The following is a 121896-nucleotide window of genomic DNA, read 5'->3' as shown; positions in this document are numbered from 1 at the left end:
TTTCATGCGGTATAGCAGCGCTATTTTTAGCGCTGTACCGCATGAAAAACGCCCCAATGTGAAAGGGGCCTAACCAATACAAACAAAAGAAAAAAACACGAGATATCACTTTACTACTGGACTGATATCTGTGACTAAAAATGTTTGCTCACCCCAGTGAGCATTATGCCAGCTACCTAACCACAATTCACATATGATGGAGGATGCGGGCACTTATAGCAAGAAGACTGCTATTTATAGGGCCAGGGTGCATAATTGTAGCAAGCAAACACTGCACAACAGGCAAGGCCCTGGTATACATTCTTCCAATGGAGGCTACAAGTGTACATTTTAACACATATTATTTTGACAGATCCTGGCTACAAAGAGCCTGCAGGATATTAGCAGCACTGTCAGGGCTGTCTTTATCGCAGGGCAAACGGGCACCTGCCATGAGCCCAATTTGGGGCCCCGATGACGGCTTTGCAGAGTGCACAGAGGACACGGGAGGCTGTATTCCTGAGCTAGCCAGCAGAGAGGGGCGTGGCCGGGAGCTCCACTGATGCTTTGACCCCGCCCCATGCAGCCTGTATGCTCAGAACAGTGATCGGAGTGGAAGCGTCAGTGGAGCTCCCGGCCTTGCCTCCTCTATACTGATTGGATAATACAGAGGTCCGGGGGCGAGGCCGGGAGTTCCACTGACGCCCCCACTCCGCTCACTGTTCTGAGCATACAGGCTGCGTGGGGCGGGGTCAGAGCATCAGTGGAGCTCCCGGCTCCGCCCCCTCTCTGCTGGCTAGCATGGGAATACAGCCTCCCGTGTCCTCTGTGCACTCTGCAAAGCCGTCATTGGGGTAGCTTGGGCCCCCCAACAAAGCATCAGTAGAGCCGCCGCCCTCTATAATGGCTGGAAAACACAGAGGTCTAACCCTGCCCTATGCAGCCTGTATTCTCAGGGTGGAGCAGAGATTGGAAGCCCCGCCCACGGACCTCTGAATGTATGTAGTGAGCTTGGCTGGCCAAGTATGTCCTTACACCCATAAAATGTACGTTGCTTAAAGTTCTGTGATTTTCTCCTGTATAATGTCTGCAGTCCCAAGGTTGTCTCCTGCAGTATGTCCGCAGTCTCTGGTAATTTCCTGCAGAATGTCCGCAGTCTCTGGTAGTCTCCTGCAGTATGTCTGCAGTCTCTGGCAATCTCCTGCAGAATGTCCACAGTCTCTGGCAATCTCCTGCAGTATTTTGCAGTCTCTGGTAATCTCCTGCAGTATGTCCGCAGTCTCTGGTAATCTCCTGCAGTATGTCCGCAGTCTCTAGCAATCTCCTGCAGTATGTCCACAGTCTTTGGTAGTCTCATGCAGTATGTCCGCAGTCTCTGGTAGTCTCCTGCAGTATGTCCGCAGTCTATGGTAATCTCCTGCAGTATGTTCGCAGTCTCTAAACCTCTCCTGTAGTATGTCTGCACTCTGACCTTCTCCTGTAGTATGTGTATTAATGTGCTGTGTTTCTTGCTCAATTATTTGGGATTGCTTTACTGCTCAGTGAGTGGTAATGATGTGCATTAACCTGTAGCAACTAATCAGCGAACAGTAGTGATCTGCTTTAATCTCTAGCAACCAATCAGTAAGTGGTAATGATGTGCTGTAACCCCTAGCAACCAATCAGTGAGCGTTAATAATGTGCAGTAACCTCTAGCAACCAAGCGGCAAGCAGAAATTATGTGTTGTAACCTCTAGCAACCAGCCAGTGAGTGGTAAGGACATGCTGTAACCTCTGGCAAACAATTGCAAACACTGCGTGATCTGCTGCAGTAAACAGATTTTGAGTCTATCTACTATTTTGTGTATGTCTCAAAATAGAGAGGGGACGGGGGGGGTTCAAGAAAATCATGTTTGCCCAAGGCCCAATCAAAGTTAGAGATGTCCCTGAGCACTGTTATGCAAATTAACAATAAAAAGGATAAAAAGTATTTGTTTTACAAAATAACTGATGTGTGTGTGTGTGTGTAAGTAAGTCATAGTTAATTCCTGGTAGTAGTCAAGAGGAGGTAGTACAGGAGAAGTACTGGTACATAAGAGTGTTCCGTCGAAGCAGCCTACTAAACATTCAGTTTAATGAAGGTTTATAAATTGATCTGTCTTTCACTTTATTCTCAAATCAACAGTGTAAAGACTAATGCCTTGTACACACCGTGCAAAAGTCTGTCGGAAAGAAAGAGAACAGGTTCTCTATCTAAGGTCTGTCGGACTTCCGAAAAAAAAGTCAGATGGAGCCTAGGTTCACACTGCTGCGAATTCAAAATCGTGGTAAAATGCGCGATTTTACCGCGATTTCGCGGCCACGATTTCGGCCGCAATTTAATGTAAATCGCGGACCGAAATCGCAAAAAGTAGTACAGGAACTACTTTTTGAAATCGCAGATGCGGCGTCGCACTGATTAGGACAGTGCCATTGCCGACAATTGCCGCCGATTTGAGATGCGATTTGACATGTCACTGTACCCAGTATACCCAGTGTGAACCAGGGCGGAGGCTACACACGTCTGACTTTTTTTCTCTGAAAATCCGGCTGTGTGTACGAGGCATTAGAGTCCAATACCTCCATTAGGCACACATTTCCATGATGAAGAATCTTTCTTTTCATTTGAAAGAAAACCTCTGTCCTACAGAGAATGTTTCCCAAACTGTGACATCAACACAAGCAATGAACCAGGGATAGCTAGCTGGTCTGAGAGAAAAACACACATTTGGCTTTTGTTAAAATATCTGTGCTTGGGATTATATTTATGGCAGCCATGGTTGGAAATCTAATTCTGATTATGGTTTTGTAGAACAAGAGGAAAAAGTTGTCACGGATGTACGTTTTATGCTTACGTTTGGCTGACTTAGTAGTGGCATTTTTTCAAGTTCTCCCACAACTGATTTGGGTTGTTACAAATGTCTTTATTGGACCAGACCTACTGTGTCGTATCATTACGTTTTTGCAATTGGGTGGAATGTTTGCCTCCACGTACATGATAGTGGTAATGACTGTGGACAGGTTTCAAGCCATATGCTACCCCATGGTCACATTTAAAAAGAAAAAACACTGCAATCTGCACAAGCTGGACAATGTCTTTTATTTCCAGTATTCCCTAGGCTTTTATTTTCTCCAAGACAGAGATTGCTCCAGGCATCTTTGAATGCTGGGCTCTTTTCACCGAGCCTTGGGGATCAAAAGCATACGTGACCTGGATTTCTATAGCCATTTTCTTCATTCGAGTTGCCATACTTATTACATGCCAAATTTAAATTTGCTGGACTATAAAAAACAATGTCTGCATGAAGAATCAGAAAGGAATTGTAATGCCAGGTCCACTGAAAGCTGTAATGAACCAAACAAGTAACATTGGCAGTATATCAAAAGCTGTGACTAAGAGAGTGAAAATGACAGTAGTCATTGTTGTTTCCTATATCCTTTCTTCATTGTTCAGATGTGGTCTAGAGATACTCCAAAAGGTAAGGAATCAATGATGTTTCTGTAATTATGTTATACCTTATATACTCAAGTATAAGCCGACCCAAATATAAGCCAAGGCACCTAATTTTGCCACAAAAAAATGGAAAAACGTATTGACTTGAGTATAAGCCTAGGGTGTCCATCTGCATGCCTCACTGTGTCCATGTGCATACCTCACTGTGCCCATGTGCATACCTCACTGTGCCCATGTGCATGCCTCACCGTGCCCATGCCTCACTATGCTCATGCCTCACTGTGTCCATGACTAGACTGACGTTTTCCATGGGAGTCTATGGAAGGGGAGCCCAGCTTTGAAAAATCGGTACTCCCCAGCCGTAGGTCTCCCAGACAACAAACTTTGTAGAGGAGAAATGGGGCTACATGTGTGCCAAGTTCTGGGTCCAGGCGACCTACGACTAGCCGGTACCGGAACCCCAAATTCACCGGAGAAATTACCGTTTAACATGGGAGTCTTTGGAAGGGGTGCCCCGCTTTGAAAAAATGGTGCTCCCCGGCCGTAGGTCCCCCGGACAACAAAATGTGCACACTTGTAGAGGAAGAGTGGGGCTATATGTGTGCCTGGGGTCCAGGGGACCTACGGCAGGCCAGTACCTGGTCCCCAAAGTCCGGGAGATCAGGCGCAAAAAGGTGACTCGGCTTATACTCGAGTATATACAGTAATTATGCACTTATCAACAAACACAAAATGGACTGTCTTCCTTTTGAAAATGTCAGTTGCCTGGCATGCAGCAAATGATAACCACATTTTCCCCAACAGCAGTGTCAGCACTCATATTTCTATCACGACCAATGTACTTTAACCTCTTCCTTACCGGGCCATTATAAAATGATGCCGGAAGGAACCCTCCCTCGATCCGGGTGGACGTCCTTTCTTCCCGGCAATCTAGGGCGCGCGCCCGCGGCACCGCCCGTGACCCGACTTGCGTGCCCGGCGGCTGCGATGTCTGCCGGGCACCCGCGATTGCCGGTGATCACGGCAGGAGTGTGGATCTGTGCGTGTAAACACACAGATCCACCTCCTGTCAGAGGTGAGGAGACTGATGCTGTGTTCCCAGTACAGAGGAACAGACATCGGTCTCCTGCCCCTGTGAGTCCCCTCCCCCTACAGTTAGAACACACTTTAGGGAACATATTAACCCCTTCAGCGCCCCCTAGTGTTAACCCCTTCCCTGCCAGTCACATTTACACAATAATCAGTGCAGTTTTATAGCACTAATCGCTGTATAGATGTGAATGGTCCCAAAAACAGGTTAAAAGTGTCTGATGTGTCCGCCGCAATATCACGGTCACAATAAAAATCACAGATCGCCGCCATTACTAGTAAAAAAATAAAATAAAAATGCCAGAAATCTATCCCCTATTTTGTAGACGCTATAACTTTTGCGCAAACCAATAAATGTACGCTAATTGCGATTTTTTTACCAAAAATATGTAGAAGAATACGTATCGGTCTAAACTGAGGAAATTATTATTTTTTTTTTAAATTGTGGTATTTATTAAATCAAAAATTACAAAATATTGTGTTTTTTTTTTAAATTGTCGCTCTTCTTTTGTTTATAGCGCAAAAAATAAAACCTGCAGATATGATCAAATACCACCAAACAAAAGCTCTATTTGTGGGGGGAAAAAACATAAAGATTTAATTTGATTACAGTGTTGCATGACCGCGCAATTGTCATTCAAAGTGCAACAGCGCTGAAAACTAAAAATTGGTCTGGGCAGGAAGGGGGTGAAAATGCCCTGTATGGAAGGGATTAACTATGCATTAACATGTGAACTTGTACACAGAGTGCAGGGGTCATAACTGTTTATTGTACAAAGTGCAGGGGTCCAGGGTTTGTAACATATATAGTGCAAGGGTCAGGTGTATGTAACGTTTACAGTTTAGAAGTCAGAAGTATTAACAGCCCAGCACACAGCAGCACCTTTGACTACCACCTATGCATTCACCTATATACATATACCTGGTAACTGATACAATTGCTCACACCCTTAGATTTACTTTGGGGAATCAGTGTAAAATGATAGTGTGTGTGGGTGCAAAATGTGGTGTGAAACACAAATTTACAACCAGCAAGATTAGCTGCAAACTTGCGGTAGTGTTGAATTCAAACCTCAACCCGAACGTGTGGGTGAGGACATGTATGCTATTGCGTAATCTCCTTTGGAAGCAGGGGCTGATTAATTGTTTTGTTTTTTGATGATTCTTCCAAACTGAAAGCTTGTCAGTGTAATTAAAATGTATTTAAAAAGCATACTGTGCAGCTCATACCTTTCCTAGTAAGAATCAGTATTTTCATTTGATTAGTACTAGAGCTCCATCTGCTGTTAAGCAAAGATAACTGCAAGCTGGCTCCAGAGAAACCCTATCAGCTCAGCATTTCTTGTCAAAATTGTAAAAACCTAATTTCTTCTGCTACTGCTACAAGGCCCTAGAATTGTTTAATGTTACCAGTGATTCACTATATACACTCCTTCAATATCCGCTTGCAAAATGGACCATCCAGTTTTGCTCCTAGGAAAATACATTTTTAACCACTTGCCGACCGTCTAACGACAATATACGTCAGCAGAATAGCACGGCTGTGCATAGCAATGTACCTGTATGGTGCTTTGAATGTGTCGCTGTGCGGGCGGGACCCGCGGACTCGATGTCCGCCGGTTTTCCGCTATCATGTCACGGAGCTGCAGAACAGGGAGATCGCTATGTAAACAAGGCATTTCCCTTTTCTGCCTAGTGACAGGACAGTGATCTACTTCTCCGTCATCAGGAGCAGTGATCACTGTCGTTTTACTTGTAGCCCAGCCCTACCACAGTTAGAATCACTCCCTAGTACACACTTAACCCCTTCATCGCCCCCTAGTGTTTAACCCCTTCCCTGCCAGTGTCATTTACACAGTAATCAGTGCATTTTTATAGCACTGATCACTGTATAAATGACAATGGTCCCAAAATAGTGTCAAAAGTGTCCGATGTGTCCACCATAATGTCGCAGTCATGATAAAAATCGCTGATCGCCGCCATTACTAATAAAAAAATAATAATAATAAAAATGCCATAAAACCATCCCCTATTTTGTAGAAGCTATGGGCCAGATTCAGAGAGATTGGCGCATCTTTAGATAGGCGTAGCCCATCTCATATGCGCTACGCCGTCGTAACATTGAGAGGCAAGTACAGTTTTCACAAAGCACTTGCTTCCATATGTACGCCTGCGTAACGTAAATGGGCCGGCGTAAGCCCGCCTAATTCAAAGTAGCAAGGCAGTGGGCGTGTTGTATTATAATTAACCGTGACCCCATGTAAATGAATGGCCGATCGAGCGGCGCATGCGCGCGCATGCTCAGAATCACGTCGAAAATACTCCCTAGGATACGTCGGCTCAATGCTTTCGACGTGAACGTAACCTACGCCCAGCCCCATTCACGTACGACTTACGCAAACGACGTAAAATACGACACTGTTCCAGCGCCCATACCTTAACATGACTTACCCCTGCTTTATGAGGGGTAAAGTTACGCCGGACGTACGCCTTACGTAAACGGCGTAGCTTAATGCGACGGGCGCAAGTACATTCGTGAATCGGCGTTACATATTCGACGCGTAAATCTACGGAAGCGCCGCTAGCGGCCAGCGTAAATATGCACCCAAGATACGACGGTGTAAGGAGACTTACGTCGGACGTATCTTGCTAAAATTCAGGCGTATCTGATTTCCTGAATAAGCGCATAGATACGACGGCGCACATTTGGACTTACGATGGCGTATTTGGAGATACGTCGTCGTAAGTCCTTTCTGAATTCTGGCCTATATCTTTGGCACAAACCAATCAATATATGCTTATTTATTTATTTTTTTATCAAAAATATGTAGAAGAAAACATATCGGCCTAAACTGAGAAAGAAATTTATTTTTTATATATATTTTTGGGGGATATTTATTATAGCAAAAAGTAAAAAATATAGCTTTTTTTTCAAAATTGTTGCTCTTTTTTTGTTTATAGTGCAAAAAAAAATAAAAAAAATACCACCAAAAGAAAGCTTTATTTGTGGGAAAAAAGGACGTAAATTTTGTTTGGGTACAACATCGCACGACCGCGCAATTGTTAGTTAAAGCGACGCAGTGCCGAATCGCAAAAAGTGCTCTGGTCAGTAAGGGGGTAAATTCTTCCGGGGCTGAAGTGGTTAAAACATTCCTATTATTTCCCCATTAAAAGAGCCATGAAGCTGCAAATCTTAGTTTAAAAAACATTACCCTTTAGCAGTTTTCTAGATGCACTTTTAAACTGTAGATGCAGTAGACAGAACAAATCCCCTCTTGGGTAAACTATATACAGTACATTGTAAGTACCGTATTTTAGCAAACTTCTTTTTAGCAGATTGATAATTTGTTCTATTCTTAAGCCTAGGTTCACACTGCTGCGAATTCAAAATCGCGGTAAAATGCGCGATTTTACCGCGATTTCGGCCGCAATTTAATGTAAATCGCGGCCCGAAATCGCAAAAAGTAGTACAGGAACTACTTTTTGAAATCGCAGATGCGGCGTCGCACTGATTAGGACAGTGCCATTGCTGACAAATGGCGCCGATTTGAGATGCGATTTGACATGTCAAATCGCATCTCAAATCGTTCCAAATCGTACCCAGTGTGAACCTGGGCGAAGAAAGATTTATTTTTTCGCTCTGTGTTTTCTTAAACTAATTTTTGATTGCTATGAAAAAATTGCAGCTCAATTTTGAGGGCTTGTGCACATGGGGTGTAATTAATAAAAATACCAATACAGGTGATACTCTAAAAATTTGAATATCATGCAAAAGTTCATTTATTTCACTAATGCAAAAAGGTGAAACTAATATATGAGATAGACTCGTTACATGCAAAGCAAGATAGTTCAAGCCGTGATTTGTCATAATTGTGATGATTATGGCTTACAGCTCATGAAAACCCCAAATCCACAATCTCAGAAAATTAGAATATTACATGCATTTAATAAAACAAAGATTGTACATAGAACAATATCGGACCTCTCAAAAGTATAAGCATGCATATGTACTCAGTACTTGGTTTGGGCCACTTTTGCAGCAATTACTGCCTCAATGTGGTGTGGCATGGAAGCTATCAGCCTGTGGCACTGCTGAGGTGTTATGGAAGACCAGGATGCTTCAATAGCGGCCTTCAGCTCTTCTGCATTGTTCAGTCTCATGTCTCTCATCTCTCTCTTGGCAATGCCCCATAGTTTCTCTATGGGGTTCAGGTCAGGCGAGTTTGCTGGCCAATCAAGCACAGTAATCCCACGGCCATTGAACCAGGTTTTGGTGCTTTTGGCAGTGTGGGCAGGTGCCAAGTCCTGCTGGAAAATGAAGTCAGCATTCCCATAGAGCTTGTCTGCAGAAAGAAGCATGAAGTGTTTTAAAATCTCCTGGTAGATGGCTGCGGTGACCCCGGACTTAATCAAGCAAAGTGGACCAACACCAGCAGATGACATGGCTCCCCAAATCAACACAGACTGTAGAAACTTCACACTGGACTTCAAGCATCTTGCAGTGTGCGCCTCTCCATTCTTACCCCATACTCCAGCTCCTTGGTTTCCAAATGAGATGCAAAATTTTCTCTCATCAGAAAAGAGGACTTTGGACCACTGAGCAACAGACCAGGTCGGTTTTCCTTTAGCCCAGGTAAGACTCTTCTGACGTTGTTTGTTCAGGAGGCTTGATAAGAGGAATACGACATTTGAAGCCCATGTCCAGGATCCATCTGTGTGTGGTGGCTCTTGATGCACTGACTCCAGTCTCAGCCCACTCCTTGTGAAAGTCCCCAACACCTTTGAATGGCCTTTTCCTGACAATCCTCTCCAGGCTGTGGTCATTCCTGCTGCTTATGCACCTTTTTCTTCCACACTTTTCCCTTCCGCATAACTTTCTATTAATGTGCTTTGATACAGCACTTTGGGAACATTATGACAAATCACGGCTTGAACTATCTTGCTTTGCATGTAATGAGTCTATCTCATATATTAGTTTCACCTTTTAAGTTGTAAAATAAATATACTTTTTCACAATATTCAAATTTTTCGAGAATCACCTGTATATAAAAAGTGTTGTGCTGTATAAAAATAAACAATAAAAGTAAAAAAGAAAAAGAAAACAATTTAAAAAAATGTGCAGCTATTGAAAATGAGACAAAAACTGTGACATCTCATATATAAAAGTCCAGTAAGTGCAGGTCCACACAAAAGAGTGCTGGAAAGGATTTGTCACCAAGAGGAGAAGTTCACACTGTCCCTTAGCCCAAGTGGTGGACCACTTAGTGAAAAGTAGTCAAAACCAGTGGCGGTGCGTCCATAAAAGGCACAGGACCGCCGCCCCCTCTGCTGCTCGCAACCCCTCTCAATAGATAGATTCATGCATTGCCACTGCCGCCCCCTATTCATGTGCCCAGCCCCTTGTCGGGCACCGGACATATGAATTACAGCGGCGGCTTTTGTATGCCGTAGACTCTAATAGGCTTCCTGATTAGCTGTGAGCTCTAACAGGCTTCCAAAAGGGTAATTAGAGGGCGCAACACTGTGTGTCTGCTGCTTACTCAGTGGTGTTCGGGAAGTTTCCCTAGCACTGACCTGCCTCTCAGCCAATCAGGTTGCCGGGTATGTTACCGGTCACCTGATTGGCTGAAACAACAGGCGCTGTGATTGGACGCCGCCTATCAGGCGTCCAATCATAGCAGAGACAGGAAGAGAGGACGGAAGATTAGAAAACATCGAGGAGAGTGAAGGTCCATGACTGGGGCCCCACCGAGACAGGTAAGGCGGGGGATGTACAGTGGCATTTGATGGGCACAGTAGCGGCAGTTTATGGGCAGAGTAGCAGCAGTTTATGGGCACACTGACAGCAGTTTATAGGCACAGTAGCAGCAGTTTATGGGCACACTGGCAGCAGTTGATGGGCACAGTGTCAGCAATTGATGAGTACAGTAGCTGTATTTAATGGCACAGTGGCGGCAATCTGGGCATAGTGACTGCGTTTGATGGGCACAGTGGCTAGGTTTGATGGCACTGTGTATGCTTTTGATGGGCACAGTGGCTGCGTTTGATGGCACAGTGGCTGCGTTTGATGGCACAGTGGCGGCGTTTGACGGGCACAGTGGCTTTGTTTGATGGGCACAGTGGCTGCAATTGATGTTTTTTTTGTTCAGTCTGTTTGCGCTCCCCCGCCCCAAAAATTTTGAGCACCAGCTGCAACTGGTCAAAACCGCTTGTGAATACTCTACTCAAGCTCTCCACACATGTAAGATGATAGGTTGCTTTAGAACTGACACGATCCACCTCGGACGGGGTCTCACAGCATTAATGTATGGGAATAGGCAAGAAGAGACTTCATTGCACAGTATTACTGACAAAAGTATTTATTTAAAAAAGGAAAAGCCAGAATACTCACAAACATAATAGTTAAAAATCACATGTCAATCCTCGTAAAATAGGCAATGTTTCCAACCGGTAAGATGGCCGACTGTCAAACGTGGTGACCTCACCTGACCAGACTCCTGGCAAAGCGTTTCGTCACTCAAAGACGTCATTAATTATCATTAATAATGTCCAAAATAATCTGTGATAAAGTCCACACAAAAGAGCAAAGGTCAAACAACCATGAACCGAGAGATATCTAGGCAAACTCCTTCTTGGAAACTCCCGAAGATAATAGAGGCGCTCTCACATACTTCCATATAACAATCAGTGTCACTTAGATTAATCAACCACCGAAAATACGTCTCATCTTTTGCATTGCTGTGTGTACAAGAGGCTCAAAGGAAAAATTATTTCATAGTGCTCACTGCTAAAAACTATTTTGCTAAAAACTAGGGTTGTCCAGATACCGATACCAGTATCGGTATCGGGACAGATACCGAGTATTTGCGGGAGTACTCGTACTCGCGCAAATACCCCCGATACCTAAATAGAATACTTTCCCCCCCTTCCCCCCCCCCCCCCGCCGCTGCCGCCACATCGCGCCGCCGCATCGAGGGACATGGCTAGAGGGACATTGCTGCATATGTGAGGGACATGGCTAGAGGGACATTGCTGCATATGTGAGGGACATGGCTGCATATGTGAGGGACATGGCTAGAGGGACATGGCTGCATATGTGAGGGACATGGCTAGAGGGACATGGCTGCATATGTGAGGGACATGGCTAGAGGGACATTGCTGCATATGTGAGGGACATGGCTAGAGGGACATGGCTGCATATGTGAGGGACATGGCTAGAGGGACATGGCTGCATATGTGAGGGACATGGCTGCATATGTGAGGGACATGGCTAGAGGGACATGGCTGCATATGTGGGGGACATGGCTGCATATGGGGGGGACATGGCTGCATATGGGGACACATTTAAAAAAAGTATCGGTATTCGGTATCGGCGACTACTTGAAAAAAAGTATCGGTACTTGTACTCGGTCCTAAAAAAGTGGTATCGGGACAACCCTACTAAAAACTCTTCCACAAGAAAACCACACAGATCAGATGCAGACAATCCTCATAGGTAATGTGGTCATGAGTCTTCTGCAAGTGGCCATGAATCCAGGGTAAATGATGAGTGCTTTGGCTATGGGTGTTTGTATATCTGGTAAATTATGCTAAGCATGTTCCTCATTTACTGGCCGATAAGCACTGAACAGATGATGGAGGGGTTGGGTTTGTGATCTTGGAGAAAACTTTGCTGCATAAGGTAAATATTCAAAATGCACCTGAGCTGGTTTACTCTGGGAGCCCGTGACCTTTTCCAGGGTGGAAGCTACCTGCCTCTCTCTTTAAAAATAGAGCAATATTCAAAGGGGATAGATCTTTGAATGACAAGCGGGATTGTGTGCGATTTCACTCTACCTTTGCCCACAATAAGTATCAAACTTATTAGGGTAGGGATGAAATAAATTAATGATTTGCGTATTAGGTTAGTAACATACCAGGATTGAGAAATGTTATCTCTTAATCCTCGCAACTCAGCAGAAAAATGGGATCCTATTTACTTACTGATCTAAACAGAGCCCCCCATTAAAATGATAACCAATCCAAAGTACTCAGCAGTTCACTGACTGTGTGTATCAGACATCTGTGAAAATACTGAGGTCTGATAAACCAAAAACGATGAGAAGAGAATGGAGGAGTTGTACTAAACACTGTGCTACCCTAATTTCTCCAAAATTGGCAGGTCAGTAATAGAAACATTTAGATTTAAATGTCATATCTGTGGTAGGCAGTCTGAGAAGGTGACACATTTTATAAATCAAGTATCTTCATAAAGAGGCTTGGCCAGTCTTGAAATACATAGCTCTGCCCCCAACATCCAGATGACATGACTTCCTATCTGCTCTGCATCCAGCAAGAAGCTTTCTGTCATCTTGTTGTTTTCTACTTACTCATCTAAGCTGTCATCCAGTCTGATGTACAGCCTTTCCAAGCTGCAAGTTGTAGGAAGAGGCTCCCCATTTCAGATGCATGAGCCGACCGCTTACAGATTACATACAAAACGTGCCATCTCTCCTTCCCATGCAAGTTGCTAGTATTTCTTAGAACTACTAACCCTGCACTTAGTTTGGTGCCCCCCGGTGTGTTCTCTTGGTCCTGAAGATGTATCCATCAACCCAGTACCTCTATTGGTCTGATGTTCACTGTTGTGAGACTGTCAATCTGAAGCCCTTACGATGTGATGAGCCTGTTTTTAACTGTCACAATGTGAGTTGTGCTTTGTCTTGTCACCACAATAAATCTGTTAAAATACTACACACAGATTGTGCACTTCTTCTTTTTTATCTGTTTGCCTAGAGATACTTTAGTCTCTTCAGAGGTGCTGCATCTGGTGAAGTAAAATCAGCAGTAAGTTACCCTTAACACTCCAAGTGGACTCCTTGAACTTTGCTGTTCTGCATAGCCATGTACGTACACACACACACACTTATTGTGCCATATACTCCATTACTACTGTATAAATCAAAGTCTAACTTAAAGTGGAAGTCCAGTCATATCCTATCAATGCTTAAATTTGCTCCCACCTCATTCTAAGCCTATTGTAACTAACCTGTAAAGGAAAAATGTCTATGCTTACCTATGCTGAGGGCACTCCAGTCTGGTCACATGATCTGCTCCCAGCGCCAGCTTCAGTGTAGAGGAGGGACAACTGACAACAGATGTCCCATAGTAAGCCTATGGGTAAGCTTCTTGGCCAGGCTCTGCCGCAGTTATCACCAATTTATCCTCTTTACTGATGCTGGTCGTTGAAGAGATCACGTGACCAGACCGGAGCACCTTCAGAATAGGTAAATATACACATCTTTCATTTACAGGGTAGTTAGAATAGGCTAAGAAAGGGGGTAGGAGCAGGTTTAAGTTTAGTTAGGATTTGAGAGGACTACTACTTTAAAGCATGTTAGGCAGAATGCAGGCCAGCTAAGGAATGTGGCATGTCAAACTTTCACTAACAGGGCCTGCCAAAGACTTCTAATTCAACCTCGCTGTAAATTGCTTGCCGCAAACAGAAGAAGTGCAATACACCTGAACTCCAGAAGCCAAAGATCATACACAATCCATAATTCCTGCTGTGATAGAGTTGCCTTAATAAAAATTCCAGATGCAGATTTGGTAATACTGTTGCCTTCAGTAGGAATTGGCAAACAAAAAAATCCATTGGACTGCCAGGAATAACTTTACTACCAGCATGCTAGTTTTTAAGAACAGTAATATTAGAAGTAGATCACAGACACAGGATCCAGTTATTCTGAGAAAACTTGGACAACAGGCCCAATCTCTGCCTCTACTTCATGTTGTCCAAACTACCCAAGTTTCAGCACAGGTCATCAGAAGCTCATGTTGCTCTAGCAAATCATTGCCATTTTTCCCACAACAGGAAAAAAGTATTTTTACTGTACTAAAACCAAAAAGGAACATCTGCCCCATCTTGGAACTGAAGGCCTTGCATCTCTTCGTTCAAGTCTAAAAAAAATTGAATGGCATCCACTATGGTCTGATCCACTCAGCAATGCAGTGGACCTGCAGGCAGAATGAAGAAAGAGTTATGCCCTGTACACACAAGAGGAATATCCATCAGAAAACAGTTGGATGGTTTTTCCGATGGAATTCCGCTCAAGCTTGGCTTGCATACACACGGTCACACAAAAGTTCTCTGAACTTTCGAGTGTTAAGAACGCGGTGACGTACAACACTACGACGAGGCGAGAAAAAGAAGTTCAATGCTTCCGAGCATGTGTGTTTTTTTTCCCATTGGAATTGCATACAGATGGACGGATTTTCAGATAGGATTTTTTTTCCGGCTGAAAAATTGAGAACCTGCTCTCAAACTTTTGCTGGCGGAAATTCCGACAGCAAAAGTCTGATGGAGCATACACACGGTCGGAATTTCCAATGAAAAGCTTACATCAGACTTTTACTGGCGGAAATGTGAGGCCTTCCAAACGATATCCAAAATCAGTTCTAAAGGTGGTCACAAAAGCACAAGATTGAGATTCCAAGGTGACGCAGGAGGCCGAATTGGAGGATTTATATGAGCAAATCCATGAAGAAATGTTTTGAAGAGGGATTGTGAGGCAAGATATGTCCATTGAAAAGTGTTAGCCTGTCTGTACCTTCCATCACTAAGATGTAACAGATTTTGGATTTTTTAAACTGTTTTTCCATGAATTAAAAGGTGTTATTCGGAGTGTGGCCGGGTCAGCAGTTTTCTTCAATTTTCTATACATTAAAAAAAAAAAGTATGGCTTTGTAAATGCTAAATGCTCTCCTAAATGGCTGCAGCATCAATCCCAGCGATGCATGCAATTTGAACAATGCGGTGTGATCCCTGTCCGAATTGCATGCGGTTTTCGGCATCACTCCTGTGTGAACCGCATGCGATTCAGACAGGAATCTCACTACATTCAATTTCAATCACATGCGATTCTTTGCAGTGCAATTTAAACCCATTCATTTTGTATGGGCTCAAGTCACACCTCAGAGGTATCGGAGCACTTGCACAAGTGCTTGTGCAAATGCTTATTATCGGCACTGATACCTATATTGGTGCAATCCTAAGTATAGGGTTACGTCTTCAGTGATGATTACTGTCAGTCTGCTGGCATATAGATCGTTGTCCCACAGAAGGCAAATCTCTGCACAGGCTGAGTGTGTAATCATCACTAGTGTTGAGCAGAATATGCCATATTCGATTTCGCGATATATCTCGAATATATATTCGAATATTCGAGATATATTCGCTAAATTCGAATATTCGTGATATTTTATCGAAATTAATTGATTGCGATTTTTCGCTATTGCGAATGCAAAAATAATTGCGATTTTTGTATAACTGCGGTAGGAGCGCTCTGATTGGCTCAGAATATTCGTGATATTTTATCGAAATATCGCAACATGCGAATGCGATATTTATTGCGCAATTTCGAGATATGCTGGAGGAGCGCTCTGATTGGCTCAGAATATTCGTGATATTTTATCGAAATATCGCAACATACGAATGCGATATTTATTGCGCAATTTCGAGATATGCTGGAGGAGCGCTCTGATTGGCTCAGAATATTCGTGATATTTTATCGAAATATCGCAACATGCGAATGCGATATTTATTGCGCAATTTCGAGATATGCTGGAGGAGCGCTCTGATTGGCTCACTCTGAAATCGAATATTCGAGATATTTTAACGCAATTTCACAAAATGCGAAATTGATTGCAGATATTTCGAAAACTGCTGTAGCAGCACTCTGAAATCGAATATTTATGATATTTTAACCAAAAAACATATTGCGATTGCGATTTTTCGATCGCGCATGCGCAATCGCGCGAACAACACGCAACCATTTCCTGGAGCCTTGCCAGTTTCCAACTTATGATCGCAGCGCAATCACACAGCAACATGGTTGGAAGCAATTTCACTAAATCTGAGGAAAAGATGCTGATTTGTGTAAGTATTTTGACCACTGTTATTTCATCATCTTCAACTGCATTTTAGTCTAGTTTAAAAGTTAGTATATATGATCAGATATTAGTATTTCACAAAAAATGTGTCTCCTGCTTTTACAAAACTACAAGTCCCAGCATGCCTGGACAGCTGCAGACACCCTGGTTGGCAAATGTGTATTTAGGCACTTTTCCTTGTTATTTAGCATAATGAATTTAACATTTTTTTGGACATAGGACGTATGCGAACGTCCTGACTTCAGTGTCCTCAAGGCCCAAGGACGTTCGAATACATATTGCCCTTTAGATGTTGCAGAACTACAACTTCCAGCATGCCTGGGAATGCTGGCACTTCTAGTATTGTAAGTTCTGCAGGCCCCCATTTTTCAGGCCTTTATGCACGGGTCTCTAAACTGTGGCACCCTAGATGCAGCAAAAGTAAAATTCTTATCATGCACTGACAGACCGTGGCTGATGGGAGTAGTAGTTTTGCAACAGCTGGAGGTGGACTGGTCTTGAAACCCAGAGTTAGGTAACAAACCCGTAGTGTTTTGCAACCATTCTGCCTCCAGCTGGTTTTTTTCTGTTGAAAAGCCTGTGGCGTGCAAAACACAACCCAAAAACTCCACCCGGTGCAAGGAAAAATTTGCACACACCTAAAGAGTGACATCACAAAAAACTGCGACGGTTGCATACGTCAGTGGTCCTCCGAAAAGGTCCCGTCTCTGACCCCCCGGGGCGTTAGGCTCCTGACAGGGAAAAGAGTTACTGTGGTCCATACAGCCGAAGCCATATGGACCCATCTCGGTCCAAGCAGCGCAATCAACACGCGAACAACACGCGACCATTTCCTGGACCCTTGCCAGTTTCCAACTTTATGATCGCAACGCAATCGCAGAGCAAGATGGTTGGAAGTAATTTCACTGTATCTGAGGAAAAGTTGCTGATTTGTGTAAGTATTTTGACCACTGTTATTTCATTATCTTCAACTGCATTTTAGTCTAGTTTAAAAGTTAGTATATATGATCAGATATTAGTATTTCACAAAAAATGTGTCTCCTGCTTTTACAAAACTACAAGTCCCAGCATGCCTGGACAGCTGCAGACACCCTGGTTGGCAAATGTGTATTTAGGCACCTTTCCTTGTTATTTAGCATAATGAATTTAACATTTTTTTGGACATAGGACGTATGCGAACGTCCTGACTTCAGTGTCCTCAAGGCCCAAGGACGTTCGAATACATATTGCCCTTTAGATGTTGCAGAACTACAACTTCCAGCATGCCTGGGAATGCTGGCACTTCTAGTATTGTAAGTTCTGCAGGCCCCCATTTTTCAGGCCTTTATGCACGGGTCTCTAAACTGTGGCACCCTAGATGCAGCAAAAGTAAAATTCTTAGCATGCACTGACAGACCGTGGCTGATGGGAGTAGTAGTTTTGCAACAGCTGGAGGTGGACTGGTCTTGAAACCCAGAGTTAGGTAACAAACCCGTAGTGTTTTGCAACCATTCTGCCTCCAGCTGGTTTTTTTCTGTTGAAAAGCCTGTGGCGTGCAAAACACAACCCAAAAACTCCACCCGGTGCAGTGAAAAATGTGCACACACCTAAAGAGTGACATCACAAAAAACTGCGACGGTTGCATACGTCAGTGGTCCTCCGAAAAGGTCCCGTCTCTGACCCCCCGGGGCGTTAGGCTCCTGACAGGGAAAAGAGTTAGCAACGCATATCTCCCCTATACGTGTATCCTGTGTTGTTAATAATATATTCATAATTATGCAAATGATAATGGCTGCTATATTTATGCAAAAAAGGTGGCGACCGAAATGGCAGGATATAAAATCTGTCATGTTACCCCTGTCATTGATTAATAAGGCGAGAATGCTTCCAATTGTTGAATAGCATACATTTACGTCATATATCCATAGGGCTGTCAACAGAAGTATTACAATATACTTTGTTCTTCATCTTGCAGAAGTTCCTGGAAACAGGATACGACCGGCTCCGCAGGCAGCCAGAGAAAAGGGCTGTGGTCAGCGCCCTAATGGCCAACTTCGGCGGCCAGCACAATCAGCTGGCGATTGTGAAGAAGTGGTCTGACCTGAAGAGGCGCCAAATGGATCAGGTCAGACGTCTTCGGGATAGATATCATCCAGGTAAGTTATTGTTGACAGTTATGTTTTTTTTTTTCAAAAGTGTATTTTGTGCGTGAACTCGAAAGAGAGAGGAGCCGGCCTGCAGGAGTTGGGAGGCCTCCCCCAGAGGCAATCTGCCATCTTTCTCCATGCCCCGGGTGGCAATGGCGGGTGTGAGGGGGTCCTCCCAACCCAACCTCGCATAGCACACCCACCGGGGGCGGGGCTGAGACCACCAAACTCAATTCACATGTAGCCGAGAGCGGGATCCGAACCCCTAGCTGCAGAGGTGAATCACTTGTCAGCGCAGTGGCAATCGCGTGGAGCCATCGCAGCTCCTTTGGTGACAGTTATGTAAGGTCATATGTAATTCATGTAAGGTCAGATTGTTGTTAACCAAGATGCCATGTTGTGCTAACATATATCACCAGCAGCCAAGGTATTCATAGTACTGTTGAAAAAAGACATGGGACAGCAGACAGGAACACAGAAGTTATGTGGGAACATACTTTTCCCATTGCTTTGCATGGGACTTTAAAGAAAAACCCCGACCATGGCAAATGGGGGTGGGTAAGGGTTAAACCACCTATCCTATGTTTGTGGCTGACATATAAGTAACCTGTGTGCCAAGTTTCATGTAAATATCTTTAGCCGTTTGTACGTGATGCTGGAACATACATACATACATACATACATGCACACACACGTTGAGTTTTATATATATAGATTCCCACTAAATTCCTGTGTTAGGCGTGGGGTTGTTATAGTAATCCCGTGTGCTCCATCAGGCCCTTTTTTTAACATGAGATCGTCTGATCAAAACAAAGGAGACAAAAACAGCTCATTTTAACATGGTGGCATCCCAGCTCACGCTCAGTCCCCTGTAGTGCCCACAAGACCCTTTAATATAACATTGTCCCATTGGTTAACTGTCTATATAAATCAATTTGTATTCATATACAATACAGCAGAGTACACAGAATTTGCATACGTCATTAGAAAACATTTTTATAATATATGAACATTGTGTTATTATAGGTGCTCCAATACCAGTTGTGCGCGCCAAGCGCAGAAGGCGCCAGGCCGATGAGGAGGAGGAGGAGGATGCGGCAGAGGAGGATGCGGCAGAGGAGGAGATGGATGAGGAGGAGCAGCCAGGGCCCTCCCACTCCCCAACCCCAGCTCCTGTTGAGGAGCAAGCTGAGGAGCTTCCCCCCCCCCACCACCCCAACTTCTCAAGCAGAAGAGCAGGAGGAAGACAGCGGTCCTGTGAGCCTCGTTCAGGAAGGTAAATATGTGCACAATGATTAATAACATTTCAACAATAAAATGTAGATATAAAAATGGACAACATATAAAGCGCACCTGTCAGATTGTAGAACCATAATATGGTATTGATGCTAGAAGTATACAGGTAGTGCATAATTATTAGGCAAGTTGTATTTTTGAGGATTCATTTTATTATTGAACAACAACCATGTTCTCAATGAACCCCAAAAAATCATTAATATCAAAGCTGAATTTTTTTGGAAGTAGTTTTTAGTTTGTTTTTAATGTTAGTTATTTTCGGGGGATATCTGTGTGTGCAGGTGACTACTATTACTGTGCAGAATTATTAGGCAAATTAACAAAAAAATAAATAGATACCCATTTCAATGATTTATTTTTAACAGTGAAACCAATATAACATCTCAACATTCACAAATACACATTTCTGACATTTAAAAACAAAACAAAAACAAATCAGTGACCAATATAGCCACCTTTCTTTGCAAGGACACTCAAAAGCCTGACATCCATGGATTCTGTCAGTGTTTTGATCTGTTCACCATCAACATTGCGTGCAGCAGCAACCACAGCCTCCCAGACACTGTTCAGAGAGGTGTACTGTTTTCCCTCCTTGTAAATCCCACATTTGATGATGGACCACAGGTTCTCAATGGGGTTCAGATCAGGTGAACAAGGAGGCCATGTCATTACTTTTTTTTATTTAATACCCTTTCTTGCCAGCCACGCTGTGGAGTACTTTGACACGTGTGATGGAGCATTGTCCTGCATGAAAATCATGTTTTTCTTGAAGGATGGTGACTTCTTCCTGTACCACTGCTTGAAGAAGGTCTCTTCCATAATCTGGCAGTAGGACTGGGAGTTGAGCTTGACTCCATCCTCAATCCGAAAAGGCCCCACAAGCTCATCTTTGATGATACCAGCCCAAACCAGTACTCCACCACCACCTTGCTGGCGTCTGAGTCGGACTGGAGCTCCCTGCCCTTTACCAATCCAGCCACGGGCTCTTCCATTTGGCCCATCAAGACTCACTCTCATTTCAGCAGTCCATAAAACCTTAGAAAAATCTTTCTTGAGATATTTATTGGCACAGTCTTGACGTTGCAGCTTGTGTGTCTTGTTCAGTGGTCGTCGTCTTTCAGCCTTTCTTACCTTGGCCATGTCTCTGGGTATTGCACACCTTGTGCTTTTGGGCACCCCAGTGATGTTGCAGCTCTGAAATATGGCCAATCTGGTGGCAAGTGGCATCTTGGCAGCTGCACGCTTAACTTTTCTCAGTTCATGGGCAGTTATTTTGCACCTTTGTTTTTCCACACGCTTCTTTTGTTTGATGATCACGCTTCAGAAGCTTTGCAATTTTAAGAGTGCTGCATCCCTCTGCTAGATATCTCTCTATTTTGGACTTTTCAGAGTCTGTCAAGTCCTTCTTTTGGCCCATTTTGCCAAAGAAAAGGAAATTGACTAATAATTATGCACACCTGATATAGAGTGTTGATGTCATTAGACCACACACCTTCTCATTACAGAGATGTACATTACCTAATATGCCTAATCGGTAGTAGGCTTTCGAGCCTATACAGCTTGGAGTAAGACAACATGCATAAAGAGGATGATGTGGTCCAAATACTCATTTGCCTAATAATTCTGCACTCCCGGGATGTGTTAGACACATAACAAGTGTATACACATGATAATGATTGATTAATAAGCAAAAAAAATATTTTATTTGGTAACGTTCTTTGAAATCCAAATGTTTTTTTATTATATCCTAACAGCATCAAGACATCTGAGAAGGCAGAACAGACTCATCAAAAAGACCCACCAGAGGATCCTGCAAAACCAGCGGAAGATCCGCTACCTAACACAACAAAATGCTCTGCTAGAGCAGCAGCAATCGGATCATATTGCGGAACTGGAACGCATTCAGAAACGCATTGATAGTTATATTTGAATTTATTTTTGTATTAAAAAATCTTATTTTTTGGAAATGTTTCATTTCTTTTTGAGATAGAGTTGTAGGTTTTTCAACACATCTAACTTCACATCAAACAAATCAACATCAACACATTTAACTTCATAATAAGCAAAAACATTTTATACTATTATTTTATTTAACAGTAACCTAGGACAAACTAAAGCACACGACACAGACACGACGAACACAAAATAAACTGTTGAAAAATGAACATAACAAAAGCAACAATATATATATATATATACAAAGAGAGAGAGAGGGAGAGCAAGAAAGAGAGAGAATGCAGATGAGCTCTTGCAGACAGCCCAATGGTTGCAGTATAAATGCCGCAAAACAGGGTTTAACATAAGGTTCATTGTTATAGTTACACTTGCTGTTTAGATCCGGTCTGGTAGCTTGTAGCGGAGGCTGTTGGTGGATCCGCTGTGCCAGAGAGTTCATGAAGCTTTACTCAGCATGGAGGCAGCAGCAGGAGTATTAAAATATAATATAACTAGACAATGCATTTCCTGAGGAAAATGCGAGTGGGAATGCTGAATAGCTTAATTGGTGAGCCCCTTGCCAAAGACATTCACCATAACCACTACACTATCTTTAGGACACACAGCTTCTTTCTCTATCTGCAAAGTATAGAGTATGCTGACTTCCTGGTCGCCCCTCCCCCCTCAATAGGTTTCCCCTCCCCCCCAGGTCAGTGAGGAGGAATATTGCACTGAGGTCAGGAAAGTTATTTATGGAAAGAAATAACATTACAAACGCTTTTAATTCACAGATCTAATACATGATTTAAGCCTCCAAACAAAGCTTAATAAATCCTCAACCGTACATGCGATCGATACAACGACTACACCGTTTGAAATACACGGCCCTTGTAAACGCATCGATATGAAATTTATGTTGATAAACTTAAAAATGTGGCCATGTCTGCGATTTAGAAAAGAGCGTCTTTGTGAGTTCTGCAGCAACATTTTTTAGATAATTTAACATGAGAGTCTATGAGACATAATTTCTGGCTGTTGCTCCAATAACTAAAACTAAAATACGTATCGCAGAATTGATCACATTGCCATAAACCAGACAAGCATAGCTACATTTTGATATAAAAATTGTGTATGAAAAGTAGATCTTGTGGGCGTGAGACCAATTTGTTTCCCCTTTTTCTAAAGATATTTTTAATTACAAAGATCTCCAATGTTAAGGTCACATGACAGACTCTAAATCCCCTCCATAGGATTACATTATAACCGATTGCATTTTTGTGAAAAATTCGCCAAACGTAAATTGCGTTTTCACCAAAAAATTGTAAACGATAACGATCTGAAAAGTCATAGCCGGATAGCTAAATATTTTGTGACCGCTTTAAAGTTTTTTCAGTGTCTGTAAGTGAAAGTATGAAGTAGCTGAAACTTTTGGCAGGGCATGTGAATTCAAAGGGGAAAAGGATGTTCTCATTGACTTCAATGTTAAAAAAAAAGGGTCTAAAAGCTTAAAATTTATAAAAGTGTAAAAAGTCGAAAAAAACTTGAAGAAGTCCCATCATTAGCTGAACGAGACGAACATTTTTACAGTTGAATGGTCTCAATAGCTGAAAGTATGCCGAAGTTACGCAGAACCAAAAAACGTAAGGAATAATAAGATTACTAAATTTACGTATATCAATACTGGAAATGTTTATTAAAGCATTCACACTAATTAAGATTAATACATTTACGGGTATCCATACTGGGAATGCTTATTAAAGCATTCCCACTAAGTATCACAAAGGCATGATTTACAAGCAGTAGTGGTAATAGTAATAGATAGCATAAAAAGACTTGGGGAATACTTTACAGCATCAGTAGTGGTCATAGTAGTCAATAGTGTACCAAAAAATTGGGACACAGGTGTCTTGACTGAGCTGTAATAGTAGTAGTAGACATTGACAATACAGTGTCTGACAATGCCTGCCTGCAGTTCCTCCATCCGGTGCTGCCTCCGGCTGGCTGGGATGAACTGCTCCAGTTTCCCCTTGCACCTGGGATCCAAAAGGGTGGCCATCCAGAAATCATCCCTCGCCTTGATGGTCTTAACCCGGGGGTCCCTCCTGAGGCATCTCAGCATGTGGGCAGCCATGGGGAAGAGCACAGCCCGCTGTGACTCCTCACTGCTGGCCAGGTGAATGAGGTGCGACTCTTCATCCCTGAGGCGCTGCTGGTCAAACTCAGAGATGCCCAACCCCCGGACTATCGGTGCCCCCAACACCGGCTCTCCCTCCTGACCAGGCCCTGACTCCGGGACGACACCAGCAACCACCTCCTCCTCCTCATCATCATCCTCCTCCTCCTGGTCTCGGTGGAGCATTGCTGACTCCTCCTGCTCCACCAAGGCACTCTCCCCAGCTTCGAGCAGGCGATCTAGTGTCCTCTCCAGCATGAACACTATTGGCAGCACGCTATTGAGGCCGACGTGCTCACTGCTGACCATCTTGGTCGCCTGCTCGAAGGAGGACAACACTTGGCAGACCTGCTTTATCTGCCCCCACTCCGCACAGGCGATGAAAGGGAGTTGTGGTGAAGCCCTCTCAGTGCCTAGTTCCATCAGGTACTCCCTCACCGCCCTTTGCTGCTCCCACAACCTCTTCAGCATGTGGAGGGTGGAGTTCCACCGCGTCACACTGTCCACAATCAGCCTGTGAAGGGGCAGACTGTACTTCCGCTGCAACTTGGACAGGGACGCGGTAGCGGTTGGGGAGCGCCTGAAGTGGCTGGCAATCCTACGCGCCTTTGCCACAATGTCACTCAACCCGGGATAAGTGCGCAGGAACTTCTGCACCACCAGGTTGAGGACATGTGCCAGACAGGGCACGTGGGTCAGACTGCCAGCACTGAGGGCGGCGAGTAGGTTGCTGCCGTTATCGCAGACAACCATACCTGCCTGGAGCCTTCGGGGTGTCAGCCACTTCTGGACCTGAGCCTGAAGTGCTTTCAGCACTTCTTCTCCAGTGTGTCTCCGGTCCCCTAAACTAACAAGCTGGAGCACGGCCTGACAGCGCACGTGCCCCACACTTGAGTAGCTACGGGGGCGCTTGCTGGGAGGCTCAGCAGCTGCGGAGACAGTGGCTTGAGGGAGACCAGCAGTTCTCCCCTGGACACCCCGGGGCGGCACCACAAGATCGGTTGCCGCCGATCCCTCACCGACGCCTCGGAGGGAAACCCAATGGGCCGTGAAGCTGATGTAGCGCCCCTGCCCATGCCTGCTGGTCCAGCCATCCATTGTCAGATGAACCCTGTCGCTGACAGCGTGATCCAGCGACAGGGTTACATTCTGCACAATGTGCTGGTGTAGGGCAGGGACACCAGTCCTGGCAAAGAAATGGCGGCTGGGGACACGCCATTGGGGTTGGGCCTGCTCCAACATCTGCCTGAAGGGGTTGCTGTCAACTATGTTGAAGGGCAGCAGATGTTGGGCAATAACCCTTGCCAGGAGCCCATTGAGGGAACGCACACGTCGGTCTCCAGGGGGGAAGGGAGTGGTGCGGTCAAAGGCGTCTGAAATCGACGCCTGGCGCCGGACGGCAGTGCGGGACACAGACGTGGAGGGTGCTGTGGAAGTAGAGGTCTGGCTGCCGGTACCTCTACTAGAGGGAGCGGGGGGGCATGACCTGCTGGAAAGAGATGAAGATGTTGCAGGGGCTGCTGTACCCTGCTCACTTGTGGTGGTGGCGCTGCTACCACCACCACGCTTCATCTCGTCAAACACCGCCCAGTGGTTTATCCTCAGGTGCTGGTTCAGGGCTGTGGTACCCACCCGAGCCAAACACTTCCCTCTCTTCACAAATCCGGCAGATGGCCACGGTAGGGTTGTCTGCCACCAGGGTAAAGTAGTTCCAGACAGGTGACTTCAGCACCGCCCTCCTGTCAGATGGGGTGACGCTTACTTGCACCTGCTGGGACTCGGTGCGCACAGGTGGAGCTGCCTGCTGCTCCTCCTGCTGCCATCACCAGTGGAGACCCTGACGATGGTCTCCCTGGTGGTGACCTGGCGCACCGTTTCACCAGGGTGCCTACCTTCCCCGTCGTCACTGACGTAGTGAGCCGACGCGTCAGATGGCAACCATGATGGGTCACCCTCTTCGCCCACAGAGATGTCAGACCAAGGGCTGAGATGTGTTGGTCTGAGGGAACCAACTGACATGGAGCCTCTAGCCTGGCTCCGCTGTCCCCTCACCCACGCCTGGGTCTGACTAGGTGCTGCTGTTTCCTGCACCAAAACAGCAGCACCAGTTTGAAGGGATGTCTCTGGGATACTGCCAGCAGGTATCCCATCCTCCTCATCCATCCCTTCAAAAAGGTCCTGACCATCAGGACAGAGCTGAAGGTCTGCCTGATGCATGGCCTCCCCCAAGATATCCCTCTCACTGTCGAACAGTAAGATGCTGGTCTCTTGGGGGCTGGGGGGGGGGTTACTACAGGCACCGGTGTAATGGTGGTACTACTGTGAGTCGGGACCGACGACTCAGTGGCACTGCTGTGCCCCATGTAGTCCACCACTACTTCAGCCTGAGATGGCAATATCGGGCGGCTGCCCGATGGGAAGAACTCCCGGATCAGGCGTACTCCCCTTGCACCCGATCCTCTACCACTAGTAGGGGCACGAGAGGTACCCCGTGCTGGCAGCGACCCAGCACTGGGAGTAACTCCCCTACCCCTGCTGCCACGGCCACGGATGCTGCTCATTATTGCTGATATGTGTGTGGGGGGGGTAAACTTTATTGGGGGGGGGGGAAATGTGAACAAAATGTGTTTTTGTGTTTTTTTTACAAGACAGGCACGCAGACAAAGACGTACACAGACAGCTACTAAACTATAAGAAAAGTAGTACACCAAAGACAAGGACTACAAAATTAAAGAAAAAAAAAAGCACTAAACAAACACTAACTTTTTTTTTTTTTTTTAAACACAAAACACAGACACTAAACACACACTAAGCTAAGCTAGATGAAATAAATGTACACTAACAGTGTGTACACTTACTACACAAAATTTAACTAAACTGAACACAAAACTTAGCTTTTAGAAAAGCTCTTTAGGAAAAACTAAGCAAAATGTGCACTGAAATGACTAGCAAATATCACTGAACAGCGAACCTGCAAGATCAAACAGTAACACAAGATGAACAAAACTTAGCTTTTAGAAAAGCTCTTTTAGAAAGCTCAGCAAAATGTGCACTGAAATCTCTAGCAAATATCACTGAACAGCGAAGATGCAGGATCAAACAGTAACACAAATGAACAAAACAGCACAAAACGTAGCTTTGAAAAAAGCTCTTGGGTCTATTGCTTTGAAAAAAGCAGTTGATATACTGGAAAAGATGCACTGGAATCACTAAATAGCAATGCAGCACTATGCTAATGATGATATAAATCAATCAGGAACAAAGACACAGGAACACAGAAACAGCCTCCACACTCTCTAGCCAGCTTCTGAATCTGCAATGAAATGGTGCTGGGAGTGAGCTTATATAATGTCCATGCAGGCAGGTTCCTATTGGTTGCTAACCTCTGACGAGTGTGGAAGGAGAACTCTGATTGGCTCTGATGCAAAAGGGCGGAGAAAATAATAGCGCAATATTCCTATTGCCAAATATTCGCATTGCGAATATTCGGCAATATAAAATGATCGCTTCAGCTACTCGGCCCAAGGTCTCTAATCATACCAGCAATGCTTTTAGACGTCTATGGAGATCACTAGGATGTGATCTGTTTTAAAAATGAAACTGTAAAAATCGCTCTGATGCGGAAGATAGGGGGCGAAGAAAATAATCGCACGATATTGCGTTTGCTGAATAATCGCATTGCGATTTTTCGGGAAAATTAAATGAACACTTCAGCTACTCTGCCCAGGGTCTCTAATCATACCAGCAATGCTTTTAGACGTCGATGGAGATATCTAGGATGTGATCTGTTTTAAAAAAAAAATTGTAAAAAATCGAATATTCGGAATTGCGAATATTCACCGCGAAATTCGAAATATAGCGCGATTTCTCGAATATGCTATATTCGAGTCGAATATTCGCAATGCGAATATTCGTGAGCAACACTAATCATCACATTGGTAGGATCTCAAATTGTAACCATCACAATCACTAGCGCCCACAAGTCCCATTAACACTAATGAGCGGGTATTATTCCTCTCCCTAATGCCAAAGATGGTGAATTTTTTTCTCGCACTGGGCACAGTCCGTCTCCCCTAAAGTGTAAAGAACAGTAAACTGGCCATTTGTTTAGAAAGTTTGGATACTCCTGCACCAGGCCTTTGTGAGTGTAGTGGTTCAATGTTGTGCTCCCTGGGTCATCCAGGCCAGCAGATGATTACATAATTCAATGTCTTTAAACTGTCCACATGCAAAGAGAAAGAAACTGAATTTTTTTTTGCCCAAAGAAATTATCGGTTTATAATTTTAATGATTGTTTTTTTTCAACAGTGAGCGGCAGAATAACAACAACAAAAAATCCAGAAAAACGCATTTCAAAAAAGTTATCAATTGATTTGCATTTTAACGAGTGAAATAAGTATTTGACTCCTTTGCAAAACATGACTTAGTACTTGGTGGCAAAACCCTTGTTGGCAATCACAGAGGTCAGCTGTTTCTTGTAGTTGGCAACCAGGTTTGCACACATCTCAGGAGGGATTTTGTCTCACTCCTCTTTGCAGATCCTCTTTAAGTCATTAAGGTTTTGAGGCTTATGTTTGGTAACTCAAACCTTCAGCTCCCTCCATGTATTTTCTATGGGATTAAGGTCTGGAGTCTGGCTAGGCACTCCAGGACATTAATGTGCATCTTCTTGAGCCTCTCCTTTGTTGCCTCGGCTGTGTCTTTTTGGTCATTGCCATGCTAGAATACCAATCCATGACCCACTTTCAATGCCCTGGATAAGAGAAGGAGGTTCTCACCCAAGATTTGACGTTACATAGCTCCATCCATTGTCCCTTTGATCCGGTGAAGTTATCCTGTCCCCTTAGCAGAAAAACACCCCCAAAGCATAAACCTCCAATGCTTGAGGGGTGAGGATGGTGTTCTTGGGGTCAAAGGCAGAATTCCTCCTCCTCCAAACACAGCGAGTTGCGTTGATGCCAAAGAGCTAAATTTTGGTCTCATCTGACCACAACATTTTCACCCAGTTCTCCTGAATCATTGAGATGTTCATTAGTAAACTTCAGACAGGCCCATACATGTGCTTTCTTGAGCAGGGAACCTTGCATGCGCTGCAGAATTTCAGTCCTTCACGACATAGTGTTACCAATTGTTTTCTTGGTGACTATGGACCCAGCTGCCTTGAGATCATTGACAAGATTCTCTTATGTTGTTCTGGGCCGATTCCTCACCGTACCCATGATCATTAAAACTTAACTGGGTGAAATCTTGCAAGGAGCCCCAGCCTGAGGGAAATTTTGTTTTTTTGTGTTTCTTCTATTTGCAAATAATCGCACCAACTGTTGTAAGGCCCCTTTCACATTGAGGAGTTTTTCAGGCGGTAAAGCGCTAAAAATAGCGCTGCTATCCCGCCTGAAAAACTCCTGCACTGCAGACTCAATGTGAAAGCCCGAGGGCTTTCACACTGAGGCGATGCGCTGGCGGGAGACAAAAAAATCTCCTGTCAGCAGCATCTTTGGAGCGGTGAGAGGAGCGGCATGTATACCGCTCCTTCCCATTGAAAACAACGGGAACCGCGGCAATACCGCCCGCAATGCGCCTCTATAGAGGCGCATTGCGGGCGATATTAACTCTTTATCGGCCGCTAGCGGGGGTTAATACCGCACCGCTAGCGGCTGATACCCGCGGCAATTCCGGCGGTATAGCGCCGCTATTTTTAGCTGCGTTATACCGCCACCGCAGCTCCCGCCCCAGTCTGAAAGGGGCCTAACTCTCTCACCAAGCTGCTTGGCGATGGTCTTGTAGCCTATTTCAGCCTTCTGTAGGTCTACAATCTTGTCCCTGAAATACTTGGACAGGTCTTTGGTATTGGCCATGATTGAGGGATTAGAATCTGATTGATTGCTTCTGTGGACAGGTGTCTTCTATACAGGTAACAAGCTAACATTAGGAGCACTTCCTTTAAGAGAATGCTTCAAATCTCAGCTTGTTACCTGTATAGAAGAAACCTAGGAGCTAAACAGCTTGCTGATTGATAGGGGGATCAAATACTTATTTCACTCATTATAACGCAAATCAATTTAGAACTTTTGTTAAATATGTTTTTCCGGATATTTTTGTTATTCTGTCTCTCACTGTTAAAATAAACCTACCATTAAAATTAGACTGATAATTTGTCAGTGGGCAAACGTCCAAAATCAGCAGGGGATCAAATACTTTTTCCCCCTCACTGTAAGCTTATTTAGATTTTTGTTTGGGGGTACACCTATTATTGTTATATCAACATCTCTACTGCTAAGAATAGAGTAACATAATGCTGATGCCAACGTTCACTTGTTTTTTTTAAAGGGGGGTAAAGCAGAGATTAATCGTGTGATTAAAGTAAAAATATTTAAAGGGGTGTTCCAGCCTTTTTTTTAAGTTTATTAAAAGTCAGCAGCTACAAAAAGTGTAGCTGCTGGCTTTTAATAAACAGACATTTACCTGCTCCACGGATCCAGCGACGCGCGTGCCGGGGCTCCGCTCCTCGCCCCCCCTCTTTATTCCTAGTGTGGGCACCTGGCAGTGACAGCTTTCGGCTTCACGGCCGGGCACCCACTGCGCATGCGGCACTGCGCATGCGCGAGCGGCACGGCGCCGTCCGATTGGACAGGCGCTCGCCTACAGGGAGGGGCTGCAATAAGGCGATTAAGCGAATCGCCTTACCAGCCCCTCGGCGGAAGGAGGAAGTGGGACAGGAAGTCCCCTTCTCCTGAAGCCCCCCCAAAACATTACATGCCAAATGTGGCATGTAAGGGGGCGAGGAGTGGGTTAAGCGGAAGTTCAATTTTTAGGTAGAACTCTGCTTTAAACCATGCTAGTTAACGGAAGATTGGTATTTCTAGTCAGTCACACTTGAGTTTCACACACGGTTTCCAAGCAGGAGTAGAACTCCTTTAGGTCCTGTGGACAGTAGTATTTTCCGAAGCCTTTGCTGTGTTATTTCCTCTCCATTTTCAGTATCACCATATCACATTCAAACTTTCAAGAAATGTACAAATCTGACTGGTAGCTGTGAGAAACTTCTTACTAGTGGCATTGGTTTTTGCAAGATTTTTGTGCATCAGAGGCAGAAAGGAAGGTATGCTAGCATGTATATCACAGGGTCATTGTATTATAAACAAAGGACAGATAGGTGCAATGATGCAATATAGCAATGTCAGGGTGAAAGGTTGAACTAGAAGATAGAGATGGATACAGGAGACATGGCCTATTTAATATAAAAAACATTTTAAATGTATTTTTGAACCAAAGCATAAACATTGCTTTCGTCAGTAAAACATGTTAGCCTGCTGCTGGTAAAGTACTTACAAGCACAACCCAGACAACAATTCTGAAAAGTGCATTGGCTTTGTTTGAACAATTTAAGAAAAACATAAGAGATAAAGCAAGGTGAAGAACTTGATATTGAGAAGCATGTGTTTACCAGATTCATGACATTTTGTTTTGCATGTTTCCAATCCCTAGAGAAAGAGACGGATGCTAGAAGCTGAGGCAACAATTGCCAAGTCTAAAGGAAAAATCATAAGGTAAACCTGACACTGTTTCATGTGTGATTTCTTCTGATGCAAGAAGTGGTTATACATCCTCAAGGGAAGAAAGTATTCACAAATTGAATTTGTAGCATTGCATTTACCTGAAATGTGTAATTTCCTAGTTCCACAACAAAGTGTCACTGGCCTTTGTGTATGAAACTGTCAGCTCCTGTGACCCAGCCTAGGTAGTTCTAACATACTGTAGGCTGAAAGAAAAGATGGAGTATGACACTAAATTATATCATCTACATTTTTTTTAAAACAGAGTTTAAGTTTTCATACTTTAAGTACTCGCTCATACCCATCACCTGGGAAGAGTAGGTAAAGGGGTGGTTTGGGCGGTGGGTGAGGGAGGGGCATGTGTGAGTGCATAATTGGGGGGGGGGGAAGCTATTAGGGGCTTTGGGAACACAAAGGACAGAGAGAAGCAGCACCACCTAAGTGCAGTATGACCGCAATTTAAAAAAAAAAAAAAAAAAAAAAAAAAAAAAAGTAAGAAATACACTCACAAGTTTAAAAAAAAGTTCCAGCATAAATGATGAATGTGGTGTTCATCTACTCTAGGGTGGTAGCCGCTGGTGTGTCGGTGGCCAGAGGTTCGGGGGTGCTGGTGGCTCCCAGCACTTCCTGGTAAACTCAAGACATTCGGGTACACTGATGATGTCACTTCCCGATACATCAGTGCCACCCTGAGTGTCTGAGTTTACTAGGAAGCGCTGAGAGGCACCAGTGCCCCTGGACCTCTGGCCACCGGCTACCACCTGAGAGTAGAGCGGATGAACACCACATTATCTTGGAATTATTTTTAACCTTGTTATTGTATTTCTTACCTTTTATACATTAAATTGTATGGCCAGCATAAGTGACAGCATGCACAGACAGCTTGTATTAACCTACCTATGACAAGGGCGTCGGTCATGCATAATATTAGATTACAATCCTGTCTTAAAAATCAGCAAAACAGCATTTTAGGCTTTTGTTTTACTTATTTGAATTAATTTTGAATGATGATGTCACTAATGATATGTACCAGATTCAACTTCTATTAGTACGTATATATCTTCTGTCCATTATTCTCAGCATGGATTAGGCATTTGTTCACTAACCCTATAGCTGGTTATTTAGATTTACCATTGCATATAGATATTCATGAATACATTTTTACATATTAACTAAATTATACAAACATGTAAAGATGCAGCTATCCACACAGCCAGTGATTATGTGCAGTGATCACTGCTGGCTGCACACAAAGAATCCTGCCACTACAATTTGCACTGGCCTAAATCGCTAGTTTGAGCTTAATAATAATGTGGCTTAAGATGATTTATCTTTCCTGGCATTGTGGCCACCAAAGAAATATTTGTAACACTTGTTTTTAACACCAACAGACAGTGACAAATGATTAGGAATTAAAGCATTTTATCACATTCCCAACTACATTGTTGAAAGGTTTACAGCTAGCAGCCTTCATAAGAATGGGTGAAAATGCTTTCCGAGGGCTCGTTTGTACCTATAAGTTACTAAAAATTAGAACTCATTCAAAATATAAAGTAGGGTTGTCCCAATACTAGTATCAATACCAAGCATTTGCACGAGTACTTGTACTCGCACAAATGCTCCCGATGCCTCATAGAAAACCTGGGAGAGGTGGCGTTGCTGCGTGCAACCTGGAAGTCAGCGGGCGTAGAGCGAGTCCTCAAGCAGTGGAACTAGGTTAGCTGGCAGGAATGCAGGGCGTAGCCACAATTTCCTATCATCATCACAATCGGTAACGAAAGGAACATTCCGTGTCGCCGTCAGCGGTTGAACATTCGACACCCATCTTGGTACACTCTGCACTCAACCACAGTAAGCCAGCAGCAGACATCTTGTTACACCCAGCCCATATAGTTCAGGCTGGGTGTAACAAGATGTCCACCGCTGCTTACTGCAGCTGAGTGCAAGGTGTATCGATGCTTATACTCAGCCTTAAAGTGGTATTGTGACAACCCTAATATACAGGTATCATGCAAACAGTTTAGTGTGAGTGTCATTTGGATAAACAATCATCAAGTAATAAAGATCTCAAGTGAATAGCAAACTTAAAGTGGAACGTTACCCATAACAACCTAAAAAACAAAAAGTTCTTTAGCAAGGAACATACATTCCACATTAATAAGTATGCTACCAAAATTAGCGTGCGCTGTATATTGTCTCCAGCATTGCTCCTGTATCTTCTAACGCAAGGCTGCCATTTTGCTGAAGCCCAAAGCCCCTGAACAGCAGTAAATCATAGAGCGGAACCAAACCCATCAATTTAACAGTTTCAAAAAACCCATCAATTTAACAGTTTCCATTCCTGGAATGTGGGGATTGCCAACTGTCACGTTTGCTTGTGTCCTCAACCAAACTGTCAAACCATTAAAAACTGGTGTCATAACTGATCACATCGACAGCACCATGGTGGCAGTTGCATATCAAACGGAAGCAGCTTCCTTGGCTGTAAAGGAGAGGAGGGTTTAAATTCCACTTTAAGGTTAACAGATCGGCCTCTACAATTTCAGGAGTGCCTAAAAATAGAGAGCAAGCGAGCATGTGCAGACCAGGGTAAGACAACTTATGCCTGGATTTTAAACAGTATAGACACTTATTTCTAATTTTTTACATAGCTATACCTGCAGAAAGGGGCCAGCATGAAGTGATCTAGAAGAACCCAATTTTCTGACTAACGTTCCACTTTAAATTATACCTTTTTGTTTAAAATTATTCACCCAGCCTATGTATGGAAGTAATTTGGCAGGGGAAGAACGGAAGTCTGTAAACTGTTTGTTACATCACTGCCAGTTATCACGGTATGGCTACAGATAGTCGTAAATGTAATAAAGCACTGAATTTAACAAAGGAAACAAAAAACAAAAAAAAAAACAGAATTTATTTTAAGGTCTTCAGGTCATATGTATAATGCATACTTGAGCGAGTACCAAAAAGTTGAACCAACAAATGCATTGAGTGGTCAGCAGAATATCTTTCAAACTTCCTCATCATTACGATTGCCTTCAGACAACTGTCTCTATTTCCCATAGGAAAAACATAAGCAACCCTGAAAGTTATTATCTCAATATAAAATGTTTAAACTAAACTCTAGGCACAAACTCTTTGACCAAACCTAAACATTACATTGTAAAGGTAGGAGCAATCCAATACAGGCTCCGAATAGAAATTTATTGGGGGACCCGATCGGTTATTACTGTAGGAACCTCCTGCAGAGGCAAAGTTCAAGATTTGTTTCCCGCTAGATTACACCCAGACCTGGAAGTAATACACATAGAACACCAAGTTTTACAGAAGAATATACATACCCATTGTATTTAAGTATAATTTGTTTAGCCCAATATTCAGACAACAGACTGTAACTAGGAGCTCAACTACATTCTGGTAAGATGCACACTGAAGACCACTTTAGTGAACAATGAAATGAAACTTTACATTATTTATTGCACCGTAGCAACATCAAAGCTATTCAGACAGTCAAGTATTTTTATTTTTTCATCTGACAGCACATTTTCCTGTCTTAATCGTGCAATCAGAGATTCCAGGGATCTTAAACGAGAGAGAGTTACATTTTCTTGCACTTCAAGAAGTGCTATTTTAGACTGCAGTTTAACAATGGTTTGCCGGAGATAATTCCTGTCAAACTCATGTTTGCAGTACGAATGCTCGCTTTCTAGCAGCTCATCACCTGTGCTCGATTCCTTGGAAAATGTATTTTCAGCATCAAAGTTTTCTTCATTAGTAAACTGTCCATCATCCAAAATGACCTGGCTTGTCAGAACAGACTGCTTCTCTGAAACTCCATCTGGCACAATGATTGTAATAACAGATTCTCCAGTCAGGTCCAGTTGTTCCATTGTTTGCTTAATTGCTGTGAACACAAGTGATTTGTCAGAGGGTTGTGCTTTGTTGCTGAAATTATCTTCATGAAATGCATTTAAATCCTCCGTCACAATGGCAGCCTGCTCTGTTAATGGAACTTCAAAACACATCTTGGAGTCTGATATGGTGTTAATGAGCATATTTTCCAGAGAGGCATGATTCAACTCGAAAGTCGCATACTGACAGGCTGACATTTCATATTCCGCCTTTGTCTGTCCACCAAGTAATTCTCTGCAATCTGAAATTGTAATGCCATCCATTCTGATGTTGGAAATGCAACGCGGTATACAAGTATTAAATAAATCAGTAGTATTTGTTACCACTTTACAGCATTCGTTGGATTCTGTAAAAGAGGAAAAAGATAGAATAGTCTTTTATGTAACAATATTTCAAGGTCACAATGAAGATGCAATCATCGCAATATACCTTTTCAAAATGGAAGAGAATAGTGTATAATAGTGTGTAACCCCAACTCCCCCCAAGAAATTCTTGCATCTCTCTGTCTCTTACCTGGCTCGGCTCTAGTAACTCCCTACGTAGGCGGTGTAGTTCCACCATAGACAACAATCCTAAACGAGAAGCTAAGCTAAGCCAAGATTTAGAACAGGGGTGTCAAACTCAATATCATTGCAGGCAGTATGGCTTCCCTTTAAAGCAGGGGTCTCCGAACTTTTCAAACAAAGGGCCAGTTTATTGTCCTTCAGATTTTAGGAGGGCCGGATTGTGGCCAGCGGGGGTAAAAAATTTCCCAGGCCCAGCATTGGTGAGAATAAATATGGCCTCAGAGTTTGCAGTCAGTAGGATAAGGAGTAGTGCCCCTATTAGTAGGAGTAATTGTATCCCTTCATTGGTATCGGTGAAAGAAATTGTGCCACCTTGTTGATGTCAGTGGGAAGAATAGTGCCTCATATCAGTGGGAGGAATAAAGCCCCAAGGGCCGGATAAAGGCTAGCAAAGGGCCACATCTGGCCCTCAGGCCGCAGTTTGAAGACCCCTGCTTTAAAGGGTCGGTTGTATCTGGAGTGCACTGCGCACAGAGCTCAGGGGCTACACTAAGCGCAGAGCTGTGGGGGGTGAATAATCATGCAACCAACAAATGTCTGCTTTTTTACCATGTACAGTGGGTAAAATAGGCATTGCACACATCACCATTTTTCTAGCTAAATAGAATTCTAAAGGTGCTACTGACATGACATTTTCCCCACATGTCAGCAACAACCCATGCAATCCATACAAACAAAAGAACAAAGATATAAGTCATGTGAAATAAAAAGGGTATAAAAGTATTGAACACATGAAGAAAAAGGAGGTGCAAAAGGGCATGGAGAGCTAAATCACCAGCTTAAATCTGGTTCAGCTGGCTCAGTCTCAACTGATGGCCTATAAAAAGTGTCTCATTACCAAGGTGTTACAAAAAAAAGATTTATGGGTAAAAGCAAAGGGCTCTCTCTCGAGACCTTCCTAACCTTATTGTTGCAAAACATACCGATGCCATTGGTTACAGAAGAATTTCTAAACTTCTGAATGTTCCAGTGAGCACTGTTGGGGCCATCATCCGGAAGTTGAAAGACCAAAGCATGCTGGTCCGTTTGTCACAGGAGGGTTGGAAATTGAGAAAAAAAAAAAAAAAAAAAAAAGAAGGGGAGGGGGAGGACGAACTCACAATGCCACAGCCGTAAGTTGAAGGAAGAACATAAAGGATTACTTATTACAGTAACAAAAGGTCAGACTTTAAAGGCAAGGCAACAATGGAGAAATGATTAAAAATATAGTTTATCACGTATAGTGCCCATCAATAGCTACATGATATTTACCCTGTGTTCTAATCACCAGAACTAACTGTGCGCGGCTAACTTCCCGTGCAGTTGGTTGGAGGTTTCCCACATTTTGGAACCTTTCCGATTCTCGGGTATCTGTACATGAGGCGCAGTCCATTTTAAAAAGGTACCCCATTGCTTTGTGTCCCCTTCCTCACCGATTACCCATAGGACAGTCAGCATATGCTTTTTAATCATTAGAACATATTATTTATGTATGGTTTTTGCCTGATTTTCACCTGAAATATTTAATTTCAGACAGTGAGACTCGTTCTCTTCTTATCTTTCTGAAACCTTGTGTCCTGAAGAAGCCTCATGGCGAAACATGAAGACTCACTGTACAAACTATCATTTCATATGATTTTTATTCTTGAATACTGTAATTATATTATGTACTTTTTTTCATTAAACTATATTTTTAATAATTTCTCCATCGTTTCCTTGCCTTTAAAGTCTGACCATTGGTTACTGTAATAAGTAATCCTTTAGGTCACAGGAGGGTTGTGGCACCCGATGACATCATCAGGCTCCCCCTGCCCTAAAGAAACCCCCCCCCCATATTGAGGGTATGTGCCCTCCCTTTCCTAACCTGCTGGTCTGCATGCTCGGATAAGGGTCTGGTATGGATTTGAGGGAACCCCACACCATTTTTACATTTTGACATGGGGTTCCCCCTCAAAATCCATACCAGACTTTTTTTTATTGCAGGCAAAGCTTGTTTTTACATTCAGCTGTCAGCGGGGCAGCCTGATGACAGCTGATGTTTCATTGGCTTACTAACATTCAGCTATACACAGTGTGTTATGGAGAAAAAAAAAAAAAAAACATTTTTTGCTGCGGGTCCATTGAAATCTATTTCACACAAAACACAATCTGCTGTAGGAAAACAAAAACAAATCCATGAACCTTTCCAAAAACGGACCGGCTGAAAAATGTATAATGTGAACCTGTACCATAGGAAATCATGTTAAATGGACTAAAAAGCACATAAGTGTGAACCTAGAGTGAAATTTCACCTTTACAAAAAATAAAATAAAAATAAAATCAGAGGCCAGTGCTTTTGTAACATGTTGCACCCAGATGATGGGTTAACATGTCACGAAAGGCAAACTTATCTATTAAATTAAAGCCCACCAAGATTAGATCTACCTAAATGATTTAATATGGGGATCTATCCAGGGCTTTTTTTCAGGGGGAACTTGGGGGAACTCAGTTCCACCACCTCTGGCTCAGACCCTTTGGTGCCTGCTCACCACAATCACTTGTAAACACAGAAGTCTGGTCTCTATGTTTACAAGTGACAGCTCTGCACTCTGTGTGTAACCACCTGAACTCTGCACTCTGTATGTAATGCAATCCTGGTATTTAATGCCCCTTTAAGAACCTTCTACTGTTTGTGAAATCTGAACGGGGTCGTGGTTGAGTTCCTGCACCTATTTTCTGAGAAAAAAAGCTCTGGATCTATCTAATCTGTCCCCAATCAGGCAGGCCCTTGCACTACAGGAGTTTTTTTGTAGATCTTAAGGAGATTGCACAATCATGTTGTAATGTATGTGGTGAACTTTAAGTCACAATACCTTATCTGCCAAACTATCGTGGTCAGTGGCTCAAGCCTCACAGTATTGAAATGAGAGAATCAGCATACCAGCCAGGCAACTAGCATTTGCCGAATGAGAAGTTAGCAACCTTTATACTTCTCTCTTTAACAAACAGATGCAATTATATACACAGATTTTTGATTAGATGAAATTCAGTTTCTATGACGTGTGTGTGTGTGTGTGTGTGTGTGTGTGTGTGTGTGTACCCAGCAATGGATCAGAATACAACAGTGATTCAGTGTTTGTATGCACTTCAGAAAATGACAGCTTGCTAATATGAACAGTTTAAGTATTCCACTGATCCATATCCATGGCTCCCAACATACTTTTCCTTTTAGAATTTTAAGTGATTTGCACAACACCATGCATGACAAAGAACTTAACTATATAAGCTTACACTTAAATATGCTTAGCCAATAAAAAAAAAAAAAAAAAAAGAAGAAGTATGGCCTGCATTTTCTCTTCCCACAAGAAAAACACTCTTCTCTCCTTCAGTTTTTAAAAATCTGTCCGAAGTCCAGCAACACTGCATAGCTGAGGAAACACCAGGAGGAAGCAAATGAAAACTTTGAGTCTTTTCTGTAAATGTTAGGGGAAGAATGTTTCCTTAACCCCTGGAAGCGCTTGCTTGCTGCTAGGTGAGGCTGCCTGGCTTCTGAAGATAAACAAGTATTTGCTCACCATTGTTCAAGAGTTAAGGAGCAGTACAGCCAAAGCTGACATCACAGAGCCAGTCCAGGTTTAGGAAGGATGGTGACTATATGGTCGGGATCTGCCCACCTCCCTGGACAGGCACCCGGCTCAGCCTCACAGTGAGCAGCTCCCGTCCCTTCCACAGCCCAGCGCTCCAGTGAGCAAAGGGGGGAGGCAGAGCAGAGAGTGGCAACTAACAGATGAAGCATCGGACCGATGCTGCATCCACCCAAGACCCCTTTCACACAACCGTGTCACATGATGCGGCCATGATTTTAGGGAATGCCTGTGTAACTCGCATCAAAGTCAGACCAAAGTAGTACAGGGGCGACTTGAAGTCCCGCAGATATGAATGGTACTCATGAAATCATGGGGGTACAACTTGTGACTTTGCAGTCCCACAAGTGTGAAAAGGGCTCAAGTATGAATAATAAAAAAAAAAATTCCCATACATTACTTTTAAACGCCGTATCCACTGATAACACAACAGTGATAACTGTGCCTAATATTACATAAATAGTGTATATCATATGAAATTTGCACATGGTCATACAAAGTAAAATACGTCTTGTGGCACCTGGGAGCCACAGCTGCATCGTATTTTGTTCATTGACATGCATTACAGAATATGCTGTGCAGCAATACACATGCAAAACTGTTGGCACTCACGTTTACACATATAGGTATATTTTTCAAACATAAAATGTTCCGCTTTCATAAATATGCCATACCTGCGCACATTAGAGTACCAGCAGTCAAGCATGCACAGTGTATTTTGTGATACATGTCAATGGGAAGAATTATGCTGCACCTGTGGCTCTTGGGAGACATTTTTTATTTTACTCTGTAGGACTGTAAACCTGGGGCGTATCTACCGTGAGGCAAACAAGGCGTTTGCCTTGGGCGGCGCCGCCCCCCAGGCAAATGAGCAGAGGAGCAATCGTGGCTGCCTAATTTACCTAAATAAAGAGCCGTCTCTGCTCTTAAAGCGGATGTGCCATGAAAAAAAAAATATTAAAAGCCAGCAGCTACAAATACTGCAGCTGCTGACTTTTAATATTAGGACACTTGCCTGTCCTGGAGTCCAGCGCCGTCCGCAGCAGAGGACGAGCGATCGCTCATCACTCTGCTGCTCCCCCCACCATCCTCAGTGAGGGAACCAGGAAGTGAAGCGCTCCGGCTTCACTACCCGGTTCCCTACGGCGCATTCGCGAGTTGCGCTGCGCCGCTGATTGGCTCCCGCTGTGCTCTGGGAGCCAAGTGTTCCCAGAGCACAACGGGGGGAGGACGGAAGGTGACGTCATGCCCGCAGTTTACCTGAAACTGTGTGGCCGGAAGTGGGTGCAAATACCTGTCTTTAGACAGGTATCTGCACCCCCCTCCCCCCTGAAAGGTGTCAAATGTGACACCGGAGGGTTCCGATCAGCGCGAGTTCCACTTTAGGGTGGAGCTCCGCTTTAAGCAGGACAGCTCAGTCCCCTGCCTGAGATTATCAGTCCCTGACCACTCCCTCTGTTCCGCTCACCTAGGTCTCCGCTGTGGGGGTAGGGAGGTCTGTCCAGTGCCAATCCCAAGAAGGAGGCAGTCTTGGGGGAGGCTGTGTGCAGAACGGAGTCAGGGGGGATGTATGCAGTACTGCTCCTCCTGTCAGGACACTCACTTAGAGAGCTGTCTAGGGAAGGAACCAGGACAATGGTGAAGTTAAAAGGACTCCACCACCAAAGCCTGGGACCTGCTACGGAAGAACATTCGAGAGAAGCGCCAATGTACCAAAATACACCACTGCTGTATACCCGAATGGCCATGCGCAAGAGTCCTTGTAGTATAAGGCCTCACGCACACTGGACTATTTTACAGCTGCTGTTTTTGGCTTCAGACGTTTTTTTCTGCTGCCAGTAAACTCCCCAGCATGTTATCCTATGTGTCCATGCACACACAGGCTGTTGTCAGCAGTTTTTGGCAGGGATGTTTTCTAGCTGAAAGCCCCCCAGAACTAGTGGGTTTTGAGGAGTTTTTCCAGCAGTAAAAAAACTCTAAATCTGAAAAACAGCATAAAAACGCCCAAAAAAACTTGGCTATTCTGCATTTATCAGCGTTTTTAACCCATAAGCTTTTATAGGAGTATAGTTTTGCTAAAAAAAAAAAAAAAAACGCTACTACAAAATTGCTGAAAAACCTCATTCTACAGCTACAATATTTTACAGCGAACCTTCCTGGCTTTTTTATTTTTTAAAAACGTCCAGTGAGCATGAGGCCATATTTGAAATTAGGCTTACTTAAATAAGGGGCAGTAAAAAAGTCAGCAATAACAGAGCCCTAACACACACATAATGGCGCCAATGGTAGCATTATTAATGTCTAGTATTAAAGTGGTTGCAAGCCCACGTTCACAATCGGGCCAGTTTGACATGTCAAATCGTCGGCTATTGCTGGCAACGGCACCATCCGAATCGGTACAACGTCGACTTTGCATCACCGCACTGATCCCCAAAAGTAGTTCCCAAACGACTTCAGTAACCCGCACAGACGTCTTTGAATTTGTTCCCGAAGCCAGACTGACATATGGGTTTGAACTCCCACTTCGCGCCCGCATGAGTGAGAACCGAGACATGAAATCTAAACAAAGCACATATTTCCATATTGTTTACTTGCCTCTCTCCGTTGCACTTTATTTCTGCCGTCTAGTTCCTCTGTTATCAGCAGGAGTCACTTCTGAGAAGTTTCCCTGACACCAAGAGCTAAAAAGGTGACAGTGGAGGGAGTTCCAACACACAGCCTATGATTAATAGCCTCAGCTCTGTTCCTATGTGAAGAGGAAGGAGAGGGGGGGAGGGACCCTTCCCACCAATCAGCTCTCAGAGCTCTTGAACAGTGTGGAACTGCAGCTCCCCATCTCTTGTTTTGAGAGTCTCTGAAAAATCTGTTTAATCTCTGGATTTTACAAGAATGTACAGAACAAATGGCTGCAAATAAACAGGTACAAAGTATATAGGATCAGTGGCGTAGCTTGGGGGGGGGGGGGGGCGACAATCCGTGCCTCCTCCCAATTTTTATTTCCTGTGTCCCCAATCACCGACCGCCATGTTTGGTGTCCGGCGCCCTGGCGTATGGGTGTCATGTGCGGTGTGGGGCTGGCCTGTCCGTGATCGCTCTAGAAGTCCCGCCTCTGCACATGACCGCTATACACCTAATCACAGTGCGCCGGGAAATACAGAACATGGCGGCGGCGGCGGGAGACAAACACAGTGTGAGCCGCCGGGGCTGCCGTCTTCCGACTCGGCTCTGTAGAGATGGGAGCATCATGGAGGTGCAGCGTCTGACACCATGGAGCGGGCTGCGGGTGGATGGCGCTGGCGGGGAGTCGGGACAGAGGTAAGGAGGATGGATTTGCACTAAGCTGTGGCGAGGGGGGTGCGAGTAGTGCAGGAAGTAGGACGCTTACTGTAGGAGTCAGGTGGGTCAGTGTATGTGTCAGGTAGGTGTCGGGGGTCAGTGTATGGGTCAGGTCGGTGTCGGGGGTCAGTGTATGCGTCGGGGGTCAGTATAGGTGTCAGTGTAGGTGTCGGGGGTCAGTGAAGGTGTCGGGTAGGCGTCGGGGGTCAGTGTAGGCGGGTCAGTGTAATGTGAGTAGTGCAGGAAGTAGGAGTCAGGTGGATCAGTGTGTGTGTCAGGGGGTCAGATAGGTCACGTGTTCAAAACATGGAAAGAGTGCAGCGCTATGTTTTTAAAACCATGTGTGAAATAAATGTTAAACCTTGAAATGTAAACAGGATGCGGACGCCCCACACGGCCGCACCATACCGATTGTAGCGCAGCGTTTGCCTTAGGGCTTCTTTTTTTCTAAGATCACATGTGTTGCAGCGTAAAGTGGTTCAGGGCGCAGCCGGGGGGGGGGGGGGGGCGGCAACAATCCTTGCACCAGCCCTGGTGGTCAGTGTGCAGGTTAGTGGTCAGTGTGGTGGTGTGTGGGTTAGTGGTCAGTGTGCAGTGTGGTGGTGTGTGGGTTAGTTGTCAGTGTAGTGGTCAGTGTGGGTTAGTGGTCAGTGTGCAGTGTAGTGGCCAATGTAGGAATTGGGAAGGTCAGTGCAGTGGACAGGTGGGTAAGTGTAATGGTCAGTCTAGGAATCATGTAGGTCCGTGTGGAGGTTAGTGTAATGGTCAGTACTATTGTAGGAGGGGACTCGTGGGCCCGGATTCAGATAGAGATACGACGGCGTATCTCTGAGTCCGGCCGTCGTATCTATGCACCTGATTCAGAGAATCAGTTACACCAGTCGGATCTTAGGGATATCTATGCGCAAGTGTCTTACACCGTCGTATCTTAGGCTGCATTATCACGCTGGCCGCTAGGTGGCGCTTCCGTATAGTTGCGCAAGGAATATGCAAATTAGGTAGTTACGCCGATTCAGAAATGTACGTCCGGCCGGCGCATTTTTTTACGTTGTTTACGTTAGACTTTTTTTGGCGTATAGTTACCCCTGCTATATGAGGCGTAGCTAATGTTAAGTATGGCCGTCGTTCCCGTGTCGAGTTTTGAAAACTTTACGTCGTTTGCGCAAGTCGTTCGCGAATAGGGCTGGACGTAATTTACGTTCACGTCGAAAGCAATAATGTTTTGCGGCGGATTTTTGAGCATGCGCACTGGGATTTTTTCACGAACGGCGCATGCGCCGTTAAAAAAACTTAATACGCGGGGTCAACTCAAATTTAAATAAAACACGCCCCCAACATCCCCATTTGAATTAGGCGGGCTTACGCCGCCACACATACGTTACACCGCCGTAACTAAGGGCGCAAGTTCTTTCTGAATACAGAACTTGCGCCCAAAGTTACAGCGGCCTAACGTATCTTAGACCCCATGTGAGGGGGCCGTCTCTGTCTAAATAATTCATAAGAAGTTCATAAAAAGTGCAAATGTTGCTGCGCCTCTCCCCTCTGTGCTGTATGTATTAAACTATCACCATTTACACTTTATACTACGACTTGTATAAAATATCATTAAAGGGCTTTTTCATGTATAACATACAATTTTCAGTGCAAACCGAATAAAAAGTGTGTATAATATATAAATTATAGTGTTTAGGGGTGCTGATTTCTACATGTAAACAAAATGCCTGGTCATCAAATGGTTAATAATCCTTAGTTTCAGCCACAGAAAGAAATTCTCATGGAAAAAAAAAAAAAGAAATAAAAAGAAAAACAAGTGTATTTAAAAAACTGCTACACAAATACCATGCGACATAAAACATTTTCTGCTAAAATATATGTGTGTATGTGTATGTGTATATATATATATATATATATATATATATATATATATATATATAATATATATATATAATATATCTTAGCATTTTTTTTTGCTACAAAATACCAGTTACTCACCGGTAGCTGTTTTTCTATGAGTCTTACAGGACGGCACCTTGAGAGTAGACTGGCTCCACCTGACAGGAAACACAATCAAAAAGAGGTTTAAAAACCCCGCCCCTCCCCGTGCACCTCAGTTCGTGATAAAGTAACCACCATAAGAGCACGGGAACCAGTATATAAAAATACAAACCATATAAATTCCTCAGGGTGGGAAATAGGCCTGCCGTCCTGTAAGACTCATAGAAAAACAGCTACCGGTGAGTAACTGGTATTTTCTCGAGTCGTCTTCCAGGACGGCACCTTGAGAGATAAGCAAGTAACCCTCAGGCCTACCTTAGGGCGGGACCACTGCCTGCAGGACTCTTCTGCCAAACGTCAAGTCTTGGGGTGACAGGAGTTCCACTCGGTAGTGTTTTAGAAAGGTATTCTGGCTTGACCACGTTGCTGATCTACAGATTTGTTCCACTGAAACTCCTGCTCTCTCTGCCCAGGAGGTTGCTATAGATCTCGTGGAATGTGCCTTGACTTTAGGTACTGTTTTGCCAGCCTTACTGTATGCTACTGAAATTGCCTGTCTTATCCATCTAGATATGGAGGCTCTAGATGCTTGGCAACCCTTTTTCTGTCCTGAAAAGTTGATTAGCAAGTGTGATGAGCGTCTGAACTCGCTCACCCTTTCTAAATAAATTAACAAACAGCGTCTTACATCCAAACAATGAAAGGTTCGTTCTCTTTCATTCTGTGGGTTTGCGCAAAAAGAAGGAAGTATAATTTCTTGTGACCTATGGAACTTCGTTGCCACCTTAGGTAGGTACAGGGGATCCTGACTTAGGACTACCCTGTCTTCAAATAAACGAAAATAAGGCTCTTTGATTGAGAGCGCTTGCATGTCTCCTATTCTTTTGGCCGTGGTGATGGCCAAAAGAAAGGAGAATTTAAATACCAACAGCCTAACCGGGATGCTGTCTATCGGTTCAAACGGAGGTTTGGATAGCTGATCTAACACCAGGGAGAGGTCCCAAGGGGGAACTCTGGATATCTGTATAGGTGATAACCTATCCCTGGCCGTCAGGAACCTCTTAATAAGAGGATCCAGAGCCAGCCTCTTGTCTAAAAAGTAGGACAAGGCGGCAACCTGTACTCTTAGGGTTCTCGTAGCTAGACCTAGATCTACCCCTTCCTGAAGGAACTCCAAGATAACCGATATTTCGGGTAGTGGGGCTTGTCTTGCTGCGCACCAGCGTGAAAACACCCCCCAGGTCTTGGCATAGATCTTCCTGGTAACTTCCTTACGACTCGCTAAGAGGGTATCTATTACCTTCTCTGAGCAACCCTTCCGCTGCAGGTTCCACCTCTCAAGTACCAGGCCGTCAGACTGAAAAAGCCTGGCTCTGGATGAAAGATCGGCCCCTGCCGCAGAAGGTCCACCCGGACCGGGAGAGGGAGGGGAGGAAGGACCGACCACTGTTCTAACATTGGAAACCAAGATCTTTTGGGCCACCAGGGAGCGATCAGGATCAGCTTCCCTTGTGAACGACTCAGTTTTTGCAATACCCTCGGGATCAGATTCAGAGGAGGGAAGGCATAGGCTAGGTAAAATGTCCAGGCCTGGGCCAACGCGTCCACCCCTTCCGATCCCTGATCCCGGGAGAGGGAGAAGAACCTTTCTATCTTCTTGTTCCTCCTGTGAGCAAAGAGGTCTATTTCTGGGATGCCGAAATGATGACATACCCAATCGAAGACCTCCTGACTTAGTTCCCACTCTCCCTGGAGAATGGGTTGGCGGCTTAGAAAGTCCGCTTCTAGGTTTAGGACTCCCCTGATGTGGACTGCTGACAGGGAGTGGACCCTCTGTTCTGCCCAGCCTAGAATTTCTAGGGACAACCTTAGGAGCGAACGGGACCTGGTGCCTCCCTGATGGTTCAGGAACGCCACCGTGGTCGCGTTGTCGGAGAGAATTTGTATTTCCTGGTTCAGGATTCTCTCCTCGAACGCTTCCAAGGCTCTTCCGACCGCTAATAATTCTCGGAAGTTGGAAGACGACTCCCTTTGGTGTCGATCCCAGGAACCCTGGGCCTGTAGGCCCGCCATGTGGGCTCCCCATCCCCAGGAGCTGGCATCCGTAGTTATCCTGAGGGGATTTGACTGGTTCCACTGAAGGCCTCTTTCCAAGTTCCGAGGAATGAGCCACCACTTTAGAGTGTTCTTTACCGACTCTGGAATGGAGACCCTGGAGTCTAGGGATGTTTCCTTCCCGTCCCAGGAGGAGAGGAGGAAGGCCTGTAGTGGCCTGTAGTGGAGCTGAGCCCACGGAACTGCTGGGATGCATGAGGTCATAAGTCCCAACAACCTCATGATCTCCCTGAGTGAAATATCTGCTGTTCCCCTGACAGACCTGACCACTGAGATGAGTCTCTGGACCTTGTCTACTGGTAGGAGAAGCTTTTTCTCTAAGGAATCTATTAAGAATCCCAGATAGATCTTTCTCTGTTCTCTATCAATGAGACCTTCTTCCTGAGCCTCTGAATCCTCAGAGTCTGACAGAAGAACGTCCCTAGCCCTCAACAATTTTGGAGCCGAGGTGGATAAGCTTTCCTGTGAGGAGGGTCCAGCTGCTAGGGGATCAGGTCCTTTGGGTTTTAAGGCTTCCTTAAACTCTTTTAACGTGGAAAGCATCTCTGACTGAACCGTCAGGAATTCTTTCATTATTAGCGAAGTTTCCTTCCCTGTAAGTTTTTGAATGCACTTAGCACACAAAAGCTTGGAATAGTCAGTGGCTAGCTTAATGCTACAATTCCCACATCTTTTAGCTTTAGATGTATGTTTAGCAGAAACACTAGAAGCCTCCCCCTGGGCAGTAACCTCTTCCCCTGAAAGTAAAAGACAGAGGCTTTAATACAAAAAGGGAGTAGGGGAAGGGAAGGGGGGTGTGTGGGGAATAAGGACCCAGTCCAAGTGCCCCAATGAGGTTTTTTAGAGGTAGACTCACCCCTGGTGGCTTCCTCTGCAGCAGCGGATAGTGCCGGGCGGTCCTCACGCTCCATGGCACCGTCGAATCGGGCGCCACTCTCTCCCCTGCTGCGATCCGTGTGTGTGAGCCAACGCCGATGGCGGCCGCCATTTTGGTGAAGACCGGAACCGGAAGTACGTCATCACCATGCGCCGCCATCGATGCAGCGTCGAATGCTGGCTCCACCGAGAAACGAGCCTGGGAGAACAGCAGCCGAGTCCACAGCGCGGAGATGCATCTTTACCCAGCCCAGCAGGTAGGAAGACGCTCGGGAGAGAGGGATTCCAGCCACCTAGGTGTTCTGAGGTAGCCACTATCCCAGATACACCTAGCCAGGGGGGGTTTCCAAACATGGTTTTTCCTTCCGCTCCCCCCCCCCTCAATACAGGGAGACCCTCCGGACAGGCAATAGCCTCACTGAGCTCAAGGCCTCCCAGGACCCATGGCTCACTTCCAGGAGGGGGACCACCAGCCCCAGGCCTTAGGTCTTTTTGGAAAAACAAAAAAACGTTTCGCTGGGGGAAACACAATCATGAACTGAGGTGCACGGGGAGGGGCGGGGTTTTTAAACCTCTTTTTGATTGTGTTTCCTGTCAGGTGGAGCCAGTCTACTCTCAAGGTGCCGTCCTGGAAGACGACTCGAGAAAAAAGTGATCTTAAAAAAAAGAAATAAAAAAATTGAAAAGTGTAAAAGAAAAAAAAAAAAAAAAAAAAACTGAAGTGAACACACACATAAGTCCCGCCCACATATGTAAACGCCATTCAAACCACACATGTGAGGTATCGCCGCGTACGTTAGAATATCATCAACAATTCTAGCACTGGACCTCCTCTGTAACTGTAAACTGATAACCTGTAAAAAAAAAAAAAATAAGCGAAGCTTCGTCTATGGAGATTTTTAAGTACTGAAGTTTGGTGCCATTCCATGAGTGTGTGCAATATTAAAGCATGACATGTTAGGTATCTATTTACTCAGCATAACATCATCTTTCATATTATACAAAAAAAATTGTGCTAACTTTACTGTTTTGTCATCTTTTAATTAATTGAAAAATGATTGCGCAAATACCATGCGAGATAAAAAGTTGCAATTAACGCCATTTTATTCCCTAGGGTGTCTGCTAAAAATTGTATGTATGTATGTATGTGTATATATATATATATATATATATATATATATATATATATATATATATATATATATATATATATATATATATATATATATATATATATATATGTGTGTGTGTTTGGGGGTTCCAAGTAATTTTCTAGCAAAAAAAAATATGATTTTTGCATGTAGGAGAGAAGGCCCGGTAAGGAAGTGGTTAATGCATACTGTTAGATAGATTGATTTGGTTGTCAGCTGGCTGGCCGGTGAGTAAAGCTTGGATCTGTCCTTGGATTTATCCTTGGTCTCGTTTATATCCGATATGATTGTGCAATATAAATTTGTAAATTGTCGGCATTATAGATAGGGTTGCCACCTGTCTGGGATTCATCCGGACAGGTGGCTTCCCAGCAGAGTTGCTGGCTGCAGTTGCTCTCTTTCACACTGACCAAAAGCCAGCATTAACAATTACCCCTCCCCCACACAAACGGGAGAGAAGAGAGGGCTTGATTGGCTCTTCTTTCTCCCACCCCTACACATCTGTGTCTGTCCACACTCCAATCCCTGGCGCTGTGCCCTTGGAAAAGGAAAGTTGGGGCCAGAAATTTGAAGTCCAGCAGCCTCAGATACATTTGGATGAGAGGTACTGACTGCCAAGGGGTGAGTGAGCTCACCATCCATCCCTGTCTGTGACTGCAGTCTCCCCCCCTTCTCTCTCCTGCCTCTGAGTACACAAAGGTAATTCAGGGTTCTCAGAGCACCCCTTACATCAGAGTTCCCCTTTACACCAGAGGCCACAGTGTTCCCCCTTACATCAGAGTTCTGATGTAAAAGGGGGACTCTTGTGATTAACTTCATTTGATTAGAAATTTTATTTAATTTGCAAAATATATGAATAGTTTATACTAGAAAAAAAGATTGCTGTGCGCCGCTAAAGTGTTTGGGTTTGACTTGAAGAAAAGGTGGCGACCCTAATTATAGAAATTCCTGTGATAATTAAAATATATTTATGTTTCAATAAATAGAAAAGTTGTGTCTGGTGACCGGGTCTCTTCATAGGATATTTAGTGAAAGCAATACAGAGTAACAATCCTATGTAGGGACAAACCTGCAACTAAACAGATATATAGAGTTAGGGCCGCACTTTACAGAGGAGCCTTGGGGGGGCGCTGCAGCTTTCACGTAAATTTACAAATGAGTGCAACAAAAGCCTCCGTTACCCTGAATTGTTAGACGGGACAATTTGTTTCTTTTGCTGGCAAGTCTGCTGGGAAATTTTTTGCCTGTATTGTGGAATCTCCTTCCATGTGCAACCATAAAAAGACAGAGCGGCACACAAGCCTATCGCCTTATCCTAAAACCAATCACTTTATTATTATACAAAGTGGTAAGTTTTATACTCACAAGTAGGGATGAGCTTCGTGTTCGAGTCGAACACTGTATGTTCGATCGTTTGTCGAATTGTGAATATTATGGGCCGTTTGTGCCAAATTCGAGTGTGGCATCACAGCCCATAATTCACTGCGGCATTGCAGTGCTGGCTAATGATTGGCCAATCACAGAGAGCGAGAGAGAGCGAGCGATTTCAATTGAGTTAGATAGAGCAGGCAAGTCAGTTAGCTGCAGTTACAGTGTGTGAGGATATATATGCATCCCAGGTGTTGTATATATATTTATATACTGTATTCAGTTTAGCTAGATCCATTCCTGTATTCTCTTCCTAATATACTGACAGGCAGGCAGGCGATTGTGCCAGCTGCAGTATTTTCACTTAGGCTGCATTCACACCTGAACGTGGCGTATTGTCCCGCGATTTGCCGCGACAAAACGCGGCGTTTTTTAGCCTAAAATACGCCGGAGGGGTCATTTCACATTGTCGGCTATGCCGAACGCCGAAGCCCCCTTGGAAAAAAGGGTCCGGGACTTGTTTTGAGTTTCAGGCATTCGGCGTGGAGATGTGAACCATCTCCATAGCCGACAATGTTAAATCACCCCTCCAGCGTATTGCAGGCTGCAATAGCGTGGGGCGTCGGGCGTAAAAACGCCTAGGTGTGAATGCAGCCTTAGTGTACTGTGTCCATTGCACAGTGTGCACCTAAAGCTTACCTGAATACAATTGCTGGTGTTCTCATACTAATATCACAGGCAGGGAGCTGCAGTATTTTCAGTTAGTGTACTGTGTCCTCTGCACAGTGTGCAACTAAAGCCAACTGAAGATAATTGCTGGTGTTCTCATACTAATAATACTACAGGCAGGCAGTTGATTTTTGCTAGCTGCAGTTTAATCAGAATATATATATATATATATTATATATATATATATATATATATATATATATATATATATATCCCAGCTTTGTGCAGCTACATCTCCCTGCAGGCCATTAGTATGTATGGAAGGACAAGGAGAGGCAGACAGTCACGAGCCAATAAGAGGGCAAGCAGGCTCTGCGTCTAGAGGCAACAGTGCTGGTCGTGGACACATTGCATCCTCATCAGCACGTGGCCATGGGACACCCTTGTCCTTTTTTCCGGCAGCTGGCCACGTTGAGCTGCAACATGCCGAAGACTTTGTAGAGTGGATGACCAAGCTGTCCTCATCCTCCCTCACCCAGGCTCAGGGTACTTTGTCTGGCAAAGCAGCTGCCAATGCGGCCTCTTCCCTCTGCTCAATGGCATCAGTCACTTGTTCCCTAGCCCCACCATGTCCTCCTGAGGAGTCCCCTGAACTGTTTGACCACAGTTTTGGGTACATGCTGCAGGAGGATGTGCAGCGTTTTGAAGGCTCTGATGATGGTACCCAGCTAGAGGAAGGCAGCAACGTGAGCCCAGAGAGAGGGGGTGCCCAAGAAGGACAGCAATCTGGCAGTCATGTTCCCTCAGCTGCAACATACTGCCAGGTTTGCTCCAGTGATGAGGAGGGAGGGGATGATGAGGTCACTGACTATGTGGGTGCCCGATAGGAGAGAGAGGAGGAGGAGGCACATCTCCAACGAGGCAGGATGCCTTCAAGGGGCCAGCTTAAGGGCAGCACACCGACCGCATCACACCGCAGAGCCCCCTCCGTCCGAAGGCGTGCACTGACATGCACGCCATCAACATGCCAAGTTAACCACTGCAAAACAGCAGATATAGGAGTAAGTAAAAGGAAGGTAAAGGAAGCTATGTAGGTTAGGAAGCTTAAAAGGATCACTAAAGGAAAAAAAAAATTCTTTGCTGAAATGACTGTTTACAGGGTATGGAGACATAAGTTAACCGATTCCTTTTAAAAATGATTAAAAATAGATTAAATTCAATCATATAATGTGCCTGTAGTTTCACTTTTGTTTTTAAACTGGTTTCATGTTTATGTGAAGTAAGAGCCGGTTCACACTGGGGCGACTTGGGATCCGACTTGAAGTCGCCTCAAGTCATCCTAAGTCGCGGCGCAGAGAAAAACAAATGTAAGTGAATGGGAGCGGTGTTAATACACACTACTCATGTCGCTTCCGACTTCAAAAGAAGTTCCTGTACTACTTCAATCCGACTTGCAGGCGATTTGTACCCATTGATTTCAATGGAAGTCGCCTACAAGTCTGATCCAAGTCTGATCACTGTCTTAACTGAAGCGACTTTATTTAACACTTCGGGACTTTCTTCATCACTATTATTAGGACTGTATTTCTATATATACATTGTTCATTTGATTGGGTTTATTCCCTCTTTCTCACTAATTATTTTATGGACAATTTTTTTGATCTGTTATGACTATTTTGGTTCATGGTCTTTAGATTTGCACATAATTATTCATTTGATATCATTCACATGCAAATTTTTTTCAATCACTTAGCGCGACTCCTTTTTTAATTTATGTTGGGTTAATGTTGTATAACATTTTGAGACGCAGCTGTCACACATTTATTTTGGTATGCGCAATATTTTTTCTATCTTTATGGATATTCAGGGGAACCCCGCCGTCAATTTAAAACAAAAATGATGTGCGGTTCCCCCTAAATATCCATAACCAGACCCGAGAAGAGGAAAGACCTTACCCAGTGACGTAGCAGAGGGTACGTCAGAGGGGGCGGGGTCACGTGACGGGTGGCTCTGCCTCCTCTATATAAGTAATGTCACAGCTCCAGCGCGTCATTCGCTGGGCTGTGTCCAGCGCTGAGAGGAAGTTGGGGATGCTGCTGCGCCGGATGGATCTTCTTATCGCCGGAGCGGAGATCACCCGACGCAGGATCTTCTCATCGCGGGAGATCACCCGCAGCCGTCGCAGGATCAGGACAACGCAGGAAGCCGGGAACGAGTGGATTTCTCACCGCTGGATGTTTTTTTTTTTTTTTTAATAAAGGACTTTATTCTTTGGTGTCAGTGTGTTTTTTTACAAGACTTTACACTTCCTTCGTGAAATGGTAGAGGTACAGTGTACCCCATTACAATTTAACACAGGGGGGGGGGTTAGGATCTGGGGGTCCCCTTTGTTAAAGGGGTCTTCCAGATTCTGCTAAACCTCCCGCCCGCATACCCCCACAACCACCGGGCAAGGGTTGTGGGGATGAGACCCTTGTCCCCATCAACATGGGGACATCCTTCCCATGTTGAGGGCATGTGGCCTGGTGTGGTTCAGGAGAGGGGGGGGGGCCCGCATTCTGTCCCCCCCTCTTTTCTGCGGCCGGCCAGGTCAACATGCTTGGATAACGGGTCTGGTTATGGATATTTAGGGGGAACCGCACGTCATTTTTGTTTTAAATTGACGGCGGGGTTCCCCTGAATATCCATACCAGACCTAAAGGGTCTGGTTATTGAATTTGCGGGGACCTCCGCACATTTTTTTCCCCCCGAACTTCGATCCCGGACTTTTTTCAATTATTCGCGTTCGGGAAAAACCCAAAGTCCGTACCGAACCCGAACTTTACAGTTCGGGTTCGCTCAACCCTAGTTATAAGGAAAAAGACAAGCAGGAAGTGTGGAGATCACAGCAGAATTACAGCAACATCAAAGCAAAAACGAACAATGAGGACATGAAACCAGGGCTGCAGTAAGGTAAAGGAAGCTATTTAGCTAAAAAAAAAAAAAAAATCCTTTAGTGACCCTTTAAGCACCTAGGTGCAAGAAGAGGGAAGATTAACTATTCTGCCTAGCAACAACACTTTGAAGGCATCTAAAAAAAAAAAAAAAATTTCTTAAAGGACAAATGACATTTTTTTTTAAAACTACTGATGTAATGTTATATTTATGGGTGGAACTCCACTTATATAAATGTTTTATATATATATATATATATATTATTATTTGATGTGTTTTATAGCAGAAAGTGAAAGATATTGTTCAGTTGTTTTCCAAAATGGTATTTTTTAGCTTACAGCGCAAAAAAAAAAAAAATTATATATATATAGATTTTATATATAAAAATAATAAGCAAATAAAAAATAATAATAAATATTCATCTCTGAAATCTGTCTTGCACGGCATTTCCACACCAATTTAGCACAGTTCCATCCTATTTTCTCCGCCTTACTAAAACAGTGATCTGGTCCCAAATCCCTACACACATAAACCATAGCATGTGACCTCTAGGTCATGTCTAATCCTAGTGTTATAATGACAATGTTCTTCTATCACTGTACCGGTCATTCGTTGTCCCTGTAATAGAGGACAGCTGATGCGGGCGCTATACTTGCATCCACTCCACTCGGGTCCCAGTCTGGTCACTCAGGGCACAGCGAGCACGCTACACACGGAAACTCAGCTCTTCCGCATCCGGGTACCTGGCGTGGTCCGAGCACTAGTAGCAACTTACCTGGGAGCTGCTGCCACTATAACATGACCTGGCTCCGCCATTTTTGATGCGGGCACCGTTTAAAAACAGCATGCATTCGCTAGGCTTAACCCATAGCTACGTCAGTATTCTAATTTTACTCAGTTGTACATGTCTGTCACCAACACTATATAGCAGTACAGGTAAAGCGCTTCATGAACAGCACACGGTACTGTAACCGCCTTTGCGACATCTAACTGGTTACAACGGCATCGCTGCTCTTCACCCATTGGCTGCTGAATCTTAGCGTGGCTTTGACTTCATAGCCCCGCCCACCCTTTCAGCTGACTTTCCCGCGTCCGCTTATGGAATTTCCAACACTGATCCAGAGCGCGAGGACTTGTCAGCGGAAGTAACGCCCCCTCCAGCCCTCAAGTAACAACAGCCTTCCACGTGCGCCTAAGGTCACGTGGTGAGGCAGCCACCAATAGCGGAGTGTGTCGTGTAGCCGAGCCGAGCAGCTGGTGGCTGAGTGGGCGGGACCGGGGCTTTCAGCGCACATAAGTCCTGAGGTGTCAGGGAAGCTCGTCGCTGTTCAAGGTTGGGTAAGTGAAGCGATTTGGCTATGGGGTTTTGTATGCTTTGTAGTGCCTCTCTATAGGATTTGCTCTGTGGTGAGCAGGAGTCATGTCTTTGCATGTCTAGCTTGTTCTCTATGTCTGAGGCTGCACACAGGGGTCAGCCTGGGACTGGGCTGGTCCTTGGCTTGTATGGAGCCCCTGGTGGTGATCAGTTTGTTTGGGGGGTGTGTGTGTATATATATATATATATATATATATATATATATATATATATATTACCGTGGCTATGACTGAGCAAGAACAGCACCACATCCCATGACATTATGCTTCTAAGTTTGCTGGACTGCATAAAGTTCTATTCCCTGCCACCCACTGTGGTCTCTTGATGTAGGACACTTGTACTCTGCCTCCACCTTTCTTATTAGCCTTGCAGTGATCAGGGGGGTGCTCTTAAAGCTGAATTTTAGTTAGTTTATCCCCCCCCCCATAGTTACATTGATCCATAGTTTGGTTAAAAGATCACATCTAGTTCAGCTAATAAAGGGCTTTTTAAAGCAATTTACTGAGCTAGCCAAAACTATGTCTGGAGGGAGTCCCTTTTCACAGCTCTTACTGTGAAGAAACCTTTCCATATTTGGAGATGAAATCTATTTATTTTCTTGATGTAAAGAGTCACTTGTCTGTGATGACCTTAAGGTGAATAACTCCACACCAAGTCCACTATATGGATCACTTATGTCTTTACACATGTTGATCATGTCCCCTGTTAATCTCCTTCTCAAGTGATTAAATTCAGTTCCTCTAATCTTCCCTCATAGCTGAGCTCCTCCATCCCTCTTATCAGTTTGGTTGCACTTTTTCCCAGTTCACTGATCTCCTTTTTGAGAACTGGTGGCCAAAACTGAAATGCATATTCCAGATGAAGTCTTATTAATTTGTGCAGGGGTAAAATCTATCTATATCCAAGAAAGGACTTTGCTCGCTTTGGAAACCGCAGCTTGGCACTGCATGCTATTATTGAGCTTATGATCTACCAAAACCCCCAGATCCTTCTCCACTACGGATCTCCCCTGTTATACCCCCCCTAGTATGTATGATGCATGCATCAACATTAAACCTCATTTGCCACATAGCCGCCCAATTATTGAGGTCGGCTTGTAAGGACGTTATTCCACTGCATAACTTGGCATGATCTGCAAAGAATGAAATGGTACTTTAAATCCCAGACCCTATATTTATAAAGAGATTCAAATAGGGGTCCCAACACCGAAACTTGGGGTACACCTCCTGATAACCTTAGACCATTCAGAGTGTGGGATGTTACAAGTATACGTTTTCCATACCTGTGAGATTTTGGTGGCAGTAGACTTGCTGCAATAGCGATCCATACTATCATCCAGTGTTCATGCTCAGCAGCTGTCATGCTGCATAGTAACCACAGGGGGTCTCTTGTTTAGCATGGGCACCATACAGAGCATTTTTCTATTGGGGTGAGGTGGCAGGGTGGGGCAATGATATCAAAATTACTTCCTTATCCAATCCTAGTCCTGTGTGTTCATTGAATAAAATATGAGACGTTTTTTCTGAATGGTGCCCATGTCAAGCGAGCCAGTGTGGGGCAAATATACACAAGTTGGAGAGGGTTAGGTCTGACCCCTGACCTGGAATGCAACAAACAAGCTTTTCCTCTATTCCAATCCCAAATATCGTGTACATTAAGTGTACGGTATATAAAGCATCAGGTTAGGGACTGGCCATAGAGGGATTACTTTGACTTCAGCTTAAAGAGGAAGTAAACCCTCCTCTAGAAAAAGCCAGCAAGACAAAGGCATAATGAGCTGGTATGCATACTAGCTCATTATGTAGTACTTGCCTGAGATCGAAGCCCCTGCAGCGGTCCTCGTTCACCTCCTTCGACGCCACCACCTTTTCCGGGTGTTGCTCCCCCAGAGCTGTGACTAGCCGGAGCAGCGATGACGGCATGATCGCCTTCACTAACGGCACACTCAGTTTGCCTGCCCCGCTGTGTACGGCACGCATGCGCCGTAGACATCGGTGCCCGTTTTTTGGGGGGAAATAATCTCCTTAACCGTTTGGGTTAAGGAGAGATTTCTTGCACCTACAGGTAAGCCTTAATTCACTTTTTATAACAAAAATAAAATTGTGCCTTTTGCAGGTAAATAAATGTGTATTTTCTATGCTGGAGCCTTTAAAGCATTGCATCCACAATCGGCAGATTCGGGGTGCAATGCCAGTATCCTGCAGACTCTCAGTACACTGCTGATGCAGGCAGGCTGTTGGGCCCCGGTTCACACCAAATGCAACTTTGATATCACACTCAGTGCGATTTCATGTGCGGCTTGCAGACATCTGTGCGACTTCATGTATGGACGTCAATGTAAGTCGCACATGAAATTGGCAAAAATCTTTTTCTAAAGTTGAATAAAAATCCTGAATCTCACCAATTTAAACTGTTCCCTAGCCAGAAGTAGAGTGCAGGTTGAATATATCAATGGTGTGTTTTTATTTTTTTATAATAAATTTATTTTAATAAAATGCTTTTGGAGGAAAAATCCATCTAAAGTTATCAATTTATGAAACTTTACTAACTTTGTTTAATCCGCATGAAATTGAGCTTGGTTATGTAGCATGAGGCTGTATGTTCTGCAATATTTACATTTTTGGTAAGCTCGTTCAGTGAATCTAAGCTCTGCAAGCTGAGAATCTGCACTGCATTGATGCATTCACACAATGTCGGATACCATGAGATAAAACAAAGTTCAGGAATGTTTTGCAAATCTATGTGCACTGAATTGAATGGGACTGTCAGTTAGGTAATAGCAGGTCAGAGGAGCTGCTGCAGGACAGAGGACAGTTACTCTTTAAAAATTGATTTAAATATAGCCCTTTTACTAGTGATTTAAATCAAATCCACCCTGATAGTGTGACTTGTCATGTGACTTTGATCTGTCAAATTGGATGACATGTCGCATCGGTGTGAACAGGGCTTGCTGAACTGCAGGAAGAATTAATAACGTATGAGGATGCTCACAAGCGATGGATAATAGTACTTGTAGCTCATTCACAGAACTTTCTGCCTGATGTCACACTGAGGGGGGGAGGAGACGAGAGCTGGAGTATGTTGCATTTTCCACCATAAATATGGGTGGAACATGTTCCAAAGGTGAAATTGGCCTTTAAAGCTCTACTCTGAAAGCAAGAGTGTGCCCTTTGCAATGTGGTTGCCCCCTGTACTGCAAGGGTTAAATGTTTATAACCTCCAGGACCAGACCATGCAGGCTCTTCTTTCCTATGAAGGGCAAAGGTTCCCTGATGTCAAGTACAATGCTTGGTCTGTAGCCCTGCTTTGGACAAGCACACAAAGGGACAGTCCACCACTAGAATGTAGGAAGATCGCTGTCTCCTGAGATATACGGGATCAGATATATAAAACTTCCCATTCCCTAGACATAAATGCACATTTCATCCTTGCGGAGCAGTGGGGGCCCCATTGCAGGACAGAGATGGGATATGAAGGAAACATGGAGACTGCCATTTATCCCATATTCTGGAAATGGCATTTTCTCAGCTGTATTTGTTTTCAACGCTTTCTAAATCCTCAAACTGGAAAACCTGGAACAAGTATGTCAATTGGGAAGAAGGTGAACATGAAAGCTAAGCAGTCAGCATTTTTACATGAGTGCAACAATGGCAGCCCACATAAGGTCTGCACAAGTTCTCTACATGCATAGCATAGATAACATCCTGAGGTTAGTGTTGGCAGTATGACTGACGGTAGTGAAAGCAGATAAGTGTGCCTAAAGTTTACTCCAGAAATCGTTCACTGACAGTGACTTGTTTACTGTAAGCCCAACTTAGCCACAGTTAAATCTGCCTAAATACTTTCCAAATCCATCAAAACAAAAGCTGTAGAAGTCTTGGCCTAATTACTTCAGAAAATAGTCAGAAAAGCCTGCCCCCTGCTAGTATGCTGCAAAGATGAACCCTTACTTGGTGTGGAAGCAGTGGCTTCTCTGCAGAGGTCCAACACTCCGCTGAGTCAGAGCTCTGTAGTGAGCAGGAACCATGAAGGTTGAGATTTCTAATGGCTTTAGCAGTAGGTACACTACTCTAGCAATGCAAGAGGACATATAAGCTTGTGTTTTGTTTTTTTTGTAGCTGATGACATACCTTGTTGTTTTTGCAGGGACCTCAGTGATGGCTTCAGCTCAATCCGTGCTCACATTTGCAGTTTGTATCCTATTAATATCTGAGGTTATATTGGCAAAAAAGACTTACTATGACATTTTGGGGGTCCCAAAAAATGCTTCAGAGCGACAGATCAAGAAAGCTTTCCACAAGCTTGCGATGAAGTATCACCCCGATAAAAATAAAAGCCCCGACGCAGAGGCTAAATTTAGAGAAATAGCAGAAGGTAAGTTTGTTACTTGAAATGACGTCATTGTTGCATCAAGAAAATTAGAATTTGCTTTCCATGTATTGCAATATATCTTTATAAAAAATCCAACATAAAGTGAGATTGCATTCTCGTGAGGGAGATATGGGGGGAGGGGGTGGAGAGAGATAGAGGGAGATGGGGAGGAGGAGATCAGTCGTCCTTTTTAATAGGTTAATCTGAGTAACCTGAACACTTTATTTTGAATCTCCTCGGGGCACGCATACATGGTTTGCAACTATGTAAAGGATCAACAGATTTCTTCTGCAGCGGATTTGGGTGTATCTTTTAACACAATGGTACTTCTGGCAGGTGAATAGACATTCTTGGCACTGATTATACCTTGCACAGATCATTGCTTGCTATGCTTCTAACGCAACCTTTTGTCTCTGGAGCACATGGTCACAACTGTACTTTTTATAAAGTCCTGGGCCCATCCACAAGCACTAATAAGGATTCTTTTCTGTGCATACACATGTACATTAACCCTTCCTCTACCAGGCCCTGCACTCCACTTTTAAACTTGGCTGGCTAGACCATTTTTCCAATGTTTCCATTGCTTTTTTTTTTTTTTTACAGCTTTTAGTGTTTGTAAAAGACCACCCAAACCAGATCATTTCTGAATGTGCATGACCAGTATCAGTAGTATAAAATGGTGCTACAGATTTTAAGGGCCCAATGATATTTGTGCAAATGTTTATCAAAACAATATTCTAAAAATGCACTAAAATAATTTGTGGATTCTTGCATGACTCAAGTTCTACAAAATAAAAGCTAAAACCTGCATTGAGTTAATAAATGCCATATATTTGTAATATTTTAAATTTCACTTTTTTGTGAAATGGTAAACTGATATGCAAAACTAAAAAAATAACTTTTATCCTAAAAATCCAGAGGTTACCATTCTTTCACTTGCAGCTTTCAGAATTTGAAAAGCCACACAAAACTATACATTTTATGAAACGCATGACCTGTAGAATAAATGAATGTGCTACACATTTTTTGTGCCCTGCGATAATTGTGCAAATGTTCATTGGATCTCTATTTTTACTAACCATACACTAAAATCATTATTTGTGCACACAAACTCAACTTACAAAATGTCTGCTGAATTGCTATTAAAGCATCGCTTACATGTGGCATACTAAAGTGTAGGGCCATGTTTACCCGCACAGGTGTTCTCTGCGTCCATGAAGGCAGTCCAATTTATGTCATTTGGGATGCAACACAGGCACAGCCCCTGCTCCCAAATTGACATCTGCGTGGGTGCACAACCCCGAGCGCAGACAGTGTGAGCTTGGGAGCCATCCACCCAGACTTGCATGGATGTCAAATTGGGAGCAACAGCTCTGTTCATGCTGTACACTGGAGTTTAACTAAATAAAGGTGTTGTTGGAGTGCTGCCGTCCAGGCTTTTTTCTTTGTTCTCTGATCCCAAATTACATCAATGGGACTGCCTGCACAGACCACCTGTGCATCCCTGTACAGGTAAACGTGACCTTGTAGGGGTGTACGCCCTGCGTAAACAAGGCCTTGGGCCCTTTTCACATGAGCAAGACTAATTGGGTCACTTTTTTTTTTTTTCCCTGCCCAGGTGGGCCTGATCTGACCACCCGTTCTCTATGGGGAGGTGGATGTAATTGGACAAGTGTGCGTCTACACCTGCCTGCACCTGATCCACCAGAAACTGACAGATGGGGACCTGTCTAGCAGATCATTTTGGATGGAAATTGACAGTCTGTTTCCATCCAACTGCACCATAGAGAACAGTGAGCTGACACCCCTGCCATCCACCTGCTCAGTGGACAGCCCCCCCCTACTTTTTCTGGTCTTTGAGATATGAGAGGTTAATACAGGCCCGTGTGTGTGGTTATTTTTTGACTGATAAGGCACTAAAGAAAATAAATATTTTTATCCCCTCTAAGCACCTGAAGCTGGTGGGAGAGTCAGGTGAGGGACTCAAGTGACTTGGGGGGTAGCTGCAGGGGATGGGGCTGCGAGAGAGCAGTTGAGCCTCTTTGGAGAAAGGAGTGGCAGAGGGTGGGGTGGTTACATTTTGAGGTGAACAACTTGGACTGTAATCCACTGATCTAAGCTATAGGTTTGTTCAGAGTCTGCTGAACAATTCTGCTAGGTGTTTATAGTTACTGAAGTGACCATGAGCTTATAGCAGAGGAGGCATGCAGGTCTGTACACGGGACCTGGCCAGCTGGAAGCCGTGCAGCAAAAGGGTTAAAGTATAGATGGATATGAACAGCATATCGACTTTGCTTCCTTTATTTGTGTGTAGATTTCTTTGCTTGAATGATGTATTTAAAGGACAACCTTTTTGCTTGATTTACTAAGATTTTTTTACTTTTACATTTCAGCATATGAGACCCTTTCGGATGAAAATAAACGGAAGGAGTATGACCAGTTTGGTCATGATGCCTTTACAAATGGTGGAAGAGGAGGCAGCGGCAACGAAAAGCATTTCCATCAGCATTTCAACTTTGAAGACCTCCTAAAAGAATTTGACTTTTTTGGAGAGAGTCGGCACACTAGATCAAAAAGACATTTTGAAAACCACCATTTTAGGAGCCACCAGGATCCTTCTAACAGGCACAGGCGTCACTTTGATGACTTTGCATTCGGCGGAGGTTTATTTAATGACATGTTTGAAGATATGGAAAAAATGTTTACATTTGGTAGCTTTGGCGATGGACCACGACACAATATAAGAACTGAGCAGAGGTTTCAGGGGTCCAGCAAGCATTGCAGAACTGTTACTCAGCGAAGAGGCAATATGGTTACAACCTACACAGATTGTTCAGGACAGTGATCTGCAGGTGAAGCTATGTTTCTGCAAAGCTGCGCAAGAACCTATGGACTACCAATAGAAGCTTTATTTTACAATTTAATAGTACTCCAATGTACAGTTCAACAGAACACAGCAAATAGCAGGAAAACGCCATGCACAGTAATCTACAGATGTTGTGTAGTAGGGTGCTATAGAATTACACTAACAGATAATTTATTTTAGGATTTCAAGGAAACTATGTGAAATTGTAAATGGATAAGCCAGTAACATTTCCTCACTATTAATTATGTGGCATTTAGTATGTTCCGGGACTCTATTTTCTTCATGCTGCTTTTCTGAATTTTATTTCATGCTTAACCACTTGTCTTGTGACCCTTTAAATGGGTCTTTACACCAGAGGGTGGGACAGGCTTTCTGATGAAACGAATGGCCGTCACAGTAGTCGCATGACGGGAGCCCATCTCATTGGCTCCTGATCAGAACTAGAGACCAGGAGCAGTCTTCAAGAGTTCAGTCACTGTGTAGGGAACATGACTTTGGCACAAAACCTCCGCTGCCATGGTTTCATGTGTGCATTTGGGTATTAAGCCCACATTCCTTGCTTCTGCGGGTATGCATTATGTGGTCAGCAAGAGGTTAAAGAGCAAGTGCAGAGGAATTATTTGGTTTTGACTCCTAGATTTATTATAGTCCTCCCAAAATGTAAACTACAGTAGTTTCTCAGTTTGGCTTTTTCTCGTCTTGTCAAAACAAGTGAAATCCATTAATGTTATGGCTCTCAGTGGTATTGCTTTGGCAAGAGTTGCCCTGTATGATTTGTGTGGGTGATGATTTTTTAGCATATGTTGCTGTTTATATAGCTTGAGGGTTTAGAAGGCTGCCACAAACTGTGCCAGACTTAAATTTAATGGACCATAATTTCAACTATGACACTTCATAATTCATATATTTAGTATGGGACTTCAGTCTTTTTTTTGCCACATTTACATGCTGACCAACCAAAATCATGGTGACAGGGACAAGCTGTCATTGCCTTAAGTAAATGCGGCAATAGGGTTTTTATTGTATTTACCCCATGATAGAAGTTCACCTTTTGTGACTATGCCCCTGCTGGTATTTCATGCTTTCCCAAATATTTGTATACATTTTTTGCATGTAGATATGGGGAAACAGTAATGTGGTCCTTCTCTACTTTGTAGAGAGGACTGCAAAGTGTCCTAAATCTAAAAGGAATATAAAAATACTTTTACAAATCCCTTTACAATAATTGCAGATTATTGAACTTTTTTCATTTATCGTAAAAAAAAAAAAAGTTTAATCGCCCACTGTATCTGATGAATGCCTGTACTCTGTTCTCCAGCACGAGAGCCTTACATTAACTGCTCTTCATTTGTTTTACAAAATGACACATAAGGGTGTCAACGGATACATGTCCTTTGACATCACCTGAAAAACTGACAGACCTGATCAGTCCACTAAGTTTGGTTAAATGTGGGGAAGATTTCCTTTGAAATTCTGCACAGTAACAGTGGCTGAATTAATATGCTCCCAACTATTGAAACCTGAAATATCGTGTGTGTGTGTGTGTGTGTGTGTGTGTGTATGTGTGTATTATATACTTGTGCCATTAAATTGCTCGGCAGTCTTCATTTCAGCTGCTTCCTCACTTTTTTAAATGGCTGCTTGTGTAAGGTAATGTCATGTGACTGCTGTGCTAAATGTCCAATTTTAATTATATTCTAGAACAGGGGTCTCCCAACTTTTCATACAACGGGCCAGTCTACTGTCCTCCAGACTTAAGGAGGGACGGATTGTGGCCAGCAGGGGTAGAAAATGTCCCGAGCCCAGCATCAGTAAGAATAAATATGGTCTCAGGGTTGGTGGTCAGGAGTAGTGCTTCATTATTGGTATTAGGAGGAAACTCCCATCATTGGTATCGGTGGAAAACATTGCCATATTGGTGGTGTCAGTAGAAGGAATAGTGCCCCAAGGGCTGGATAAAGGCTAGCAAAGGGCCACTGTTTGGAGACCTCTGTTCTAGAAGATATGCAAGGTTTCAAATGGAGAATCTGTTGGATGGAATATATCGGCTGTTGCTGAACTTGTTCAAGTAATGTAAAGTTTCAGGACCACCTACCCTGCATGCTTTTTGCAGGCCAGTTATTTGCCAAGTAGTGAAGCCTGAGAATAACTGACATTTGAATGACCCTTATTATACATCACATATACTTTGACCCTTGTAACAGTTTGAAGAGCTATATGTAGCTTCTGGATTCCAAGGTGTTTACTTTAAAAGTCACAGAACTTTTATGTTTTTTTTTTTTTTTTTTTTTTTTTACTGGTGAATCAGATACCCTTGCAATTTTATGCAGTGTGCCATCTACATCAAACAATTGTAGCTTTACCACCTTTGCTCATGTTTTACTTTATCGGTCCTCTGTGTGCTAGTCTTGCCATAATGTACTCCAGTTCCCTTCAACATTGAGGGAATTAAATTGGCTTCCATGGTATTTCAAGCAATACATCTTTGTTCAAGTCAGCTAGAGCTGTGGAACACTTTGAAATGTGCAATATTTTTACAATACCTTGTGTGCTTTTGTGTTTAATTGTTTTTGTGCAAAGTGATCAAATGTTCTATTTTTTTGTTTTTATTATTCTAGCACTTTCTCAGCATACTCCATATGACTATTAATCCTATGGATACTGAAAATGCCATTTGTCCAAACTCATGTAATATGAGTAAAATAAATCACTAACAATTAGTACAGCTGAAGTCTGTCTTTTTCTTAAGCCTTTGGTTGCCAACTAAATTGCTTGGTGGGTTTGACACTTTGTTCTTAGTATTGCATGTAAAGGGAGTTTAAAAATATATCTTCCTGGAAAATGGTTCATTCTGTGTGGTATGGCAAGCCTGGGTTCACACAGGAGTGGTGTGGGCACCACTTGTGATTGGGATGGGAATCGCACTGCATTCCTGTTCAAATCGCATCCATTCTTTGCAGTGCTGTTTGAGGCCATTAATTTTGTATGGGCTCAAATCGCACCACAGGTTTCGGCTTTGGGTATCGGATTGTTTACACCAGTACAGGCACTTGTGTAAATGCTTAGTATCGGCACCGTCCTACTTGGAGGAGCTACACTGCATTTGAGCACCACAAACCAAAAACACTGTTTGATTTTTCATATTCAAAATCAAACTCCCCTATCCATGTCTCTGCTTTATTTTTTTTTTATAGAAATCACTTTAACCACCTGAGGCTAGAGCTGTATCCTGGCCTAGGCCAACAAGGCCCAGGCCTAGGGCAGCACTTTGCAGGGGGGCAGCACGGAAAGGGTCCCCGTTGGCTTGTGCTACACTGTTAGTGTAGTGCCAGTCTTATGGGCTGGACTCAGAGGCAAATTAGTCCAGCGCCCCCATAAAGTGGCCGCACTGCTTCCGGTATGCAGGCGGCCGGCATTCCGCAACTGCGTGGGGATTTGCTGCTTCTAATTTTGACTGTCCTATCATCCTGGACCACAAACCTTCCTCACTGTGCTATGTTTTCTGCTGCACCATTGGAATGGTTATATCTTAGTCCTCTCCATAAAATTATTAGAAATTTGTGCTTAAAGTAGAACTATAGGCAACACTTTTTTTTTTTAAGTGTAAGGGAGGGTTAAAGCCCCTGTCAGTTTATTTTTTACCATCCCTGTCCCATTCCCTTCATTTCCTGCCCCATAGCCAAACAGGAAGTGAGAGGAAATCTATGCAAATTAAGGGAATCCATTGCCCCCCAGGCTCTCGGAACTAGTGTCCCTACTCGAAGTGTCTTAACCAGAATGGGGTGTGGCCTTGACAGGAAGGGGTGGGTCATATTTAAATTGGGGGGTGCACGAGTTTAGTCAGGCCTAGGGCAGCACAAAACCTAAATACACCTCTGCCTGAGGCATTGTAATATGACAGCGGCAGAAACCCTCCGTCATGTCCTTTGGCTTCCTGGCATTGTAGAGCGCACGCCCACAGCATCACTGGGGACCCGATGCGTGTGGCTTGCGATGTCTGCCGGGAACCCGCTATTGCTCATCACAGAGCAGAGATCTCCCTCTCTCTCCTGCCAGTCACATTTACACTGTAATCGGTACATTTTTATAGCACTGATCGCTATGTGAATGGTCCCAAAATAGTGTCAAGTGTCTGTCTGCAATGTGGCATTCCCAATAAATTGCAGATCGCCGCCATTACTTTACAAAATAGGCGATTGATTTATGGATTTTTTTTTAGACACTAACATTTACGCAAGCCAATAATATTTTTTTTTTTTTCGCCCCATATTGGCCTAAAATATTTTTTTTTTTTTTTTTTTTTTAAATACTGATATTTTAATATAGCAAAATAATAAAAAAAACACAATTTGTTGATAGCGTAAAAAATAGAGGTGAGCAAATACCACAAACTCTATTGTGGAAAAATTATCATTTTATTTGGGTACAACGTCGCACAATTGTCATTCAAATTGGCCTGAATTGGTTATTAAACACCCTACAGCATTTCTGGCTGTAGTTATCTTGAGAAAGGGCAAGTGGTTCCATATAACATTTACTTTCTGGAATCCTTCTGCCCTTAGCTTAGCTATGCTGGCAGGTGGGGTGTGCTTGGCTGAGAAAACCCCTCCTCCTGAATACTCCTGGGATGTTTGACTCAATTTGCCTAGGCCTGGAAACCAGGCGGTAACTGAAGAAATGTTAAAAGAAATGCTTTATCTATTTACTAATGCTATCAGCGTAAGGATTACAAATCCTGGAGAAAGTGAGTTCCTAATTTTATATTTTTTCACGTTGAGCGCAACAATTAAGGTAAATATGCCAAAATTTCTCAAATCGCCTTTCAGGACAACCTTGGCGAGAGTGCAGCTCTGCCCATTTTGCAGGAAACGCATGCAGCCTTCAGGACCGGCCTATGGAGAGATTTCCCAGTAGGCTGCCTGTCCTGTGGTCGGTTTCAGTTGCGGGGCTGCAATGCGCCCTGTCTCCCCTCTCCTGCTCCTGTCTGTGTATCATCGCTGAGCTAGCTGGTTCTGTGTTTGTCAGTAATGCTGTAACACGGTCCTGCCCCCATAGACGGCTCATGTGTTATGCCTATCACACAAACCGGTCTAGGGGGGGTGGGACCGCGTTACAGCGTCACCGCCGAACACAGACCCAGGCATGCCAGCTAGCACAGTGATGATACACAGAGGGGATGCCTGCCGTACAGCTCACCCTATGGGAGGATTGGATTCGGCAGGGAGCTGCATATAGAGGAATTGAGCTTTCTATATTCCTCCATACAGCCGCTGAATGCTTGGAGGAGAATTAAGCATTCCACGGCTGCATGGAGAAATATAGAAAGCGGCAGATTTCCTCTATACCTCTCCTCCTATCCAGTTCTCCTTGAACCCTCCCCTGTTCTTTGTGGATCCCCCTCGGCACTCTCCGCTCCCCACCCCTGTACTCTCCACTCCCACCCATGTGCTCTCTATATAATACTCTTCAAATGTGCTTTGAAATGCGTGGTTTTACCTTTCATGAACAAAAAATGATGCTATGATGTGGGGCTAGTATGAAATTTATTCCAGGGCTGGTTTTTATTCCCAGTCCGGCCCTGGCAGCCTTCAAATCCCTCTTCCACCATGGTTTCAGTTATTGTGTAATCTCTTATGGCGGAAGCGCTGCTGGAACCAGGGGGAGCTGCGCTCTCTCCAAGGTGTAGGGGGAAGGCTTATCAAGTGTGTGTATATATTGTGTGTGTGTGTGTGTGTGTGTGTGTGTGTGTGTATGTATGTGTATATATATATATATATATATATATATATAAAAAAATTTTTCTAGTCAGGCGGGTCACTGCTTGTAGTATTTGGGTCCTGGCTGGCAGATGATGGCACATCGGGTGATGCAGCTTCCTGTAGGGGCAGGGCGACCAGTGGTTCCAGTCGCCTGGAATGCAGAGGCTAAGTGCTCTTTCACACGGGTGAACCTTTCAGGTCCGCCTACCAGTTTTTTGGCGACCTGAATGGGCGCTCCATGCTCCTCCTATGGAGCCACGAATGTCAGCGGTGACAGGCCCGCTGACATCTGACCCGCTCCGATCCACCAAAGTGTGACGGAGGAAAAACCTACTTTTCCATCCGCCTGGCAGATCGGGTGAACACTGACAGACGGTTCCATGTTCATATGATTTCCCCCCATAGGGGAGAGCGGCGAAAAGACAGGGCGGTCCCTGCACAATGTGCAGGGACCGCACTGTCATCCGCCGGCTGAGCGCGGATCAACGGAGCGATCCCCGCTGAGCAAGCGGAGGTTCAGGGGGCAGATCATTACTGATCTGCCCCGTGTGAAAGGGGCCTATGGGGGTGGATCTATTGGCCGGTGGTTCCAGTCATTGATGATGCTGGGACTGGGTAATTTAAAGCCAGATGGCTTTTTCTGAACACCCCGCTGTGCTCTATGACAGATGAGAGACCAACAGCCACGGTTGAAGCAGGCACCGGCCAGGTCAGGGGGTGCTTTTAATTTTCTCCATATGGGCTTATGTTTTGGTGTATGTTGTGTACCTTCCTGGCAGGGAGCCTGTGGCAGCAGGGTCAGAGGTAACTTCGCTCAGACCCTGCAGCCTGGACGGATGGTTTTATGGTTGGGTCTTTCACTGCTCTGGGTGCTGTTGCATGTCTGGAGGTCTGTTCTCACTAGTGTGTAAGGTCTAAGTGAGGACGCTTGGTTAAGTCTTGTCTGTTTTCTTGCAGGTCAAAACGTTGGCAGAAACTAAACATTCAAATCCACAAGCTCAGAGGAAATGCCCTTCTTGCAATAATCCCCTCAGATTCATGGCAAAAAGCAATGTGTAGAACCCCTAGCAATACAAGGATCTGTTTTCTTCCGTACGAGAACTTACAAACTCTTTGAGCTTGGGCAAAAACCTGGCAAGCCAGGTTGAACCCCAACATCCACCATCCAGCCCTCGTGCATCCACCTCTAAAACGGCAGAGCTAAGGGACAAGTACTCTACCTTCCCTCAGGGATTCGGAAGAGGAAGATGATAGCCTGGCATCTAGGCACAAGCTATCACTGGAGGAGGTAGATTATCTCTTGAAAGCAATCTACACAACTCTAGAGATCCAGGAGGAAAAAGTGCAAGTGTCTGTATGTGTCCAAATGTGCCAAGGTTTAGATGAGACAAAACACAGGGTGTTTCCAGTCCATAGAATCCTCTTGGATACAGTTAGAGTGGAAGAAGCTAGAGGGGTCCTTTTCTTTTCTAAAACCCTCAAAAGAAGCTTTCTCTTTAAAGAGGATACCGAGGTTTGGAACAAGAAGCCCCAAGTGGATACTGCGTTCTCACAGGTGTCCCGTCACACGGACCTAGCATTCGAAGACATGGGGTACTAAAGGACGCGATGGATAAGAGCACGGACTCCCTCCTGAAAAAAAGCATAGGCTTCCACATCTGCCAGTCTCAAATCTGCTATGGCTTCCACAGTAGAGGCAAGGAACCTGGAATGCTGGATGGAAAAAGCTGAAGAGCCACGTAGAATCAGTAAAGATGTCAGCAAGATCTTCAGCGCTGGTTAACTCGGCTAGATATGCTATCTGGTTGAAAATTTGGATCGGTGACACAGCATCCAAGATTAAGTTATGCGGGCTACCTTTCTACAGTGACCTTTTTGGTCCAGACCTTGAAACCGTCCTAGAGAGAACAGCCGACAAAAAGGCGTTTCCTTCCAAAAATCAACAACCACTCAAAGAATTTTCGTGCTGTTGAATAGCCCCACAAAAATGAGGACCAGGACCAGAAGAACCGCTGGGTCTCCCAGAGGGGCAAGGGAAGAGGGGGAGTTCTCTTCAGAACCCCGTCTGACCAGTCCCCTAAGAATAAGTGACTATCTCATCCCAGTGGGGGGAAGATTGTCTTCCTTTTTCCCACATTGGGGGGAAAACTGCAAGCCTGTTCGTAAGGTACATTATCTACCAAGGGGTACAGTTTGGAGTTTTTGGGAACCCCCCCCCCCAGCAGGTTTTATGTCACAAATCTAAAGGACCGGAAAAAAAGCTTCTGCAATGACTATCCTGCTTCAGGATCTGATTCAACAGGAAGTCCTTATCCAAGTCCCAAAACATCAGGAAGGTTGGGGCTTTTATTATACTTTCCCGAGTGTTTTTTCACTAGGAAGAGATCGATGATACTGAACTCGAAGATTCTAAACAAATCAATCCGTTTACAAACATTTTCAGATGGACACAATCTATTTGATAATGAAGTTACTGACCCCAGATTGCTTTTATGGCATCCCTGTGTAGCGCCTGGTTACTTAAAGTACCGGTGCTAGTTAAATTTAGAGAGGGATCAGAGTGTTAACTGACTCTGATCCAATTATTATGTTCAAAACTGGTTCTCTGTCTCAGCTTGGCTGTGCTGTGGGTTGTCTATTGTTACTGGGGTGTAGTTCCTACCCCAGGGTGATGGGTGGCAGCAGTGGAGTCGAGGTTTATGTGCTCTTCCCCAGCAGCCTATCAGGAGGGTTCTGTCTCGCTGTGCATGCTGGGGGAGGGTATTTATGAAGCAGACTCCACAAGTTTTATTGTTTTTACCCGGCTGGGTAATAAAGAGCACAGAGACACCTGTCGTGGACATTCCGTTAATTCTACATTCACCATACACCCTCAGACGGTGGAGGAGCCATGAGGTAACATGCCACACAAAACAAACCAGCAGCTCCTCCGGGGGTAGTGCTACACGTGGGGGATCGGCTGTTACCTCGAACAACCACATTGAGAAGTTTTTTTTCCGCCATTGAAGCAAGGAATTGTCGTGGTGTTGGACTGTGCTGGTGAGGAAAGAGTTAACTCCAGAGTGAAGTCTGGGCCACGTGCAGCGGAGGGACGTAAGCCTGCAGCGTGCGAGAGAGTGGGAGGAGTTACCCACCCCTTGTGAGACGTAGGGCGAGTTTGGCGCCAAAGGACAGAGTGATTGCCCGCCCACGAGAGTCGTGCAACCATGTCTGTGACGCCGGTTGAAAGGCAAAGACCCTTGATGTCTGTATCGGGAACCAGTCCGATGCCTGCTGCCACCGGAGTTCCCCTTGACCGATACCGGGATCCGAATGAGGATCCAGGGGAAGTTCGTCTTGTTCTCTAGTGGAGGCCCTTGGACTGTCCTACCCCGCTGTTCGGAGCTGGCCGTCCAGATCCTGCTATTTGTTCTGGTCAAAAGATACCAAGACTACTTGTTTCATGTGGAGCCACCTACTGAGTCTCCCCGTGAGTATCGGGTAGATTGGGTCACTGGAAAGGTGACCGCGGAGGAAGAGGTTCCATGGCCTGAACCCCCTTCAACTACTTTGACCACTGATCATGAAGTTGTGACTATTACCTCTACACTGACCCTGCTAACGGCTGCTACCCCGATTGTTTTGTCAGAAGTGAGTGGTAAGGAAAATGTGCTGTTGCAGAGGTGGATGTTGCTGCAGAGACAGCGTGTATGGCGGTGGTCCCCCGAATGGGTCGCAACTGGAAAAATGGGCTTTCCTGAGTTGATCTTTGGTAAGCAAGTTGTGTGCTTACTTGGGTGGCAGAGGTTCATGGAAGTAGCAACCAAGAGTCAGTGGGAGATCCGCTTCAGATTGAAATATCCTTGATGAACTTTTCCAATAAAAAAAACTTTTGGCTATTTATTGCACAAGTCACTTTATTGCAATAGGAACATTTTTGACTATGCTTGAATACTTTTTGCACATATTGTTTTGTTTATATTCATTGATGCCCATTAGCACATGTATTTATTATTCATAAACTTTGCAGATGATTTGCTTTTTATATTTATTTTTTACACCATAGACAGCGAAGATCAGGATCAAGCACGCACAAGTGCCCCCATAAGAAGCCGCTTCCTATGGGGGGAACTCGACGGGAGTGAGGAGCCAGGAGCACTGGTGGGGGACCCCAAAAAGAGGACTATGCTTGCCTGCTCTGTGCAATAATTTTGCACAGAGGAGCCCTAACAGGTTTGTTATTTTAATGAGAAAATGTGGTCTCCAAACTTTTAAAAAAAGGGCCAGTTTACTGTTCTTTAGACATTAGGGAAGCCGGGCTGTGGCCATTGGGCATAACAGGTCCAGATGTCGGTGACAAAAAACAATGCCCCCTCTTTGGTGTCAGTGAAAAGAATTGTTGTCATTGGTGTCCCTGGGCCTCATTGTTGGATACATTGGGAGAAATTGGACCCCATTGTTGGTGCCACGGAGAGAAATTAGACCCCCTTATTGGTGTGGTTAAGAGGGATTGTGCCCCTTCATTGGTATCAGTGGGGAGAATTATGCTCCACTGTTGGTATCAGTGGAAAAAAAAGGGGCCCCAAGGGTCGGAAAAAAGCAAGCAAAGGGCCACAGTTTGGAGACCACTGAATATAGATTGTGTAGGGCAGATTGTTTTTAATCTTTTGAATAGAGCAGATTCTCTAGCCTTGGATAAAAATAAAAAAATCCCTAAACACTTTGTGAGAGGGATGTGAAGGGATAAAAAATTCCTTGAAAACATGATATTTTTACCTAGTTAAAGGGGTTGTAAAGGGGCATTCACGGGCCCCTCAGCCCTCCGTTTTACTTACCTGAGTCAGTTCACCTGCTCGGCTCGTCCTCGGCGTCCTCTTCTCCACGGAGTCTCGGCCTTAATTGGATAGATTGATAGCAGCGCATCCATTGGCTCCCGCTGCTGTCAATCAAATCCAATAACTCTGCCGCTGGGGGCGGGGCTGAATCATACACTCAGCGTCTATGGATGCCGAGTGTAACCCCCTCGGGAGAGAGCCTCCCAGAGGGGGTTAACTATTGCGGGGAGGACTCGCGAGAGCCACAGTGTGACCGCAGAAGAGGACGATTGGGGCCACTCTGTGCAAAACGAACTGCATAGTGGAGATGACTATTCCCCTGATGAAGATACGATTACCCTGTATCGAACACGGGTAGGGGAGGGGCCAGGACGACACGACAGGCAGTCTACCTGCTTAGGAGGAAGCATACACCATTCCAAAACCAGCCGCTGTAATATTTCATGCCATACACAGAGTTGGGCACTGACACACCTGGTACATGTGAGTACCCCACTGGGGGCTTGTTCTTATTTGTTTAATAAAACGTTAAAAGCGATATCACACCATCAAGGCTTTTTATTCCCCATTATTCCCGAGATACTGCGTGGGAAGCCCAGGATCCTGTTACCATTATAGAACCCAGGGGTGGTTCACAAGCGTGTATTGACTGAGCGTAATCGCTAAGTCGCACGCTCCAAGGTGAGCATTTAATACCTAGGGGGGTCACTGGAATGAGAGCACCAATGCATGATCTGCAACACCTGTCAATTATTTTCAGACGCATGGATTTATAAGCATGTCAGCAGTGCTATTGCTGGATACTACGCATATGCACTTTATTCAACAGGATTGTAACAGCCTTGTTTTATAAAAAGACTTGTTTTTGCACAATAGCATTTTTTGCTATTTAAAGGGTCACTAAAGGAAAAAAATTTTTTAGCTGAAATGACTGTTTACAGGGCATATAGACATAATAGTTAACTGATTCCTTTTAAAAATGATTAAAAATAGATAAAAAACAATCATATAATGTGCCTGCAGTGTAGTTTCGTTTTTGCTGTTGTTTGCTAGTTCTCTGATGTACAGAGAGCCACTAGAGGGCAGTCAGCCAATAGAGAGCAGTGATACTTTGTCTAAAACTCCTCAGCACCAATCCAGTTTCGTTTTACACACAGTAATCACACCTCCTTGATTAGTGACCACCATGGGAAATCTCCCAGTACTGTGGTTATCAGGAAACAGGCAACCAGGAAGTGTTCAGAACAGAGAGGATTTACAGCAACATCAAAGCAAAAACGAACAATGAAGACATGAAACCAGGACTGCAGTAAGGTAAAGGAAGCTATTTAGCTAAAAAAAAAAAATCCTTTAGTGACTCTTTAAAGTGGGACTAGTGTTGTTCCCTATATACCACTGGACACTTATATCTGTGTTACAAAGCACTTGGATGCACATGAAAGCTTTATTATTAATGTTTTAATTTACATAATTATTGTTTTTATTTTGGTCATATCACATCTATATCACATATGTCACTTACATCACATTAACACTACATGTGTTTTTTTAATCTTCAGCACACGTTTATTGTGTGATATTCCAAAGCGTAGCGTCTAATTTATTATTTAGGTAAGTATGACATGTTTGTTATTTTTTTTATTTTTTTTTTAATGAACCTTTAGTACCACTTTAAGCCTTGGTTCACACAAACTCCATGTGAATTGTACAGGAACTGCACTGAATTCTTGTTCAGTTCCCTTTAAATGAGCTCAAATCGCACCACATTGCACCAAAGTAGTGCATGTAGCAAATTTGAAAGCACTCTGCAACCGAATCTCATGGTACTTTTGTACCATGCAATCCGGTGCGGGCAAATGCTCTGCATTGCAACCTGCATTTGCAATGTCATTAAAGCGGTCCTCCACCCTAAAGTGGAGTCCCGCTGATCGGAACCCTCCCCCCCTCCGGTGTCACATTTGACACCTTTCAGGGGGGAGGGGGGTGCAGACACCTGTCTAAAGACAGGTATTTGCACCCACTTCCGGCCACACGCTACGGGCGAAAGACGGGCATTCCGTCACATCCCGTCTGTCGCCCGTTGTGTGCTGGGAACACTCGGCTCCCAGCACACAGCGTGTGAGCCAATCGGCGGGCGCAGCGCGACTCGCGCATGCGCCGTAGGGAACCGGGCAGTGAAGCCGCAGCGCTTCACTTCCTGGTTCCCTCACCGTGGATGGAGGGGGGAGCAGCAGGGTGACGAGCGATCGGCTCATCCTCTGCTGCGATCACCGCTGGACTCCAGGACAGGTAAGTGTCCTTATATTAAAAGTCAGCAGCTGCAGTATTTGTAGCTGCTAGCTTTTAATATATTGTTTTAGTGGCACATCCGCTTTAAGATTGCACTATTACCTCTGCAGATCCAAAGGGCAGTGCGATTTGTATGTGGTGTGCAAGGATCACTGGATTTCCCTCACCACATGCTTAAAGGTAATGTAATTACAGGATATATCCTGTCCTTGGGGTGAAGCTAGAAGACCTCTGAAATTAGTGACAAGGTCCTCCTTATGGAGACATAACATAGGGGGCTTGTCAGTACACGCACACCTACATGGTTAGAATACATGTAGATACATCAATGACGTCAGAGACCGCAGCATGGAGCTCTGAAGGGACGCAACGGCATGTCTTCTCATCTGAGCACATTCGTCTGTTATGTTAGCTGCTGCATGCAGTGTGAATATCTCCTAAACTGTTCAAGTTGTGGAGATATTTACTGAATCTACAAGTAAGCCTTATCTGTAGGTACAAATGCCAAAACAGAGTTTACTTCAACTTAAAGTACTGGTTATAAAAGGGTCAAATGAAACAGGAAGCAATCAAAAGGAAAATATACACATTTTTTATTGTGTGTTTAAGTATGATTATGGCTCTATTGACATCTGTTCCTTTTTCAACTATTTTCATGCACTCTGATTAAACCAGCCGAGTTCTTTATTGAAATCAGTTGGCTAAAAGTGAAGATCTAGCCAGTCACAAAAAAAAGGCGCTTTAAGAAAAAAAAAGTTGCTTTTAAGTGCACTGTGTTCGGGGTGGGCGCCGGGCACAGTGCATTATGAAAGCGTCATGTATGCAATCCCGTGATTGCTGGCAAGACACTTCATTTGCTGTATTTTTTGATGCCCTGTGGCATTGCTGACCACCTCTTAGCGCTCATTGGGTAATTCTTCATGGCTTCATGTCTGGGCGGTGCTGTTCCCGGGCGGCGTGTCACTTCCGGTTTTCGGCTGTGTGTGAATGGAGAAACCAGGTAATGTATTACTAACAGCCTGTAATTGTCTTTTCACCCTGTAATAGCCTATTCACCTTCTGCTGTATGTATTCTCAGTCTGTGATCATACTGAGAGTGGATGGAGCTGTTTTTCCACTCTGCCTGGCTGGAATCAACCTCCGATCCAGCCCTTCACCCGACAAACTGATGGAGCCTTCATTACACATCTCCTTCTACTAACTCAGGCACAGAGGTTGATTAACTGAGGAAAAATAGGCTGTTTATTTTGCAAGGGAAGTTGCAATGTGCAAGGGAAATTACCCCAGAGCCTTAGTCATAGGTGTGCTGGCTGTGCCTGGGCACACCCTAATCACTCCATGTGCATTAGCATTAAACAGGAGCAGCACCCATAATGCCCCCATTATATTAAAGTCTAGGTTCAACTTTAGGAACACTTTACACCTGTATTTAGGGTGTACTGTAACATGCTCCCAATCAACTGTCTCCCACCGCCAAAGCCCCATTCCTGTGACAGCAGGTGACATTCATGTGTGTTTTAACTTTGGGGTGCACACCCTAATGCAATAGACTGCGCACACCTATGGCCTTAGTGAATATAATGATATTTCACTTTGTAAAGAATACCAAATTATTTATATTTCAGTAAATTATGTAAATATGTTATATTAGTATCTGTTTTATAAAAATTACTTTATCAGTTTAATTCCACCTATGAGAATGCTAATCGTATGTCTATTATGGTAATCTGAAGGTTTAATATTTTGTAAGTCAATGTCCTCAGACAGCTATGCAGATCATGAGCTCTTTTTTTACCTGGCTTCACTAGCTGGATGCTTATTCTAGGTCAGTAACTCAAAAAATACAGAAGCTAGAGGAAGCCAGGCATTTAGCATTTTTAGGTGAAAAGTCAAGAAAAGCAGCCTTTGTTGTTTTCTCAGTACAGTATAGGTTCCTTTAAAATCAAAATTTTAAAATACCTCTTAGTGTACGAAAGCCTAGTGATTTTCTGTGATTAATGATAGGCTACCATTAAGTTACACAGTGGTAATGTTTATATTTGCATATAAATGCGTACCAGTGGAACACTTTTACACATTAGGCAATGCAGAGTTTATGGTGCATTACGCTGCTGAACAACCAATAAATTGTCTTAAAATATTGTGAGCAAATTATTTATGTGTATAATGTAAACTAGCTAAGCATCTGGGTTGTAGTGTTAATTCATAGTTATTACTGTATTTTATCACGGCCCATTTTGTGCCAGCAATGCCGCAGGTGTATTTTATTTATGTCTCTTTATTTATGCCCAAAATTGTTTATTGTGGTGGGTGGCTGACTGCCAGTAGCTAGTTGTAAACTATTATGAAATAACATCTGCCAAACAGAGAATGATTAATGTTCACTAGCTAGAATATGAATAAGTGTATTGATTTAAATATGCAAGTTCATATACCAGCTTTTTTTAAAGGATTTATACCATAAGGCTTTGAAGCGCAAACCAAAAAATCTGTGATATGTAGTGACAGACTTGATCAAAGGCGGTTGTCCTTACATGGTGTACAGTGCTACTAAATATTCACTGTTATGTTTTGAAAAGAAGAAAAAAACAATATACAGTATTTGTGTTTGCATACAATCATATGCTTTCTATTGGAAAATCAAGCAGTAATAAGTAACTGCTTGCTGTGTTATCGATCTACCAATGTGCAAATTGTGTAAAAGTATCTGAAGCCGATAGATGGGGTTTGGCACCATGTCCTAAGAACATGGGTGTAGCATAAGGGGATGCAGGGGTCACGGGGGGCCCCTGCAACCTCCGTCATATTATCATATCCTCCACAAAGTCCAGCTCCCATCTGCCCTGGAGCTCTATACATTGCTGGGATGGGAAAGGAGCTCTGCCAAGTAACCTGCCAGGGGTCCCTGTCCTCTGATTCTCCAGCAGTGAGCCGTGTCCTCTGATGTAAAAAGGAACTCTGGGAATTTAAAACTCATAAGCCACTTTGAGTATCTTGGCGTGCAGTGGATGTATCTGCACGCACAGTGGAAGGTAGTGGGGGGGGGGGGGCGCGCCCAGGTCAACTTTTGCATCAGGGCCCACAAGTTTCAAGCTACGCCTCTGCCCAAGAATATGACTTAAATATTATTAAAGTAAACTTTGAACTCACATTTCTAAAAACAATCTATCTAATGTGGATTGAGCTAAGACTCAGGTAATTATATAGGGAGGTGGGAGGACAATACATTTACGGAGATATTTTTTACCTTCATGCAGGGAATGCATTAAAGGGTCACGAAAGGAATTTTTTGTTTGCTGAAATTACTGTTTACAGGGTATAGAGACATAATAGTTAACTGATTCCTTTTAAAAATAGATAAAAAAACAATCATATAATGTACCTACAGTTTAGTTTAGTTTTTGCTGTTGTTTCCTGGTTCTCTGATTTACAGAGCCAGAGAGCCAATAGAGGGCAGTGAAGGTTTTGCAAAACGAAACTGGATTGGTGCTGAGGGGTTATAGACACACAGTAATCACACCTCCTTGATTTGTCACCACAGTGAGAAATCTCCCAGTACTGTGTTGATCAGGAAACAGACAACCAGGAAGTGTCCAGAACAGAGAGGAATTACAGCAACATCAAAGCAAAAACGAACAATGAGGACAGGACTGCAGTAAGGTAAAGGAAGCTATTTAGCTAAAAGAAAAATTCCTTTAGCGACCCTTTAAGGTAAAAATGTATTGATTTTAGAACCACTTTAAGCTACATTGGAAAACACATTATGAATTGACTATTCCTAGTATGCAAATCATTCAATAATTGCAAGAATGTCTAGATCCAAGATAAATGTAATGTTATGTAAATAAGGGGTGTAGTCATACATGAGAGATTTATTTGCACAATGTCTCCTTAACCACTTAACGACCGTCGCATGTACATATACGTCCACAGAATGGCACGTGTACAGGCAGATGGGCGTACATGTACGTCCCTGCCTTTCCGCAGGTCGAGGGCCCGATCGGGACCCCCCCCCCCCCGGTACATGCGGCGGTCGGAAATCGTCTGGGAGCGATCCGGGATGAGGGGGCGGCTATTCGTTTCTAGCCACCCCCTCGCGATCGCTCCCCGGAGCTGAAGAACGGGGAGAGCCGTATGTAAACACTGCTTCCCTGTGCTTCACTGTGGCGGCTGCATCGATCGTGTCATCCCTTTAATAGGGAGACACAATCAATGACGTCGGACCTACAGCCACACCCCCCTACAGTTGTAAACACACACTAGGTGAAACATAACTCCTTCAGCGCCCCCTGTGGTTAACTCCCAAACTGCAACTGTCATTTTCACAATAAACAATGCAATTTAAATGCATTTTTTTGCTGTGAAAATGACAATGGTCCCAAAAATGTGTCAAAATTGTCCGAAGAGTCCGCCATAATGTCGCAGTCATGAAAAAAATTGCTGATCGCCGCCATTAGTAGTAAAAAAACAAACTAATTAATAAAAATGCAATAAAACTATCCCCTATTTTGTAAACGCTATAGATTTTGCGCAAACCAACCGATAAACGCTTATTGCGATTTTTTTTTACCAAAAATATGTAGAAGAATACGTATCGGCCTAAACGGAGAAAAAAAAAGTTTTTTATATATTTTTGGAGGATATTTATTATAGAAAAAAAGTAAAAAATGTTGCATTTTTTTCAAAACTGTCGCTCTATTTTTGTTTATAGCGCAAAAAATAAAAACTGCAGAGGTGATCAAATACCACCAAAAGAAAGCTCTATTTGTGGGGAAAAAAGGACGTCAATTTTGTTTGGGAGCCACGTCGCACGACCGCGCAGTGCCGAATCGCAAAACCTGGCCTGGGCCTTTAGCTGCATTTTGGTCCAGGGCTTAAGTGGTTAAACATGTATGTCATTTGTAAGCACATAAATTCACATTTTTAAACTTTTAATAAATTACTAACTAGCACCTGAAATGCCCTTATACTGTATGTAGTCACACAAATTAAGTATTTAAGCTTTACTGCTGTAGTCAGTGTTAACTGAAGTTCTAAACACAAGAGGGGGTACCCAATAAGAACATTTAAGAGGACAACATACTACATATAAATCTTCTGCTGGTACACAAAAAAGGACAGATAACCAAATTAAATGGAAGTGCATATGGGAACTTATAGGAAACATCAAAATTCTACCTCCAGTGCCTTGAACAAGTATTCATACCGCTTGAAATGTTCAACATTTTGTCATGTTACAACCAAAAACATAAATGTATTTTATTGGCATTTTTTGTGATAGGCCAATACAAAGTGGCACATAATTGTGAAGTGGAAGGAAAATGTTATAAATGGTTTTCAAATTTAGGTATGGCACAACTGCAAACCTACCAAGACATGACTGTCCACCTAAACTGACAGGCCGGGCAAGGAAAACATTAATCAGAGAAGCAGCCAAAAGGCTCATGGTAACTCTGGAGGAGCTGCAGAGATCCACAGCTCAGGTGGGAGAATCTGTCCACAGGACAACTATGAGTCTTGCACTCCACAAATCTGGTCTTTCTGGAAGAGTGGCAAGAAGAAAGCTATTTTTAAAAGAAAGCCATAAGAAGTCCAGTTTGCAGTTTGCGAGAAGCAAACATGTGGGAAAAGGTGCTCTGGACAGATGAAACCAAAATGTAACTTTTTTGGCCTAAAATCAAAACGCTATGGGCTAGATTCAGATAGGTTAGCGGATCTTTAGATCTGATTTACGTTACGCCGCCGCAAGTTTTTGAGGCAAGTGCTTTATTCAGAAAGCACTTGCCTGTAAAGTTGCGGCGGCGTAACATAAATCCCCCGGCGGAATTCAAATTCCGCGGGTAGGGGACGTAAAACATTTAAATCAGGCGCGTTCCCGCGCCGAACGAACTGCGCATGCGCCGGCCGCGACTTAATCCCAGTGCGCATGTTCCAAATGACGTCAGCAAATCGTCATGCTTTCGACGTGAACGTAAATTACGTCCATCTGTATTCGCGAACGACTTGCGCAAACAACGTAAAAAATTCAAAACTCGGCGCGGGAACGACGACCATACTTAACATTCGCTACGCCTCATTTAGCAGGGGTAACTATATGCCGGAAAAAGCCGAACACAAACGACGTAAAAAAAAAAGCGCCGGGCGGTCGTTCGTTTCTGAATCGGCGTAACTCCTCATTTGCATATTCGTCGCGTAAAAGATACGGAAGCGCCACCTAGCGGCCGGCCTGGAATTGCAGCCTAAGATCCGACGGTGTAAGTCACTTAGGAAGATCTATTCGTAACTGATTCTTTTTTTTCTCATTCAATTTTAAGTTTATTTTCAATAAAAGTACATACATTTGTATTATATCAGCAGTATACAAATCAATAATATACAGAAAACAGTAAAGCAAGTACATTACTCCACATATTAGACATTCCTGTCATAGTAACTATCCATCACATCTATCCATTTCTCATGTCCTTCACCATACGGTGAGATTAAGACAGTTCATATAAGCAAAGGAGAAAAATTAGGTGTAACTAATAATTTATAATTAAATAAAACAACAATTTAATATGCTATATGATCCCTTAGGGCTATCGTTACCACACAATAAATTATATATAAGAAAAAAAAAAATCCCCATGTGTGTACTAGACCTAAGTTCACGGAACAAATAAAGGATAGGATTTCTGGAGAACAATAACCTCTCCGACACCCCCAACGGGAACTGCCTGTGTCCAAGAGATCAAGCAACCCCTTCAATCCCCCCTCCCTCCCTCTAATAGTTTTTATTAAAACCCACCGGTTTCTATAATCATATATTCTCTATACCCTCCTCAAACCTAATATCCCCAAAAGTTTGGTGTAATCCTTTAAAAACCTAAACATATGTAAATACAAATGTTTATAATATATTCTTTTTTTTTCTTACCTAAACATAACACCCCGAGAATGAGAAATAGTGAGGATTCCATCCTCATAGATAAGACAACGAGAAATAATCACAGAAAAATCAAAGAAAGGAAGAGAAAAGAGAAAAAGAAAAAGATATGGCAGCCTGCCTGCCAATGAACACCATCATCTTCAGGATATAAATGTCTTCACAGCCTTCACGGGGTAAAAGATATTCCCATAAATTTCATCCAAGGTTCCCATATTTCATGGAAAAGAGTAGACATATCCAACATGGAACAAACCCTCTTTTCTTGTTCCATGATCCATGTAACCTTTTGTTTCATATACCTGATGGAGACAGTAGTTTTTTTCCACGCAGCTGCGATTGTGATCCTGGCACCTGTCAGAATGTATTGGATGAGTTTTCTAGTAACCTTGGAGGTCTGGGGTAACATTCCGTTAAGTAAAGCAATAGTGGGGGATTGATGTAAGTTACATCCTGTGACTCGTCTTATTATGTTAAACACCTTATTCCAGTATCCCCGTATTTTGGGACATTCCCACCATATATGTACCATAGACCCCAGTCCCTGACAACCTCTAAAGCATAGGGGCGAGGTTGACGGATACATGGAAGCCAGTTTAACAGGAACTAAATACCACCTAGTATAAATTTTTACATTAGCCTCTACAAGGGATATATTCACATATCCTTTAATGGATCTAGTATAGTTATTACACCAGTCAGATAAATCCCAAGTGTTATTAAGTTCCTTTTCCCAGGCCAACATATGAGGTAATTTGGTACAATTATTAGCAAGAGATTGATATATGATTGAAATATTTCCCTTCCTGATCAAACCCTGATCACAATTACTTTCATAAGGTGTCAATAATCCAGAGATCGAGTCACTATCCCATAGGCTTTGTGCATAATCATGTAGTTGGGAAAATCTTAGTTTTTCTGAGACAGGAAGATCTAGCTTGGCTATGAAGTGTTGTTCAGGAAGTGGACCTGAGCGTGAAAAAAAACGACCTATACGATACAACCCTTTATCATGCCACCATTTGAAAGAATCTATATCAATTTTAGAAACAAAGAGTGGGTCTAGAAAAACGCTTGATAAAGGCCTGCCTTTAGAAATTAGAGAGGGATTGTTTTTAAGTGAATCCCATAAAACTAAGGTTTGAGAAAGAGTCGGAGATAATATAGAAGGCCTATTCTTGGTAGGACTCCACATCAACTCCTCTATCGTTAGATTCGGGGTCGCCTGCTCTTCTATATCTAACCAGTCAGGGCGTTCATGTTTAAGAAAGGTTTCCGATAGTTGTGCCAATCTCGCTGATTGATAATACCATAATAAGTTGGGTACCCCCAGACCACCCTGTTCAGGTAAGTTATAGAGAGTGCGAGATGGAAGGCGTGGACCCTTGTTGTTCCAAATAAACTTGGTAATCTTTCCTTGAAAAGATTTTAGATGACTTTTAATTATCGGTATGGGTAATGATCTAAAAAGATACAAAAGCCTAGGGAGAAGAGTCATCTTTACCGAGTTAATTCTACCAATCCAACCTATATTCTGAGTACCCCAATCTTTCAAATCTTTCTCAGGTTTTCTATACATAGGGGGATAATTGGCCAAATACAAATTTTGGATGTTGGGGGTCAAATAGATACCCAGGTATTTGATATAAGATGTGTCCCATTTGAATCCATAATCTTTCTTCAGTAAAGAAACCGTGGATTCAGAGAGAGAAACATTGAGGGCCCTAGACTTGGCCACATTCACAGTTAGACCTGAAACCATAGAGAATTTGTCTAAAAGAGAATATATTTCTGGTATGGATGTGTCTGGATCAGTTAAAAACAATAAAAGGTCATCTGCAAATAAGGCACATTTATGCTCCTTTTTGGCACATCTAACTCCCCTGATGTTTGTGTTTTCACGAATAGCTATAGCCAGGGATTCCATAACTATTGCAAACACCAGGGGAGACAGAGGACAACCCTGCCTAGTACCCCTATGAATCTCAATAGGTTCCGAAAAAATACCCTGAAAGCGTATATTAGCTTTAGGGTGAGAGTAAAGTGCAGATAAGACTCCAAGAAATTTCGTGCCAAACCCCCAACGTTTCATCACTTCGAACATGAATGGCCATGATACTGAGTCAAATGCTTTCTGAAGATCTATAGAAAGAAGCATTCCCCTTTGATTAGTATCACCAGTCCAACCCGAGTTCAAAATAGAGATCAGATCCACAGCCCTCCTAACCTGATCAGGACCTTGCCTTCCAGCGATGAAGCCTACTTGATCTTTACTAACATACTGGCCAATGAAAGAGGACATTCTATTGGCCATTATCTTAGTGAGTATCTTAAGATCGTTATTAATGAGAGATATAGGTCTATAGTTTTCCACCAGGCTATGGTCTTTTTCTGGCTTAGGGATAACCGAAATATATGCCAAATTAAGTTGCCTGTCTATGGGAACTCCACCGGTCATGTGGTTGAAAAATCTAACCATGTAGGGTGTCAAAATGCTCGAATATGATTTATAGTATGCACTTGAAAACCCATCAGGGCCCGGGGCTTTATCTAATTTTAGATTTTTAATCACTAACGATATTTCTTCAGCGGATATGGGAGACTCCATTACTTCTCTATGAATTTCAGTCAATCGAGGAAGTTTCAGATTGTCCAGAAAATCATCCATTCCCACTGAAGAAAAATCAGCAGCGGATGCATAAAGTTTAGAAAAGAAGTCCTGAAAGGCCTCCATTATCTTTCTAGGATTCAGGGTGAAAGAACCATCACTCATTCTTATTTTAGGGAGAGTCCGTGATTGAAATCTAGGTGACAATTTATGAGCTAGCATTGGGCCTATTTTATCTTTAAATTTATAGAAATTAGCACCAGTCCATTTCAAGTCTTCCCCTGCTTTAGTTGTAAGTACCAAATTCAAGGCAGATCTAGCTGCATCAAGTGCCTGAATTGGAAAGTTAAGAGGATCAGATTTATGTTTTTTACGGAGTTCTAAATAGTTGTTTTCCAGTCTCCTTATGTCCAGGTTCCTTTGTTTCTTGAGGTTAGCGGCCACTTGTATTATTTTGCCCCTGATAAAGGCCTTGTGGGCAGCCCACAAAGTTTCAGGGGATACATCATCTGTATCATTATGCTCAAAATATTCTAAAAGAGATCGCTCAATATCCTTCATTAAGATAGGATCCTTCAAAATAGACCTATTAAGTGTCCAATGAGATATTTTAGGAGAAGTGTCCTCTCTCCTCAGAGACAAATGAACCATCGAGTGATCTGACCATGGAACATCAACTATATGAGACTCAATGGCAGCTGGGATGTGATGGTTAGAGATTAATATATGATCTATACGAGAATATGAATGGTGAGGGTTAGAATAGTGAGTATAATCTTTAGTTTTGGGGTTCAACTCCCTCCAAATGTCAGTCAATCTAGACTGATGTAGAATGCGTGCTACTTGCAAACTAATTTTAGTTGGTCTGATGATTCCATTAATAGAAGGTTTGGATTTATCCAATCCTGCATCGAAAGCTAGGTTAGAGTCCCCACCCATAAGAACGATCCCCTCCATATATGGATGAAGGGTATCAAGCATCTGTGAAAAAAACTTTTTCTGACCTCTGTTAGGAGCATAATAAGAAATAAATGTGTACAGTCTTCCATCAAGGGTACCCTGTATCAAAAGAAACCTACCTTCCGGATCTCCAAATTCTTTAATCAGGTTAAAATTACAATACCTAGAAAACAGAATGGCCACACCCTTAGTTTTGTTTTCTGCTTTAGCAAGATAGAATAACGGAAAGTGGGCATGCAAAAAGGAGGGGTTATATCGTTTAGGAAAGTGGGTTTCTTGAAGGAAAACCACATCTACACGGAGAGATTTGTATACTTGAAAGGCTGTGCGCCTCTTAGTAGGAGAATTCAACCCCTGAGTGTTGTGAGTAACAACACTAAGGGGTTTAGATACATCATTCGATCCAGCCATAAGTCTCAACATCTACGGACAGGCAGGACCATATAGATATCACCAGTAGTTCCATAAATATGAACAATGGCAGGCAGGCTGAAGAGAGGAGGAGAACATGAAGAAGAAAGAAAAAGAAATATAAAGAAGAGATAAAAAAAGAAAAATAAAAAAACATAGTGCACAACAAACTATTAGATCGTGCAAGGTCAATTCGTGACCAAGAATGAGGGAAGAGATTGATTCTCCTTCCCTCATTCAAACAAGAAATTTTAGCATAGTCCCGGAAAAGGACTATATTCTTACCCATTGGGTCGACAAAGTGTCGACACAAGAGATAAGTTGAGGTTAAATACCTCACCGTCGTCAGTTGTCGACAAATCAAAAAATTACATCTTAAAACAATTTCAAGAAAAAAGGCATTTTGAATCAAAGGATGACCAGATAAAAAGAGGAGAAAAATCTAATGAAAAACTGCATTCAACTAGGTATGCAATCCCGGAATCTTTTTTTTTTTTCCTCTTTTTTTTTTTTTTCAAAAAGCATCCGAGATAAAATTCAACTGAATCAAAGAATAAGAGATACGTCCTGGGTAAGTCTATTCTATATTCAGGGGACTTGGTCACCTCCAATTTTCCTGTATTTGACCTTGTTCCATGGATTCTGAGTCGGACTAGTAGGAGTGTTTCTCTTGGCAGATTGAACCGGAGGTGGAGTAGTGTCCATGGCAGGTTCAAGAGAAATAATTTTCAGATCAAACAGAAGTCGTTCACCCTCTTGGAAACTACGTATTACATGGTTTCTACCATTGTAATTGAATTTTAAGGCGAAGGGGAAAGCCCATTTATATTTGATGTCCTTGTTAATAAGGGCAGACAATAACGGTTTCATTGCTCTTCTTCTCTGAATGGTATATGGTGAAATGTCAGAAAATATTTGTATGGTATTACCTTGGTATTGAAGATTCTCCTGTTGTCTGGACCGTTTCATAATGTCCTCCTTGGTAGAGAAATAATGAGGCTTGACCACCACATCCCTGGGCAAACCATCTCTTCTTAGTGGACCTAATGATCTATGAGCCCTATCAATTTCCAATTTTATATCAGGCATAGATGGGAGGAGGATTCTCATAATGTCTCGTATTGCTGAATGAACGTCCATAATGGACTCAGGTAGACCCCTAACCCTGAAGTTTTCTCTTCTTGACCTGTTTTCCAAATCATCAATCTTAGCCTGAGCGGCCTCCAGTTGTTCCTGTAGGAAGTGGATATGGTCATCATGTTGTTCAGTTTTCGAAACGTTAGTGTCCAATTTATGTTCCACAGAGTCAATCCTGTTGCCAAGACATTGGAAGTCTGCCCTAATATCTTTAGTAATTTTCTCGGCCGTAAGAGCTAAACCCCTTTCCATCATTTCAGAGATCCTGTTATAGAGATCCGCTACATTGAAAGAAACTTCTGGGGCATTTTCGGTGTTAGCGGTCACTTGTATAGGGTCATGTGAGGGAGGCACCATCGGAATCCCGTGATCAGCCATTGCAGGTATTATGCCTTCCCGTACTATAGTTGAAAATAAAGCTGTAGTTGTAGTTGAACCTAATGAAGGAGATGATGAGGAGGGCGTCACATGAGACAAGAACTGTTCATTAAACTTAGGTTCCACCACAGACACCTGAGGGCCTGTATGAGGAGGGGTGTCCATATCAAGGAGACACTCTTTGATAATTGAGTTCTTATTATTTTTTTTTTTACCCTGTTTCCCCTTCATATATAAGAAGTGCTGTAAAGAATCCGTATCAGTATGAGTAAAGTCGTTCTATAGTTTAGAATCAACAGTTCCCACCAATATCAGCTCCTATAGGTGTAACAGACCTATAACTATCATCAGTCAATGGGTGTTAATTATGTGATCAGTCCAAACCCAGTTTTGAGCCTTTACATTAAGTATTGTAAAAAGACCAGCATCATAAAAATGCCTCAATTTACATATCATGCAGGTATCATGTTAGCGAATAGGATTGCAGCTTATGTCGACTAACATCGGACGGTGTGTTGGAACACCTCAGTAAATTCCCATAGCAAGGATAATCATAGGATGATCCTACAATATACAACACATACCCTGGGCACCGTATCCAGTTGGTAGCCAATCATTAACTACCGCTATTAGACTAATATTGCAGTCAGGTAGCCAGTGTACTAAGAATTACCTCAGTTTATAGAAGAGATAAATATAATAAGAACTCCAAATAGCGTGACACAGTGGATTATGTATGTTTCAAGATGATCACAAGTCACCACACAATGAGTTTAAGCTACTGAGGCGGATTATGAGAGAAAAGTGTGTATTTCCAGTATTTATCGCCACAGAAAAGTGCTCATATTCTTTTTATAGAATCTTGAATTACACAGGCAGCGAGATGGCGGCGTTACCTCCTTGTATAGACCTCAAAAAATGTCTGTGAGCTTATGATGATAAAATCGTTTTTTTTTTTTTTTTTTTCCCCCGGTCACTAATCATAAATGCTAATCAGTTTTTCTCTTGAGGCAGCGTTTTATCGGTGCAAGTAATCTGATGACCTTACTCCTATTTTTCGGGCTCCAGGGGATGAATTAATTAGACAAAAATAAAAAATAAAAAAGGCCAATCTGAATCTATGCAGTCTATAGTACAGATGAGCTATTCCTGTATCAATATATTCTTAGGCCACAAGATGGCGACGTTCCCCCTCACAGCCTGAATAGAAAGTACGTCAGAGGGCCTTATGCATATCAGCCATGTATCTCCATCAGTCTCCTGTCAGACAGTTATCCTGGGTCCCCCTGTTGATCAATGCGGTACAGATGGGAGAGGACTGGCATATTAACTTGTCTGCCTTCCCTGCTGTACTCGACCGCGTCGTCGTCTGCAGTAATTTAGACCGTGGATCAAGGATGGAGCATAGGCCTCAGGAGCGATGGATTCGATGCTGGGATAAAAAGAATACCCTGTGTCTATCAGGTAACGTATCCTTCTCACCGCGATTGTTACCCGCGAGGGAGAAGACACAAGGATTGTGTCAGCATTCGCCTAGTCTTCCCCACTTGAGTGTGCCTGAGGAGAAGGCTTCGTAGGCCCAAAAATGGCGACGAGAGTTCTCCAACAGAGCTCCGTTACGGAGCACTTTACACCTCCGGGGGACCCTTTGAAGGAATAATAATGGTACCGGAATGTACTGGGGGATATCCTGAATAGGGATGGAGGATTCAGGAGCGGTAATCTCCGATCCTAGGTACCGGATGGCTCTTGATTGGAATCGGCTACACGGAGCCTCCTCAGAAAGCCTCCATTGTCCTCCGCACCAGGCCACGCCGGCTAAAAGAATTCGTAACTGATTCTATGAATCAGTCGCATAGATACGACGGCCGGACTCAGAGATACAACAGCGTATCAGAAGATACGCCGGCGTATCTCTTTTCTGAATCTGGCCCACGTGTAGCGGAAAACTAACACTGCACATCAACCTGAACACACCATCTCCACTGTGAAACATTGTGGGGGCAGCATCATGTGGGGGTGCTGAATAGTGTGGGACCTCACCCCTCACATGGGTGCAACCCCCGGCTCGCCTGCCGTAGAAGACTGAATAAGGGCCACCAACGTTCTTAAAGTCCATTTATTGATTGTTCCATACAAAAAATTACACACACCACGGTTGCAGTAGCCAGAACAGAGGTGGACTAGTTTTGCATAGCAACACTGTGCTTACTCATCACCTATTGTTTGTATGAAACATTCAATAAATGGACTTCAAGACTTCAAGAACATCTGTGTGCAGCCAATTTCTTTCCTTATTCATCCTAAATATACAGCCACAGCTATAATATAGCATGGCCCAGTCAAAGTCCAGACCTAAATCAGGGGGGCTGAATACAAATGCATGTCACACCTTTTCACATATTTATTTGTAAACAAATTGAAAACCATTTATCATTTCCTTTCCACTTCACAAGTATGTGCCACTTTGTGTTGGTCTATCGCATAAAACACCTGCGTGTACATCAGCCTGTCCAAACAGCTGGTTTCTGTCAAACGGGAATACCCGATAACGTAAAAAAATTGCATTTTGTTGTTACATTTTGCAAATTAAATGCATTTGTATGGTATAAAATATGCTAATGTTACATATAGTATATGCTCATTTTGTTATGTATTTTTAAAGCATTGGAACATTAAACTTTTGAAGCAAAGAGAACTGACAAGTCTGCCTGTTGCTAATAAGGTATTGTTAGATTCCCAAGTCTCATTTCCCATCCGGAAAAAAAAAAAGAACAGTAGATTCACAGGGGGGAATTTACACATACTATATTATGAGCTGTTTACATTAATTATCATCACAACTTAAGCTAGAAGCAGAACCTGTTAAAGGTTTACATTGTGTGGCATTGATGCTTGTATGTATGTAGGAAAAACTAATTAATAGCTGCTGTAACGCTATGAACTGTTTTCTTTCTTCGACAACATATTAACATCAATATATGAAAGCCCTAGCTAAAAAGAGAAACTACTGAAAATAGTGGACACTTACTAGATGCTATTATGATGTATTATTGTAACGGGAGGGCCCCTGGGACCCAGAAGCTCTTAGAAGCATGAGCCAGAAAATAATGGACAGTCAGAATATATCTTGGACTACCTGAGTTGGGACTATTATGTAATTATTATCCACAAAATATTCCAGGATATCTGTGGAGAACTGGTTGCTGTTCGTTGATTCTGAACTCAACAGGTTAATTGAAAGAGTGACTCATTCATAATGTGGGGACACATACTGTTAGGTGTTAATGTCATCACCTCCAGCCATCTGTCTGTCTGGTGTGATGTAAATTAATCTAGGATGGCTTCTGAGGATCTTTCATTGTGGTTTGTGTAATTGACCCTGTATTGTGTGAAGGTCTATTGATGATAAATGTGTATTGGAGCTCATTAGGAACCATTGTGTGATGTTGTGGGTGGAGTTGGGTCATTGGTCATTTGGTTACTGCAGTATTCTTTTTGTGTATATAAGAGCCTGCTTTCTCAATAAAGATTTTCTTTTCTGTTGAACCCCAAACAGAGCTGTGTCTCATTAATGGGGGAATTCGTATGGGTCGTGTTCGCCGGATTGTGGAATGTCGATTGCTGCCTTGTGTACGGGAATGGAATATCCTAAATGGCTTTAACCCCTGTCCCATTTGGGGTTCCATTATAATTGGTGGTAGCAGTGGGATGACTCCACAGCCTTAAAGGACAGCTACAAGAAATCATCAGTAGCCAAGAACTACTCTATCACTCATATGCAGACGACACGTAACTGTATTTTCGCATCTGCAACAAAAAGGATCATCATCTCAGTTTAGAGAAATGTCTCCCTTTGATAGAAAACTGGATGACTAAGAGTTATCTTAAACTCAACAGTTCCAAAACAGAACTTCTCCTGTTTCACGCCAGTCGTAAGAGTCAACTAGCAACAACCTGGACACCTCCGCCCATTCTGGGCCATCATCACCCCTAGCTCCAAAGTCAAAAGTCTCGGGGTCATCTTCGACACCTACATGACAATGGATGCACAAATAGGGTCAGTAGTCAGCGGATCTCACCATCTGTTGCGCCTACTACGCAGACTTATTCCATTTATCCCCAAAGAAGACATAGCAGTCGTGGTGGGAACAATTGTGAACTCCAGACTGGACTATGCAAATGCCCTTTACCTCGGACTCCCAAAGTACCAAATCTCTCGTCTGCAAGTCATTCAGAATACGGCCGCCAGACTTGTGACTGTGAAAAAAACATGGGAATAAATCTCACCTTCGTTGAGAACCCTTCACTGGTGGCCAGTAAAGGACAGAATTACTTTTAAAGCACTCTGTCTGACCCATAAGTGCATCCATGAGAAGGCTATGCAATATCTTTGCGACACGATAGAACCCCACAATTCCAATCTCTTTCTGCGATCCACCGACCAAAATCTGGTCAAGGTACCCATAGCCAAATACAAGTCCAAAGGAGAAAGAAGGTTAGCTTTCCAAGGTCCCAGACTATGGAACGCTTTACCAACCAGCATTCGGTTGGAGGAAAACCACCTGACCTTCAGAAGACAGATTAAAACTCTGCTCTTTTGATGTCAAGAAACAGGAACAACGAGCGCCCAGAGGCGATTTAGTTTGCATGTGCCGCACTATATAAGTTTTTCATTCATTCATTCACAAGAGGACACAGGACAATGGAGACACAGTAGGAATGGCTAAAGCTCTCTACCCTCAAGGACTTACTGGAGAACCGGGGCAATGTGGCCAACACCCGTAAGAAGAGGGACATGATCGCAGAACGATTTGAAATGGATGGAGCTGAAAGACCCAACATAACGGAAAGGCCCAGCGTAACAGACAGGACACCCGAGGAGGCAAGTTTTGATCGGGCTGTTAAACTAAGACTGGCACATTATGGTCCTAACCCTCCATCGGAGATCATAGACCGAGTTATAGTGGCTGTGGATGCAAATTGGCTACAGCAAAGAGGCTCTGCAGCAGCAGAAGTCACAGCAGCACCAACTGAAAGGAGAAAGATACATTTAGCTGCTTTTAAGAATTTCATTGAAACTGAAGGGGAGATTGATGGGTACCTTGCCAATTTTGAACGGCAATGTGTCCTACACCGGGTGCCCACAGAGATATGGGTTACCATTTTGTCTGGGAAATTGTCCGGCCGGGCCAGTGAAGCGTTCAGGGCCATCCCAGATGAGGATATTATGAACTATGGACTGGTAAAAGAAGCACTTTTGGCCAGGTATGCCATCACACCAGAGGCATACCGGAGGCGGTTCCGAGAGATGAGCAAAAAGACTGGAGACTTATTTACCGAGTGGGAATGCCGCCTACACCGCACTGCATCTTACTGGGTCGCTGGATGCCAAGCAGAAACCGGGGAAGAGGTGCTGCAGATGTTCCTGCTGGAGCACTTCTTTGACAAACTGTCCCTGGAAGTCAGAGAGTGGGTCCGGGACCGAAAACCTTTCTCCTTGCCTGAAGCAGCTCGCCTGGCGGATGAATACACAGACGCCCGCAAACTGGATAACCCTGAGGTCAAGACAACAGCTCGGGTGGATTATCGATCAGCAGCACCCCCTCTGGCTATTCCCTTCCAACCCCAGTCGTACCGTCCTACAGCACCACCTCCAGCGGCCACTTATTCTCAGCAGCCCAGGTTCAACTCCCAGGGCTACTCACAACCCATCAGGTGTTTTTGGTGTAAACAGCTAGGGCACAAAAAGCTTGACTGTCCGTTGAATCCAGCCAGGCAGTCACAGTCATGGAGACAGCTAGCAAGGGGGAACCCCCGCACATCCATGCCTGCGGCCCACTGCGTTGAAGAGGAATAACATTGGGGTGTTCTGCACGAGGCAGATCCAATACAAGCAGCTAACCAGGACAACAGGCAGCAACACAGGCAGACTGTGAAAGGTGAAACTCCTGCGCTGTCTGTGAATACAAAGGGGGGGGGGGAGAGTGAAAGGGGCACTGCTGCAAAACCTAGGAAGGTCTACCTTGATAGACAAAGTGATAATGGAACAAGTGAAAGATGTCTGCGCTGTGAAAACACACTATCAATAATATATTGCAAATGTGTGAAAGGGGCTGGGGGAAAGGGGGGGGGGAAGTGACACAAGTGACAGTGAATACGTGGGTATGCCGTGGTGATAACTATAGATAGCAAAAAATTGAACAATAACTCAGTAAATATAAAAGATACACATATGCAAAAAAAAAAAAAAAAAAAAAAGTCCAAGAAACTAAAGAAACCCAAGGTCTCCAAAAGTCTGGTAAGTCTGATGGTTGAAAAATGAGAACAGATATTCAACAAAGGGAGACCCCACAGCCAACTATGGTGAAGAAAGGATAGACCGTCACTCTTAAAGATCTCCACACACACACCTCTGGTGGTCCCAGCAGCTCACCTTACATCAAGCAAAAAGAGCCTGATAGGAAAACCCTTTGGTCTGGTCTTGATGGTATAGATTGCTCTCACATTCCAAGGCAATACATGCAAATATAAGGAACATAGAGCAGGATGGTGTAATATTGATAGAGCCGGGGGGTCTTGCACATAACACACTCAGATGCACTCACATGGAATATAAAATATGAGGCTTATCTCCACGAGCAGCGAGCTTGTCAGTGTCCTGCTTCTCCTCTCTCACCAGTTTCCACGCATGTCAGGCAGTTTCCATATATGTCAGGCTGGGATGTCAGGCTGGAAACACTATACAGCTCATGCAGCAGTGGAACAATCAAAGCAATAGGGAAGCAAAACACATCGCATAATCCAGTAAAAACAATCAAATTTAATTTAAAACAGCACATAAAACTCACATTTAAGTCGGTATTAATGGCATAAATCCACGAGTAGCGAACTCCTACTACGTCCGTCAGATGCTAAGGGTTGTCCAGCGCTCCAATCCCGACGCGTATCGTCACACATGTGACTTCATCATTTATGCCAATAATACCGACTTTAATGTGAGTTTTATGTGCTGTTTTAAATTAAATTTGATCGTTTTTACTGGATTATGCAATGTGCTTTGCTTCCCTATTGCTTTGATTGTTCCACTGCTGCATGAGCTGTATAGTGTTTCCAGACTGACATCCCAGCCTGACATATATGGAAACTGCCTGACATGCGTGGAAACTGGTGAGAGAGGAGAAGCAGAACACTGACAAGCTCGCTGCTCGTGGAGATAAGCCTCATATTTTATATTCCATGTGAGTGCATCTGAGTGTGTTATGTGCAAGACCCCCCGGCTCTATCAATATTACACCATCCTGCTCTATGTTCCTTATATTTGCATGTATTGCCTTGGAATGTGAGAGCAATCTATACCATCAAGACCAGACCAAAGGGTTTTCCTATCAGGCTCTTTTTGCTTGATGTAAGGTGAGCTGCTGGGACCACCAGAGGTGTGTGTGTGGAGATCTTTAAGAGCGACGGTCTATCCTTTCTTCACCAGAGTTGGCTGTGGGGTCTCCCTTTGTTGAATATCTGTCCTCAGTTTTTCAACCATCAGACTTACCAGACTTTTGGAGACCTTGGGTTTCTTTAGTTTCTTGGACTTTTTTTTTTTTTATTTAGTTGCATATGTGTATCTTTTATATTTACTGAGTTATTGTTCAATTTTTTGCTATCTATAGTTATCACCACGGCATACCCACGTATTCACTGTCACTTGTGTCACTTCCCTCCCCTTTCCCCCTGCCCCTTTCACACATTTGCAATATATTATTGATAGTGTGTTTTCACAGCGCAGACATCTTTCACTTGTTCCATTAACACAGGCAGACTGTCTGGGTCAATGGAAAGGTAGACAATGGGCTACGTGATACTGGCGCCACTATGACCCTACTACAGAAGGACCTCATCCCAGAGAGCCAACGCACAGGAGACACTGTAGCCGTAAGAGTAGCGGGAGGCACCGTCTTCCGGCTACCCATTGCCCGTGTTCACCTGGATTGGGGGGTTGGTTCGGGATACATGAATGTGGGGGTGATGAAGGATTTGCCAGCAGATGTACTACTGGGGAATGATTTGGCCCCCCTCGTTTCTGCTTATGCCCCGATGTGCCCCGCTGAAGCCAACCCAGTCACTAACTGTGCCCAGACCTGTGCTGCTGGAACCAACCCGCTTGCTGCTGAGACCCGGGTAGGACTATCTTCCCCAACATGTACCTTAGATCAGGCACAATATCACTGGCTAAAATTGGAATGTGACAAGTTGGCCAGTGAGAAATCGGAGATGCAACGACACTACGTCATGTATTATGAGATGTCCCGTGGCTTGAACATGGAAATGCACAAACAGGCTGAAATTGTCAAAAGGTTAAATGGGATTTGCATCCAGGTTGTGCCTTATCTCTCACAAGAGCATCAGCAACAAGTTTTGGGAGCCATTGAGAGAGCAAAGCAAGTGACTGTTCCAGAACTGAATTCCATCATTCACCCTGCAACCTTACAACTTCACCATCAGCTACTGACCCGGTAAGCAAAATGGCAATGCTGATGGGTTGTCCAGGCATTAGAGGAATGGAACTATGAACTAACTTCGGAGTCAACCCGTCTGGGATCTCCTCCTGTGTTAGTCTCCTGCCGAAAGAGGAGACATGTAATGGAAGGGCCCGTGGGATCCAGAAGCTCTTAGAAAGCATGAGCCAGAAAATAATGAACAGTCAGAATATATCTTGGGCTACCAGAGATGGGACTATTATGTAATTATTATCCACAATATATTCCAGGATATCTGTGGAGAACTGGTTGCTGTTTGTTGATTCTGAACTCAACAGGTTAATTGAAAGAGTGACTCATTCATAATGTGGGGACACATACTGTTAGGTGTTAATGTCATCACCTCCAGCCATCTGTCTGTCTGGTGTGATGTAAATGAATCTAGGATGGCTTCTGAGGATCTTTTATTGTGGCTTGTGCTAATTGACCCTGTATTGTGTGAAGGTCTATTGATGATAAATGTGTATTGGAGCTCGTTCGGAACCATTGTGTGATGTTGTGGGTGGAGTTGGGTCATTGGTCATTTGGTTACTGCAGTATTCTTTTTTTTTTTTGTATATAAGAGCCTGCTTTCTCAATACAGATTCTCTTTTCTGTTGAACCCCAAACAGAGCTGTCTCGTTAATGGGGGTGTTCACCGCATTGTGGAGTATCGATAGCTGCCTTGTGTGCGGGAATGGAATACCCTAAACGGCTTTAACCCCTGTCCCATTTGGGGTTCCGTTACAATTATATTCGCCTCATTGTTCATATTCAACGTTTGTTGTAGTTTACAGCCCCATGTGTTTTAGGTAGGGTTGTCCCGATACCACTTTTTTGAGACCGAGTACAAGTACCGATACTTTTTTTCAAGTACTCGCCGATACCGAATACCGATACTTTTTTTAATGTCATGTGACAGTGGCAGTATTTTTTTTTTTTTTTACTATTTTTTTTTACTATGTTTTTTTTTTTACAGTGATTTTAATTTATTTATTTTTTTAGGGGGGGGGGGGGGTGAATTGTCAGTGTGTTTTTTTTTTATTTATTTTTTTACATTTTATTTATTTTTTAATATTTATTGCAATTTTTTATTTTAATTTTAATCAGCCCTGTTGGGGGGCTTTGGTGAGATTTCAGGGGTCTTAACAGACCTCTGGCATCTCCCCTTTAAGACAGAGAAAGGGACTAGGGAAACAGATTCCCCAGTCCCTTTCTCAGCAGCCTCAGCTGAAATGAATGGAGGGAAGCTCCTCCATTCATAAACTGAAGCATCGTAAACACAGGAGGTTACGATGCTCAGTTATATGAATGGACAGAGTCGGTAATCACCGACTCTGTTCATTCAGAAAAGGTAGGAGCCAGGCTTAGCGGCTCCTACCTCCGCTCTCCCCCCTGACAGATTGAGGGGGGAGAGCGGCACGGACGGGGACGGGATGGATGGAGAGAGACTGCAGGGACGGACGGGGGGGGGGAGAGAGAACGGGATGGACGGGGAGGAAAGAACACTGCATGGACGGGGGGGGAAGAGAGAACGGGACGGACGGGGGAAGGGGAGGAAAGAACACTGCATGGACGGGGGGGGGGAGAGAGAGAACGGGACGGACGGGGAAAGGGGAGGAAAGAACACTGCATGGACGGGGGGGGGGGAAGAGAGAACGGGACGGACGGGGGAAGGGGAGGAAAGAGCACTGCATGGACGGGGGGGGGGGAGAGAGAGAACCGGACGGACAGGGGAAGGGGAGGAGAGAGAATGGCACGGACGGACGGGGGGAGGTGAGAGAGCAGCACGGACAGGGGAAGACAACACTGACCATGGGGAGAGAAGATTTGCAACTCCCCTGCCTGCCCGCTCAAGTATCGGCTGAGGCATCTGGAGCATTTCCCCGAGTACAAGTACTCGGGGAAATGCTTGGTATCGGGACATCCCTAGTTTGAGGCTATTAACAATTTGTGGATGCCAGAAAAAAGCAAGCAGAATTTCTAAAAAAAACTAATGCTAAAACTTAGCTGGTTTTCTTATTTATGTTTTAGATACAAAGATATATGTGGAAATACAAACAATGGATTCGTTTATATGGAATCTAGGAATTCAACAAGTCCTCGATGAGCATATAATAACACAATTTCAAGTGTTACAATGGAGTAGACAAATTCTAGCTTTTTAAATTCATGAGCTTACACTCCATCTGCAATTTAATGTCACTGGCCCAGATTCAGGTACGACTTGCGCGGGAGCAAGTGTGATTTGCGCCGCGCAAGTACGGATTTGCTCCCAGGCAAATTTGCGGGTGACCCAGAAAGCAAGCTAAGCCTGAAATGTGCCATTTTTGCACAGAGGCAGTTTCTCTACCCCGGCGCAATTAAGGGGCAATTTTGCTCAGGGAGCAACTTGCGCTCTCATGGTTTTCCCTCAGCAAATATGCAAATGAGGAACTGCCACTGATTCATAAACTTGCGCGTGTGAGGAGCATTTTGCTCCCAAAGCGCGCAAGCTGTTTGGCCGGGGCAAATTTGCACTTTATAAAAGCAGGGGCAAGTTAGCAACAGATGGCCACAGGTCAGCTGGAGAGCAACTACAGCACTCCTCACCGTGTGTAGGGACTACAAAAAAAAAATAGAAAAGCTCCTAATCTGAGAAAAAAAAAATATCCCAAAAAAAAAAATATAAGCATAATCAAAATAAATAGAAAAAGCTCATTATATGAGCAGCAAGGGATAGGTAAAAAATACAAAAAATAAAAGGAAAATAATTTTTTTTTTTTTGGACATCCTTGTGCCAAGGGTGCCCCGGCTCTGGCTCCTCAGTCTGCGTGGTTGAGCCTGTGGTGGGGATGGGGCCTGTGGTGGGGATGGAGCATGGGGTGGGGATGGAGCATGGGGTGGGGATGGAGGGGGGGGAGGAGCATCAACCCCTACTTCTTCACTCCTGGCAGGTGGTGCCTGCATGCCCTCCATGGCGTTGGCCAGGCCGGTGAGCACGCTGTTGGTTTGGGCCAACATCCGCAGCTGCCGGGTGGTATTGGTCCTCTGCTGCCGCCGGGTTAATCTCCCCTCCTCCCGCACAGCAGCAGTGTTGGCCTCCACCGCACCTGCCAACCTGCTCACCTCCGCTAAGGTTGCCACCTCATCCCTTTAAAACAGAACACATATGAATTACACAGGTTCTGTGGCTGATTAAGGTGGTAATTGAACTCAAGTGGAGCCTTATCTAAATTAAATTAGCCTCAGAGCCTGTGTAATTCATATGTGTTCTGTTTTAAAGGGATGAGGTGGCAACCCTAACCTCCGCTGTTAGCAAAGCGATGGCGCCCTGCTGCTCGACCATGCAGGTGACCATGGCTCCACAGTTGGCACTGACTTCCTCCAAGCTCTCAGTATCTTGTATCCCCCGGTCAGCATGCAGGGTGAGGGCCTGCTGCAGAGAGGAGGAGGAGGATGCCAGGCTGTCCGCCACCCGCCTCAAGTCTCCCACCATGTCCCCTATATGGCGGGTCTGACGGGCCTGCGCCTCCTGCAGACCTTCACGGAGGCTGGAGGGTACACCCCTCGTTTTACATAGAGCCTTCCTTGGAGGAGAGGCTGGGGCACGAACTGAGGAAGAAGAAGGGGAGTGGGCCACACTGGAGGGAGGGACACTGGAGGGGAGGACACTGGAGGGGGGACACTGGAGGGGCTTGCCCTGGAGGGGGATGACGTTATGGTCGGGGGGTGGTGGGGAGGTCAGGGATGGTGGGATCCTCCTGGAGGTACACAGATTCATCCAGGTTGAGGATAATGGACTCCTCCACCACTTCCTCCTCCCTAGATGGACTCTGGCCGATATCCTCCTCCACCAACATGCCCAGGATCTGCAGGGGGCCTGACTGGACCCCATGATGTTCTGGGGATGGCGTGGGTCGCCCTACAGCCGACGATGGCCCAGCCTCATCATCAACATCTGTGGATGACACAAAAAAAATATGTTGCTGGAGCAACACACTTATCACATGTTCCCTTCTACCCCCTCCCATGATACACAGCAAATATGAGAAATAAAACTTTTTACATCTTCCCTTCTACCCCCTCATATGTTCCCTTCTACCCCCTCCCATGATACACAGCAAATATGAGAAATAAAAACTTTTTACATCTTCCCTTCTACCCCCTCATATGTTCCCTTCTACCCCCTCCCATGATACACAGCAAATATGAGAAATAAAAACTTTTTACATCTTCCCTTCTACCCCCTCATATGTTCCCTTCTACCCCCTCCCATGATACACAGCAAATATGAGAAATAAAAACTTTTTACATCTTCCCTTCTACCCCCTCATATGTTCACTTCTACCCCCTCCCATGATACACAGCAAATATGAAAACAAAAAACTTGTTACATGTTCCCTTCTACCCCCTCATATGTTCACTTCTACCCCCTCCCATGATACACAGCAGATATGAAAACAAAAAACTTGTTACATGTTGCCTTCTACCCCCTCATATGTTCACTTCTACCCCCTCCCATGATACACAGCAAATATGAAAACAAAAAACTTACCAGTCCCCAAGTCCCCAACAGTGGAGTCGTAGCCTGGGACTCCCTCCACCTGCTCCAGCGCTAGACTTTGCGCGATCACCTCCTCATCAGGATTTAGACGGATCTTGCAGGGTGGTCCTCCTCCCGTGCCACTTGTATGCTTACGGATAAGCACAAGCTTATCCCGGACCCTACGCCGCATGTCATTTAACTTCTTTTGAATGTCCTCCCACGTCCTTTCTTCATTACCCAGGGCATTTATGTCCAGGGTAATGCCATCATAGATAGCCCTCCTTTGGGCTACAGTGGAGTGCTGCCGCTGGGCACCATACAGCACATCACTATGGCGCGTGAGTGCCGCAAGAAGTATCTCCATCTCTGAAGCTATAAAATTAGCTTTTCTTTTTTTTTTTTTCATGAGGAGGTGCCATATCAGCAAAAAGGGTAAAATTACCTTGCTCAGGGAGGGGTGGGAAAAGCAGGATGTAATTTTGCACAGGACCTGCTCAGGTCTGCCCCTATTTATTTGCTCAGTGCAAGCAGCTGGGCAGAATTTGCCCTGAAAATAGGAGCAAACCACTGCTGAGTGGAAAAAAGATCATTTGCATAGGGCACACCCACTTTCACTTGCGCTGCCTTACGCCCTGATTTTTGCCTTACAAAGGAGCAAGTTAGCAGACAAAAGGAATCCTGAATCAGGTGGCAATCTTTCCAATTTGCCCCAGCGCAGAGCAAATCAGCTGCTCTTCACATGTGCAACTAATGGGCAAATCTACCTGAATCTGGGCCACTGACTATTTGGATTCCTAGATATAGATTCAGTATCCCTGTTGGTCCAGCACAGGGCTTCTTAACCTTGGAGGAACCCTTGGCAAAAAGTTTGAGATCTCAGGGAATCCCCGAAATAATGTTGACACCTACAGCTCATAGAACATTGGTGTGATCAGAAATTGTTGATATAACAGCAATTATTTTTGCAGATACCATATTAAATATCCAGTACAGGCAATTAGATAATTTGTGGATTTTATAATCTATATAGCCAGAAGTTAGAAAGGCCCTACCACTGATGACAAATGTTCTTGTAGACGAAGGTAATGTGTTTTGCAATATCTACACATTTTTTAATTAAAATTTACTTAAAGACAAGGATCTAAATTCCTACTTACAAATCTACTCCCACCTTTCAACACCAATTAGGACTAACTTGCTGTTTCTTTTCGTTTCCAAATAAGTTTATTGAAGATAAATGAAAAAGAAAATTTTACAGTATTCTGAAATCAGTGTCAACAAACACCACAGTAGGTTACCGGACAGAACTAGTACCCAATAGCCATTGACATAGCCATTGAAAATCCTACTGTGGAGCAGATTACATGGAGTCAGTTACAGAAATAAATAGGAAAAAATAATACAACCAAAAATAAAAATTAGAATAAAACATTAAGAAAAGAAAACAGCCATAAAGACATTAGGTCAATCTTGAAGACGAAACAAGAACCATGGGTTCCATTTAGCATTAACAATTGGTATGGAGTCATGCAGGGTATGAAAGATCTTTTCAGATAACATCATTTGGTCTACATGGGAGACAACCTGTGAGAAAGGGGCAGAGCTCGTCTTCCAGTGAAGAGCAATAGCCTATTGCATCGCTACGCAGATAGAGTAGATTAATCTCATAAGGGGTTTGAGGGTGTCCAGTAGGCCTTCAAATAAGAGGCAGTGAGTATGAGTGAGAGCCATGCGACCACCTGCCAGCGTGTCTATCAGATCCAGGACTTTACGCAATGTAGGTTGCAAATGTTTGCATTCCCAGAATAGATGCAGAAAAGAGCCTCCGTGGGAGCAACCCCTAAAGCAGTTAGGGGATGACTGTGGGAAAATTCTACTAAGGCGCACAGGGGTGTAATACCAACGGCTAAGCAACTTGATAGCTGTTTCCCTTATCGTCAGGGATATAATGCATTTCCTCACGTTCTGCCAGGCCGTCCCCCTAGTCAAAGTCTTCCCCTCCCACCTGTAGTTCCTGCTCCCACTGCAATCTATATCCCAGTAGAATGCTATCAGTGGATGATTCCAAAACCCTGTTTAAGCCTGAAATCAGGCCCTTTTGGCGAGGGGAGGTCTGACAAATGCTTTCATAAGAAGTGTTAGAGTCTGAGGGGGACCCAGCATAGTGAGTCTGAAAGGAATTACGTAATTGGAGGTAACGATAGAATTTCGCAGCTGGGATATCAGGTTGAACTCGAAGGCTCAAGAAAGTCCTACATTTTTAGTCTTGTAAAAAATCCTCTAAGGAGGTCAGTCCTCTGTTCACCCAGATCTGGAATAGTTCCGGGTTATCAAAAGCCGGGGCGAATCTAACATCACCCAGGAATGTAGCCCAACTTAGTTTTATAAAGGTCCCACAGCTTTAGGCCCAGGGCTGCCGTGTGGGAGACAGAAGACCAAAGAAGCCCAGGGAGATACAGTGGGCTGATGGAGTCCCATTCGAACCTGACCCAGGGGACTTTAGAGTTTTTAATATTCCATTGGGCTTGTTGTATGAACCTGCTGGCAATATAGTAAAGCCATATCTGGGGGGACACCCAGACCACCACACTTAGGAGAACGGTATAGTGTATCCCTGGAGAATCTAGGGGGTTTATCCTTCCAGATAAACCTATTAAAGTAAGCTTAAAGGGAAGCTAGGTATAACCTAGATAGCTTAACTGGCAGTGCTCTAAACAAGTAGAGCAGTTTAGGGAGTATGGTCATCTTAGGGGCTGCTATTCTGCCTAAAAAGGAGATTTAAATAAGTGTTTTAATTTGGACACCATCGGGGGATAATTAGCTTCAAAGAGCTTATCAAACGTATCAGTGAGGTTAATACCCAAATAGGGTAAGGACGGCCCAGCCCATGCGAAGGTGAAGGAGCGCTTAAGCTGTTCAAGCTCAACCGGGGAAAAACCCACAGGGAAAGCCACAGATTTGGAAATGTTTACAGAGAGGCCTGAAACCCCCGCAAATGATGACAGAGTGCGCAGAAGATTAGGTAAAGTAACCAGGGGTATAGTGAGAAATAACAAAACATCATCCGCATACATACAGAACTTGTAGGTCGGGGAAGCCTTGGTATACCCGTAGATATCCGGATATTGTATTATGGCGATAGCCAGGTGCTCCATTGCAAACGTGAAAACAAGCGGTGACAACGGACAACCCTGCCTAGAGCTCCTGCCCAGCTCAAAGAACTCGGAGTTGCAGCCAGGGATTTTAATATGCATTTTGGGGTTCCGATAGAGGGCATGTTATGCCCGCAGGAAGTCACCTTGAAACCCCATACGTTGCAACAAGGTGGTCACATATCTCCAAGACACACTATCAAATGCTTTATTAATGTCTAGGCTAAGCATAAAATGTTTTCTAGAGAAGAGGTTAGCATCCTGAATCACATTAGTCGCCAAGCGAATATTGTCGGTTATGAGTCTATGGGGGATGAAACCGGCTTGAAAGGGAGAAATTAACAAAGATATAACACCTGCCAGCCTATCTGCCATAATTCTGCGTTTTTTAAGATCATTAAGTCATTATTTATGACCAAAATAGGCCTGTAGTTCTGGGGGAGAGAGAGTGGTTCTTATTAGGCTTGGGGATGAGGGACATGTTCGCCAAGAGCAATTCCTCTGGAAAGCTACCATCCTGCAAAACCGAGTTGAACAGTCTGACCAGCCTAGGGGATAAAGAAGGGGCACATTTTTTGTAATAAATAGCGGATAAACCGTCAGGGCCAGGGGCAGAGCCCTGCTTCAGAGCTTTAATTACATTTAGGACTTCCGATTGAGAAATTGGCATATTCAGTTTCTCCGACTGGGAGGAAGAAAGCAAGGTGAGAGGAATGTTATTAAACCAAGCAAGATCCTCAGGAGAGGGCTCAGCTTGCGAAGGGGCCAACAAGGAGAAATATAACCGCTTAAAAATGTGGAGGACTTCCTGAGGGTGTGACGTGGATAGACCTGGGCCTAATGCCAACTTGTAAACATGGAGGGGCCGGGCAGACTGGTTCAACTTGCGTGCAAACATGGTCGAAGAGGAGTTACTATGCAATAAAAACTTGGGGCCAGATTCACAGAGCAGATACGACGGCGTATCTCCTGATACGCCGTCGTATCTGTTGTTCTATCTATGCGACTGATTCATAGAATCAGTTACACATAGATAGCCAGAAGATCCGACAGGTGTAATTGTTTTACACTGTCGGATCTTAGGATGCAATACCGCGGCCGCCGCTGGGGGGAGTTCACATCGTAATACAGCGTCGGGTATGCAAATTAGGAGTTACGGCCATCCACGAAGATTTTTCCCGTCGTTACGTCGTCGCGAGTGTTAGATTTCCGTCGCAAAGATAGGGCACCTTTAACATTGTGTAAAAGTACTCCACCATGTTAAAGTATGCCCGTCTTTCCCGCGTCGCTTTTGAATTTTTATTTTATTTTTTATTTTTCCCGGCGCAAGTCTTTTTTTCACGTCGCGATTCACAAAGCACGTCGGGAAATTTGCGATGGGAGCATGCGCAGTACGTCCGGCGTGGGAGCGCACCTAATTTAAATGGTACCCGCCCCATTTGAATTGGGCCGCCTTGCGCCGGACCTGTTTACGATACACCGCCGCAAATTTCCAGGTAAGTGCTTTGTGGATCGGGCACTAAATCGGAAAATTTGCGGCGGTGTAACGTAAACGGGTTACATTACGCTGCGCCGCCGGACTGTGAATCTGGCCCTTAGCTTTGGACCATCTAAGAGATTTCTCCACTTTAGTTGTGAGAAGGGCATCAAGCTCAAGGCGCTTCTGATCAATGGAGATCCTAGTGGCTTCTAGCTTCAGGGCTTCAGTGTTTTTATACAGACTGTCAACTTCTGTTGAGAGGGCAACTAATTTCTCCCTGTTTAGTTTATTACAAGCAGAAGAAATACTGATGAGTTTTCCTCTCAACACCGCCTTATGGGCCATCCACACCGTGGAGATAGGGGTCTCTGGCAATGCATTGAGGGTAAAGTACTCTTCAATAGCTTGCGAGACCTCCGACTCAATCGCTGGGTCTGAGAGCAATGCCTCATTAAGTCTCCAAGTAAAGTCGGGGCTAATCTAATAAATGTGGAGAATGAGACAACATGATGGTCTGACCAGACACAATTATGAATGTCAGCAGAGGAGTTAGCTAAAATAATAGGGGTGGAAAAGATATAGTCCAGTCTGGCGTAGCTATCATGGGGATGAGAGCACATCAGGGTACAGGGCACATCAGAGCACAGCACATAAGGGTACAGCACAACAGGCCACATCAGGGTACAAGGCATGGCACATCAGGACAGGGCATATCAGGACAAGGCACATCAGGGTACAGGACATGGCACATCAGGATTTAGCACATCAGGGCACAGCACAGCACATCAGGACAGGGCACATGGCACATCAGGATACAGGGCACAGCACATCGGGGTACAGGGCACTAAACACAGCACATCAGGGTACAGAGCCCAGCACATCAGGGTACATGGGGCACAATCAGGGCACATGAGGGCACACCAGGGCACAATCAGAGCACATAGGGCACATGGTGCACATCAGAGCACATGGGGCACAATCAGGGCACATCAGAGGAGCACATGGGGCACAACCCCCCCCCGCTTATCTTGTGGCAGAAGAGAGGGGCCTGCCTAAACCTGTGTAAGGCGCCCCAAAATTTGTGATGGCTGCCCTGATAGGGAGTGTATGAAGATGTACACACTGCAAAGTATGCAGTTCTATTCACTTCTATTGCAACGTGCCACATGGCATTTACAACTCATTAAAGGTGAAGGTGCAAAGCGATCATAACCCTGCAGCGAACCCCCAAGGGAGCCACAAGTACAGCCACCCTGCACAGCCAGTCACACTAAATCTTCACAGGCACACATGAGTCAGAGAACAGTCCATAACTTTATTTATTTGTTGTTTTATGAAGGGTAATAACTTGGATAGGGATGAGAGGCCATGGGATGCCCATTTGACTTCAACAATAACTTCAGGGACAACTCTTCCTATTTTCTTATATACAGTCAGTCTCTTATTACAGCTCCTCTTCTTCCTCCATCACACACTTGCTTGCAGAACCTAACTGGAACACTATGAATCCCTGACAGTTGCTTAGTCAGATGAAGCAATGGCTCATTACAGACAGGAACCTGAGGCCCCTTAGTTGTGTAGCAGAATTTCAGTGTCCAACTTGCATCACTCCTGTGGCTACAGGTACCAGCACCACCTCTTCAGGCACTGCCAGCCCACCTGGCTGCAGCTGCCTCTTTCCCTAGCCCTCCAGGCTAACTTCTCCCCACAGTCCTCCACTCCAGACTGACACATACCAGCCCACCTGACTGACTCTCAGGAGATCTCTGAGACATGCTGACCTGCTCCTGCAGTCCTCTCTCCTTGCTCCCGTGCCTCCAGAAAGGGTATCCTCCCTGTGTTTTAGTAGGAATCTTCCAGCACCCGAGCCCTAGGCCCAAGGTCACCCCCCCCGACTAGGGGGCACCCTCAAGGGCCACCGATAGTATTCCAGCACTCCATCACCATCTTCAACCCCGACTGCCTCTCCCTGGCATGACCCATGCCTATTTATGAGGTGGCCTGCCCCCTGCTAGCCCCTTACTAGGGATTGGCTGAGGCCCTCTTAAATATTCCAAGCAGCCCCTCCTAATCTCCACCCACTATGTCTAGAAAATTCTCCAATATCACAGAGAATGGGGAGGTACCAGAGAAGCTGCTAGGATGAGTTACCCAGCCCTGAGTCACTAACCCCTGACTCTGAGGCTGGGTTCACACTGGTGCGTCACGACACTAGTACTACTTTGGATCTGACTTTGCCCTGCGACTTGAAGCCGACATACGTCCGACTTTCAATGAACAGGGATCCGACTTGAATCCCTGCCAATACCAGGCACTGTGTTTGATATGAATCTTGAGGGGGAACTCCACGCCAAATTTTAAATAAAAAACTGGCATGAGTTCCCTCCCTCCAAGAGCATACCAGGCCCCCTCTTGGAGGGGGAACCCATGCCGGTTTTTTATTTAAAATTTGGCGTGGAGTTCCCCCTCAAGATCAGCAGAGCACAAGTCGCATGCCAAAGTCAGATCATGCGAGATGGCTTTCAGACTTTGATCCGACTTCAATGATATTCAATAGAGTGAAGTAGGATCAAAGTTGGACCAAAGTAGTACAGGGAGCATTTTCAAAGTCGGTCCAACATGTGTCGGACCAGTTAAGACGGCTCCCATAGGGAAACATTGATTTTGACACTTCATGCGACATGAGCTCTCAATGTCAAAGCGTTTGTTGGACCAGTGTGAACCCGGCCTCAGGCTTAGCCCTGAGCTATGTTTTGCCTGTCCTAACAGACCTAAATTAACCCTAGCACACTTCTAGAGGGTGCTACATCCCATTTGAGACTTGTAAAAGAAAAAAAGAAAAAGCTAGTTTATTGCTCCATAATAAACTTTATTAGAAAAAAAAGTGGAACATACAAAAGACACGTTTTCAAAGGCATGAATGCACAAAATAGGAGGAGATAGGAGATAGGAGTGTTCAGCTAGAGAAGCATTTTTAGTTGCAGCTTTTGCAGCATGAGCTGGCACAAAAAGAGAATTAAAACTGTCACAGGGCAGTTACTTTCTCGTAGTCATGACTACACATACTGTAGTATTCTCCTCCATACCAAATAAATGACATTAAAAAAATACTGCTGTCTTTTTTTTCTCTTTGCCTCCACTACAAGAACCAACAGCTACATAAAAATAGTACTTTTTTTATGAGAAAACTTTGAAGCAATGATGCTCTGTTTGCTTTGTATTTTGCAATTATGAATGCCCCAGCTATGCTGCATTTCATTATTACACCAGGATTCCTTCATGTTCTCAAACATTCACAAATCATTGAATGCAATAAAGCTGTGCCTATCTCTCACAATGATTTAGCTCATGCCTTTATTTGTGGTTATTATTCAGAAAGATGGTAGGCTGGCAGCATCTAGCCACATGCCCAGATGGCACATCTCAGATGTATATATTTTCCACAGCTTGACATCTGAGTCTAAAAGTTGCTAAAAGTTGAGTATATTTTCTCATTTTATGAGATAGCCTGGGAACTGAATGCAAGTCCAACCAGAGCAAAATATATTAATTGGTTAGAAGTAAATAGACTGTGTCATTTAAAACGAACTTCACGCAAGGAGATTATTACCTTATTCCAAGTTCTATAAATTAAATGTGACAAGCAATGAAATGTTCATTGACTTACTCATAACATGGAGGAGAATTTAAGATGATGGCCTTTATTATCTGTTTTTTTAAATGGGGCTATGAAATGAGATACAACTTTTTTTCATTGTATTTTCTAAGTAAACTTTAAAGCTGAGCTCCAGGCAAACAACTAAATAATAGATGATATATATATATATATATATATATATATATATATATATATATATATATATATATATATATATATATATATATATATATATATATATATATATATATATATATACATATGTATGTATGTATATATATATATATATATAAATATATATATATATATATATATATATATATATGACTTGTTTACCTGCCAAAAGAATTTGGATTTGGTCATTAAGTCCTGAAATTAAAGTGGTAGTAAACCCGCTGTCGTTTTTTTTTTTTTTTTAAACCTGAAAAACAAAAGCCATAATGAGCTAGTATGCACCGCATACTAGCTCAATATGAAATACTTACCTCGGAACGAGGTGAGAATAACTTACCTGGTCCACGCCGAGGGAGATGTCATCTTTCCTCAACGTGTCTTCCGGGTATCGCCGCTCCAGCGCTGTGATTGGCTGGAGCGGCGATGTCATCACTCCCGCGCATGCGCGCGGGAGACTTCTCCCCGGCATGGTCCGGCGGCTGCCGGGCCTTTAGCCGAGGATCTCCGCGGCGCATGCGCCGCTGCAGTCAGTGGCGCATTGCGGGGGGAATATCTCCTAAACCTTACAGGTTTAGGAGATATTCTTTATACCTACAGGTAAGCCTTATTATAGGCTTACCTGTAGGTTAAAGTGGTAGTACAGAGTATACTACCACTTTAACTCAGCTATGTCACACAGCACTGTGCTGAGTCAAATTCATGTACTTGCACAGTTTAAATTTTAATTATTTAACCCCTTGGCACAGAGCATATGCAAATTTGCGGCCGCACTTGACTGGGCTTTTTTCTGTGGGGGGCGCATATTTACGTATCTTTCATCGTGCTGGGAGCCCCCACTAAGCCATGCACAGAACACACATGTATATAAAAATACACCTGGGCATACACATATATACATACACATACCCTCACATGTATGTGTAGAAAATTTATAGGAGAAAACAGCCCCTGGGATGATACGGATTGGAAAAAAAAGTATATAAAAATAGAAAACTTTATTTAGTACAAATCATTATAATCACAATATACCAAAAATTTGAAAAAATTTATTTAAAACAAAGGAATTGTCATACAAAGTGAAATCACCAATATATAGAAATCCACACCCGAATGCTGACTTATAATCAAAACAAACAAGGGTAGATAAAACACGTGGAAAAGTGTATTGATATTAGTTGATGCCATACATTGTTGCAAACATGAAACACTACAGTTGCAAAGGCGCTCCTCAATGGAGTACCGTATATACTCGAGTATAAGCCGACCCGTATATAAGCGGAGGCACCTAATTTTACCACAAAAAAATGGGAAAACTTATTGACTCGAGTATAAACCTAGGGTGTCCATCTGCATGCCTTACAGTGCCTCACTTTGCCTCACTGTGTTCATGTGCATGCCTCACTGTGTCCATGCCTCACTGTGCCCATGCCTCACTGTGCCCATGCCTGACTGTGCCCATGCCTCACTGTGTCCACGCCTCACTTTGCCCATGCCTCACTGTGCCCATGACTAGGCTTACGTTTAACATGGTAGTATATAGAAGGGGTGCCTGGCTTTGAAAAATCGGTGCTCCCTGTCCGTAGGTCTCCCAGACAACAAACTTTGCACACTTGTAGAAGAGAACTGGGTCTACATGTGCCAGTACGGGTCCCCAAAGTTACCGGAGAAATGACCGTTTAACATGGGAGTCTATGGAAGGGGTGCCCGACTTTGAAAATCAAGTTTGGGGTCCAGTGGAGCTACAGTCGGCCAGTACTGGGCCCCCAAAGTCCAGGAGATCAGGCGCAAAAAGGTGACTTGAGTATAAGCCAAGGGGGACATTTGCAGCACAAAAAAATGTGCTGAAAAACTCGGCTTATAATCGAGTATATACGGTAAGTTGACAAAAATCTAGATATTTTTATAAATATAAATAAACGCACATGCATACACGCACATGTGTATGCAAAGTTGAGTTGCGTTGAGTTTGCATATGCATATACATGTGCGTGTATGTATGTGCATTTATTTATATTTATATCTATATTTTTTGTCAACTTACTCCATTGAGGAGGACCTTTGCAGCTGTAGTGTTTCATGTTCGCAACAATGTACAGCATTAACTAATATCAATACTCCAATGCATGCGCTTCAATTGAGCCATTGATTAGTCAATTTTCCACGTTTATCTACACATTATATACATGTGTGTTCTGTGCACATGCATTGCGCATGCATCCATCGTGTAACATACCTCCCATCCAGTCCTCTCTCTCTATAGACTTAATACAACATACAAACCAGTTTTGGCTTTTCAAGGCTCTGATGAAGAGGAAACCCCTTGAAAACACGTTAGCCATTTATTCACTTTATCCCTTGTACGGGCATCAATTTTTACTATTTTATCAAATGAGAACATTGCTATTTATTTATTCATGAATACATAGTATTTTTCTTTGTATATACAAATTTGTTTAGAATAAACTTTTTTATCTTGATTCATACATCAGGTCTTTTAGACCTCCAATCCCTCCATAAGGAGTACCTCTCACCACCTATTACTGTCACAAGTGATGTTTACATTCCTTGTGACAGCAATAAAAGTGATCAAAAAATTATTTTTTAAAACACAATGTAAAAAATAAAAAAAAGGAAAAAATAAATGTAAAGCGTCCCTGTCCCCGCAAGCTTGCGCAGCAAAGAAAATGCATACGCAAGACGCGCTCGCATATGTAAACGATGTTCAAATCACACATGTGCAGTATCGCCGCAATCATCAGAACAAAAGCAATAATTCTAGCACTAGACCTCACATCCAACTTTTTTTGACGGAAAATCCGATCGTGTGTACAGGGCATAAGTCATGAAAGGGAAATATATGTCGTCCTCCACCTTCATCCCATATCCTCCTTCTCTATCCCATATCCTCCTCCTCCATCCCATGTCCTTATCCTCCAATCCCATGTTGTCTTCCTCCTCCATTCCACGTCCTCCTCCTCCACCCCCATATCATCCTCTATCCCATATCCTCCTCCTCCATCCCATGTTCTCCTGTCCTCCTTCTCCTCCAGTTCCATGTGCTCCACTTTCTCCTCCAGCCCCATGTCCTCTTTCAGTCCCATGCCCTCCTCCATCCCATGTCCTCCTTCTCCTCCAGCCCCATGTCCTCGTCCATCCCATATTCTACCCCTCCTGTCCTATTTCCTCCATCCCAGGAAAATACAGATGAATGCTTCTAGTAAATGCCACCCCTCCTGTCCAGGTGTGACAGCGATGCTGCACAGGCTCCCTGAAGCTATGCTCACAGTCCGGTCTAAATAATGTGTCAAGGTTTCAATCGGACTGAAACCCGGACACTTGATTTAAAACCCAGACTGTCTGGGTGAATCTTGGACCGATGGCAACCCTAGTAAAATAAAAATATATTTTAATTGCTTTTAAAAGGACATATAATTTTTTGTTGATTAAATAAGTACTTGTAATAGTATTATTCAATGCAAAAATAGATAGTTGAGTTGTACAGCAGTAAGTCCCAACATGTTTCACCAAACCATTGGCTTCTTCAGGGACACTGCTATGATCCCCACCTTCCCCACTTTTTTCATTACTACCCAGGGATGAGGTGCCGTATCTGTTAGAGGAACACCTTAGCCACTACCACACTTTTTCTCATGGCAACCCTAGTGTCACCACATATGTCGATATCAGCCAGTGTAGCCCCCAGACAATGCAGAGAGGAGAAGCACAGTGTTGGGCCCCAAAATACAATACAGTAGAGCAGCAGAATGTGGCCCAGGCTGCCCCAGGATACAATGTAGGAAAGCAGCAGTGTGTGGTCCAAAACACAGAATATAAGTGCAACAGTGTGATCCCTAAGGCCCCAGCATACTATCAAAGGGAGGCCACAGAATGTGCAACCCTTTCACAAGAGCAGAACGGTGGGGGCTCCATAAGCTGCCTAAATACGAACAGATGCAGCCCGTTCCTGTGTGGCCTCCAAGTCCCCTTCTCACATATTCCAGCATAACCCCTGTACAGTCTGACCTGGATGAACTGTATGGTGAGAGCGGACTTCCGACCCCATCTTCCCCCACCCCCAGCCGGTACTTATGCTGCATTGTGACCTCCCACCATCCATCCCGTTATCCATACCACCATCTACATTGCAGCCTCACTAACAGCAGTGTTGTTCCAAAGGCAGGGCCTCCCTGCAAGCTGGAAAACAGGGGAGGGCGGGGCTTAAAGCTTTGTGTGAGGGTTAGTGAGGGGCAGGACCACCCACATAGTGCCAGTCTGCCAGGGTATGACAGAGCTTACAATTGAATAGGAGTGCAATGACAGGTGGCAACCCTACCCTAGTTGGGGCCCCTCGAGACACCTGGGCCTCCTACATGTGTATGGGCTGTACTCCCCTGATGGTTGCCCTGGGACTCAGCATTATGAACCTCCCATGCATGCTGAATATGTATGCCCAAATCGCATCACTTGCAGTTTCATATCCTCCAAACATAGAATTTACCAGTCACAGTGGGATTCCAGCTTGACTGCAGATCTTAGTAGCAGATAAAAAGCATTCAAATTCTTGGACCAAAGTCAGTGTAGAATCAGTGCAATTATGTGCAATGAATATAACCATGTAATAGAGAGCTGTTTCTGTTAATTCAGGATTTTCCTAGCTAATATGACGGAAAATCTAGATTATATGATGACAGGAGGCGAGTATCTTGCATTATCTTTCTTTAATAATGCCCATAGCAGAAATACAGTAAACATTTATTGTAACTTAAAAGAAAAAATTCAAAGAACTACCCTTCCCAGCAGTCCCTGGGCCAGCGTAGCCCCTCCCAGACCGTAATCTATATAAGGGACTGTCTGAGGTAACCTATTCCTCTTTCTTCATGCGAATTAGTGTAAACAGGAAACCGAAAGTCCAATTAGACATCTCCGCGGCTGCCGGGAACCTTACGACCGGAACACAACATCTGAATCTGGAGGAAACGAAAGGGCAAGGCCAACACGGACCAACTTCATCTGGACCAACTTCATCCCAACGGGGATTATAGGAAAACCAAAACCATTCGGAACCGACCGGTCAGTCGTCTTCAGGAACATGGATCAACGGATTCAGACAACGGCATCCCGACTCCGGATCTGGAACGTAGTATGAGCCTCCATCTGCGGTGAACTAAACCCATGGATCGGAACGGAACAGCAATCCCGACGGGGTTAGTGAAAACGAAATGCCGGGGCGTACCAGCCTCCGACTTGCAGGGTGTGTGGTTCAACAGTCCATCATTCCGCGATCCGAAACCTTCCTGGTCGGCTGTGTGAGCGAAAATTCCACTCCTCAATATCCTGAAACGAGAACACATCGTGACAGGGGTGGGTAGGGTGGGAAGATACTCGCCTCCTGTCATCATATAATCTAGATTTTCCGTCATATTAGCTAGGAAAATCCCGAATTATATTTCAGACAGGAGGCTTCGTATCTTGCAAGTTCAAAGCTAACATATACATTGTACATGACCTGCAAATACACAATATTAAAGTACAGAAGTAGAGACATGGTCTAGTGGTCGGAATAGTATTGGCGAACAGTCGTTTCTGACGACCCATCCGCCGCCAGTAAAAGGTCCGAGAGTGAACCTCCTGACGTGACCACCTTGGAGCCTTGGCACCTCTGAGGGGTGGGCTCCAAAAGAGAAATGTTGATCCTAGCCATGTCCATGGTTGCTATCCGCCACCTAGCTAACGTGGCAGAGGATACCAGCAGGTGAAGTCTCACATAGGAGATCCATGGTTGGTCAAAAGCAGTCGACTGCGGTGCTGCAGTTCGTGACTCATATTGTTACGAACCTCGTACCACACAGATGTAGGGATGAACAGGAGAGAAGGGAATAACAACACTGTTTGAATTCGCTTTTTTGGTCTACGAACCACGGAGAAGTGAGACCCGTCTGGCGAAAAACTGACGCCGGGAGACGTCCAGTGGCATCACGTCCGAAACCCTTTGATGGGAAACAGGTGTAAGGGGTGGCGAGTCCGATGGAGAAGTTTTCCAAAGAGAGGACGTCATTGTCCTCCCAAGTGGAGAAGAATTCTAGAATACGGGAGACATCCTACGCAGACCGGTATCTAGGACGAGGAGGATTTATGAACTTCACTCCCCGGGGGAAACCTACATACCAAAGGATGTCTGCCCACGGGTAAACTGTCCACTGGGCCGTGATAAGCCGAAATGGCTGATCTACAATCTTCAGCGAACCATAGGGTTTACCAGCCTCATAAGGGTCGGCTAGGTAATTCACTATTGCTGAAACAGGTGCATGAACGGCATTAATTTGCCGTTGATCACACCAACCATGCTAGGAGAAGAAGGTTGCCGTCCATCAACAGGAGGAGGCAACCCCCGAATGTGATGGACAGAGGGTGAGGAGAGTGGTGAATCAATCGGGGATAGTCGACCGATATTCCAAGGAGAAGGGGAAAACCACGGTTGCGATGGCCAACAGGGTGAACCACACCACCGTCGCTCTCTGGTTTATCACTTGAAGAAGGGTTCTGGTGATCATATTGAAACGGGGGACGCGTAGTGCATCCCTCGCGTCCCGAATTGACAAAAGCATCGGCTGCTGACGTTTCCGGATCAGGCCTCCAGCTATAAAGCGGGGTAGCTGCCTATCGAGGCGAGGACACTAGGTCAGTATGGAAGGGACCTCGAAGGGTTAGAAATGCCCGGAAGATCGAACGTTGTACATGCATAAGTATGCATCAGTCGGAAGTGTGAGGGAGGAAATTCTGATAGCAAGTATGTCGCTAAGAGAACTAAGGCAATGATATGGGGGAGTGAGTCCTCTGCGGATCATTACCCCGGTGTTAAGAGTTGAAAATCGTTCTGCCGTTCCATGCGACGGTGTGGCAGAGCCGCCACATCAACTCCTCTATAGCTTCGGGGTACACAGAACCTCGTCCGTGTATCTGATTCCTTGGCGTAAAGAAGCCCCTTGAGCCTCAGTAGAGCTCGGTAGTGCCAGGGGATTGGAAATATTGCCCGGACAGAGGTCGACAACAGGTCCACCATACGTTGCAAACATGCGCCAGGATACTTGACTTTTGCGGAACGTAGGTCTGATTGCTTTGCGAATCAGAGTCCATTTCTATTTCCTGTACCGCCCCTCAGGACAGGAGTACACTGAGCTCGTCGTCTATCAGTGCCATGTCCTGGTAAGGGACGGATGGGATGGGATAACCTATTCAGGGTCGGAAGAGATGGAACTCTATCCGGAAGCCCATCACCGTAATGTGGGTCTGCACGTCTGCCGAATCGTGGGCCAGACGTGGGAATATACATTAGCCTGCCCCCCACCAGTGTATGTGGGACTGAGTGTGGGAGTGCACACGCCGGTCAGTGGCCTAGTCTAGGAATCCACGACCTCCGCGACAAAAGGTAACAGAAAAAAGACAGCATGTCTGTAATTGTAATTCCCGCCTTGTGGAGCCTACAGCATCTATGACGGACGTCACACATCCCGCAGTCCCGGCATTGGCGCTGCAGGCTCCAGAAGGCGGGACCTGCTATGTCACTCAGCCACACTCGGCAGCACTCGGCCGTACTCGGCCACTTTTGGCCACACTCACGGCTCTCGGGATTAGATTGGTCCCGACTCTCGGCGCTCAGGCTAACAATGGAATGCAGCATTCCATAGACTCGGGGGTTTTTGGCGACCCATTCAGGGCTCCAGCCCCCCAAGCCCTGCCCTAACGAAGCCCCTGCCTGCAGATGAAATGGACAGCTTCCCACACACTAAGCTGCTCGGTTTCTGCTTGGATTCTCCTTTTTTTTTACTACAATGTTGTTACTTTGTATATACTGGGCTGGATTCAGATACAATGGTGTATCTATCTGCCTGGCGTAACGTATCTCAGATACGTTACGCCGCCGTAATTTAGGGCGCAAGTTCTGTATTCAGAAACAACTTGCGCCCTTAGTTACGGCGGCGTAACGTATCTGTGTCGGCGTAAGCCCGCCTAATTCAAATGTGGATGATGTGGGCGTGTTTTATGTATATTAACTGTGACCCCGCGTATTTGACGTTTTTTACGAACGGCGCATGCGCCGTTCGTGAAAAAATCCCAGGTGCGCATGCTCGAAATTCCGCCGCAAATCGTCATTGCTTTCGACGTGAACGTAAATTACGTCCAGCCCTATTCGCGAACGACTTACGCAAACGATGTAAAATTTTCAAAACTGACGCGGGAACAACGGCCATAATTAACATAGGATATGCCTCATATAGCAGGGGTAACTATACTCCGGAAAAAGCCTAACGTAAACGACGTAAAAAAATGCGCCGGCCGGACGTACGTTTCTGAATCGGCGTATCTAGCTCATTTGCATATTCCTCGCGTAAATATACGGAAGCGCCACCTAGCGGCCAGCGTAAATATGCAGCCTAAGATACGACGGTGTAAGACACTTACGCCGGTCGGATCTTAGGGAAATCTATGCGTAACTGATTCTATGAATCAGGCGCATAGATACGACCCCGCACACTCAGAGATACGACGGCGTATCTGGAGATACGCCGTCGTATCTTCTCTGTGAATCTACCCCACAGTAAATTCACATACCATCATTTTTGTACATGTAGAAAATTCTTGCATTCTTGTGATATTAGAAAAGAATGGCTTACGTGAATCCTGAGATCTGGTGAACCGGGAGCTGTCAGGGGGAGAAATGCCTGTATGAACAGCGATCTGTCATTTCCCCAAGTCAGTCCCACCCCCCCTTCAGTTAGAACACACACAGGGATCATAATTAACCCCTTCCTCGCCCCCTAGTGTTAACCCCTTCCCCGCCAGTGGCATTTTTATAGTAATCAATGCATTTTTATAGCACTGATCGCTATAAAAATGCAGATGGTCCCAAAAATGTGTCAAAAGTGTCCGAAGTGTCCGCCATAAGGTCGCAGTACTGATAAAAATCGCTGATCGCCACCATTACTAGTAAAATAAAAATATTAATAAAAATGCCATAAAACTATGCCCTATTTTGTAGACGCTATAACTTTTGCGCAAACCAATCAATAAACGCTTATTGCGATTTTTTTAATGAAAAATATGTAGAAGAATACGTATCTGCCTAAACTGAGGAAAAATATTGTTTTTTAAATATTTTTGGGGATATTTATTACAGCAAAAAGTTAAAAATATTCATTTGTTTTCAAAATTGTCGCTCTATTTTTGTTTATAGCGCAAAAAATAAAAACCGCAGAGGTGATCAAATACCACCAAAAGAAAGCTCTATTTGTGGGAAAAAAAGGGCGCCAATTTTGTTCGGGAGCCACGTCGCAGGAACGCGTAATTGTCAGTTAAAGCAACGCAGTGCCGAATCGCAAAAAGTGGCCCGGTCATTGACCAGCAATATGGTCCGGACTGAAGTGGTTAAGGGCCTAGTATGGATTTTGTGGATCACCCATGCTGTTTTATTTTTATTTGAATGCTGGCTGTTTTGTTTGGCTATTGCTGTCAGTGCGGAATCCTCCGCTGACAGCAGGAATGACTTATCATTGTTAGTACATAGGTGGTGCCAGCTCCTTAACAACCAATTACTGGTCCCTGCTACTCACAGAAAGGAGAGTCACTGGTTGTCAGGAAGCTGGTGGACAAAAAATTGCATAAAAAAAGACTTATAGATGTGATTTTGATGTGTTTCCATTGAAGTCTGTGGACCAAAAAATTGCACTGCGTCACACTAAAGTAGCACAGGACCCTTCTCCAAAGTCACATTACAGCTGTGCTGCATTGATGTGAACAGGCACCATTGGAAGCAATGTCTTTTTCCTTGTCATGCCATTCGGTGCTACCCAAGTCGTGTCTGAAATCACATCAGTGGGAACCAAGCCTAAATTATGTTTGTTTTAGTTCAAAATTCATTTATATACAGTACAAAATTGCTAAGCACAATATTGAGGTTAAATTATCTAAACTCCAATGTTTGAAATTATACTGGCAAAAAGCCAGGGATGCTGGATCAGCAACCATGTTGCCTATTTTTCAAGGTCTTGCTAGTGGGGAATGAAATTAGTTTTCATAAAACTGAAGGAGGGTTAGAACAATGTCATCGTCAACAAGGGCATTTTATTAAACATAGCACAATGCTGTGCTTTCACCTTAAACCAGTTACACATTGAAGAACTAATGTTATGCTGATTCTGGGAGTAAAGCCAAGAACATAAGACATGAGTTTTCATATTACATATACATTTTATTTTTAAATGCTTTTAAACCATGGCCTTCACTATTAGTCATAGGAACATAAACTGTAATGTATTGTCCATATTTAGTTTTGGTAAATAAAAGAAGTAGTATGTTTCTAGAATTACATTTTTATAAGATAAAGATTTTTTCATAAGAACAGTAATAAATGCTTGAATCAAATATACAGTACTTTAAAAATGAAATAAAATGGTACGTATTGAAAAGCTACATCATAAAATACCTACTGGTGCTTTTCTATTGTATTGCGTATCTGGTTGTATCTTAACTATGATCATCTCAAAGTATAAGAATGAAATGTTATTTTTTTCATTTGCGGAGCATAGTATTCACCAGGAAGGGAGCAGCTGCAGGCTTGCAGCCACCAGGATTGTGTGTGAACCTGACAGGCAGACTCCTGCCCATCATGTGAAAGCATTTGGGCAGCTGTAATGTCGCCCGATTTCTCACACACGGCCCCGGTAACAGCACCCCCCCCCACGTGCATGCCCCCGCCATGTTTTCTGGGCTCCGCTTGCCCATCTGTGGGCCTGGAGCTGACATGGCGGGTGCCAGCGGCTGAGGTAAAGGAGAAGAGCGGAAACACATCTGCTATCCTCCCCTTTTTGCTGTGACCCGGAAAGCGATGTCCATGAGGTCACTTTTGGGTCAGCCTCTCGGTGTCCCCGGCTAGCTTAGCCAGGAAGGAATGTTTTAGAATGCGATCTGCTTGCAAAACATTCAGTGGAGTCCAGAGGAGATATACAGGGACTTTTAGCCCTGCATGTCTCAAATTTATGGAGAACCTGTCACCTAAAAAATATCACATAGGGGACTTTTTACACCCCTTTGTGCAAAACAATTAAGTTACAACCAAACACATAACCCCCCCCCCCACATCCACATATACGCACGTACAAACATAAATGCATGCATCAGGGGCACCTACGTGCGAAAACGTTGCTTGCAATACACATGTTATATATCACCACACATGGTAACATAAGAGCAATATTTCTAGCACAAGACCTCCTCCGTAACAATAAATTGATACCTATAGGGGGCTTTTGAAGAGTTGCCTATAGAAAATACAAAAAGACTGAAATTTGTTGCCATTTCACGGACGCACACAAATTTTATATTTGGCATGTTGGGTATCTTTTTTCTTGGCGCAACCTCTAATTTTTATCTTGCTAAAAATGTGGATAATTTATTGCGTTTGTTTGCCCTAAAATTCACTTTAGTGTGTTTTTTACTGAAATTTTGCAATACCCAGACCTTTGTGGTAATATCGAGTGACATAAAAAATTGAACCTACCACTATTTTAATCTCTAGGGTGTCTGCTTTCAGAAAATATATAATGTTTGGGGGTTTTATATCATCTTCAGGGCTAAAATTATTGTTTAAACATGCGTGCAAAAAATGCAAAAAGGATCTGGAAGCGAAAAGGCATCCACACATACAGTTATGTTACATATAGGAATTGAAAAAATTGATTGAATACCTCTAAATAGGTGGGATTTTCAGGGCAACAAAAATTGTAAATGACAACTAGGTCATAAAAAGTACAAAATGTATTACAAAATTGGCATACTAAATATCACAATAACAAAATAGAGTATAAAAAACATTGTTCTAGAAAAGTACTGTGAGTCACCACATGCCAATTTTGTAATACATTTTGTACTTTTTGACCTAGTTGTCATTTACAATTTTTGTTGCCCTGAAAATCCCACCCATTTAGAGGTATTCAATCAATTTTTTCATTGATCAAGGGATGATGGCAACTTCATGCCTCTCTTTCACATATAGGAATTGTGTGTTTTAAGCCTTATTCTTAAACCCACTCCCAGTTTTTTATTATTCATTGGAACATGTTATCTATGTGCTCAGCTACCTATACTATTTTTTGTTTTATCCAATCTTTGCAAATTGGTCTTAAAAAGGCCAGAAAATTACAAATTTTGACTCCCAAAAATGGCACTGGGGTTCAGACATTTGTGTTCAATTAGCTTTTCATGAACCATCACTAGTTCTAACTATTCGCATCTCCCATGTCTTGGTCAATAAGGCTTTACACTACAAACTAAGAAAGATTGGGAGGCAGCAAGAGATAGGGCAAGGTTTACCTTTGTTCAGAAAAGGTCAAGAGTTTAATATAGTTTCAGATTTACACTAAA

The 121896-nt window shown here is 44.0% G+C and overlaps 2 protein-coding genes and 1 pseudogene across 4 annotated transcripts; 2 read left to right on the top strand and 1 right to left on the bottom strand.

Moving 5' to 3' along the window:
- Nucleotides 1–453: 453 nt before the first annotated feature.
- On the top strand, nt 454–32188 carry LOC120930400 (annotated as a pseudogene).
- Nucleotides 32189–34466: 2278 nt separating this feature from the next.
- Nucleotides 34467–55118, bottom strand: THAP5 (THAP domain containing 5). 3 transcript variants are annotated; one of them, XM_040343822.1, is made up of 2 exons: nt 54991–55118; nt 34467–35816 (listed from the first exon to the last, which is right to left on the bottom strand). In XM_040343822.1, exons 1-2 carry the CDS (start codon nt 55099–55101, stop codon nt 35028–35030), a joined length of 900 nt encoding a protein of 299 aa, XP_040199756.1. In that variant the 5' UTR covers nt 55102–55118; the 3' UTR covers nt 34467–35027. The 3 variants fall into 3 exon arrangements, with proteins under 3 accessions (XP_040199756.1, XP_040199758.1, XP_040199757.1); XM_040343824.1 differs by lacking the exon at nt 54991–55118 and adding an exon at nt 54854–54972 and having other exon boundaries at nt 34467–35812; XM_040343823.1 differs by lacking the exon at nt 54991–55118 and adding an exon at nt 54681–54818 and having other exon boundaries at nt 34467–35812.
- A 192-nt stretch (nt 55119–55310) lies between these two features.
- On the top strand, nt 55311–63960 carry DNAJB9 (DnaJ heat shock protein family (Hsp40) member B9). Its single transcript, XM_040343825.1, has 3 exons — nt 55311–55416; nt 59600–59827; nt 62218–63960. Exons 2-3 carry the CDS (start codon nt 59611–59613, stop codon nt 62667–62669), a joined length of 669 nt encoding a protein of 222 aa, XP_040199759.1. The 5' UTR covers nt 55311–55416; nt 59600–59610; the 3' UTR covers nt 62670–63960.
- The last annotated feature ends 57936 nt before the right edge of the window (nt 63961–121896 follow it).

Source organism: Rana temporaria, chromosome 3 (assembly GCF_905171775.1).
Source record: "Rana temporaria chromosome 3, aRanTem1.1, whole genome shotgun sequence".
Lineage (NCBI taxonomy): Eukaryota > Metazoa > Chordata > Amphibia > Anura > Ranidae > Rana > Rana temporaria.
Note: the sequence above shows the minus strand (reverse complement) of the source record. Positions and strands in the feature narration are given on the sequence as shown.

Excerpts from the sequence above, each read along its gene's own strand:
- DNAJB9 (XM_040343825.1), top strand. The coding sequence starts at position 59,611 with ATGGCTTCAGCTCAATCCGTGCTCACATTTGCAGTTTGTATCCTATTA. Across the intron at positions 59,828-62,217 it reads ATTTAGAGAAATAGCAGAAG|CATATGAGACCCTTTCGGAT; the intron begins GTAAGTTTGTTA and ends TTTACATTTCAG.
- THAP5 (XM_040343822.1), bottom strand. The coding sequence starts at position 55,101 with ATGGGTGAAGAGCAGCGATGCCGTTGTAACCAGTTAGATGTCGCAAAG. Across the intron at positions 35,817-54,990 it reads ACTGCTATATAGTGTTGGTG|ACAGAATCCAACGAATGCTG; the intron begins ACAGACATGTAC and ends TTTTCCTCTTTT.